The sequence below is a fragment of the Girardinichthys multiradiatus genome, chromosome 18, assembly GCF_021462225.1.
Source record: "Girardinichthys multiradiatus isolate DD_20200921_A chromosome 18, DD_fGirMul_XY1, whole genome shotgun sequence".
NCBI classification, from domain to species: domain Eukaryota; kingdom Metazoa; phylum Chordata; class Actinopteri; order Cyprinodontiformes; family Goodeidae; genus Girardinichthys; species Girardinichthys multiradiatus.
In genome coordinates, this window is record NC_061810.1 from 11,092,195 (window position 1) to 11,208,503 (window position 116,309).

The following is a 116,309-nucleotide window of genomic DNA, read 5'->3' on the forward strand; positions in this document are numbered from 1 at the left end:
ATAAAACGGTCAAACAAAATATCAGATTGAAGAGAATTAAAGTAGATCCAAATGCAAAATGTTAGTCCTGTCATTTGATGAAAGGAATGGCAAAATTACGCTAACAACAAAAAGTAAATTTATATAACTACAAAAACAATTATTGTGGTTGTAGACACAAAAATTAACTGAGGCTAAAAGTTTGCCATGCTTTAAATTATTTCCCAAACAGAGTTTTAGTTTGAGGCCCAAATTTGTCTACAAAACTAGTCTTTTCAGCAGGAAATAATTGTAATCATCCCAGTTAAATCTGAACATTTTAGACTAAATAAATGTGGATTTAAATTTAGAATCTGCAACAGCAAACATATTTTGGCCTCACTGTCAGACAATGTGATTATCCATGATTAATGCTCAGCATCTGTACAAAATGAACAAGTCAAAACTATCTGGAACCTTATGAAAACAATCCTTGGAGCACCAGGACCTGATGCAGAGCAGACAGAATGTTTATCCCTCAACAGGAATAGGGGAAGAAAAAAACATCCTGATTTTTTATGTTAGAGCTGATAGAAGAACAAGGAAGAGTTGGGCTGATGCAGATCCAAATGTGCAGCATGTCAACATCTAACCTTACAGCAACAGTCATTATCTGACAAGAAGAGGAACCGACATGGTAATAAATGGACCTATTTGACAGTAATTATTGGGAATTACTTGAAAAGATAGAGATATTATTGAACTGTCCATTCAAAAAGTTCATATTATCTGGGAATAATAAAAAGAAAGCCAGAATAGAAATGTTTGTGTTTTTTCTGTATGAGTTAAAAAAGTTGTTTTTATCTGTACCGAGCATATCAGTGAACAAGTGCACAGATTACCTTGGGAAGGTTTGACTGAGTTACTATGTGTCCTGCTCTCTATCTTTAGCCTAACGCTGCAAAAACAAAGGAGAGGACAGTTTCGTTCTTATGTTCCACATGTTGTCAGACTTTGCTGTATCCTTGTCCAACCACATTCAGAATCAATCTGCATGACTCACAGGACAGATTATAAAAAAACATGTACAATGTCTTTGTAGAGAATGAGCTGAATACAGTGCTCTGTAAAGGTATTCACATCCCATGAACCTTTCTACATTTTGTCACCTTAATGTATTTTACTGAGGTTTTATGGGATAGAACAACACTGAATAGTGCATAATTCTGAAGATTTAAAGATATTTGCAATTTACTCCTCCATGGCCTTGTTCTCCTTGGGGGATAGGGAAAACGGATGACCACAGGGCTCCAGACAGGAGCTAGTTGGCCATGTCACAAGGGCAAAGGTAGAATGGAGGCTCGTCTCTTATTAAAGACTTCAGAAAGATCTGGGTAGACAGAAGGGATCTTTTCAAGGTCAATGGGCTTTGAGAGCAGAGGTTTTGTAGGACATAGGAATGAGACAATGATGCAGGCAGCTGGGACCCCAGTCAAGGATTTGACAAGAGGACCAGGAAAAACTGGGGTCATGCTGTTAAAACTAGGGATAGCCTGGGATGGGGGAGAGGATACGGCAAAAAAATTGGATTTCCTGTTGGTCCCCTTGTGGACATATATATATATATGGGCTGGTGGAGTCTGGTGCAGGATGGGGTGAGTTTAAAGAGGATGCCCAAGAACAGAAGTGACAAGATTTAAAACATTCCACTGAGGTCAAGGGGATATCAAGTTATTTTCATGTGCCCCAGTATCTAGGACAGCCTCAACAAAAAAACAAAAAAAAAACTTTGTGTCTCAGCTGAAGCCCTACCTTAAGCTGGAAATGAGGTCAACGGGAATGAGTGAGGCCAGGTAGGACTCCCCAATGTCTACCTGGACACTGCGGGGGGCGATGCTTGGCTTCACAGTAGGCCTTCTCGCCAGTGGCATTCCCGTTCTTCTTTGGATAAGGAGGCTTAAATAAGAATGAGCTTCTCAGTTACGTATTCCAGCTTGGTTTTCTAGCAAACAACAATCCCATGAAGACACAAAACCTCGGTTTTTAATTTTCAAATTCTGCTCAGTCTATTTTGGGCTCAGACATTCTGTAAACACTTAAATACTGAAATAGATGCACCTGTGTTGGGTTCTGACTAGAGCCAAACGTCATAAAGAACTGGAGGTGGGTAGGTAGACGAACCTTTGCGTTCTGTTTGGTCAGCAGTAGTTTTGGCCTTGGAACTCTCCCATTGATGTCATTTTTACTCAGTTTGTCTCTTATTGTCAAATCATAAAATTTGACCTTAACAAGTGAGGCCTGCAAAGCTTTACATGTTGTTCTGGGTTCTTTTGTGACCACCAGGATGAGTTATTTATGTGCTCTTTGAGTAATGTTTTAGGCTTTCTGCTTCTGGTAAGGTTCAGCACTGCTTCATGTTTTTGTGGATTGGTTCATTTGTGGATAACTGTTCTTACCGTGGTTCCCTAGAGACCCAAATCCTTAGAAACGGTAGAATCTATTTAATTTATTTCTTGATTTTACAGATCTAACAGTAATCAGAACAGAGGGTTGCTCAAATACTATTCAATACAATTCAACTCAGCTTGACAAAAGACGTAGTTAATCACAGTTAAATTATGATTAAACAAGTGAACTTGTTGTATTCCCACATTGGGCCAGGCTGCTTCAAATAGCTTTTTTGTTATAATTTAAAAACAGCTTTTTGTATTTACTCAGATTGTGTTTGTCTGTTATTAAAATTTGGTTGATGGTTTAAAACATTTAAGTGTACCAACAAAAGACAGAACAAGCATCAAATACTCTTTCACTGAATGGTACCATCTGTTTTAGGTCCATGAGGTTGTGTTCATCACTACTGAGAAGCCATAGCCATATTAATGATAACATCAAACACAACCAAAGCTACTTTCACCATAGCTATGGTTGTGCTGTTCAGTGTCATTGTGCCCGACACATTTGTTGCCATCTCAGAGAGGAGAAAATTAAAATGAAAGATTTGGGGCTTCTTAAAAAACGTGGTTAGGGTTTTAAACATGTTTTTGCACAATGCTTAATTTTTTTTTTACCTTGATTAGCCACAATATACTCCCTCTCAGCCCTGTCACTTAGGAGAGAAAAAGGTAGTGATAAAAATTGAGTAATAAACTTATTGTCTAAGTTAGTGTGACTCAAAGTGTGTTTTCTGCATGACGATTTACTGGGCTGGTAGTAGTCATAGAGGGCGATCACTGATGGTTTGAGGTTCTGCACAGGGATCTGCTGTAGGAGCACCAAGCTGTGGTTGACTGGGACAGCCTTCATAAGCTGAACAGAAGACAACAGAAATCAACTTAGTGACAAACTCATCTGTCATTATGTCTTATTCTGAGCTGCTGATTGGGCCCACATTCTGTAACATGACCGTTATTGTGTTCAACACGATCCACCAGCTGAGCACATTCAAGCTGTGAGGAGTGTAAGGTTTATGATAATTGATTAGAAATATTTATCAAAAAGTATAATTAAAAATCTTAACTCAGAAGTAGTAAATTAAAAGATGCATTCTGGTGGTGTGATTATTGGGCTCACAGCACTTAATAGTTATCATTAGTCAATTATCAATAATATTTAATAATTTTTAACCAAAGCCAAGCCAAATGTCAGTGTAATCAACTGTTTCCCCAAATGGTGGAGTTCTTATCTTGACAGATAATCACTCTTACACAAAATAAACACAAATGCTGTCTCTTTATCTATGTAAAAATGTATTAAACCAATAGTCCCTCTAGTAATCAAATTATTCTGGTCCAACAATGTTCACCTAACTAAGCATGCACTATTCTACATGTTGGGGGTTATGATTATTGATTGATTAATCTTGATCAATAATTATAATTACAAATCATAATTTGACAAAATCAATTTCTTAACCAAAATCCTCATTTATGAATCGAGACCAGAGATGTTTCTGGTGTTGTAATTGCGGCTCAACGCCTTTGACAATTACAACCGTTAAATACTCAGTAATAATTAATAACTATTACCGGAGATGTCACTGTTTAATCGACCGTTTCTGCCGAAACGTGTGGAACTTTTAACTTATCTTGACTGACAAATCACTTTTTGCACACAATGAACACAAAACGCTCTCTCTTTATGTGAATATTTATTAATCTTCACCTACTCAACATGCAAAATTCTACATAACAAGGGTAACACATCTAACTAAGCAAAATAAAGAACACAGTAGTGGGTGTGTATTGAATCAACCAGCATTTATGGCAAAATTGAGAATATGGCGAAGAGGTGTGGGGTGAGTGGAGAGTGGGCGGGGGCGCAACTCCAACTGTATTCAGTGATGTCTTGATCATAAAACTTCCCCCAACTCCTGAGCAGACAAATAGTTATAAACCTTTTGGCGGCAAGCTAGCAAGCAGTGAGGTTAAAGACAAAGGAAAATGGAGAATTTTACCATGAGGTGATTTTAACAGTCCAGTCTTACCACACACCTGCATTGACTCTCATGTGGTAAAACACGCACAGAGCTAGGAACGCGGCGGCTCCAGATATCAAAATAACACATCAAAGTTTCAATAACAAGGTTACATGCACATATTGTTCAGAACACATGAGATCCTAACTAGCGATTCTGATCGCTTCTACAACCTCTGACCCTGCCCAGGCCTTCTAATAAAGAAATAAAAATAAAGGATGGGTTTTACTTGGTGAAGTTTCCTTCTGGGTCAGCGAGTGGGAGGGAAAGATGGGGGTTGAAGCGTTGTGCGCGTCCGCAGCTCAACTCCAGGAAAGTGGTCAGTCCCCGTCCTTTGGCCTTCTTGACGAAAAGGAAAAATATGATCTGACCATCAAACTCGACTTGGGATGAAAACACGGTGGCAGTTTGTTCCTCGAACTCCGTGTTTTTGGTTACGTATTAAACTCACATCTTCGATTGGCAATGTGAAATTTCTGGCCTTCCTAGTCCAGAAACCTCAGTTATGAATTGTTCGTTGGCCAACGAGAGAGAATAAATGAAGACTCCACGTGGGATCTCTTCTTCTCCAGAGGATGCTTCAGTTGCGTGGTAACCGTGTCAAGATTTCCAGCTGAAGGCGGGGTTTTCAACATGGAGGCCTCCATATATAGCGCCCTGTGACGTCATACTTGGGGCGTGTCATATCAGCCGCCATGTCCTGGATACAAAATGGCCGAAAGCACCAGGAGGCCTGGTGTCTGTGCAAGTAGTCCAATATTCAGCAACAAGTGGTCCAACATTCCCCCCTAGGTTCAAAGGGTGAGATGAATCGCAGTCTTTGAAGCTACTGGGACCATTCTGTCCTTTGCTGACCAATCAGTGATCCGTGGCGAAGCAGAACAAAACAAAACTGTCTCTGTGTTCCTCAAAACCTACGCCTGGGCAGGATAGAGGTTAGCCTGGGCAGGACTAAACTCTGACTAACTCATACCTTTCTACATTGTTCAATGCGAAAATACAGGACAATACATTCATATCATCGTTACATTCCTTGGTCATCAGCTTTGGTAACCCTGAGACAAAATGAAACAGCAATGAAAGGACCATACACATATATGTATATATAAAAACAAAAACAAAATCATGGTTCATAGCTTATTCGTCCAACTTCTATTAGGCACTGGACCCTGGCTGTGTCATTGGCAAAGGCGGTGCTATGAACCGTGGGGGAATGAATGTGAGGGAATCAATCTTGACCTGTAAACGCTTAACCTGTCTGTATGCGGTGTGTGCCATTCCTGCCGTCACGACCCACCCGATTACAAGGAGAACTACCGTAACGGTCATAGTGTGGGTTTCTGTCCATTCTGTTCGCCGGGGGAACTGAGGGAGAGGTGTGAAGCTTAATTCCGCAGGGGTGAGGCTGAACTTAATCTGTTTGGTACCTTCCACTATCAGTTGTTTTTCAATACTAGCGTCAATGCTGAAATTATATCCCTTGAAGGCAACCATAATTTCAATTTCTGTATCATATCGATCGAGATTAAGGTGATGAAGGATTATGTCCCCGAGATGTAGGAGTGCACCTTGGGGTACGGAGACGAACATCGTTTGGTTGGGTAATTTTATTCTGGTAACGGTGTCATGCTAATTGTAGGATAGCAAGGCTTCTGTTACTGGTGTGCTTACAAGCCATCGGTTACCCACACGTTCGACCTTGGTTTCTAACCCTACATCCTTCAGAGTTACTGTTAGGTATTATTTCGTCAACTCAGAGGTAAGAACGATACAGTCAGAGTTACTTGTGACAAGGGTAGCCCACTTTGCAGTGAAACTACAAAGTTTTGACACCCTATCTCTTTATTTATATACACAATTCAACAGACAGTTCAGACAGGGTGTATGTGTGTGAGACGGAAAGGAGGCTGGTTCACACAGAGATAACAATGATCTCACACACACAGGGAGGAAGGCATAGTGCAGGTGCCTTGCAACCCAAGGTTTTTACATGAGTGATAACAAGTTTTTGCACCCATCCAACAGTCCCTCCTTTTATCACAAGTAAAAACATTTAATATAAAAACGAGTAAGAAAAATACTCTGTATGAGCGAAAACCCACGGACGGTAAACAGATTATATTTTGTGGGAAATACTCATACGGCCCCGCCGCCCTCGGCGACCATTAAAAGATAAATGTTGATTAATACTTGAAATCATAAAAATAAAAGAATAATACTTGAAATCATTAAAATAAAAGAATAATACTTGAAATCATAAAAATAAAAGAATAATACTTGAAATCATAAAAATAAAAGAATAATACTTGAAATCATAAAAATAAAAGAATAATACTTGAAATCATAAAAATAAAAGAATAATACTTGAAATCATAAAAATAAAAGAATAATACTTGAAATCATAAAAATAAAAGAATAATACTTAATTAATGAAAACAGTGAAACATAATAAAGGAATTTAAAAATCTGCCCTGTTTATGTCATCATTGTACTTTTTCTCATTTCACTTAAGCAACAACTTCTTTCGATTTTCTGCTGTAAGGTCATTTTATGAAATACAATGTATGAGTACACTCAGGCTTTTGATGTGATTTATTTACAACATGTCATCATAATCGTCCCCTTCATTTTCGTGCATTTCTACCTGGTTCAGTGTTGCATATGCCACCGTGACTGACTGAGTTACTATTCTTTGTACCATGCATTTGCAACATGGGATAATACATATTGACAGGAGACACAGAAGGCCCATGCATGCTATTACTGCAACTAGGAGAACATTAAAACAGATTTATCCATCCCCCTGTGAGCATCCAATCTAACCAAGAAGAGTTAGGATCTGGGTGGTCATGTGCCATGACATTTTGCAGATTCCGTAGGTTGTTTAATGCTCCCGTTATGTTTGCAGAGTGTATATTATCTGGGATATATGTGCAACAGGTGTTATTCAATAGAACACAAACGCCCCCTGTTGATGCTGTTAGAATATCCAAAGCCATGAGGTTTTGAATTATCATGGCTCGCATAGCGCTTATTTCTGTGTTTTGACCCTCTTCTACTATTATGGAGTTATTTAGAAACAATCCAAATCGATAACTTAAAGTTTCCACGCGCAGCATTAATTTGCCCACACCTAACCAGGGTAAGAGAGATAATAATGTTTTATCATCTTTAGACCAAAGTTTAAATTCATCTGGGACATTTGTTCCCCAAATGGGGTCATGTGGTTTAACATCCATTTCCCTTTTTGACCTCCTATGTGGTATAACTATAGTCTGCTTACTAAGTATCACAGTGTGATCTGATGTGAAAACTGGGGCACATACACCATACCAACTGGGTGGAAGTACATAATAAGCATTATTACCACATAACCATGCCACCCCTTCTATCCAGTATGTGCCATTTCCGGGATTATTCCTGTAAGTGTAGAAGTAGTTACATTTCGTAGTATTCCCTACAAAATGAGTATGATTCCCTATAATATTTTGTCTTATGCAGTGTCGATGGTTTCCGGGGTCTGTTACATATGCTTTGAATGGTTCTGATTTCCCTGTAATGTTGAGAGGTTGCCATTGTTTTCTGTCGCAAGTGCAGTTTTCTGGGTCACAACTATAATTTAATCTCTGGTCACTGCGCAGTGTATAATTCACAACGATCTGATTTTTATCTGTCCACATTCCAGAAGTGTTAAATATGAAAGATTGGTTTGGCATAAGAAAGAACTGTTTATCTGTGTATCCTATCAGGCCCATTGATATGGCGCAACTTGTCTCGGTGAGGTTCATAGCTTTGACATATATAGTGGGGCCTTGGGAATGCACGGGCATTATAGAACACACATAATCAGTTTTATTTTGAGTTTTAGCTGTGTCATACACATAACGATACCAGTAATTTTGCAGAAATGGGTGTGTGTCATGTCCTTCCGTCAGTGTTCTGAGATGGGTCCCATCTGATGTCCATCTCTTCTGGTTCGGTATCACCTCCTGTGGATCCTGCTTTAGATAGAGAAAGAGTCCTGCTACCAGAATTAAGCTCAGGCTTATCAGTCCTGTCCACATGTTACAGAGAGCCATTTCATAATTGGGCGCAGATCAGCTGTTTTCTTCACCGGTTTGAGACGCTGGGCCATATGGGTCCTCCAACCCCTTTGAATCCGGACTTCCTTCTGCTTACCCCGTCGGTTGGTTTGGCTCCTGTAAGGGCAAAACTGGCTTACAGTGTCTTTTATGGATCCAGGAAGGCCTCTCTGCTATTTTCAGAGCTGTGGGCGTTGTCAGGAGCACTTGAAACGGCCCTTTCCAGCAGGGGGTGCTCCAATCCTTCCTGTGGAGTGTCTTAATCAGGACCAGGTCTCCAGGCCTCAGGTCGTTCTGTGGGATAGGAGCAGAGGTTATCGGCAGACCACTGGACATTTGTGCTTCTTTTGTCTGCAACATTTTGTTCATCCACTCAGCTAATGAAGTTTCCTGTTGTGCTTTCTCTATTTCAGTCATATCAGAAGGCAGAGGAAACGGTCTGCCATGTACTATTTCAAATGGAGTGAGCCCAGATTGATTTGGAGTTATTCTCATCCATAGTTTGACCAGAGACAGACAGTCTGGCCACGGTCTGCCTGTCTCCTCAATTGTTTTTCTCAGTCTGTTTTTTATTGTCCCATTTGTTCGTTCAACCAGCCCAGCAGATTGTGGGTGGTAAGAACAATGATTTTTTAACTGAAACCCTAATGCTTTAGAGCACAGTTCTATTACATTATTTACAAAATGAGTCCCATTATCTGATCTTATGATTTTTGGGATACCATATGTAGGGAAGAAATGTGTCACTAAACTTTTTGCCACCGTGAGCGCATCACAGTGTTTCGCAGGATACATCTCAACCCACTTTGAAAATGCATCTATAACCACTAAACAATATTTCTTTCCCCCTGACCATGATAATTCTATGAAATCCATGTGTATCGTGTGAAAGGGATGAATTGCTGCTGGGAACTGGCCTCTTTTGGGTCTCATGTTCCCCTGTGGATTATGTTTGCAGCAGATAATACATGATCTACAAAAATTCTTTGCATAGTCAGAAAACTTTAAAGCATAGAATTGATGTTTCACCAGATGTGACATATTTCTCTGTGACACGTGGCATTTACCATGAGTCACCACCGCCGCCGTTTTATATAGATTTTTTGGTAAAACGGGTTTGTTTTCTATGTGGTATATATCATCTTTTTTCTCAGCCCCTCTTTTCAGCCAGGCCTTTATTTCAGTACTGGGTGCTGTCTGTTGCGCATCTTTCAGTACTGACATGTCTATAAATAGCAGGTCAGTCATTTTTAGTGTTAGGGGTTCTGTTGCAGCTTTCTTTGCAGTTATGTCAGCAAAAGTATTCCCCTCTGTTTCTGTGCTAGAATCTGTTTGGTGAGCCTTGCATTTACAGAGTGCTATTTTACCAGGTAGCTGTATTGCTGATAATAATCTTTTCAAAAGATTAAAATGTGTTAACTCTGTTCCTGATGATGTTTTAAAACCTCTATTCTGCCAGATTTTAGCATGGTGGTGTACTGATCCAAAAACGTATTGGCTGTCTGTGTATATAGTAAGTATCTGTCCCTCACGTAGTTCACATGCTCTCACTACAGCATACAACTCTGCAGTCTGGGCTGAGCATGTTTTGGGCAAGGATTTAGCTTCTATTATGCTGTCAATGGTTGTCACTGCGTAACCAACTCTATTTTTCCCATATTCATCTTTTGATGCTGACCCATCTACAAACAGTTTGTGAGTTAGGCAGTGGCGTTTGGGAAATGTCCTGTCTGGGTTTGGTGTCCTCTTCTACTTTTGCTTTACATGAATGTGGCTGTCCGTCCTCTGCCGTAGGTATTAAGGTACTTGGGTTTAACGGGCCACATCTTTGCAAGGTAATATTTGGTTGTGAGAGTAGTAGAGAAGTTAATGCAATATGCCTTGCATGTGTCAAAAAAGGAAGTGAGGTCTGTAGTAAAACAAGTGAAACAGAATGGGGAACTTTTAACGTCAGCGGGTGGCATAGAACTATTTCAGCTGTTTGCTTCACTGCTTTAGCGGCAGCAGAGCATGCTTGCAAGCACGCAGGAAAACCCCCGGCCACCGCGTCAAGTTTCTTTGAGTAAAAGGCTAGGGGTCTATCTTTAGACCCAAAGGGTTGTGTCAGTACAGCTTTCATATAGCCCTGACATGAGTCCACGCACAGCGTGAATGGTTGGCTGTAGTCTGGTAAGGCTAATGTAACTGTGGTTTGCAGTAAGTTCTTTAAGTTAATAAATGCTTTTTCCCCCTCTTCTGTCCAAATAATTTTGTCCCTTAATGTCATGTTTGTTCCATAAATCATAGATTGTAATGGTTGCACTATGGCTGCATAGTCGGGCAGCCACTCTGCAGAAATTACAAAGTCCTAAAAAGGACATCATTTGCTGCTTTGTTATTGGTTTTGGGGCTTCCTGTATGGCTGTTTTTCTGCTATTCAGCAGGGAGCGTCCATTCTGTGACAGTGTGTGCCCTAAATAAACCACTTCATTTTTACAAAACTGCAGCTTATCTCTTGACGCCTTGTGGCCTGTTTGGTGTAGGTGCTTTAACACAGTAATTGTGGCCTCTTCACAGTGTTTTTCTGTGTCTGATGCTACTAAAATGTCATCCACATATAGCAGAACTTGACTGTGTTCTGGTATTATGCAGGTGCTCATTGAGTACCTTAATGCTTGTGTATATACATGTGGGCTTTCACTGAAACCTTGTGGAAGCCTAGTATGGGTGTATTTCTTTCCTTTAAACTGAAAACCAAACAAATGCTGTGATTCTTCATGCAGTGGTACTGTGAAGAAAGCATTACTAAGATCTATTACTGAGAAATACTTTTTATCTGGGGTCAGTGAATGCAGCAATGTGTGTGGATTTGAAACATCTGGAGCTGCATGCTGTACAATATCATTTATTTGTCGGAGATCTTGAACCATTCTCCACTTTCCTGTGCTGGCTTTCTGTACTGGAAAAATAGGTGTGTTACACGTAGCTTCAGGGGCTTCTCTTAATATTCCTGATTTTAACATGTCCTGTATTACTGGCTTAATACCTTCCTCGGCTTCTGGCTTTAAGGGGTATTGACGGACTAATGGCCTTTTTTCAGATATTAGTTTAACCTTGTATGGTGGGAACCCCTTTATTAATTCTACATCAGTTGATGATTGGGACCACAGTTCAGGTGGGACAGCTTTCAAGGCAGAGTGTTTTAGATTTTGTTTTTCTTCAGCCAGACACTGTAGCTTTCAGTCAGCTTCATCCATATGCGTTTTTGGATGTACTCTGATCACCCACCCTAGAGTGAGTTTCCAGATCCCTGTATTATGATCTATTTTCCAGTCAGAGTCTGTTGATGCCTCATATCTCCCTCTCTCAGCTCTTTGTAGAAAATGTTCTGAATTCTTCCATTGACCCCCTACAGGTTTAGTCAGTGATAGATGAGGGGTGTGGTCTTTAAACAGTTGTAGTTGTTTTTCCGACAGTAGGACTGAGGCAGAGGATTTCCCTGTTTTGGGGTCAACATACAGATGCTGTATGGTAATGGTTTGATTATTCTCTCTATGAAAAACAGTGTCATATTGATAATCTGGCCCTGCAGTGTTTTTGTATCTCATAGTCACATGGAGTTCAGTATCTGGCATGTACTGAGTTTGTTGAAAAATTTGTTTTTCTCTTGTTTTTCTTAGCAGCTCTCTAGCTGTTGGGGATGGTCCTAGATCTAGAGACCAGTAATAGTGTGGTTGTGAGGACCCGTGTACAACTAGGGCTCCCTCCTCAACAATAGCTTTCATGCCTGTTTCTGTAGACACGATGTTTATGTGTAACTTCTGCATAATGTCTCTCCCTAGCAGATTTACTGGACATTTCTGACTAATTAGAACGGGAGCCTGGCATGTGGATCCTGTTTCAGGCTCTTTTATGATCACCGGTGTGCTTAGATAATGGACCTCTGATGTACCGGCTGCAGATCTAACATGTACTGCAGTGTTAGAATATTTTACTCCAGGTGGGGGTTCAGTTAATACTGTCCTACATGCCCCCGTGTCACACAAGCAGTTGTACACTTTTTCATTTATTATTATGTTCTTGTAGGGTAGATCTTGTGATTTGCTTAACGCTATCAGTTCTAAGGCTGCTTGTATGTCAACTTCCTCCATATCAGAGTTATCTTCTTCCCCTGCAGAGGGCTGAGGCGGTAATTGTCAATTTTGGTTGGAGTTGGGGTTGTATACCGGTTTCTCCTGACAATCTCTTGCAAAATGTCCTTGCTTGTTGCAAAGCCAACAGTTCTCATCTCTTGCTCTGGAGCTTTGTAAGTTTACTTTGCATCCTCTGGCGTAATGCCCTGTTTTGCCACACCTCCGACACACAATGCTTTGTGTGTTTCTGAAATCTCCCCCTCCTCTGCTCCCCCCGCCTCTAAATCTTCCCCTCCTCCTTGACGAGTGTGCTGACACTTGTTGCAATGTTATTAAACCATCTTGCATTGTGAATGTGTCTGTTTTCCTGTGTTGTTGCGTTTTGTGTGCATGGTCTGCATATTCCAACGCCTGGGTGACAGTGCCTGTATTCTGGTGTACCCAATGTTTATCTATGTATCGTCTGAGCTCAGGTTTTAATCCTTGCAAAAACGCTCTCTTCAGCTGCTGTTGATATGCCCCGCCTTCTACCTCATTGTATGGTATAGCAGAGTTTGCTCTGAAAACACGTCTCATTCTATCCAAAAAATCTTGTGGGTCTTCCTCTTCTTTCTGTTTACATTGTGAGATTTTGCCGTAATCTGCTGTCTGTGTGTATTCTCTTCTGATTCGGTCATAAAGGATGCGTAAGGCATCTCTTAAATCCGCTGAATTGTGCGCCATTGAATTTCCCTGGGCATTATTTCCAGTGAAATCTCCGGCTACTCTACACCAGCGATGGCCAAAGAGCTGAGAAAGACACTGGTGCATTTCTCTGTCATTAAGATGGAATCTTCCTCTGAGTTCTGTGATAGCTGCTAAAAATTCCGGTACACCTTCCTGTATGTTTGGGATACCTTTTAAAGCGGCAGTTCTGTCTTCCTGCGTCCATGGCCTATATACTAGAATGGTTGGCGGCTGTGGATTATCAGCGTTACCTATGTTTGGATTGGCCACTTCTACAAGAGGAAATGTGTCTTCCTCTATTATTTTTTTATTTTTTTTCAGATGGATGAAATTTCTGTTCATGAGCCTTTAAGGCTTAATTTGGGTATAAGCCGGGGTCAGTAGTGGTTTTTTTTTTACTCCTAGTTTGTACGCCTGTGCTCCCCCAGAAATTAGGAGACCAGGAGCTCTGTTCTTCTGTTTTAAAAGGGTTGCTTGATTTATCTGGCTTTTGGTTGGGGGTTTGAGGAGGTGCTGCTGCTGCGCCTTCTTTCTCCTCCTCACGCTGTATCACTGCCTGTGTAGCAGGCGGCTGCGCTCCTGGAGGCTGCCGCCTTTGCTGTCTGAAAACAGCTGTAGTCTCCTCCTCTTGCCGCACCATAACTGCGGCTGTTAACTTTTCTTTTCGCTTCTCCCTCTTTTCCTGCCTCTGTATGTCTCTCAGCTTGCTCTGTTCCAACCATTTTTCTGACAGTTTATATTCAACCTTCCTTTGTCCTGTCTTTTGTCTCTTTTTAGTTTTCATTATTTCTAATTTTAGATCCCCTTGTAATTTTAAGACAGCCTTTGTTTCTAATTTGCCCAAAAACCCATGTTTTTTATTCCACCTATGGCAGATCATGCCTGCTCCTTCCACATAATTCTCCATTAATTTTACATCTCCCTCCAAAGTATTTTTCTGTTTACTTTGTTGTTTCCCCATTATGTTTTATGTTAGTTTAATTGTAGTATGAATGTCCCAGATAAAAGGTAACTGGCATGAGACTTTAAGGAGAGGACATTAACACGGCCTTCTACTGCGACTAATTCGCAGCGGTGTTAATTTTCTGGAATGAAATCCGACCTGAATCTCCAAAGTCACCAGTACGTAGTTTTAATCTGGGCAAAAGAAAACACAGGACTAGCAGAATCCTGCTGATTCTATTAAAATGCTTAGTCCTCCATATACACACACAACACAGTCACACAGTTAGTTTCAGGTACCTTGTAATTTTTTCTAAGTTAACTTGGTGTTATTTTATGAGCTTAATTTACTCCGTTCTTTTTACTTTTATAGCGCTTATTCTATTCCCACGCAGGGGAATAACCCTTAGTCGTTTTATTTGGCCCCCTTCTTGGCGGGGCCCTACCTTAATTTGTCACTATTCCTTTCACGGTGGAATAAAACCATCCCAATGCAGCGTCCTTACCGGCGACGCACTACCAATGACTTTTAAGTACTTTTCTTCTTTTATTTATATAGCGCTTACTCTATTCCCTCTCAGGAGAATAATCCTCAGTCGTTTTCTTTAATCCCCTTCACGGCGGGATTGTACCAAATTTGTCACTATCCCTTTCACGGTGGAATAAAACCATTCGAATGCAGCGTCCTTACCGGCGACGCACTACCAACGACTGTTAAGTACTTTTCCTATGAACTGTATTTTAAAACTGTCTCACCTCGGAGTTGACTTCTTGGTGACTCTCTGGACCCTGTGAGAGTCACCCCGCGCCGAGGAAGGCGATAACCCACTGGCCAGGTGTGAATTCACACACACCGGGACTTTCAGCCACTCCGGCTAGTGGAGGCTGTGCAGCGGTGCTTCGCTCGACGTCAGGCTTCCCCCACGGATCCCAGAGTCACTGTTAAAGCAAAGAGAAATAAGGTTATTGAATTAATCCGGCTTCGAAGGACCAATAAATGTTTGGTATTATTTAGTCAACTCAGAGGTAAGAACGATACAGTCAGAGTTACTTGTGACAAGGGTAGCCCACTTTGCAGTGAAACTACAAAAGAGAATTTAAGTGCACCCTTCCATCAAACATTTTGACAGGTGGGCGGGACTTCCGGTGAGGGCGGGACTTCCGGTGGGGGGCATATGGGCGCCATGTGGTTGCCATGTGGGCAGGGGGGGTGTGTCCAAGGGGCGTAACAGTGGATGTTGATTGGTTGTCGTCATTAGGGGCGATACCTTAAATGAGTCAATTAAAACACAGGGGTGTGTTTAAGGGTGTTACGGGGAAGGCCTTAAATGAGCCAATTAAAACACACAGGGGTGTGTTTAAGGGTGTTATTAATAATCTGTATGTTTTTTTCAGGCGTTAATACATCTAAAAAACAAAACAACAAAAAAAAGACATGCATCCTTTTATATTTTTAAAGGTATAATCAACTTAATGTTGACCTATCACATGAAATCCTAATAAAGGAACTGTGTAACCTGACAGAATTGTAAGTTAATTTTTGCTTTACAGCAGGACCTATTTGTTGAATATATGAGCCAGTCTAAATCCGTTCAAAATAGAAAAGACCTAAAAAAGTAAATAAAAAAAAATTGTGCTTCACTACATCGATGGAACGAGAAAAACCTTCAGCTTCTGCGTCAACATACTGGAAAAGCAGCTGAAAATAGGTAAGACGAATATCAGATTAACAGAAAAAAAACAGAACTTCAGTATACTGTTTCCAAGTTACAAATTGACTAGCAATGATGTGTTTGTTTTTGAATCATGAGAGACTCCATTTTAGGAAAAAGGAATGATAATTTAAGTTACCTGTAGCTTTTCTAAAAAACATTTTTACTTTTTCATCTTAGAGTTACAGGGGGTTACAACTGTTAGGGGCAATGTCAGGAAAGGGGCAGTTACGTCTGTTTCTTAGATAACATATCACCTTTGAACTCAAGAAGGGTTTTGGTCTTAAAAACATAGGCAGCTGAAATAGGTAAGACGAATATCAAATTAACAGAAAAAAAAAGAACATCAGTATACTGTTTCCAAGTTACAAATTGACTAGCAATGATGTGTTTGTTTTTTGAATCATGAGAGACTCCATTTTAGGAAAAAGGAATGATAATTTAAGTTACCTGTAGCTTTTCTAAAAACATTTTACTTTTTCATCTTAGAGTTACAGGGTTACAGTTATTCTATATCCCAACTGTTAGGGGCGATGTCAGGAAGGGGCAGTTACGTCTGTTTCTTAGATAACATATCACCTTTGAACTCAAGAAGGGTTTTGGTCTTAAAAACATAGTCTTTGCAGTTGAGATAACACTGTCATGTTCTGGTATAAATACTGTGTGTAAATGTTGGGGGCTCTGTTTCACTGGTTAACCTCAGTGTCAGGGTCTTCAAATGCTGAATGTCATTGAACCATAACACTTGTTACATTGAAAAATACCAGTACTGACAAGAAAAAATGTCGGTAAATATTTCAGGAAACCCGGAAATTGTGGCTTCTTCTTCTGATAATTCACAAAAGCACAATGACATCTTAAAACGTAAGTAAGTAAGTAAGTATCATTAAATGCATGTGAATGTTCTCAATTTTTGTTTATATATATTGTTTATATATATATATATATATATATATATTTTTGTTTCTTTGTCATAGAACCCACCGCTGATGACCTTGATGATTTCATCTTGACACAATCAGATTATGGTAAGTAAATGTTAAATGCAATAATATATATATATATATATATATATATATATATTATAGTTAACCCTTGACAATGTTTCAATTTATAGATTTGATGAGAGAGGTAAACCCGAATGATCAAGGTTCAGCAGCTGGAATCGACACTCTAAATTGAGAAGGCGAATTATCTCCAAACAAGAAAAACTCGCAACAACTGAACTTTCTTCTAACACAGAAATTACGACAGATTCTTTGAATACTCCTCCGCCAATTATCATCATTTCCCCTGAAGACACACCGGATAAGTTACCGGCACCTCCAGAAAGTAAGTCCTAAGAACTAACTGTTTTTCTTTGAGAGTGAATGTATTTTATTTATGTGTTATTAGAGACTTTTGTTTTAAACCTCAGATAAAACTGTTTACAGATTCGACTGAGAGCTCTGTGGAAGACATAGTTGTCGAGCAGGAGCAAGGTAAGGAAATAAAAATAAAATAAAAACAATATATATATATATATGTATTTTAAGCATAGTTCAATAAAAATGTCATATAAACCTGTTTACAGATACATCCAAAGATGCCACATTAAATCCGCCCACCAGAAGGTCGCTTTTCAAAGATCAAGACAGCTTTCAGCAGAACGGCACAGTTTCAGTCCAACAAGAAGTGAAATCTGGAGGTTTTACCGCAAAGAATCGAAGTAAGATTAAAAAAAAAACTTGTGTATTTTAAAAACTATTTTTGTTTTATTTATGAACGCTGTGCTGCGCAGCGTAAGATAACTTTTTATTGTCTTCTGTTTTTACAGAATATTTAACCCCGGCCAAAAGACAGCGACTCTTTGCGCTACAATCCCGAGCAACGCTAGTGAGTGGTTTAATGAACGGTACGTTTTAATTCATACATACATACTGAATTAATTTTAATTCCCCTTTTTTTTTTTTTTTTTTTTTTCAGCTTTAATGTGATTATTTCAATATATATATATATATATATTTATTATCTTTTTATTTATTTTTTTTTCTTTATCTTTCCAGAGGCGACGTTGATGGTGGAGCAGATTTCATCGAGACCTGGACAGCGCAGGAAGACAGTCTCTACAGCCTCACGGGATCTTCGTAATAAGGCCTCATCGTTAACGCTTCTGGCTGCATGTCAGATTCTGTTAAAGAAGCATTTTGGTGACATCAAGGTGATTTTAAACTGAACTGATCACTGTGTTTTTTTTTTTTTTTTTTTTTTTTTTTTTTCTGTAGGTTAGTTTTTTTTTTATTTTCGTTTCTTATGTTCATAGAAAATGGATAACCGAATCAGACTTGCCCTGGATGAAATAAGAAATTTAGTTAATGAACTTAACGAAATTCCCGTTAATGCAGAAGAAAATAGCACACCGTCTCCACACAGCATTGAGCAAAATGATCCACCTGACACTCATCATAACCCCTCTACGACACACTCCGCAGATCATCACGGGGGTCATTTCAATACGGGAGTAGCGGTTAGTTCTGATCAAGTAATCAGACTTGCCCTGGATGAAATAAGAAATTTAGTTAATGAACTTAACGAAATCCCCGTTAATGCATCTCCTGCTAACAGTGAAAATTTAATAAATGAACATCAGCACGGTGACGTTTTAAACGTAATCAATTAGGCTCTTTCCGATTTGAACAGCGAACCGTCTCCACACAGCAGCATTGAGGAAAATGATTCACCTGCACACGCCGCAGATCGGCACTGTGACGTTTTAAACGTAATCAATCAGGCTCTTTCCGATTTGAACAGCGAACCGTCTCCACACAGCAGCAGCATTGAGGAAAATGATCCACCTGACACTCATCATAACCCCTCTACGTCACACTCCGCAGATCATCACGGGGGTAATTTTAATACGGGAGTAGCGGTTAGTTCTAATCAAATAGAGCGAGATCCTCCAGCTGTGGTTGAACGTGAACATTTTAATAACCATGAAATAAGGAGACCTTTTACCATACCGCCGCCCTGTCCAAGTGACGTTCCAGATTTAGCAGCATTCTATACAGACATCATGCGTATTATAATTGAATTAGCCGACGCTGCGAGATCGTTAACCAGACGTAACGACGTTGTGCAGCTGGAATTAGTGGGTGAAAATCTCAATCGTCACATCACATTTACTGTTACAGATGATGGAAATATGATCCTGCCTGCTTTCGAAAACTTCCTCGACGATTTAGTACAATCGAATGCAAATATACCTGTAGATAATAACATGGAATTTGTTCTTCAGGTTGTTAATGACCCAGCAGGAGGTTCTAAGCGTAAAGCTGCAGGAACGTTAGACTGTGAACTGTTTAATAAGAAAATGCGTCATTTGTATATTATAAACAATACCGGTAATCAGTTATGTTTTGCAATCAGCCTCGCACACGTCTCTGATCCTGAGCTCACGGATCACCGTGCTGTAGAACTGGGGAGGAGATGGCAGCATCAGGCAGGCCTTGACGAGCAAACAGCAGTTACTTTTAGTGATATTGGTAAATTTGAAACCATTCTGAAGAGAAAAATTGTAGTGTTTCACAGAACCACGGGCTCTACTGCTCTGTGTAAATTTGAGACCAGTTTCCCCGATCGTTCAAACCCTCTGTTTTTGCTGTTATTTCAAGGTCATTACTATGGGATAAAAAATCTCAAAGGTTTTATGGGGTGCAGATATATTTGTAATTACTGTTACGCCAGCTATCAGAATGCCAATACACACCATTGTGAAGGTTATTGTCCAGTGTGTCGAACATATAAATGTATGCAAGAGATTAGCAATCCTGTAAGCTGTGCAGGCTGTCAAAGAATCTGTCGTAATTCTTCATGTTTCAGCAGACACAGGGAACCGCGCATCAGAAATAGTGCTGAAAGGCCTATCAGTGACTGTGAATTGGTAAAACTGTGTAAAGTATGCAAACGGATATACGTTATTCCAATCAGTAAACCGAATAAACCACACGTGTGTAATGTAAAATGCAGTATTTGCGGTGAAAATGTACCCCCCAGCCTAGACGTTACATGCGATGATCATAAGTGTTACATTCTGCCTTGCAGTGCAATTAATCAGCTTGATGATAAACTGATTTTTTATGATTTCGAATGCCTCGTCAATGAGAGCGGCGTGCATACCCCCTTTCTGGTCTGTGCTAAAACGTTGAAAGGTGATGAATGGTACGCTTATGGACTGAATTGCACCCAAAAATTTCTCCTGCATTTCAGGAGGCCAATGTACAAAGGTTACACCTTAATAGCGCACAATGCGCGGGGGTACGATGGTTACCTGATTCTCACAGCAATGCTGCAGTTAGGCATTAAACCACATATCGTCATGGTAGGGAGTAAAGTTCTCTGTTTAACCGACCCTGATTACAGGTTAAAATACATTGATAGCCTGTCCTTCATGTGCATGAAGCTTAGTGCCATGCCGAAAGCGTTAGGCTTTACCGATCAAAGCAAGGGTTTTTTCCCCCACCTATTTTCCTCTGAACAACATCTCCAGTATGTAGGGGCTTTTCCTCCTCCATCCTGCTACGCTGTAGAACGCATGAGTCTTCAAGAACAACAGGTGTTTAGCAGCTGGTACAGAGAAGCGAGCAAAGAGGTCTTTGACTTTAAGAAAGAAGCTATTCGTTATTGTAAAAATGACGTTGAAATTCTTTTTCAAGGATGCTTAAAATTCAGAGACGAGTTCTTTAAGGAGACAAGTGTGGATCCGTTTAAAAGTATCACAATAGCATCAGCCTGCATGAAGGTTTTTGTAACCAATTTCCTTCCTCCTCAAACCTTAGCCATTCCATCACCTCTGGACTACAGACGTAGCAGTAAAACGTTCTCCAGCGCGTCCATTCAATGGCTCGGCTGGATTGCAGACAGCAGAGCCATATTTATCGAGCATGCATTAAATAGGGGTGAAAAGAAAATCGGGCCATATTCAGTGGATGGGTATGCAGAGATTAACGGTGTCAAAGTTGCGTTTGAATTTTATGGCTGTTTTTTCCACGGCTGTAAAAAGTGTTACATGCCTCATGACAAGTGTCCGTTGAGAGGGGTCGCATTTGAACAGTTTTACGCAGCCACTGTTGAGAGAAGCAAGGTGTTACAAACTGTGTACGGCCTTCGTCTCGAAGTCATATGGGAGCATGAGTGGATTGAAATGAAAAAATCAGACCCAGGGGTGATCAGCTTTCTTGAGAAAGTTAATGCACCCGAACCGTTATCCCCCCGGGATGCGCTGTATGGTGGACGCACCTGTCCTATGAAGTTGAGGTACACAGCGGAACCGGATGAAACTGTACACTATGTGGATTACACATCTCTGTACCCTTATGTAAACGCCAACTGCGTTTTTCCCCTCGGACACCCCACCATCATTTACAAAGATTTTGATGACCCCAGCAGCTACTTCGGTATAATCAAAGCTGTGGTCTACCCACCACGTAACCTGTTGTTCCCTGTTTTACCTTACAGAACATCCCAAGGTAAACTTGTGTTCACTCTCTGCCGCTCATGCGCTGAATTAAATTACCAGTCAGGTCCCTGCATGCATAATGATCAAGAAAGAGCTCTGACGGGAGTTTGGGTGACTGTAGAACTATTTAAAGCTTTGGAGTGTGGTTATCGTCTTGCTAAAATCACAGAGGTGTGGCATTTTGAAAAGAGAAGTGATACGATCTTTAAAGGTTACATTCATTGCTTTTTAAAGGGTAAGCAGGAGGCTTCAGGCTATCCATCTGATGCAGTGGATCAGGAGAGTAAGTCAAAGTATATAAGCGACTACAAACTGCATCAGGGCATCCAATTAGACCCTGAGAAAATCGAGATGAATCCTGCCAAAAGGCAGGTTGCAAAATTGTGTTTAAACAGTTTTTGGGGGAAATTTGCGCAAAGAAGTGATCTGTCTCAGACCACAGTCATCACTAACCCTGAAGACTTTTTCAGCTTCATGTTCTCGAGTAAATACAGGGTTAACTATTTTCATTTTTTCAACCCTGAAATGTGTGTAGTGCAGTGGAATTTCAATAAACATGTCATATATCCACCAAGTAAGACAAATAATGTGTTTATAGCAGCATTCACCACCGCTTATGCACGTTTAAAACTTCTCAGCAGCATGGAGAAGTTACAGGACAGATTGATTTATATTGACACGGACAGTTTGATTTATGTGACAAAAAGTGGTGAAACTCCTCTGGAATTGGGGAATTATCTGGGTGATCTTACTGACGAGTTAGATGGTGACAGCATTTCGGAGTTTGCATCGACAGGACCCAAGAGTTATGCATACCAGACCAAAAACCGTAAAAATGTAATGATACGTGCTAAAGGCATCACTCAGACGCATGAATGCAGCGAGAGGGTCAATTTTGACAGCATCAAAGGGCTGGTCGAGGGCTACTTACAGGGGTCAAGTGAGGGTGTCATTGAAATTCCTCAACACACGATCAGGAGGGATAAAAAGAGATTCCGTTTGACAAACGCGACATTTCTTAAAAAGTTTCGACTGGTGTATGATAAGAGACGTCTTTTTTCTGACGGGACAACTCTGCCTTTCGGTTATTAGAGTTGAAGAAGAAATAAAATAAAAAGTCACATGGATTTACAGGAGATTGATTTTGATCCTAGATTTAGAGTCCCTTTCTCATGTATGATAGTTGGACCCAGCGGCTGCGGGAAAACTTTCTTTGTAAAAAGTATTTTACAAAACTGTAATCATGTCATGGATATTGTTCCAGAAAATATTGTATGGATTTACACATCTTTTCAACCCATGTATGCTGAATTGCAGAAGATGAATAAAAATATTACCTTTGTGGAAGGATTGCCTCATTCTTTTGAAGATGAAAACCTGTTTCCTCCTGATCAGAATCATTTGATCATTCTAGACGATGTTATTGCTCAAGCCTCAGATGATGAAAACGTGATGAAGGTCTTTACCCAGTTTCGTCACCATCGTAATATGAGTGTTATGATGTTGACTCAGAATGTATTTCATCAGGGAAAGTTCAGTCGCACTATTAGTTTGAACTGTAATTATATGGTGTTGTTTAAGAACCCGAGAGATAAACTCCAGCTGAATATACTGGCCCGCCAAATGTTTCCATCTCAAAAGGGTCTCTTCTTGGAGAGTTTTGAAGACGCAACGAGAGAAGCTCATGGATATTTAATCATCGATTTTACGCCTACCTGCCCAGAACATTTCAGACTGAGAACGGGGATACTTCCTCAGCAGTGGCCTGCTGTGTACGTACCCAGAACAAAGTAAGTCATCATGTCAGCGCGTATAAAAAGGAATTTACCATTATTCAGAGCTTTGTACCAGGCCTGTCCACAGAAACGTAAAGATATTCTCGCACACTGCTCTCCCGACTTTATTCAGGCTCTGTGCGAGATTGCACTGAATATCCTAAAAGGTAACATTAAACTATCACCCTCTCAGCACCGACAATTAAAGAAACAAAGACATATCATCAGATTGTTGGGTGATAAAAGAACCGGGATAAAAACTAAACAGTTGGCTCTCAAAAAGCAACGAGGTGGTTTTATTCTGCCCATCTTAACGGCTCTTGCACCCTTGATCGGTGATCTAGTGGGTGGAATCATCAGGAGATAATGTCTCTCAGAACATCGCAGAAGATGTTTCTCATTTCCCCTCATCAATTCAAGCGTCTGACCCAGTCAGACACGTCCATCAGACAGACGGCGGAGGAGAATTTGGATGCTGAAATGAGAGCGATATTAAACGAGCCGGGTTTGACTTCTTATGAAAAAATCAAGAGATACGATGCTCTTCTCCAGAGGTATCTGACTTTACTTAAGCAAGGTGTCAAAGAAGAAAAACAGCGGGTCAGTTTAACGCTGCAGCGTGACACAGAGGTTCCTGAACATGAGCGGTCCCAAGAAAAACAAGGCCCAGGGCAGGACGAGGCCCCTAAGGATCAGGTTCTTACGGAAGTACTGAAAAGCCTTCCTAAACACAATCGTAAAAATGCCGAGTACATTTTGAAGAAATTATCCGAAAGAAGTGAGAGTTGGACTTCGCGAGGTGAATTTGTATTTAAAGGGAATGTTATAAAAGGGTCCCACATGATTGATTTGTTGAAAAATCTCATGCTTCCGTTTAAAAAATCTGGAGCATCACAAACCCGAGGATGGTCTGATTTTCTACACTCCATGTCAGAAGTAAACATCCCTATATCTTCAGTCATTAACCCTTATGCTCGTGAAGAATATAGACGTTTCAAAACAGAGGGTACATCGATTGAAAATGGGGGTACACCCACCAGCGTTAAGCAGAGAAGAAAAAGGAGAAGAAGGCAGATAACTCATTCTCCCCACTGGTCGAGATCTGAGCTGGAAGATCCAAAAAATGCTGATGGGAGATCAAAAAAGTCTCTTCGTAAGACAACACTACCACCCCGATGGATTACATTTTCACCATAAACCGTTATAAGAAAATGAAACATGTAGCCTATTTCTTTTTATTCAATAAAATATTTATTGATTATATTTTTCAAGTCTAACTTCGTTCTCTACTTCACACACTAACATATGATATCATTACACAAATATTAAATCATAAGAAGAAAAAAAAACAATGAAAAAAAAATAAGACATTTTAAATTCCATAACAATCCAGAAACATCTCCAAAGAGCATGTTCCGTGAGTATAAAATGTACAACTTTGATTAATGACACATTTCTGATATTTTTTCACAAAGTTAGATACCATTAAATCATTCTTAATCACATCTCCGGTGTATTTCGACAACACTTGCTGCATTGATAATCCGCACGCTCTATGACATAGATAAAAAATGCAATGGTGACCGCACACAGTGGACAAAGTGTTTTGAAGCTGATTATTATGATACAATATTTTTGAGGATCTGTCTTCTAAAAATGTTACGATGCTTGACGGGTAGAACTCGAAATCCGGAGAGAATCCATAAGAGTCAAAAAAGCTGGATTGACCATTCTCATCCAATGTCAGAGCTAGCCAGTGTTCCCCCGGCATGTGTGAAGGATGTGTATTCACGATAAAGTAGGCCGGCCCTGGGAATTTGTCAGCTAGCAGCGGCAGCTGGTCGCACGGCCACACACCGCAAAACAAATCTCCCAGCAGATGACGCATCAGGCTCTCAATTTCATGATTATTCATGCCTGATTAGATTAATAATAATCCACCAGCACACGCCTCTTTGAATCAATCTCTAAAATAGAATCATAACAAGCGTAGATGATCAGCGTGGTGGTATGAGGCAACGGGTTTCTGAAGCGCATTTCCAATCTTAAATTCCCACTGGAAACTGGAGATAGAGCATCTGTGTCCTCACCCGGGTTAAGATTAAATGTGAATAGAGAGTATCCTTGATTAAATTCCTGACGTGATATACTCAGTGGAAGATCTTTTAGATGTCGTCCTGTAGCCGTAAACAAGTTGTAATACTCTCTCACTGAATGACCTTGGTTAAAATTTGGCTGGAAGGCTTTAGCAGGAATTTGTCTGCCATCCTTACACAAAGCTAAATATTCCATATCAAAATGATTAAAGTCAAACGGATTGAGATTGCGTGTTCCTGTAAAAGCGTCATGATCCAGTAACGCAATCACCACATACTTGGGAAAGATGCCTAAGAAAAGATTCTCTTGGTTGCATACCCTTGAATTTTCAGGGATGGAATATGTTTTTACATTCACACGTGAAAGTGGATACAGAGCATTTGCTTTCATTAAAGCTGAAGCGTGCCCCAGTCGTACAGCTGGAGAGACAGCAACTTTTTTGATAAAAAGAGATGCTCCTAATATCCTGAGTTTGTAAGTGGAGTCTCTTGCTCCCATGAGACAAAAGGCATCGTTGGCTCTTGTAAGTTTAATTTTAAGGTCAACAGAGTTTAAAAGAAGTCTCTCGCAGAAAAATATGTCGGCATGCAGGGGGCCTAGGAGATGTACCTCCCTGGAATTTGCCGTAAAGCCTGCTCTGCTGTTAAGACCTTGGTTAGGGCCGTTAGTTGTAACAATAGAGTTCAGAGCACCTGCAGTGTCTTTATAAAAAAGACCGGAGCTAAACTGGGTTTTTAAAGAATCCTCAGAAAAGTTTAACAATGTCTCAATCATGGCTCTATATGGATGTGTAGCGCTGGATTGTGAAATCATTCGATCTCCGAGAGTGACGTCACACTGACTGAAGATGGTGTTTAACGGGTAGTTGATGAGCCCTACAGGTGCATCATCTGGCAGGTTTGTTCCATTCTCGTTAGTAATTTTCACTCTGAGATGCAACAGCGTATCGTTGAGATCCAGATACTTTTCTCCATCTCCCGGAATGAAAAACTCGATCGGGCCTCCATCAGTGATTGCTGATAAAGGCTGGATCTCGGTGTAAATTTTATCTTCGATCGATAGCTGCGTCATCGGGGCAGAAAATAAGTCCAACTCTGCCAGCGTGCACTCTGATGATTTGTTATGTAAAAGAGCCATTATTTAAATATATCAAAACTTGCGGATGACTTCCTTCCTCTTCGTTTGTCAGCTGCGACTGATCTCCTTTTTCGCGTTTGTCGTTGTTTTTTAACCGTCCTTAAACGATCACCAGGGGGTCTTGTTCTGGGTCTTTTGGATAAAACCATAATTCCTGAACCTTCTTGACCGTCGATGTGTGCAGAACCACTCATTTTACTCACGGCTCTACCGATGACATCCGAAGCGATATTTGATGCAGCCGTTTTAAGATGGGGTTTTGCAATTGCAAATCCTTTTTTAACCAGAGGGGATACGAAGCGGAATAATTTTGAAAATAATGATCCAATTCCGCGTCCGTACATGACCGGGGCCCCATAAAACCCTGGCAGATTACCGCCTGATTGACTTACATAGTAATTTACAAAGCGATTTGGATCACGTCTCAGACTTAGATGTGCCATGTTCTCTCTTGCCTGCTTGATGCAGTGTTGAATGACCAGCGTAATATGAATGATAACCAATCAATCTTAGAGGTTATATACATATCTCTGGAATAGTTTATACAAATAAAATTTATCTCAGGCTACGTTGTGATATCACCGGTCTGAAGTGTAGTCTTATGACGGTCTTTCCATAGACGAAATTTACAGGAACGTTTTGGTCCGATTTAATTTCTATATTGATATTTTCAATATGTCTTCTGGAGACTGGAAGGTAGTGGGCGGGGTTAAACGTCTGAGTAATCATATCACTGAATGTGCCTTGTACTTTGACGGTCCGCAGTAAAGGTGCAAAAGTGTCGCCTACTATTTGTGGGCTGACCACGTCGCTGTAACAGTATAGGTGATAGAAACCAGCCTTTATATCCGCCGGAAAAGGAGCCAGTTTTGGTTCAGAAACATGAATCCATTCCCCTGGTTTCACGCCAATCATATAAGCTAGAGTGCTGAAGAAGCGTATTTCATACGGACTATTTGCTTGAAATGCAAATCTCTTTTGAACTTTGCTGAATTTAATGCGTAAACCCGATTTCAATTTTTTGAAAAACATTTCCATCTCTGTCTCGAGTTGAACAACGCTGTTATAGTAGCCACTTCTGATCCTTTGCGTATTGATCTCCACATCACCAACCTTCCTCCATTCAAAGTAGGCATCATAATCCGGTAAATTATGCCATGTATGAGGGTATGAAATCTCTGCTAATGCAACCATCCATTGGCCTTCTAAATCAATATGTTGAGCTAAATTTACACGGAAACTTGAACTGGTATTATTTTTAAACACTTCCATGCTAGCATTAGATGGAAGAGTAACGTAAAAGCCATCATCCTCTACCTGACGGTTCATGATGCTGTGTCAACTGTGAGGTTTAGTGCAAACCTTTTTTATACGTTTCGAAGTTCATCAAACTTGATCCAACTGTTGAATTTCTCAGGCCAGTTTTTCCAGCTTACAAAAACCTGTTTGACTCCCTTGACCGTACGTCGTTTTAATATTTTTTCCACTTGATACATCTTGTCGTTAAATATTTTTACTTTTTGAAGTTCCTCAGCGTAAAAGGAACCCTCGATAGGTTCTCCATCCAAATCTTTGAGTTTGTATACAGGAGGAGAACGGGGTATCCGGTCATAGACTGTAAACACTTCATCCGTAAAACTCTGTTCGTATTTTTTGTCAAACACTCCACGGACCTTGGATATTCTGACAAGATCCCCTTGTTTAAACGTTGTCACTGAGTCCTTGCAATATCTGTTGGACTTGACATCATACAGATTCTGAAACACTTGAAAGGCATTTTCAGGGGTCACTTCCATAGGGCTCATTTTAATGCTGGAGTGGTAGGAATGGTTGTAGCTTCTAGCTAGGTTTTGCAGTACATCGACGTACCGCCGGGTATTGTTAGCTGTAAAATATCTCCACATCCTTGTTTTTAATGTGCGGTTAAATCTCTCGACCACTGAAGCTTTTGCTTCACTCGCTGTGGCAAAATGTTCAATACCGTGTTTCTCCATTAAAACTTTAAATTTCTTGTTAAAAAATTATTTACCGGCATCAGTCTGAAGTTTTTTGGGAATCTGACTTTCTGTAAAAACTGATTCAAATGCCTTTACCACCTCAGCGGCTGTTTTCCTCTTCAAAACTCGTACATACGCCCTTTTTGAAAAGATGTCAATGACTGTTAATAAATAATTATAACCATCATTTTCCATGGCCAGAGCTTGCATGTCACAGAGATCAGCCTGGAACTGCCTCAATGGTCTGGTGACAAAAACTCTGTTTCTCGGGAACTTTATTCTTGCAGGTTTATGTAGAGTATAGGTATCTTCTCCTGATAAAAAATCTTTAACTTTTTCAACCGCAACCTTCTTTCCCGTTTCATCTTGCATAACCCTCCTCAGCCTATCTACACCCCCAAAACTTCCCGGATTTGAAGGGCTATAATATACTTTCTTCATCAGCCGTCTTCCTGCCATCTCTGCCGATTACTTGTTAAATAATGAGAAAAAACACACAGGAGGGTAGATTTATCCTTATTTTTTATTTTTTTTAATTTAATATAAACAAAAAACAACCAGAAAACAAAATCAGATAAAATGCAGATGAATTCAAACACTACTAGCTTTTTTAAACAACACTTTTTGGGAAAGGTTACTATGTTCCTACTTTAATTGTATTTAATAGTAAAAAAAAGAAAAAAGAAGAAAAATCATATAATGCAGATTAACTAAAGTACTGGAATACAAAAAAAAAAAATGATACAACAACAAGTCATCAAACATGTGAGATCAGTTTGTCAGTCCATAGCACTCTGAAACAGAGTTAAGTTGTTTGAGATGTTTCTCATCGACCATGCGATCATAAACGTGCGCTATTGCACTGTGGATGCCTTGTACTGATTTCAGTTCATATAAAACCGTCTTGGCAATCGTCTTCACTCTGAAGTCATCCGCTTGTATGCTTCGAAGTACCAGAAGATTCTGAATAGCAGGAATGAGTTTGGGGGTTACGAGTCGTCGTACGATGCGTTGAAAGTTGACTTGGTAATAATCCTCCCCCAGTACCTCCAGGCAATGGTGTTGACGCTGGCTTGGGTGGTTCGTTATACATCCATAGCAGGTTTCTCTGAGATAGTTCAAAGAGGTTATGTTGAATAAATGAAGTATCGCTGTTTTCACCGTATTGATGAGGGTGGTTGAGAACCAACCGTCAATTTCGTCCTCCTGGTTACTCTCATCCTCTGCTGAAGGCTGAGGGTCCTCCATCGGTTCCAGGGTTTGTGTAGGGGCTTCGGTAGAGGGTGAGTAGCCGGTGGCTACCTCCTCCTCCACGACCACCTTCATGTCTTCAGGCAGGACATTCGCGTCTACAGACTCAGCCATGAATAGCGGTGATGGTGAGCAGAGGTCTGGAGAAAGCGGTAGATATTTCATGTTGTATCCTGTAGGTGATGCAGGACTGTAGTGGTTTTCTGAGAATGAGGATGTTGAGGTGGATGGTGAGAAGAGGTCAGGGGAAGGCGGATGATATGGTCCAATGTTGAAGCTTTCATCGTGCTCAGGAGAGAAGTGGATCTCTGCTCGGTGGTTGTAGAGATCCCTGTATGGTGTCGGTCCACTCATTCTCATGATACGATTCTCAGTGTCTGTGAGCTTGCAGTTATCCCCCCGTATATATATCATAGGAAGGGGCGTGTCCTCAGAAGAGGGTTCGTTCTAAACGTAAAACAGGAAACGTCAGCGTTTTTTTCACTGACATGACATCGATCCAACTTCGTGACTTTTGGAAAAGGTCGGAAAGACGATGTCCAATTTCACTCATCTTCTCTGCCCAAGCTTCAAACGGCAGAGCCAGCATTGTCTTGAATACGCCGCAGTCCTGATTGAAAGCCTCCAACACAAACAGATCTGAGGGACTCGTCCGGTTGTTCCTGCGTCTGCTTGCCCGAAAAGACCAGCGGCCATTTGCTGTGGTTTTTGACCCCCACACTGCGCTAAAGAGAGGTTCTCTCTCAGCTATTTCAACATCGGATGGTATATGAAACATTCTCGCCCGTTTTACAGGTCGAGGAGACAGTTCATTTTCTTCTTCTTCTTCTTCTTCTTTCTCCCTCTCCTGCCTTGAGACTGTTTCAGGGCTATCATTAAGGTGCGGGATTGCAAGCTTTAACACAGCCCAGTCGCTGTGGGTGAGTGTACACAGAGCCAGTGATCCATTAAATACCTCGTCTTGATCCAATTGATACAGGCAAAGCTCTCCTATTTCATACATGAAAATATAACCCCAGCTGCCAACCAGGCCATATGGCTCCAAAGACCATTCTTCCTGCAGAGTCTTGAACGGGGGTCTTTGTACCCTGCAGATGTAGTATGTTGATTTCTTAGGAGCATTCAATTCACGGGATGAATACTGGTAGACGGTCACTGGGGTTTCGCACAGAACTGACATACCTCTTGGCCGAACCGAGGTCTGATTTTCAACCATGGTTGTTGAAGTTGATTTTGGATCCTCATCATCGGTAGAGTATGTCACGACGGGAATTCCGATAGGTATCTCCGTTGAGGAAGTATATGATGCAGTTGCTTGTTCATCATCATCATCTTGGCACGCGTTGCGTTTCTCCTCCGCTTGACGATAAACTCTCTTAACTCTAGCCATTGTTGAACGGGTGTCCTTTTTTTTCCAACGAATGCTGCATGTAAAGTGCAGAGTTTTATCTCTGTATTTAAAGTAAACACTAAGGCACGCCCTATTGTTTTCATTGGGTTATTCAAGGTTTAACGATGCTTACAAACACACCCCCTCTATTTTTAATTGGTGCTGATGCCAAACAGTTTCCGATAATACCATATTTGTCTTGTTCTATTTATAACAAACACACCCCTGTGTTTTAATTGACTCATTTAAGGTATTGCCCCTAATGACGACAACCAATCAGCATCCACTGTTACGCCCCCCTTGGACACACCACCTGCTTGACCACGTGACCTCCTGCCCACGTGGCAACCACATGGCGCCCATATGCCCCCCACCGGAAATCCCGCCCTCACCGGAAGTCCCACCCACCTGTCAAAAAGTTTGATGAAAGGGTGTACTTAAATTCTCTCTTACAAAGTTTTGACACCCTATCTTTTCATTTATATACACAATTCAACAGACAGTTCAGACAGGGTGTATGTGTGTGAGACGGAAAGGAGGCTGGTTCACACAGAGATAACAATGATCTCACACACACAGGGAGGAAGGCATAGTGCAGGTGCCTTGCAACCCAAGGTTTTTACATGAGTGATAACAAGTTTTTGCACCCATCCAACAGTTACCTTTGCCTGACAATTTTGTTCGGGAGCTCCCTCCCTTAAACCACACATGTAATCGGTGACATCTCTAATAAACGGGTTACTCGGGCACACCCAATGGAGGTCCTTGGTTTTGGTGCACAGGTCTAAATTGGGAATCAAATAAAGCTTTGGGTCGGCCTCGTGGTAAGCCAAGAGTGATGGGGTTTTTAGTTGTACGTGTGTGTTTTCCTTCCAAAACCCGACATTTAACACGGTTTTAAGGCTGTATACGTTTGCTCTTTCGATGATAGGAAGATTGAGCATAAATCCTATCTCTAGGTTATCCGGATTGACGAAAATTGGGATTGCACTGCCTAAGCTATAAACTAGGTGTGTTTGTGGAGGTTGCAAGGTGTCTGTTGTGGTGGACTTTAGGATTTTCTCTACCAAATCCAGCGGAACTAGGTAAGTGGGTATCCGTCCTTCGGTTAGGCTGTCTACCGATGAACCAACTTCCCTAATCGGGTCCTGCATCAAATCTCTTAAACCTGTGTGTACATCAAATCATTCCTGACCACTTCTGTGAGGGTTTGCAGTGCATGCAGGGTATTGTTAATAAGAGTGGAGTGTAAGTTTACAGTAACCACAGTGCCCTGGAGCGTCTTGGTTTGTATGTCTAATAGTCTCTGTTGGAGGAGGAGTCTTTGTTGGATTTCTGGCATTTCGTCATCCAATTCTTGCACGTGTCTCTGAATAGTTTTCAGGCTAATGGAATTTGCTGCTGAAAGGCCAATGGAAAACAGAGATCCCAGTGCCACAGCTGAGGCTATCAATCCACCTAGGAATCTCTTTGGGCGTTTACTGCCGCTGAGGTCCTCTTCGGTGACCATGAATTTCTGCAGTTGTTTGAGGATATAGATTGTAGTCTGTTTGGCATGGTCTATGGTGTCGGGGGTTTGAGTCCCCTGAGGTCTTCCTTCAGTCATCAGAGATGTGTTTACGGTACACGTCCCACGGGTCTAGGCGCACGAAGACCATCTGCGTGTGGAGTCTACAGTGCGTAATAAGGAGCCCGGGGGTGTCTTGCAGGACTGTGCCGGTTGGTGGTCCTATCTGTATTACACCGGTTGGTAGAGCAAATGTGGAGCCAATAAGAATGCCAATCATCCAGATGACCTCCATCCTGCAACAGAGAAATCCTGATTATAGAAGGGAAAAATGTATGGGTGGAGTTGTTAGTGGTTAGTGCATGTTAGTGTGGAGTTTATTTACATGCACCTATCTGGCTGACCCTATGCACTACCCTTTCCTCCCTCAGTTCCGGAAGGGAGCCCTGTTTCTGTGGAGGAGAGTGTGTGGTAGGGTTTGATCTGGTTCGCGTGAACCCATTTGTACATCGGGGCCTGTTTGGATTTTGAGATTCTTATTCTGTAGGCCACTGGTGAGAGTTTACCTACAATTTCGAAGGGGCCTGCCCATTTTGGGAGAAATTTTCTGGAGCGTCCGGTTGGTAGGGCAAATCTGAAATAGAAGACTTTTTCACCCACTTCGTATTCACGGTGGCCTGCTTTCCGGTCATAATATGCTTTTGCGCCCTCTACGCTGGCTTCCAGGTTTGTTTGCGAATGTGGATCTGAGGTGCTCCTTCAAGTCTGCGACATATTGGTGTGCTGTGTAGGCAGTTGTCACACTCACATCTTCTGGATGGTACAATAGATGGAGTGGGAGAGTCATTTGCCTTCCAGTCATCATCTCAAAGGGTGTCACTCCTGTAGAGCGTTGAGGGGTGGACCAGATGGCCATCAGGACTAAAGGGAGTTTGATGTCACAGTCCTTTCAATTGCCGCTAACATACTTCTTTAGCATGGCCACTATGGTATGGTTCATCCGCTCCACCTGACCCGACGATTGAGGGTGGTAGGGAATGTGAAATTTTACTTCCACTCCCAGAATGTCAAACAGCGCTGTCATGACGCTTGAGGTGAAATGTGTCCCTCTGTCTGAGTTAATGGACAGGGGAAGGCCCCACCGGCTGAAAACATGGTTCAACAGAAGAACATCTGTGGTTACAGCTGTGTCGTTTGGTGCAGGTAAGCATTCAACCCACTTGGTGAAACTGCACGTCACTGTTAGGAGGTATTTGTTACCTCTGGCCGATTTGGGGACTGGTCCAACCCAGTCGATTTGCAGGTGGGACCACGGGAATGTGACCCCCCTTCGCTGAAGTGGGGCCCGACCGAGTGGTTGTGACGGTTGGCACTGACAGCAAGTCAAACATCCTTGGATGTAGATTTGGGTGTCGTGAGCCATCAAAGGCCAGTATCCCACCTGTTGTAGGGTGTGGAGTGTGGCTTTAAGACCCCTGGGACCCCCTACAGGAGAGTCATGAGCGTAGGCTAACATGACCCCCCTGTGGTCAGTTGGTACCACCCATCGGGGAGTCCCGCGCTCGTTGTGGGTGTAGACTAACAAACCTTTCTCCAGCTTCAGGTGGGACAGGTTACGTCGGAGGGTGCTCAGTTCTTTGGTCTCGCCCGTCGCCAATGGCGACATTTCCGTTGACCGACCACTGGCCACTAGCTCCCTGATGGTGTGGAGGTTTGGGTCTTGGTCCTGCATGGTTGCCAAGTCTGTGTCACTGGGTTTTCGTCCAAGGTGGAGTCTCCCTGGAGCTTTGGGGGTTTTCACGCCTCTCCTTCGTCTGTCGCCGAGTAACGGCACAGATGACATGGGTATGAGAGGTAGGAAGCTGTTCTTTTTGGAAACTCCATGGGGTTCCACTTTGTGCTTCATCATTTCCGTCCTTGTCTGGGCCCAACGTCCGTGAGTGACCTTTCACCTTTTTCCAGTACACTGCCATTTCCTGCTCTGTGGTGAGATGGTCACATGCCATGTCGGTGAAATGCGACATAATGGCTGGAACTATCTGTGAGCTGGACCCTCAGAGGCTGAAGATCTCAGCCAATTCTTACTGATGATCAGTCTCAAAAACTTCCAATATTTGGTCATGCCGAGGTTAAAAACCTCCCCATTCCTCAAGCCAGCTCTTCCGATGAACCTCTAAAGGTCGCCATGGTAAACTGGGGTTGCTGAGGAGTTGCTGGTAAACCTCTGCGATAATCTTAAACCTTTTTAAACTACTTGGTCCAGATATTGGCTGGATTCATCTGTCATGAAAGGTGAAGTTTGTTCTGGACCAAAGTGGAGACAGGGACTGGAGAGCAGCATGGTCAGTAACACACTTAGTGATGAAGAAAAAAAAACAAAAAAACAAACTTACTGACAGGAATGAGATGAACAGGATATGAAGGCAGAACACTGACATGGAACAGGCATAGAATGGGTGGGCAAACAGGTGAATCCAGGAAACAGGGCAAAGGCAACCAGACAGCTTAAATACAGGGAAGAAGTGAGGAGAAAGGCATGACAAGTAGGTGAGAGTAATCAGGTGGAAATGAGGAACAGCTGAGAGCAATGAAGGGAGAGGGCTCTGAGGGAGGAGAGAAAATCAGCAAGAGCAGACAGAGAAGACACAGAGAAGAAATCGAACAGAATAATAATACATTATAGATACAAAAATGAAATACAAACCCAATAAACAATGGATAAAATAAATGGCAACACTAAGAGAATATGAAAGAAGACTAAAAACTCTGTAACACTGTAGGATCGTGACAAAGGGACTGTACAGTAAAGGCAAATTTACCACAAAAGTATAACTCAGGTTAGCAGAAATGTGCAGCTGAGTGGGATAATTAAAAATGCACAAACTATGTTTATACAATACAGACCAAAAGTTTGGACACACCTTCTCATTCAAAGAGTTGTCTTTATTTTCATGACTATGAATATTGTAGCTTCACACTGAACGCATCAAAACTATGAATTAGCTGGAATTATATGTGGAATTATATACTGAACAAAAAAGTGTGAAACAACTAAAAATATGTCTTATATTCTAGATTCTTCAAAGTACACATAAAATGAAGACTGATAAACAATATTTCTGCATGCTACAATAATCTTTGGACATTTCATATTACATATTAAGAAGAACACATTCATATTACCTTGATATTTTGCTAATTGCTGTGAGATAGGATTTCAAACTCTGCCTGAGGCAGAACATTTAATAGACTGGAACTTTAAGTGAGATTTGTCTAAAAACAAGAGGAAACCAAACCAATCACCTGGATGCAGACATTAGGTTGCAGTCATGATGCAATTTGCAGACATAAATAAAATAATAGTAAATTGTAATGCAGTGCTATATATTATCTTTACATATAAAAATACTACTATGTGTTCAGTGACAGAAGTCTGTTGCAGTCAGTTGGAGCTTCTGTTGACAAACAGTTGGGGGAGGTGGACTATTCAAAGTTATACAAATTAGCAGCTTTTGTCACCGCCCTGCTTTCAGGGTGAGAAAACAACGAATCTTTCAGGACTGATTTCTCAGAAAAGTAGTCTGGTGAGGGCAGACATTCAGATGGTCATATCTTCTTCAATTCTTATTCGATTTCCCCTCCTGTTCCACTCCTGAGGCTCCATTGTCTTTATTCTTATATTTCAAAAAAGGAAAGTGATATAAAGTTGATTTTCCTAAATCTTAGTCAAATGGTAAAATCCTAAAACACATTTATTTATTTTAAGTATGACAAGAGCTTTTGAAACATTTTATTGAAATTGTTCCTTCTTTTATGAATCTGTTCTCTTCTATTGCCATCTTTTCAGCCCTTCATTCCACTTCTGAAGAAATTTAGTCTGCCAAAAATAATAAATGAAACATTTTTCAACACAGTCTTTTGTGCAGTTTTTACTTTAAACACTTTGAGAGGAAAAGGTGCATAGAGGCTCATCCCAGGCCATATCAGTAGTAATATTACAGTTATTAATAACTGTGTACATATGGTATGTATGTCTCACCTTCAGTAAAACTGTATCATTGTTAAATTAGTTTAGTTTATATAATATTTCATGTGTAATTCAGAAAAATAAAATAGTTAACTAATCAATGGTCCATCTGTGATTAATTGCTATGATTTATTTCTTAATTATACTGCACCCAGACCTGTATGTTTAGAATCAGCACATGAGATATGAAAGAAGAGGGAGGCTTACTTTTGAACTTTCTACTACGTCTTACTGGAACCAGGAGATATTTTCCTGGTTTACTGAGCAACACTTTTTTCTGTCTACATGTAGAACTAGACTATATGACTGGCTGCAATAATGAGATCAATGTGATGATCTAAATGACCTTTTAATGTGTTCAGCTACGTTAGGATTAAATGCTTTTATTTTGACTGAAGTAAAGAACCAGATATTTTCACTTTATGATGCAGATCCGGCTAGAAGCTCACAGAGAAGGTTGTTACTGTTTTCTATCACAGCCACATTTAACTTCACCTGTAGCTCAGGTGAAAGTCCCTCATCATGACCCTGAAGATGCTCATTAGAGTGAACCTCCACCTCATGTCTTGCTGGGTGAATCAGTGATTAGCTGTAACTTACAATCAGCTCATCCTGAGTCAGATTTTCAGGTTTTAATGCTATCTTCTCCTGGGTTATACCGCTCGGCGTCCACCTGTTCCTGAACACACACCCACCAGGCTTCCACTCTTCCGCGGTTGCTCTGAAAGGATCCCTGTTCGAGGCGCTCAGTGTAACTTTTCAGGTAATGAAGGAGGCAGGTCGACCTGGAGTTAACTGCTGTTCTGGACTTCTCCAGAATGGAGTCCGTCTCTGGCTCTGCGCGTAGTTGCGCATTCGTGGTGCTGCAAGTGCACAAATAACTATTTTTTGTCTTCTCCTTTTAACTCATTGTCAGGTTAGGTGGAGCGGGACTTGATTATATGGAACACAATTGAAAAAATCTGATTGTTTTTAAATAAAAATGTGAAGTCCAATACTATTTTGTGGCTGCATCTTTTTAATACTTCTAAATTTCTTCTATCAAGAAGTTCGGGGCTTTTCAGAAAACATGCGGGACTTCCGCCCAGGTCTAACTACACGCCTGGTTGAGAGTCTCCACCGCTATGAAACTTTAGCAAATGAACGAGAGAACACGGGCATACTTCTAACTTTCTTACCTCAGAAGACAATTTTGGCAATATAGTGTATTTTTAAATTTATTTTCTTTTATTGATGAATTGTAGCTCCCTTTCTTGCAGATTTCATGACGATTGTTATCATACTTTACCATCTGTAAAGCACTTTAAAATAAACTCTGACTTTAATCTCAAGTTTGAGTATGCTGTAAATAAACATAAACCTATAACCAGCCCTACCTTCTTTATCTGTACATCACAAGGAGTTATTTTCTCCTGATTCGCTTGATTGCTCTCATAAAGAGGCTGGCACACCTTCACTGTAACGCTTCCTGGCACAGGCTGTGTATGTGTACCTGGTTAAATTAGAACAGATCGGAGAGTCATCCACAAAGTGGATCTATATCAGAGTTCTATAAAACATTAGTGAGGGAACAATGCTTACTCACTTTGCACATATTTTAGCTTCCAATCCTTCCTGCCCAACACTGACTTCTTCTGTTACATTTATTATTTCATCAAATTTGGGCAAAACTGGAGAACGGGACATGTAACCAATCAGACTTGATCCAGACTTGATACAGATTTCATCAGGACATATTTTGTTTAATTGTAAAGAAAACATACGATACTTCTCCATTTTGAAGATGTGTTGTATTTTATCTTCACCCGCTAACACAGTGATTCTGTAGGATCCTTCACGGGCTTCTGAGTTTAAGGAGTGGGACAGCTGAAGTATTTTGCTGTTGGATGTTTCATTTAGCCACTGTCCAATCCTGTTATTGTTCGGATCCTGTTGAAGAAAATACATCAAAATAAAACTGAAACATACATTTAATAAGTTTAAAATCATATAAAATTGGAACATCGTGAATATTTCCAGTAATGGAAACCAAGAGCAGGCTAACACATGTTTACTGGCATTGTACAGAAAATGAAAAGCTGCCAAATACCAACCAGTAAACATAAAAGTTAGACAATTTGCAAGGTCAAGGCAATTGAATTTTCTTACCTCAAGTTTGATGATGTTATACTGTTGGATAAAAGGGAGAAATTAATTTTAAGTAAAAATGTTTTCACAGATTTATGGGGTCATTAAAAAATAAACAATAAAACAGGTTTTCAACAGATTTTAAAATCTGAATTTCCTGGATTGATCTGAGTATTTTTGTGAGATAATAATTGGATTCACTTCAGTTATTTATATATTTATGTAGCACCAATTCATGTCAAATGTCATCTTAAAGCACTTCACAAGTCAAACAGATTCAGTTTACATGGAGACACAGTGACAGGTTAAAATTATTTAGGTGTTTCATACAAAGGTTAAAAAAATGTTTATATCATTTATATACAGCTGAAAAAAAGTTAAAAAAGATTCATATTTCATAATTATGATTTTCTTCATGATTGTTTCATTTAAAATATTGTTAATGTAGTTCAAAAAGTAGAAATACTATGTACCCTATTTACAGTTCATTAAGGGTTCAATTATTCTCAGATCGATTGCTTTTGATGAACCTGTTTTCACGCCTGTGCAAAACAAGTTTTGGTGTTCTTTTGAACAAAGTGAGATGGAGTCAAGACGTTGGCTCCATCTTTGTCCTTCATTTAGCCCAAAAGGTACCACATACCTCTCCCAAACTATCAGAACGGTAGGTGCAACAACATATAAAATTAGATTATTCCCATTGTGAATTGTCTGGTTGTTGAATGTGCTATACAAATAAACTTGCCTTGCCTGAAAACTCTATTATACACATTCCAGTTTGATCCCAGTTATAATACATTGCAATCAAACAAAGTTTCTCAGGCCTATGGGTTAATCACTCTCCATCTAAGGAAGCCCAGCCATTAGCAATGAGTCATTGACTTTGCAGAAATGTCTCCTGCTGGCCAAGCCACAATTTATTTTTCATAATACTTCAACTTTTCAAGCTTACATGATTTAAGCTATGACATCATCAGAAATGAAATGTGAAAGTTAGAATATTAACAAATTATCTTAACAGGCCCTGTTTGTATAATTAATTGGACACTTTGGTAAAAGAAAACATGCACTTTGTTTACTGATGATATTCAGCTGTCAACCTTTTTTTTAGCTCCAACATCAGCACCGTCTTAAGTTATATTTTAAAATGTAAAACCCTCAGTGAGATCAGTTTTTGAAAAAAGAGGACTCACCAGTTGGCTGGCTGGTCTAAACTTTGTATCCATTGTGACCACCCTGAAATGTACTGAGAGAGTACACAAAGTTTTCACTTCTTAGCAACTGAATTTAAGTCATAAATCACCAGATGAAATAAATTCTCCCCAGCTACCTTTCTGTCCAGGGAGGTAGATTGGTTTGTCTGTTTGGATGAAGGTCATGGGATGGTAAGCTTTCATCATAATTTTCCTGACTTCTTTTGAGTAAAATGTCTTTCCTCGTACTTCCACCTCAAATGTCTTCACTTCTTTATTATAATTTTTCACTAAAGGAACCTAAAATATATTAATAATTATGATAAAATAATTATAAAATCTATTTTAGGGCTGCATAGTGGTGCAGTTGGTAGCACTGTTGCCTTGCAGCAAGAAGGTCCTGGGTTCAATTCCTGGCCAGGGGTCTTTCTGTATTGAGTTTGCATGTTCTCCCTGTGCATGTGTGGGTTCTCACCGGGTACTCTGGCTTCCTCCCACAGTCCAAAGACATGGCTGCTAGGCATTAATTGGTCACTCTAAATTGCCCTTAGGTGTATGAATGAGTGTGTGCATGGTTGTTTGTGTGTTGCTCTGCGATGGACTGGCGATCTGTCCAGGGTGTACCCTGCCTCTCACCCATAGACTGCTGGAGAAAGGCACCAGCTCCCCCGCGACCCACTATGGAATAAGTGGTAGAAAATGACTGATATTTATATTTAAGACCATTAAACTCACTGTGTAAAAATGTTTGCAGTTTCTACAAGTTAATGAAGTCACATTTCTAATATTGCATTCGAAAAATATTTTTAAATAGATTCAAAACTATCTTCAAAGTTAACCTGAAACTGAATGCATTCAAGAAACTCCTCCTTGGAGGTCTTTTCACGAAGGGTTGTATTCTTTTCTTCTGACCTCAAAGTGACAGTCATGGTCAGAGTCTCATTAGGCTCCATGAGACTTGCACAGAATTTGGTCTCAGCTCCAGCTTCAAGAACAGCAGACAAATTCATACATACAGCTGTAATCTCACTGGTCTGATCTCACATGGGGAAAACACAGCCCCGAATTAATTTGACTTATTCAAATGAATTCAGTTTATGGAAATATTTCCAGAACGTTTGTGTATACTTACGGTTCAGCTACTGCTGCGCCAATCCTGTATGAGAAAAGACACAGTGTCCATGTCCACATCTCATTCCTAAGGCGACCCATGACTCACTGGCATGATCTTCTGAGTAAGTATGAAATAGCTGCAGATAACAAGAACTCAACCCCAACTCACAACGCACAAACCTCCCATTCATCATGTTTCTTCTTTTTACATTCCAGCAAATAAATCATTTACAAATTTTTTTTTTGTTTACAAAAATATGTTTGCCTTGATACGCAAAGTAAATTTCAGATAACAGAGTTTCAACATAGTTTTGCCCCTGCAGCACACACCCACTCATCAGGTCTCTGATTTGATGTTAATCAACCAATCTCACAGTTGAGATACGAAGATTTACACAGTTAACCTAGTAATGTCCTTTAAACTGAGCTAAATTTAAAAGCCATTTCTTAATTGAAACTGAAGAAAAAACAAAGTTCATATGACCACAAATTTTATCGCCAGTAAATTTTATTCAATTTCCTGATTTTCCTGCTGGGAGGGAACAAAGATCAAGGCTGTGTTAGCTCTCTATATATCACCCATGAGATAGAAACCAGCTATCAAATGTTCATCCAGTGTCAACTTATTTTTGAGTTGTTGCCACATGATTTTATGCCTTGGTATGTATGTCGGTGTATTGAAAAACACATTATAAAAGCAACTAAAAAACAGAAAGTGATGATGTAGAATATTTGAAGGCAACTTGTTCTAGAGTTAAAAAAAAAAACCATGACTGAAAAAAGTTAATCTCCCTGGAGATTCAGCTTTGGGAAAAACCAGAAGCAGCTAAACAAAGGATCCCTAAATCAATGTAAAGGAACTAAATTGGTAAGATGTATGTACTCTTCTTCAAGTTAAAAGAAAGGCAGCAGCATTCTGAATAAGCTGGAAACATGAAAGTGAGGCCCAGCTGAACCCTGCTTAAAATGCATTGCTACAATCGGGATGGGTTGTAATAAAGACTATAATAAGGCTGTATTATTCTCTCCAGATCTTTCTAAAACAGAAGTTAAGTTTTGGTATCTGTGTAAACTGAAAGAGGCCTTTTCTACACAACATAACTGAACATACTGAACAAGCAGGATCGTAACTGCTCAAAAGACCAACAAAAAAAACCCGACTTTGACTGATTCTGATTCAACTTCTAAATAAGGCAATTAGTAGAGCTAACATTATGTGAGCATCCCTTTTTGTGGTATGACAAAAGGCTGAAACAACTACACAGAATGAAAAACATAAAAATAAACAAATGTAGATTGGCAAGACCAACATACCAAACACTGTGCATATTCTAATTGCTGAAGGCCTGAAACCAAACAATGAGAAAATCAAAGCCACGGTAGATTTGCCCGAGCTACTATAACAAACCTGGATCAATGAGATTGTTAGGCATGGTGCAGAACCTGCTGGTTATTCCAAATCTGATGGATGAGAGCAACACTCAGGAAACGTTTAGAGGCAGATGTTTATGACACTGACAAGCACAGGAGACTAGTGAACAATGCGCCTGGGCTCCAGTTGTATGATGTAAACACCAATGTAATATTGTCTGTAAATGCTATTTGTGGATGGCTGGAGACTTTGTCCCATAGTCTCTCACAGATCTGTAAAGCCACACAAGACGAAGGTTAATCACACTGTCTCCATTGTAAATAACTAAACATGGTTTTTGTTTTCCTCTTTACTTATTCCTGATGGCTTGTAACATGGTTTGTTTAAAATGTTCTTGTTTTATTAGCCTTCCATTTTATTGTCTTCATTAATGAGCCGTTTAAAATGTCCAAAATAATATTTATGTTCATAGATATAAAAATCTAATTCTCAAACAAAATACAATGATGACAAATACCATTTGTTTAATTTATTAGTAAAAGATGTAACAATGAACAGTAACATATTAACTTTTCTGAACAAGGTTCCCCTGGTTTAGTGAGCTTCGACCACCTGGTCAGCTGACAGATGTCGAAGCGAGCTGGCTGGACATTTCCAAACATGTCGGAGCACATCTTGATAAACCAAGCATATATTTCAAGTTTACACAGCTACATTCCCGCCAAAAAACTTCGTAAAAGTTATTTGTGTTTCACAGAAAGCATCATATATCCAACTTTATTTACAGCGTTTCTCTCTCATCCCCCATCCCCCTACTTCTGTTTCAAAAATGCGCTTCGACCCAAAGGCTTGTAGGGAGCACTTATTGATTTAATTTCATAACAAGATCTGCGGACATCTGCAGATGTTAAAGATTAGATTAGCTAAAAAAGTAAAAACAATTTTAAAAGAACACATTTCTGGACTCTATGGTTCCAGATGACAAGTCATAAACTTAAATAGTAGTGCCTTTAACTACTGAAGGCTCTTTGTGTTAGAAAAATATGTTTTAATTGCATTGATAACAATACAAGTCTGATTGTCATGTATTTGTGTGTAATAACAAGATTTTCTGTTTTTTTGACACTTAAATATAATGATTGGTTTTTTAAAATAGAGACAGACAGAAGAATAACAAAATTAGGACAGTCAGAACTTTGTCTCAGTGGGGAGAACGTTTTAAAGCAAAGTGCCACGCATTAAGGAAGAAAATGGGATTAATAAACAGAGAACTAGAAAGCTCAATAGATGGGTGGGTTTGAACTTTTGTTATTACACACTGGCATTGGACAGCTTTTGTCTACCGTTACGTCACTCCAGGGAACAGAAGAACAGATGTTCTGAGTCAGTGAATAAAGGCAACGGCACATCTGGGGAGTTGAGCTGTTTGATTTTGCTGTAAAAAAAAACCTTCACAAATCACATGGTTCAACAGCTAAAAGTGTCCATCTTTTAAAAAAAAGAATATCCTCACGCAACTCATGAGGAAAGACTTGCTTCACTGAAGCTGTCGATATATGGTAAATGGACCAAACTTATATAACACTTTTCCAGTTGTCCGACTACTCAAAGCGCTTTACACCAAAGCCACATTCACCCAATCGCACTCACAGAGGCGCACGCAATCTGTATGATCGGAAGGCAACTTGAGTTTATGTGCCTTGCCCATGTGGCAGGAAGAAGCTGGAATCAAACCCACAAGGGGGCAAGCTGTATACTATGAAAGTGAGCTTGCGTATGTTGTGCATGAATGTGAACATGTATATACTTATGCAGGTGTCAATAAGTACATTGTATGGTGTGTATGGTAGTTGACGTGTAAGAATATTGTGTGTGTGTGACTTGAGTGACTCTGGTTAGAGAGTTTGCTAGCATGAGCTCATCTTGGTTTCGCAAGGCCTCGTCTGTCTGAAGAGCCATCAGCCATGGACCTATTTAAAAGGAGACATTAGAAGTCATTTAAACTATCTGCATGCGTTCCCCATGCTTACAAATAGTTCACAGCTGCAGTGAAGTAGGAATAGGATGCTTTGAGGAAGGTCTTTTGTCATCGTTCCATTTTCCTCAAGCTCCCTGAAACCGCTGTCTGCAGTCCCTATGGTACTTTAATCTCAGACTACACTGTTTGCCCAACCATAAAATATAAAATGCTAGACTCCCATTAAAAAGGTTCAAACAGATTTAATGCTTGAAGGCAGAAAAATAGTACAATACGGTTTCTGAACGTTCAATTCCTCCTCTAGCAGATGAAGAAAGCTGAAGAACCCTGAACAAAGGAAAAATCTCAGTTTTTATATATCTATGCTCCACTTGTTACAAAAAGTGTTACAACTTGTTACAACCTATCCTTTTTTTTTTTTTGTGGCACTCGAGGCCTTTATTTTTCATTTTCTTGATAGTAGGTAGACAGGAAAGAGGTCAATGAGAGGGGGAGACATTCGGCAAAGGTCGCCGAGGCCGGGACTCAGACCTGGGACAGTTGCACCAAGGACTATAGCCTGTGCACATGGTCGTGCGTTTAACCCCTACACCTCCAGCGCTGCGCCGAGCACAACCTATCTTGTTATAAGTAAGGTTTATGTGTCGCCTGAAGCAGCTTTAACTGGTTTGAGCAGTGTGGTCAGTGGGTGTGAGGAAGCCTAATCCTGTGAGTCTGCAGCAGCATGGAAAAACAAGAGACATTAAAGACGGTTACATATCTTTCTTCCTGTGTTTCTAATAAGGGGACATAAGTAACTTTAAAACAACTCTAACAACCTTCTGGAGTCCTCTAGCCAGAAGTGGAATGAAGTTGTCGTCACGTCTTGCTGTGACATTTGCCTCAAGGTTTCACTAAATTCCTATTGACTTGACACCACAGCAGTTCTGGCCTTCAAGCATTTTTATTGTGTCACCAAATATGGTTAGGTTTCCACGGGGAAAGGCCAACCACATTCAGTCAGTGGATCTTCAAACATTCTTTGCAGGACCACAGGGCAGAGAGAAAAAAAGATTTTAGTGGCGCATGCATTTTCAACACTCTTTCCAGAGCAGGGAGCATGGACAGTCAGCGGACATGGCTGTGTCCTAGGATGATATGGTACTCCTGGCCAAACAAACTCACTAAAGCTTTTTAGTCTTTCTACTCTTACAGTAAAAATAACAACATATCCAAAGATTTTTGTAGCAAGCTTCTCAACATCAATGGCAATGATAACGTGCAAATTCTTGGAGAGAATTTAGTTATAAATGCTTGATTGGATTTTTTATTACTCCAAAACAGAACATTCCCTGTGTTGGGGAGAAGACCAAGTGCTGGAGATGTGGAAGTGAAGAGGTCAATCAATGGCATGTATTCTGGGATTGTTCGGTCATAAGTCGGTAGTGGATAGAGCTTTATAAACGTATAGAAAGCCTTTTTAACAAGAAAATACCTTTTAAATTGACTAACTTTATCCTGGGTAACAGCATTTCTGCCTGACAACACAAAATACTTGTACCAGACTCTGGCTCACCCCGTACTCCCCTACTTTGGAAAAATGGACTAAACGTGTCAACGAAACTAGGTGTTTCAGTTTTATTGTCCAACCCCTGTAAATCTAATGCAACATACAGGAGTAATACACTGAATATTAATATTAGTTATTTCATTGGTAGTATCTATTAACCAGTTGTTTGTCTGCCCTCAAACCAAGGATGTATTAGCAGTGGCTCTTTGTTTTTCTTTTTTGTTTTTAGAAATTCAGCCCCTGTTCCTGTTCTGTGTTTTATGTCTGTTTTACTTTTTTTCTTTTTCTGTTTTCACAAAAAGTTTGTTTTCATGTGCTAAGAACAAAGGTGATGCCATAGTTAGGAACATTTTTGCACCACTATGTTAACACAGGGCCTTGACCAGGTTTAATATGTGTCCCTGTCTACAGATTCATCCAATCATGGACATGTGAAGCTGCTGCCAGTGATGGTCCGACATTGTCAAATATATGATGGCAGCATTTCTGCCATCATAGACAAATGTACCCGAGAAAAATAATTGTGGTATTCTCTGCCGAAAACACTAACACCAAATTTGGAGGACTGAATAGGGCGGGGAGGGTCCATGTTCACACCACATCACAAGCATTTCTTCCGTTGGTAGTAAGCAGCTCGCGCTCTGTTCTTCTTTTCTCCTAGCTTGTTGTCTTGTTTGTCTTCTTTTTAAAAGTTGGTTCTTCTACTTCTATTCTGTAACTATAGAGCAGCGCAACCAGCTACTGTAATCGCTGTTGTTGTGCAAAACATCACACTTTCCACCCAGCTACTGTAATAACAGTCTACATGCAACAATTGTTTTCTCATTCATAAAACGCTAAATCAGGGACATTTCCGTGGACAGGCTGTCCAAATGGGGACTGTCTGGCTAAAGTTTGTATTGGGTAAAGTAAATCAAGATAACACCAAGGAAGTGCATGGAATTGACTTGTGTAATGTTCATCTGCCTGTGTATTTAATTTATTAATTAGCACACTTTTTTTCAATTCTTTTATTTTTGAAACATTGAAGTCATTACAAAAGAATAATTGTCATCATCTTATGGTCACAGTTCCCGCCTGTGACCAATTTCCAATTCCTCCACTGTCAACACTTTTTGTGAAAACAGGAAAAGAAAAAAAGGAAAAAATACATAAAACATAGAACAGGAACCGGAATGCATTACTAAAAAAACAAAACAAAGAGCCATTGGTAATACATACTTGGTTTGAGGGCAGACAAACAACTTGTTAATAGATACTACTGGTGAAAATAACTAATATTAATATTACTCCTGTATGTTGCATTAGATTTACATAGGATACCCATTGGGACCATAGGGTTGTGAACTTGAAAGTAAAAAAGTTAACCTTTCCATCTAATAAATTTCGTTGACACATTTAGTCTATTTTTCCAAAGTAGGGAAGTACGGGGTGAGCCAGAGTCTGGTACAAGTATCTTGTGTTGTCAGGCAGAAATTCTGTGTTACCTAGGATAAGGTTAGTGAATTTAAAAAGTATTTTCTTGTTAAAAATGCTTTCTATACGTTTATAAAGCTCTATCCAATATCGACTAATGACCGAACAATCCCAGAATACATGCCAGTGATTGGCCTCTTCACTTCCACATCTCCAGCACTTGGTCTTCTCCCCAACACGGGGAATGTTCTGTTTTGGAGTAATAAAAAATCTAATCAAGCATTTATAACTAAATTCTCTCCAGGAATTTGCACGTTTCCACTGTGATGTACAGCAATTACTTCATTCTTCATCCATTAGTTTTGCATTACTTTCCTTTTCCCATTTTGTTTCACATATAGTGAAAAATCCCTTATATAGTTGTGGTGCAATACCGTTTTTAGATTTTGCTTGATATGCCATTAACATTTCGCTAAGCATTGGTTCTCGCTCATCTGGAGGTCTGACAGTTTCCTGAGTGAGATAATGAATATTTGGAAATTTTTTATTTCACCTTTATCCATTAATGAGAAATGTTGTTATACCTTTGGACACCCATTTATGGAATCTTGCATTTGTTTGGTTGGGCTTAAAATCAGTCATAGGCGCACCATCACATATACCTAAAGCTTTCATGTAGTTTGTGTTCTTGTTTGGCTTCTGTCCAGATTTTTAAGTGTGATTTTTATCCAGGGATTTTCAACCTTGTGCTGGATCTGTTCCAAATCTTTATTCTCAAGAACTGCTTGTAAAAGGGATCTAGTGTAAGTTAATGTCTTTCCACTGAGCATGGTAATTTGTATTACAAAGAATTATCAGGGGTTTGATTTGTGCAGAATGAAAATAGTTATTTAAGTGCAGGTCCATCATATCTAATGATTTATGACCATTGACCACACAAAAGTTCCAACTCTGTTGCAGACTACACTGGGTGTTGTAACAAGGGTCAAACAAACTTCTCTGCCTCCTATGACTGGATGCTGTCTCACTGTACACAGACCTTTGCACTCTATCCCAGAAAGTGCTTTGCATAATGTTTTCTGCAAAAAGAAATGCCTCTACATTTTCATCAATGTCCTTCACTTCTGATTCTGACCTGCAATGTTGTTGAATGTTTTAATATGTTGTTACAGTAACAGTCATGCTTTACTAAAATACACTGTATGCAAGGGCACTTTTTTTATCATGCAGGGCGTTATTACTTCACAAATGTTTTGTTGCAGGAGAGAAACATTTAATCAGTTTCTCGTAATGTGGTCAGGACTTGTTTGCGTAACAAACTCCAACATCACTGATTAAAGGGCAATATTGCAGAACTTGGCTAACTGTAAGCTCAATACTTTCACTTAAAATACAAAAAAATAGGTTATATTAATTACCAGAAAGAGTGCAGATTGGTAAAAGCAGGATCTACTAAGACAATACAAAAGGAAATTAAAAATACGTTGGAACATAAATAAAATCAGAGCAGTGTGTACCTGCTTGAAAACCTTCACTGTGATCTTGTTATATCCAAAGCTGTCCGAAATCTAAATGCTGACACATTAAGAGTTCCTTTCACTAGAATAAAGGAGCCGAGCCCAACCTCTAAAAAACAGGCCCACATTATATTCCCCCCTCCACATGGCAACAGCCAAATCTAGACTCATCCCTTGGCTTGCCAAATATAGAGAAATAACTACACAGAACAAGCCTCCAGTCCTCTATAGTCAAATGGTGCCATACTTTATACCATTGCATCTGATACTTTCTGTTAAATTTGGTAATGTAAAGCTTGGATTCAGCTAATTGGCCATCAAAACCCATTCCATGAATCTATCTATGCACTGTTCTTGAACTATTCTGAAGGCCACATGAACTTTGGAGGTCTGTAACTATTGACTCAGCAGTGTTGTGACCTCTGTAAAATATGCGCCTCAGCATCTGCTTAACCCACTCTGTGATGTCACATGGTCTACCACTTTGTGGCTCAGTTGTTGTTGTTCCCAATCACTCACACTTTGTTATAATACCAGTAACAGATGATTATGGCATATCTAATGAGGAAATTTCCTGACTGGACTTATTGCAAAGGAATCGATCATGGTTTCATAGCTGTTTGTAGAAGAAGTCTGCATGCAATGTGACAGTGACAGTTAAGCAATGTGATCTAAGTCCGCACAGAAAATTTGTGGGAAGAGCTAAGAAGGTGTGTGTGATCAAGGCAACCTACAAACCCGACTCAATTACAGTTAAACCTAAAATTACTCATACTGGCAGATATAGGTTTAAAATAATTTTTGAATTTCATGACTTTCTGTAAGTAAAACTCAAGGTTTGGAGTCCTAGCTGGGCCTAGTTGAGGCAGGACCTAATAACAGACAGGAACGCGGGAGGATCATGGTGACAAGACGATTTCTTGAAAAGAAAATGTAGACACACTGTTAAGGCACAAGGAGAACTGGACATGGAATCAGGATTACCTTAATGGACAAAGCCAGCAGAGAACAATAAAAACCAGTCAGTCAGTCAGTCAGTGATATTCTATACCGCTTCTTCTATAGTGGGTCGTGGGGAAGCTGGTGCCCATCTCCAGCAGTCTATGGGCGGAAGCCGGGTTACACCCTGGACAGATCGCCAGTCCATTGCAGGGCACAATAAAAACCAAGAAGCTTAAATACGAAGGAGGGTTGGAGAGGGACATTAAGGCCAAGTGAGTTTAATCAAAGGGATGCTGAACAGCTGGGAGAATACAGAGCAGAAAGACAAAGGGAAGGAGACTAATTAACACAGAGAGAGCTAAATACAACTAACATAAGAGTCTAAACCAAAATGTACAGGGAACCAACCACAAGAAATAAGTAAGTTATTCAACATAGATAAATGAACTGATTTGGTAAGACCTTACCCACATAGTAAAATAGATCTGGCCTAGTTCTGGCCTATACACTAGACCAACATACCCCTATAAATGTCATCCCTTTTGTGGCCCAGATCAGGGTTTCCAGTAATGGCCCACACAATGACCATTACAACGGCAGCTGAAAACATGGTGGTGGCCCTGTACTGACCCAGAACAGTTTCAGTACCTATGCCAAATGCCAGCCTAATATACAGTATCTCACAGAAGTGAATACACCCATCACATTGTTGTGAATATTTTATTATATCTTTCATGGGACAACATGGTTTTGTTTTCTTTTTGAGTTTCCTGTTTTATTTTTTGCCCTAGTTTTCTTGTCGTTTCAGCCTCTTCCACGCCCTAATCTTATCCATATGTGTTTCGTTGTCTTTCTCTCTTTGTCAATTTACACCTTAGCCTTTGCAGCTTTCCCCTTTCCAGTTCATCTTTGTCCCTTGTGACAAGCAGTCATTCAATCGTTTTCTACCGCTTCTTCCATAGTGGTCGTGGGGCAGCTGGTACCTATCTCCAGCAGTCTATGAGTGGGAGGCAGGGTACACCCTGGACAGGTCGCCAATCTATCACAGGGCAACACAGACACACACAGGACAAACAACCTTGCGCACACTCAGTGACACCTAAGAGCAACTTAGATAGACCAATTAACCTAACAGTTATGTTTTTGGACTGTGAGAGGAAGCCGGAGTACCCAGAGAGAACCCACGCATGCATGGGGAGAACATGCGAACTCCATGCAGAAAGACCCCCGACCAGGACTTGAACCCAGGACCTTCTTGCTGCAAGGCAACAATACTATAGCCATTATCCTAACTGTGTCTTTCTGGGATTTTGTCTCAGTTTGTATTTAGGACTTTAGGACACCTCTGCTTGTAATGGATTTTTGTGTACCGACCTAGGCCTGTATTAAAGGATTACTGATTTTATGCCACTGTTTTAGGTCTTGCTTTTGAGTCCTCTATTCCTGTGCCTTACAACATTCACTGTGTGACACTGGACAGACATAACCTAATTCACATTATTTTGACCTGCAAAACAACTTGCGCTACTAGAATTGTAGTGCTCAAGGGGGCAGCTTGTTGGAGTGACTAAATTTATGCAGTTGTGTTGGGTTTTGCGTTTGAATCCTCTATTCCTGTGACTTGCGACAGTACAAACTGGCCAAAAATGGACTCAGAAGGTCATTTGAGTGGAGTTCGCCCGCAACACACTACCTTGTTTATCCACTGCTCTTTCTCTGTTCCACTGTATCCACGGCTATCAGGCTGTGTTTCCAGCCCTTGAGAAGGAGATTTGTGCACCATCTGCCTTTGGCCTTATCTGTCGCTACCGCAAAACTTGGATCAAAGCACGTCACAACCTTCAAACACAGACTTTGACTTGCAAGACAGCTGCAGGTTGACATAGGGTTCCAGCACATCAAGTTGGACAGAGAGCATGGCTATGTACCCAGGATCTTCCACTGTGGACTGACTCATGTAAGTCCTCTCCAAAGTTTATTGGACCATCCCCTGTATTAAAAGTTGTTAATCCTGTGGCTCTGAATCTCCCCAGGACCAAGGGTGGAAGACTGCAGGGTCAAGGTTGACAGTTCCTTGTCAACTGGAAGGGATTTTGACCTGAGGAAAGATCATGGATGTTGAAGGACAATCAAACACAATGTGCAGTGTTTTCTTGCGGGGGTAGACACCACACCTTTCCTTCTTCGTGTTCCTTCTGATCTTGTGATACAACGTCTAAATGGCCTTCAACACCAACATTATGCATAGATTCTTTGTATCCTTTAAAGAATAACTGAAACTTCTGAAACCGTTTTAGCAGATATTGCGTCTACTGCACATGATTTCATTAGTTCCGTTTTTGCGAGTGTTGGAGAAAACCTCTCGCCTCTCGCTGACAGAGCCTTTACTCTGGAAGGAAGACAGATTGTTAGCAAAAGAATCAATGGAGAGTAAAATATATTCAACTAAACTGTATTGCATCAGAACAAAAGTGTATTAATAGATTGTAGCCATACTGTCACGGTTCTGTCACAGTTTACTTGGAAATGGACCTCAGAATGCAGACGAGCAGGCAGCGTGATGGTAAGTGAAAAAAGGTTTTAATAACAAAAACTCACACTCAGCAGGAGTCAGGAACAAAACAAACGGGCAGGCAAGACAGGCATGGCAAGATCAAAAAGACAAGACTTGGTTTGAAAACAAAAACAACCCGACCAGGGCGGGCGGTAGGGGTCTCGGTAGGAGGGCCAAAAACAAAAACAGAGTTCAGGCGGGCGACCGGGAGGTCGTCACGAGCAGGCACAGAGTTCAAGCGGGTGACCAGGAGGTCGTTCCAAGCAGGCACAGAGTTCAGGCGGGCGACCAGGAGGTCGTCCTGAGCAGGCACAGAGTTCAGGCGGGCGACCAGCCCTGCACCAAAGACGTGGAGGCCGACTGAGCAGAGTAGAGGACTTCCCAGACACTCTGTGGAACTCCAGAGGCGTGGAGCCTGGCGCACCCTCAGAGGCTGAAGCAGAGCCTGGCGAACCCTCAGAGGCTGAAGCAGAGCCTGGCAAACCCTCAGAGGCTGAAGCAGAGCCTGGCGAACCCTCAGAGGCTGAAGCAGAGCCTCGCGAACCCTCAGAGGCTGAAGCAGAGCCTGGCGGACCCTCAGCTCTGGGTTCAAAAGCCAGAACGAGGACAAAACGTTCCTTAAACTCCTGCAGACTAGGAACAGGAGCTGAGGCGTCGACGGGATCCTCCATGATGTGAGCAGGAGCTGAGGCGTCGACCGGACCCTCAGTGACGTGTGCAAGAGCTGAGGCGTCGGCCGGACCCTCAGTGACGTGAGCAGGAGCTGAGGCGTTGGCCGGACCCTTAGTGACGTGAGCAGGAGCTGAGGCGTCGGCGGGACCCTCAGTGATGTGAGCAGGAGCTGAGGCGTCGGCCGGACCCTCAGTGACGTGAGCAGGAGCTGAGGTGTCGGCCGGACCCTCAGTGATGTGAGCAGGAGCTGAGGCGTCGGCCGGACCCTCAGTGACGTGAGCAGGAGCTGAAGTGTCGGCTGGACCCTCATTGACATGAGCAGGGGCTAAGGCGTCACCGAGACCCTCAGTGGCATGAGCAGAGGCGTCGCCGGGGCCCCCGATGACTTGAGCCTGGGCGTCCCTCTTACGACGTCTTCTGCGCCGTGTGGAGGGGGTTGAGGCTGACTTAGAGTCAGGCTGTGGTGTGTCTGGACTGGAGTCAGGCTGAGGCTGTGGTGTGTCTGGCCTGGAGTCAGGCTGAGGCTGTGGTGTGTCTGGCCTGGAGTCAGGCTGAGGCTGTGGTGTGTCTGGCTGTGGACCTGACGTGAGCTGCTCTGCAGCAGCAACAGCTCCCTGGAGTCCTGACGTGGGCTGCTCTGCAGCAGCAGCAGCTCCCTGGAGTCCTGACGTGGGCTGCTCTGTAGCAGCAGCAGCTCCCTGGAGTCCTGACGTGGGCTGCTCTGCAGCAGCTTCCTGGAGAGTCGACGTGGGCTGCTCTGCAGCAGCGCCTTGGAGACTTGACGTGGGCTGCTCTGCAGCAGCGCCCTGGACACTAGACGTGGGCGATGGAGGATGGCAGTAAAACAGCCTTACTGCCGCTTCATACTCCATCTCAATCTGCCTTATCTTCTCCCTCAGCTCAGGAGAGGAATACAGGAGACCAGTCATCCTTAGGATATTTATTTGGCTTGCAGTGAACCTCAAGCGCTGCTCCAGCTCGGCAGGTGTTACCCCAGAACACCGGGCTGGAGCGAGCGCAGACGGCATGGGCGGAGGTGCAGCGAGCCTGGGAGACAGTGCTATGGCAGACGAAGATGCGGGCTTACTTGCTGCAGCCCTCAGCTGGCAGGGAAACCACCTCCTCGCCAGGCGACCGGCTGGGAATCCCTGCATGACGGTGATTCTTGCGGCAGTAGGAAGATGACAGCTATGTTGCCGGTACGGAAGCAGGTGGGGAAGTCGGAGCTGAAGCGGAGGGACAGAACAGCCCTCCCGAACTCTGTGGCGCTGGGCCGCCTCAAGCTCCATCTGTTCCAGCAGCAGAGGAGACGGTAGAACCTCCAAATCAGTTGGCAGAAGTCTCATCGCCTCCTTCATCTACTGCTTAACCCAGCGATCCCTGGCGCTCTCCTGCCTACTGTCCGCGAGGTCCTTGTTTGGCGGAAACTTACTGTCACGGTTCTGTCACGGTTTACTTGGAAATGGACCTCAGAATGCAGACGAGCAGGCAGCGTAATGGTGAGTGAAAAAAGGTTTTAATAACAAAAACTCACATTCAGCAGGAGTCAGGAACAAAACAAACGGGCAGGCAAGACAGGCATGGCAAGATCAAAAAGACAAGACTTGGTTTGAAAACAAGACATGAGCACGAGAGTGAAAGATGTTTCCGCAAAGACTAACAGAACAGGTGTGTATATATGGCGTGAAAACCAGGTGGAGTAAGGAGACAGATTAACTTGAAGCAGGTGAACTGAATAAACTTAATCAACAGAACAAAACGTGACTGGAGCAAAACAGAGACTCTTGAACACAAACTAGAAAAACATGAAGCAAAACATAATCAGATCTGAAAACCAAACTTGACAAAACATGAACAAGACGACAAAACAAAAGCATAACCAGGAAAATAAACAGAAACATGATTCGAAACTTGAACAGTGAAAAACATAAGGAAAAACCCCGAAACCAAAAACCAAACAACCCTACATCATGACAAATACAGTGACCTTTTTTACTCCACTGAACACAGTCAGCTTGTCCGAAGCCAAAGGATTAAGAGTACAGACAACACAATTCTTTTATGCAAGTATGAACTAGTGAGTGGGACAGGAACTGATAACAGGGAGGATAAAACCAAGAGCGTCTGGTACTCCCCAGAAGAGTGAAACTTCCCTAGTTCTCGCAACAAAAACAACTCCTTATATGGTAACAGCCTTACATAAAATTGGGTTGGACATCCAGTTTTGGGGCAGATGGGTCCATATGTCATCTTCTTCCAGGACATCCTCAGGGTGTGATAATTTCTGAGGTATGTATTTTACACACAGTTGAACCTCATGCGAACCCAGGAGATTTCTAGCACATACGTTACGGGAATGCATTTCGGATTTTCGTCATTCCTCTTCATACTCTGCCCAGAAACAACAGCTGTTTTGAGCAACGCAGTTTTTCAGTGCACTGTCTCTGCAAACGTTCTGTTTCTGATTTCCTCTTCTACAACGAATCATTTAAGCACTGAAAACTGTCATAAAGGAAATAAAACAAATCTAAATGAGACAAATGTAAGAATATTTCCAGCACCATCTTACAGACATAACACCCAGTGCATTTGTGGCAACTTCTAGAGGTTTTTACCTCATCTGTCTCTTTTAAAATTTTAACAGTTTGTCAAATGTTCTATCAGACATAACAAAACATTGTATTTGATTAATTCAAAAGCCAGGGATGCATACATCTCCAAAGCAAGCTCTCCTCTTGGCAAATCAGATTTTTATCTCGTTTTTCTCTGCTAGGAGTATTCACCTGTTATAAAATTAACTGTGAGAAAATGGTCACAGGAAGCTGAAAATGCTCAGCAGGGATGTTATGACAGACACTCCCAGCCACATGGAGGTGACATCATTACCATAACTGAGTGTGTGACTGCCTATGCAATCCTTTGTTTGGACAACACTCAGAAGAAAAATGAGATTCTTTCCCAGTAACAAACCCTGAATCACTAGAGACCTGAATGAATGGTTAAAGAAGAAAAAAATGAGGTTTCAGGGAGTGAAACAGCAATTTATTGAGAAACAGACAAAAGCAATTTAATGTAAAGATTAGAGAAAACAAGGAGGAATACAAAAAGAATTTGGGGAGAAATCTCTAGTGGAACAATGGTAAATGGCCTGCACTTGTATAGAGCTTTATCAAGTCAGAGGACCCTAAAGTCATCCACCCATTCACACACTGACAGTGGTACGCTACATTGAAGCCGCCCTGACAGAACTGACAGAAGGGAGACTGCCAAACAATCAGCGCCACCGAACCCTCTGACCACCATCAGCAGGCAAGGCAGGTGAAGTGTCTTGCCCAAGGACACAACAACTGAGATGGATGGAGCAGGGTTTTGAACTGGCAACCCACCTGTTACAGGATGGACCCCTGCCACCATCTCCAATGTCACCCCAAAATAAGAGGCATGTGGTCTGAGATGAAAAACACTGGTTTAATGCTGAATGAGGGTTGGATTGATGGGAGTCTGGACAGACATAATGCACTGAACACATTCTCCAATAGATTCAGCCCAGGAACAATCTTTGCATCCTCCTCTCCTGATCCCAGCCAAACAGACCTTCCAAACTCCCTTGTCTCATAGCTTCCCTATTACAGCTTGAGTGTGCATTGTCCACCCGGCCATAGCCCCTTCTGTTTTTGCTGCTCCATTTTTCTCCTCCTTTTGCCTGCCTGTATCTAGGAGTCACATAAAGAAGAGACTAAACCAGAACAAAGCTGCCAGGTCAGCCCATAAAACTCAACAAGCTGATAAAGAAGGCTGGCTCTGTTTGGGGAACTGCTCTGGAGCCTCTGGAGATGACTAACCAAGAATGATGCTTCAGAAAATGAAGACATATTGGACAACAACAGAATGTCTTTAGTCAGAAGTGTCTTCAGGTTGACTGTAACAGTTTTAAGCTTAGATAGTGTTGTGATTATTAATCTGAGAATATTATTTAATATTAATATTTTAATATTTTATCAAATAATATTATGGTCTGTTAAGGGTTGTCCTGTGAATACCGGCCCAATAAGGCGATGGTATTAGGACAAAATAGAAAGGTGTGAGACGACCTCTGACATTATTGAACAGCAAAAACTCTGCACACACATGGAATGAATTCACACAATTTCCTAAAATACAAGAATTTATTAACAAACATAAGTCAACTCAAAGTCAAACATATTTCAATTAACAAACTCTTTACTATGCTAAAACAATCCAACTAAACTACCAAGCAGAATTAAAGAATAATGACAACTAATGGACTATGTACAATATAAACAAGTTGATTAAAGATGATTGGAAATCATGACCAAAAAGAGTGATGCAACATTACCATGCAATTTTATTTATGTTTTAGAAGCAAGGATTATCTTGAAGAATCTGGAAGTGAAGTTAAGTTAGTCTTGGAACTAACTTAGGCAGTAGTCAGCAAACGTTTAGACAACCCTTCACAATGCAAGATCAGATAAAATATTATTTTAATAAAATAATGTTTTAAATAATGATTTGCTGAATGAAACCAACCTCCTGGATGACTAATTCTCAACAGTGTCTAATTAGCTGCCTTTACTTATTGAAATAATATTTGAAGAAATATTATTAAGGGAATATTTTGGAAAGAGCCAGATCTTTCGGGAGAAATTGGGCTTAATGGTGTTTACTTAGTTATCAGATTTAGTGAAATAATGTTTAGGGACTATTATTCACTAGCTTGAAACCAACAACCTTTCTGTTAAATATTCTGTAGCAGCAAGCACGTGTTCTTACCGGTTAGCGTTGAGCTAACAAAAGAAGCTGATAGCTTAGCACCAGAAACAAACACGTACCTTTAAAATACCAGGGTTAATATAAGGGTTAAAATGCATAAGCGCGGACGGCGCGTTATGAACAATCTTCTGTGTTTAACATCACCCTTGAAGTAAAGTTTGACTTAACTTTAAAAACACAAACACAGAACACAAACAGGGCACGTGTGCTGCAGATAGCCTGCTAGCACTAAGATAGCTGAGTTTCACACAAACAAAACCAAACTTCATAAATGAAAACTTTCAGATCATTTCATCCTAACTGTTATTCTGCACAAACCTAACCTCATGAACTGTGGTAAGAAATGCTGTCCAAAAGACGATGAAGTTTGAAGAAGGTAACTACAGTGAACAAATGGTTAGCTTCCTGCTAACCTCCTCAGCTTTGGGGGGGTTGAAGGTGCTCTGTGAACAAAGGGTTAGCTTCCCACTAACCTCCAGCTGTGGATGAAAAACGGCTTGTTGTGTCCGCCAACCACACTGCACGTTAACACGGTGGTGCACCGCGCATCTCTGTAGGGAACTTCTCTGGGACAGTTTGCATCTGCAGGCCTCACAGAGAAAGTAAGCAACTCTTACACCTTAATTTCCCCGTTCATGAATGAAAATACCGGATACACAGACAGTATTTCATTGGTACTTATCTTTGCATATGATCGATGATCGTTTGACATCCTTGGATCCAGTTGAAGAGTTTATGTCTGTTTGCCAGCAAAGAGACATCAGCGCGCTTGTCTCCCCTATCCGGTCCCTTTCGAAGGCCGTGTGGAAGAGGGCGGATGTAGCAACAGCTGTGCTTTTATTTGGGTAGTGGCGTCACAGGAAGTCCGCAGTTATCTGGTTTCCTGGCTGTGCCAGAAGAAGGTTAATGCACTTTATTTTGAAAAGTTCCAGAAGAGTTCGTACCGGAGTTTAATGTTGAAATCCATGGCTGTGGGTCCCAACAATAGTTTGAGTTACAACATTTAATCTGCCTTTGGGACAGATAAAGTATTTTTGAATGGAACTGACGTGAGACAGTAAGTTGGAAGAGTTTAGTAAAAGTGGATTACAAGGTACTTCAGTCAGTCAGTCATTTTCTATCGCTTATTCCATAGTGGGTCGCAGGGAAGCTGGTGCCTATCTCCAGCAGTCTACGGGCGAGAGGCGGGGTACACCCTGGACAGGTCGCCAGTCCATCGCAGGGCAGCACACAAACAACCACGCACACACTCATTCGTACACCTAAGGGCAATTTAGAGAGACCAATTAACCTAACAGGCATGTCTTTGGACTGTGGGAGGAAGCCAGAATACCTGTTGAGAACCCACACATGCATGAGGAGAACATGAAAACTCCATGCAGAAAGACGCCCGGCCGGGAATGGAACCCAGGACCTTCTTATTACAAGGCAACAGTGCTACCAACTGCACCACCATGCAGAGACACCTAAACAATCAAAATCAGTAAAAGAAAAAGAAAGGAACGTTTCATATACCTTTTTTTTAAGCAGTTGATAGCTTGTTTTCTGTCTCTTGACTGGCCCATAGACAAAGTCTGAGCCACACTGACCTCTGCAATGTCTGAGTAGGGTAAACAGAGAAGAGCAGATGATTGGCTTTCACTTCTCTCTGGATTAAACTCCCTTATTTTGTATTTGAAAGAATAGAGTTAGAGTTTTGTTGAAACTTTCATAACTGTGAATCCTTGCATTTGACTTGTGAAATTTGTACAAACAAAATGAAAGTTGCATTAAGTACTTTGCTTTGTGGGTAAAATTTTGATGAACTTTGTTATCTGTTATGTACACTGATGATCAAAGCAAACATCTGTTTGTAAGAAATGCTTACATTTCTGGTTGATATATTAACTAGATATCAGCAGGAGAAAAACATGATGTGTAGGAGGTTTGTACAGTCAGTTAAGTTGGGAGGAGTTTTTGTTATCTGCAGCTACTTAAAGTTACTGAATAAGAGGATCATTGCAGTCAGTCATGGGTCGTCCTGGAAACCAGATGTGGACATGGACGTGGTGTGTCATCTTATGTGGGGTGTGTGTTGGTCCAACGGTGGCTGAACCGTAAGTTTATATGAACTTTTTGAAAAACTATTTGTAATTAATTGAATATAATTTATGATTCTAGGGTTCAGGCTTTTTGTGATTTCTGCTATATGTATGAATTTGTCTATAGACATTACATGGTGACCATTCCTGCTGTTCTTGAAGCTGGAGCTGAGACCAAATTCTGTGCAAGTCTCATGGAACCTAATGAGACTCTGACCATGACTGTCACTTTGAGGTCAGAAGAAAAGAATACAACCCTTCATGAAAAGACGTCCAGGGAAGAGTTTCATGAATGCATTCAGTTTCAGGTCAACTTTCAAGAAAGACTTTGAGCTATTTGTCCTTTATAAAAACATATACATTTATTATCTTAAACAAAATTTGCAGCAAGAGTTTCATGCTTAATGCTATTATAACATTCTTGATTTCACAGGTCCCTTTAGTGGAAAATGAAGAGGTGACTAAATTTGAGGTGGAGGTGCAGGGAAACAAATTTTACTCGAAAGAAGTCAGGAAAGTCTTGATCAAATCCTACCCACCAATGTACTTCATCCAAACAGACAAACCGCTCTACCTCCCTGGACAGACAGGTAACTGGGACATCTGATTTACAGAAAACTGTTTCAATCAGTGTTCTCTTTCACAATCCATTAATTATGTTGGCAGTTAATACAGTATAGTGCAATTTCTTATTCAATTATGGTTTGTCTAAAACTTTCATATAATCTCTGAAAACAACTCATAGTTCATTTCAGAGTGTTCTCAATGGATACAAAGTTTAGACCAACCAACCAGCTGGTAAGTGGCAAAATGTTGTTCTTTTTACAAAATATATACATTTCATTTAGGGTCCAAATACATCAGAGTTTATTAGATTAATGTTATGGATATATTGCACTGTCTCTGTGAAGTGGGGTATATTGACCTCTAGACATGCAGGATAGGAGAATCCAGGGACACAGTTGTTTAAAGTGAAAACACTAAACGGCTAAACGTAAACTAATAATCGTCTATCTGAAAAATGCTGGTTCTGATAGGTATTATCAATTTAGCATTTCTTTGCTTGCTTACACAGGAAACAGTGCCTTGCAAAATAATTTTTAACCCTGATGCTTTTCCACATTTTCTCACATTACAATCACAAACTTTATGGTTTTTTCTTGTTGTTTTACATGATCAACCAATATAAAGTAGTGCATATTTGCGAAACAGGGAGAAAAATTATTGATAATTCTAAAAATGTTTTTGACATAAAAATATAAAAGTGTGGTTGATTTGTATTCACTTTCTCCCTGGCTTTTTCCTGGTCTTCAAGATGATGTTTGTTCACTAACAAACACCTAAGTCCTTTTCAGGACAGTTGAATTCAAATGGTCACCACACTTTTCAGTTTTTGTTTGTAAAACAAAATGAAAACAGTGTATCATTTTCATTATACTTCATAACTATGTACTACTTTGTGTTGGTGTATCACTTAAAGTCCCAGCAAGATACAATGAAGTTTGTGGTTGTAATGAACAAAAAGGTGGGGGAGTTCAGGAGGTGTAAATACTCCTATACGGCATTGTGTAAACCTCTTTAGCTCCCAGAAGTATCTTCTTGTATCTTCATGTCCTTGGATTTAAAGATAACTTGGTGGGGGTTACTTGGCTGGGTGTGCTGTTTAACTAAAGAGACACTGGGGACAATGTTCACAATCAGTCCACCGAAAGATCAATAGTTCAGTCCTGTACATGTTTGTGCCAATTTTTATCAACTTAATAAGGTTGTCACTTTAAACCATAAACTTAAATAACCATGACACTGCAAAGAGTTAATAAAATGTTTCACGTTAATCAGATTTCCTTCAGAGTCTGACCCAGAATTTTATTTTTCCTTCTTTGTCCAACAGTACAGCATCATCGAACTTGAGGTAAGAATATACCCAATCTTTTTTGTCTTTCAAGAAGAAATAAACTTCAATCTTTAGCTTTGTTTTTTCTACACCTGACAGCTCTTTATTTATGGTAAATATCCAATTGTGAGCTCTTAAGCTCTCAATAGCTAAGTATACCCATTATCCCCAGAATCCAGTTTCACTCATTTTGTAGTTTTGCTAAGCTAGAACTGAAGAGGTAAAAATAAAAAAGCAGCATGGATACATTTTTCCACAGCTTTCTAGTTTGTATCTTGTATGCCAGTAGCAAAGCATGGCCACAGCTCTCTGACCTTATGCTCTCATACAGTATGCGATTCCAAACATTCAAAAGGGAAGGAAACTTGGCCACTCCAGTATGTTCAAACCCAGAAATATCTTTGTTCAAAGAGCGACTGTGGCACAGGTGGTAGGAGTTCATTCTCTAACCGGTGGCTTGCTGATACGAACCCCCACTCTGTCCGTCTCAGTCCTGCCCTTTGGCAAGACACTTCACTTGGCTTGCCTGCTGATGGTGGTCAGAGAGCCCGGTGGCGCTGGTTGTATGGCAGCCTCGCTTCTGTCAGTGTTCCCCAGGGCAGCAGTGACTACAATGTAGCTTAGCACTGTCAGTGTGTGAATGTGTGCAGGAATGGGTGGATGATTGATTGTAGTGGAAAATGCTTTGGGGTCTCTGGTTTGTTAAAACTGCTATACAAGTGCTGGCCATTTATCATATGATCCTTGAAACAATCACACTCAGGAACCATTTAGTAAAACACATCATAAAAACCAATAAGGACAAAAAAAATAGCAACACAGAATACACACAACCTTACCAGAAGCCTAACATTTCAGAACAAAAATCAAAGGTGGTTTAAAGAACCAGCAAACAAATACAAACCACATAAAAAATCTGTCAGTACTGGTTAAAATGACACACTGTGCAGCATTTTTCCCAAAACCTGGTTAGATGACGAACCATACTGATTACTCCCATGATAAACAGTGACATAAACTCCAAGGCAGAAAAGAGAGCAGAAAAAAAGTAGCACAGCAGCCAAGTTTATTACGATTGAGGACAGTTAAAACAAATGAACACGACATGAAGCAACAATTTTTATTGTTTGATTTTATGTCCACTTAAAAACATATTATCCTGGTACCGATGGATGTCTCCATGTACCTCAGTTATTCAGCAGGCTGTTGATAGCTGTTGCATTACATGTAACATTACATGTAACATTACATGTAACATTACGTGTAACACAGGCTGTTGTCTGTTACTACCGGGCAAACAGCTGCATATAACACCTGTCCAGAACCCATCCAAACTAAAATGTATGAAAAACAGCTTATCCACTCAGCCCAATCCCATCATCCATTCATGCATCCTATAGAGCAGAGGTCCTCAACTACTGGGCCATGATTGGTATCAGACCTTTTGTCAAAAGGTACCAGGCCACGGAGCATTCAATTAATACCTTTAGAAATTTTATCTGTATTGACAATCACAGTATGTGAACGGTTTTATTTCAAAAATGCGGAAGTGCGTGTGCACTGGAGGATTGCTGTTGTGGTTGTACGGTAAAATGTACATTTTAATTCAAATATATATTTTTTATTATTACAAGTTCCAAGGCCCTCATAGAAATGCCTAAATGTCCCTGACAGTTCATCTCTGATGTTTGTCTATCATTGTGATTCACCTGACCGAACAGGATCCGAACAACAACAGAATTGGACAGTGGCTCAATGAAACATCCAACAGCAAAATACTGCAGCTTTCCTACCCCTTAATCTCTGAAACCCGTGAAGGAACCTACAAAATCATTGTGACAGTTGGTGAACATAAGACCTACCACCGCTTCAAAGTGGAGAAGTATGGTATGTTAGAAATGTTATTATTATTTTGTTTTTTAACAAACAAAATATTTTCTCTTTAAATCTACTTGGTAACATGTACTGTTTTGGTGTTCAGTTTTGCCCAAATTTGATGTGACCATGAATGTAAAAGAAGAAGTCAGTATTGGGGAGGAGAACTTTGAAACTAAAGTATGCTCAAAGTAGGTAAAGGTTATTTTCTAACAAATAAATACCAGAATTAAAAAAATCTCAAGCAGTTCCTTTCTGTGGATGACTCTGTGATCTGTTCTGATTTAACCAGGTACACATATAGACAGCCTGTTCCAGGAAGTGTCACAGTAGAGGTGTGCCGACCTCTTCAGCAGCATATTTATAATTCAGAAGTGGTGCTCATAAATCCTGAAGAACATCAGATATTACCTCCCTGTGAGATAGTCACAAAGCAGGTAGAGTTATACACATGCAGTTACACATATGCTGCACATACCGGTACCTGTACTAAAATGTACACGGGGATTATGGTGTGGGACTGTTTTCCTGGAATTAGGCTTGGTCCTTTTGTTCTAGTGAAATTAACTCTTAATGCTTTGAAATACCAAGACATTTGGGACAATTTTATGCTCCCCTCACCAGGGAGAAGGCTGGAAATAGCTGGCAGCCTTCAAGACTGGCTCAAGATGAGGAAGGATTTTTTTCCTTATCCTCTGATCCACCACACCATCAAGGCCCAGCGACAAAGGGCCCTAGATGAAATTGCCGCATCTATGAGGAGATCTCCAGCTCTTCCTCCACCCGCCTCTCCACCGAAGCTCGACATGGTTTTCCAGCTCCTGATCAGCCATCACCACTGCTCCCGACTCATAATCCTATTCCTGGTCCAGTTCCGGAAGGGTTCATGAATGAACCGCCTACACACCCCGATCCTGTTCCTGGTTCTGTTCCGGGAGGGTTCATGAATGAACCGCCTCCACACCTCGATCCTGTTCCTGGTCCCAAGCCGAGCCGCCCTCACACTCTGTTCCTGTCCATGAGGGGCTCGTGGATGGACTGCCTCCATCCCTGGTTCCCGGTACGGAGGAGTTCGTGGAGGACCTGTCTCCACTTCCTGTTCCTGTCCCTGAGGGGTGCGAGGATGCACCCTCTCCGCCTGCTGTGTCTCAGCGGCTCCGTCGCAAATCTCCACCTGGTCACGCCGCCGGCCGATCAGATCATCGGCTCCTACATCACCGGCCTGCTCAGCTCCTACGTCGCTGGCCTGCTGATCGCCTGCCTCTAAGTTGCCGGTCTGTTGATCGCCTGCCCCTACGTTGCTGGCATGCTGATCACCGGATCGGCCAGGGACGGCCCGCTGATTGCCGGATCTGTCGGGGACGGCCACCGGTCTGGCTGCCTGAACTCTAGATCTGCCGGGGACGGCTTCCGGGGCGGCCGCCTGAACTCCTGCCCTCCTTCCAAGGCCCCCTCCGCCTGCCCTTGTCGGGTTGTTTTATTTTTGGTTCTTGCCCTCCTTCTGAGGTCCCCTCCGCGCGCCCTGGTTGGATGTTTGTTTTGTTTTTGTTTTGTGAGCGTCTGGGATCCGCCCTTAAAAGGGAGGGGCTATGTCGTACCTGCTTGTGTTTTGAGCTCTTGAGTTTTTTTTTTGTGGTTATTTTACGTGGTCTAGTCTTTTGTTTTCTGTCTCCCTGCACCCCAAGCCCACACCTGTTCTGTGTTTTCCCCTGATTCTCTGGACACGTGTGTCATTGGTTCCCCCTGCTGTCCTGTTTTCTTATTTAAGGCCGTTTGTTTCCTTTGTTCCCTGCTGGTTCCTTATGTGTTGTTAGCACCCGTTAGCCATTGCACACACAATATTTGTGGATCGAGTGCAACATGCCAACTTATTGCATGTGCTTTTTTTTTTATTGCACAAGCATTTTAGCGCTCTTTATTTAGAATCTTTGAAGATCAGGCTCAAAGTGTAAAAGAGAAAATGGTTGAAATCAATTTATCATAAAGAAATATCCAGGCAGTAGTGTTGATGGAAGTGTAGTGGAAGTACACAAAAAGAACCCTGCATGTTCTTAAAAAATAACTGTATATTCATATTTTTAAGGGGATTTGGAAATGGTGAAGACCCTGCCCTTTAAATGTCTTTGACAATGTGAGCATATGGTTGAGTGGGGTCAAATTATTTTTCCTTCCTCAGCCTTGCTAATTTCTTTTGTGTTTTCAGAAATGGAATGTACATTTTATTAATCTCAAATTGCGTTTTAAGAATTGCAGTGGAGGTTTAAGCAGTTTACAAGTTCGTGTTTCCAAAACAACCACAAAGGTAGACCTTTAACACTGTGTTGGTAGCTGCAAATCAAATTCCAAATTTGCAAGCTATTTGCAGTGTAGGATAACATATAGTGCTTATAATGTAAACCATACAAGGACTCATTGCTACTTTAAGTGGACATGCATTAACCACTAGACAACAAATTTGGGATAAGACATTTTAACTTTGATTACTTGTGATGCTCCCGAGACTGTGTCACCGTGAGCAGTAAGCCATCTAATGCAAATCTGAAAACCACCATTGGTCTTTGCTGTGGAATTCTGCATTTTGATTTAGGACTAAACATTAACAGGAAAAACCTAAGAAATGTGTTAAAATATCTTTCAATATGTGGTATATATTGCACTGTTAAAGTAAGCAAACACCTTTAAATTCCAGGGTTTAATGCAGAACTTAACTGTTTTTCTCAACTTTGTGTTGTGAAAGGTATGACAGGTTCTCCTTTCTTTAGCAGGATCAAGTTTAGTTGGTCATTCAGCACCTTTGTTGGGCTTGTCACTTATGTGGGTGTAAAGCTAAGTGGTACCTTACTGAACTAAAGCTGAGCTAAGTCCAAATAAAAAAGTCATGTTAATTTGTATTGCATTACTGATATTTACTTGCCCTAATTTCTGTCATACACTTGTGTGGAGTGGAACAGGGTGTGTAAGTGTTTGTGTCAGTTTAATGTGCTCATTTTAAAATATGTAAAATATGTAAAAGTTTAATATGATTCTACATTTTATTTGTTCCATTCATCTGCATTATATTTTCTTTCCTTTGCTTTTTAGACTGACAAAACAGGCTGTGCTTTGTTTGAAATGTCAAGTTTTACCAAAATTGACACAAAGGTAGTACGTGATGAACTTTATGTAAGTGCCACTGTGGAAGAAGAGGGAACAGGTAAGTCTTGTTTACGTACTCCACATTTCTTTTCATAAGCAGACTTTATTACAATGATCCTGAAGAAATTACAGGCAGATGACTGTTTATATTCAGGTGTTTCACTCTCCCAGACGAAGAGGATAAAGATTTCATACATTATTGGAAAGCTGGCTTTTGTTGAACCTCCCAAGATTTATGAACAAGGAACAAATCTGGAGGGAAGGGTAAGAATAACACAAAGCTGTGAAAAATTATTTTTCCCCATCCAGATTTCCCCTGTTTTAGGTTTTTTTTGTCATACTATGTATATTCAACAATATAACAGAGACTGGGCAAAATAAGATCCATGGGAGAATCCCAAGGAAAAACATGTAAATGTGAAAAAAGCAGAACTAGGAGAAATTAGTAAGGGGGGACATGCTTTTTCCATTACACTCTATGTTGAATTTTTGAACGGTTGGTTTTTCAAGTCATATGGTTCATTGAACTATTTTTTTAACTCAGAACTATATTTTCTGCAGGTCAAGGCTGTTCACTACAATGACACACCCATTCCTCACATGCCGCTGTACTTGTTTGAGGGTAATATTTGGTCTGTACGCTCACTGCAGAACCTTACAACTGACAGCGATGGTTTTGCCACATTCTCTTTCAGCACAGACAAATTTACTGGAAATATTGATCTCAGAGTAAGTAAATCACAGCTCTAAAACAGCAGATTTACTGCACTAAGAAAAACTAAAATAAAAACTAAAATCTCTGTTTGCTTTTCAATTATCTCATTCAAAAGTATTTTTTTTTCTATAATCAGATAAGCGCCTCACCAACACTGGAGCCCCATGCATATAGAAAAACTCACATTCCCACAGGACGTCACATAGTTCACCAATCTCAACCTCCTGTTGACACTAAAACAGTCAGCTCCTTGAAGATAAAGTCGAGCAATACAGCACTTCCTTGTGACAAAGAAGTGGACATCGCCACTGATTACAGTTTTGTGCATGAACCACAGGGATCTGTGGACATCATGTATCTGGTGAGTAACTTCTCTGGTCACCACTATGATTGATTTTTCAATGAGTTTTGAAATTGGCTTTCCTGGACAGTTGCATGTCATAACTTAGCAGCTCCTCAGGCAGAAGAAAGTTGTTTTCATCAAAAGTACAACTTTTAGATTATATCAAGCTTAAAACAAATTTACAGTTTAACTTAGCACAGCATTGCTAACTTCTAAGTATTCGAAGAATGTATTGTATTTTCATCAATAAAAGTGTCACTGTACACTACTCGTACTCGTGACCTTCTGCTCATTCGGGTGATTTTGGCCTGGGTGATGAACAGGTCCAACTCCGAGTCCTCAGTCCCTGCTTTAACCAAGGAAGGTGTGATGGCGGGATTGAGGAGATCCTTCAAGTACTCCTCCCGCCTCCTGATAATGTCCACCGTCAAGGTCAGCAGCTCCCTACCCCCACTATAAATGGTGTTGGTGAAGCACTAACAACACCCCCCTCTCCCCCAAAGTACAAATCAGTTTGCAAGAATCACTTGGAGTCCAACAAATTGTCCTTATCATTGACCTCATTGAACTCCACCCAGGTCCCAGTTTTTGACTCTTCAACAGCCTTGGCCTCATAAGTCCTGCAAGCCACATCACTTACTGCCAGTGTCCACCATCGGGTTTGGGGATTGCTGCCGCAACAGGCACAGCAGCCTTAAGGCCACAGGTCCAGTTGGCAACAAAAGGTATCAGACTTTGTGTTCCCAGCCTTGCCCAGAATCCGAGAATAGGTCACCAAAAGTGGGAGTTGAATATGTCCCTGACCGAGGGCCCAGCCAGATGTCCCCAGCAAACCATGCGGCCTAGAAAAATAATAAAATCAGGATTTTAATAAAGAAAGGATAAAAAAGAGAAAAAGGAATCTAGACTTTAAAGACGTGTTTAAAGAAATTGCTAGCAAGAAGACTCAGTGCTGCTCTTGAGTCAGGCTAAGCATGTGCGGTGATAGCTGTCAGATGGATTTTTTAAGAGAAAGATTTGTGTTTCAAGGAGTTCTTTGTTCTTATCTTGTTCAAAAGTCTGCTGTTTTTACTATTTTGAGATCTTCGTTCTTCGTCATCTTCCGCTTATCCGGGACCGGGTCGCGGGGGCAGCAGACTCAGCAGAGACACCCAGACGTCCCTCTCCCTAGACACCTCCTCCAGCTCCTCCGAGGGGAGCCCAAGGCATGTCCTGGGCCGTCCCCTGGGCCTCCTCCCGGTGGGGCGTGCCTGGAAGACCTCCCGAGGAAGGCATCCAGGAGGCATCCGGTATACAGGTCCTTCTCAAAATATTAGCATATTGTGATAAAGTTCATTATTTTCCATAATGTCATGATGAAAATTTAACATTCATATATTTTAGATTCATTGCACACTAACTGAAATATTTCAGGTCTTTTATTGTCTTAATATGGATGATTTTGGCATACAGCTCATGAAAACCCAAAATTCCTATCTCACACAATTAGCATATTTCATCCGACCAATAAAAGAAAAGTGTTTTTAATACAAAAAACGTCAACCTTCAAATAATCATGTACAGTTATGCACTCAATACTTGGTCGGGAATCCTTTTGCAGAAATGACTGCTTCAATGCGGCGTGGCATGGAGGCAATCAGCCTGTGACACTGCTGAGGTCTTATGGAGGCCCAGGATGCTTCGATAGCGGCCTTTAGCTCATCCAGAGTGTTGGGTCTTGAGTCTCTCAACGTTCTCTTCACAATATCCCACAGATTCTCTATGGGGTTCAGGTCAGGAGAGTTGGCAGGCCAATTGAGCACAGTGATACCATGGTCAGTAAACCATTTACCAGTGGTTTTGGCACTGTGAGCAGGTGCCAGGTCGTGCTGAAAAATGAAATCTTCATCTCCATAAAACCTTTCAGCAGATGGAAGCATGAAGTGCTCCAAAATCTCCTGATAGCTAGCTGCATTGACCCTGCCCTTGATAAAACACAGTGGACCAACACCAGCAGCTGACACGGCACCCCAGACCATCACTGACTGTGGGTACTTGACACTGGACTTCTGGCATTTTGGCATTTCCTTCTCCCCAGTCCTCCTCCAGACTCTGGCACCTTGATTTCCGAATGACATGCAGAATTTGCTTTCATCCGAAAAAAGTACTTTGGACCACTGAGCAACAGTCCAGTGCTGCTTCTCTGTATCCCAGGTCAGGCGCTTCTGCCGCTGTTTCTGGTTCAAAAGTGGCTTGACCTGGGGAATGCGGCACCTGTAGCCCATTTCCTGCACACGCCTGTGCACGGTGGCTCTGGATGTTTCTACTCCAGACTCAGTCCACTGCTTCCGCAGGTCCCCCAAGGTCTGGAATCGGCCCTTCTCCACAATCTTCCTCAGGGTCCGGTCACCTCTTCTCGTTGTGCAGCGTTTTCTGCCACACTTTTTCCTTCCCACAGACTTCCCACTGAGGTGCCTTGATACAGCACTCTGGGAACAGCCTATTCGTTCACAAATTTCTTTCTGTGTCTTACCCTCTTGCTTGAGGGTGTCAATAGTGGCCTTTTGGACAGCAGTCAGGTCGGCAGACTTACCCATGATTGGGGTTTTGAGTGATGAACCAGGCTAGGAGTTTTAAAGGCCTCAGGAATCTTTTGCAGGTGTTTAGAGTTAACTCATTGATTCAGATGATTAGGTTCATAGCTCGTTTAGAGACCCTTTTAATGATATGCTAATTTTGTGAGATAGGAATTTTGGGTTTTCATGAGCTGTATGCCAAAATCATCTGTATTAAGACAATAAAAGACGTGAAATATTTCAGTTAGTGTGCAATGAATCTAAAATATATGAATGTTAAATTTTCATCATGACATTATGGAAAATAATGAACTTTATCACAATATGCTAATATTTTGAGAAGGACCTGTAGATGCCAGAGCCACCTCAACTGGCTCCTCTCGATGTGGAGGAGCAACGACTCTACTCCGAGCCCCTCCCAGATGGCCGAGCTCCTCACTATATCTCTAAGGGAGTGCCCGGCCACCCTATGGAGGAAGCTCATTTCAGCCGTAGGTTCATGGCCATAGGTGAGGGTAGAAACGTAGACCGACCGGTAAATCGAGAGCTTCGCTTTTAGTCTCAGCTCTCTCTTCGCCACAACGGACCGGCACAGTGCCCCCATTACTGCGGCGGCCGTACCGATCCATCTGTCAATCTTCCGCTCCATTCTTCCCTCACTCATGAACAAGACCCCGAGATACTTGAACTCCTCCACTTGAGGCAGGAACTCCCCTCCAACCTGAAGAGGACAAGCCACCCTTTTCCGGTCGAGTACCATGGCCTCGGACTTGGAGGAGCTGATCCTCATCCCAGCCGCTTCACACTCGGCTGCGAACTGCCCCAGTGCATGCTGTAGGTCTTGGCTAGAGGGGGCCAGCAGGACCATGTCATCCGTAAAAAGAAGAGACGAAATCCACTGGTCCCCAAACCAGACCCCCTCCGGCCCTTGGCTGCGTCTAGAAATCCTGTCCATAAAAGTTATGAACAGGACCGGTGACAAAGGGCAGCCCTGCCGGAGTCCAACATGCACTGGGAACAGGTCCGACTTAGTGCCGGCAATGCGGACCAAACTCCTGCTCCGCTCGTACAGGGACCGGATGGCCCCTAATAAAAGGCCCCCTATTCCATACTCCTGGAGCAACCCCACAGGGCATCATGAGGGACACAGTCGAATGCTTTCTCCAGGTCCACAAAACACATGTGAACCTGTTGGGCAAACTCCCATGAACCCTCGAGTACCCTGTAGAGCAGGGGTGCTCATTACGTCGATCGCGATCCACTGGTTGATCGCGGAAGCAGTACTGGTCGATCGCAGCCTGACGTTAAAAAAATATATTTGTCAGCCTATCAAACATCCCGTCACCTGATTGACATACAGGGCAACCATTCAGATGACAAGAAATGTGGAGCGGCATTTTCGGACTGTTCATGGAAAATACGACATCGACTTTCCGCTGAAAAGCTAGCTGAGAAAGAGAAAGGTGGAGGAACTAAAATCCCAGTTGTCCGGACAGCAGTCATTTTTCATTCAACAAACTTCAAAAGTGAAAGCCGCCACCGAAGCATCGTTCCGGGTGAGTCACGCCATCGTTAAAAACATTAAGTCATTCCAAGACGGAGAGATGGTAAAAGAAGCATTCGTTGAAGCAGCTGACTCAAGTAATTCAGGTAATTACAAAAAATGTAAATAATTATTTATTATGTGTGTTGGCAATATTGGCTTATTCAGTAATGCAAGGTACATCAACATACATTGTACATACAAAGAATCCTTAATAAATCTGAAAATAGTTATATGTTTTGCATTTTTGTAGTGGGTAGGTTGATCATTTTGACTTGGTTGTTTTATAAGTAGCTCGCATGCTGAAAAAGTGTGAGCACCCCTGCTGTAGAGGTTATAGAGCTGGTCCAGTGTTCAACGGCCGGGACGAAAACCACACTGCTCCTCCTGAAGCCGAGTTTCGACTATCGCCCGGACTCTTCTCTCCAATACTGGCGTAGGCCTTACCAGGGAGGCTGAGAAGTGTGATCCCCCTGTAGTTGGAACACACCCTCCGGGGGACCACCAACCCAGTCTGCTAGTCCAGAGTCACTGTCCCCAACCGCCACGCAATGTTGAAGAGGCCAACCATGACAGCCCCACAACATCCAGAGATTTGAGGTACTCAGGGCGGATCTCATCCACCCCCGAAGCCTTGCCACCATGGAGCTTTTTAACCACCTCTGTGACCTTAGCCTGGGTGATGAAAGAGTCCAACCCCGAGTCCCCAGTCTCTGTTTCCACCAGGGAATGCGTGATGGCAGGATTGAGGAGATCCTCGAAGTACTCCTTCCACTGCCCGATAATGTCCTCAGTCAAGGTCAGCAGCCTCCCAACCCCACTATAAACATTGTTGACGAAGCACTGCTTCCCCATCCCGAGGCGCCGGACAGTTTGCCAGAATCACTTCAAGGCCAACCAGTAGTCCTTCTCCATGGCCTCACCGAACTCCTCCCAGGCCCCAGTTTTTGCCTCTGCCACAGCCCGGGCCACAGCACGCAGGGCCTCACAGTACCCGTCAGCAGCCTCAGGAGTCCCACAAGCCAACCACGGCCGATAGGACTCCGTCTTCAGCTTGACAGCATCCCTTACTGCCGGTGTCCACCACCGGGTTCAGCAGCGCCAGCCCCTCTCTTCACCCGAGTGTCCAAAACATGCGGCTGAAGATCTGATGATACGACAACAAAGTCAATCATTGACCTCCTGCCCTGGTGCCAAGGGCACTGATGGACACCCTTATGTTTGAACATTTTGAGATGATGATGTTAATATATTTTTATGTATTTTGATTGAAAAGTTATACCTCCTATGTACATTATACACTCACTGGCTACTTTATTAGGTACACCTGTCCAACTGTTTGTTAACGCAAATTTCTAATCAGCCAATCACATGGCAGCAGCGCAATGCATTTAGGCATGTAGACATGGTCAAGACAATATGCTGCAGTTCAAAGCGGGCATCAGAATGGGGAAGAAAGGTGATTTAAGTGACTTTGGACGTAGCATGGTTTTTGGTGCCAGATGGGCTGGTCTGAGTATTTCAGAAACTGCTGATCTACTGGGATTTTCACACATTACCATCTCTAGGGTTTACAGAGAATGGTCAGAAAAATAGAAAATATCCAGTGAGTGGCAGTTCTGTGGGCGCAAATGCCTTGTTGATGCCTGAGGTCAGAGGAGAATGGCCAGAATGGGTCGAGCTGATAGTAAGGCAACAGTAACTCAAATAACCACTCATTACAACCAAGGCATGGAGAAGAGCATCTCTGAACACACAACACGTCAAACCTTAAGGCGAATGGGCTACAGCAGCAGAAGACCAGACCGGGTGCCACTCCTGTCAGCTGAGAACAGGAAACTGAGGCTACAATTCGCAAAGGCTCACCAAAATTGGACAATAGAAGATTGGAAAACGGTTGCCTGGTCTGATGAGTCTCGATTTCTGCTGCAACATTCGGATGGTAGGGTCAGAATTTGGTGTCAACAACATGAAAGCATAGATCCATCCTGCCTTGTATCAATGGTTCAGGCTGCTGGTGGTGGTGTAATGGTGTGGGGGATATTTTCTTGGCACACGTTGGGCCCCTTAGTACCAATTGAGCATTGTGTCAACGCCACAGCCTACCTGAGTATTGTTGCTGACCATGTCCATCCCTTTATGACCACAGTGTACCCATCTTCTGATGGTTACTTCCAGCAGGATAATGCACCATGTCATAAAGCACAAATCATCTCAGACTGGTTTCTTGAACGTGACAATGAGTTCACTGTACTCAAATGGCCTCCACAGTCACCAGATCTCAATCCAATAAAGCACCTTTGGGATGTGGTAGAACGGGAGATTCGCATCATGGATGTGCAGCTGACAAATCTGCAGCATCTGTGTGATGCTATCATGTCAATATGGACCAAACTCTCTGAGGAATGTTTCCAGTACCTTGTTGAATCTATGCCACGAAGGATTGAGGCAGTTCTGAAGGCAAAAGGGGTTCCAACCCGGTACTAGCAAGGTGTACCTAATCAAGTGACTGGTGAGTGTATGTTTTATAAACCCTATGTTTTTTAATCTTTCAAGAATGTTACGAGAATTTTTCATTTTGAATTTTCACAACACAAAATGCATAAAGACTGAAATATGGCCTTCAGCACTGTTAGGGTTTTTATGACTTTTTGTATTGTTTATCACTCATCTAATTGCTTTTCCCTCCTTACATGTTACAGGAAGGGAGATGGTCACAAGAATGAGTTATGCTTTTATTCTTTTATTATTTTACTAGCAGCATCTGGGGGCTATACACCAGGTGCCCACTTCCCACTTCCTCAAGACACATGAACCCTAACCTTTCTGACCCCACACACACACACACATATACACACACACACACCCACCCTGAATGATGTTTGAACTGTGTGTGACCAGGCATGTATAAATAAAGAGAGAGGGGGCTAATACTTCGTAGTTTGTGTTGCACAGCTACCCTTGCCGCAAGTATAACTGACTCTGTGTCGTTCCTTACCTCTGAGTTGACTAAATAATACCTATCAAGCACATTTTTTATGTCTGCTTGGAGTCTCGCATAAAACAGCAAATTGCATACTGTATGCATACTGTTGCATGTACAATTCACAACCAGTTAATATTGTAAATATTGTAAATATTGGAGGGGGGTGGGATTAGATTTTGTGTCATGGGGCCCAAAGTTCCTGGCTACGCCCTTGATGTAACCAAGGTATGCATCTAAAAACTAAGGCTACAATTAAACAATTTGGAAATTGTATAATACCTTATATCACAAAGCTTAAATCAGTTACCAGCTGTCAGTCCAATAGAGCACCAATATATTTTATCTGCAGAAACTGTTTTGCCTATCTCCAGTAGCCACTGGATGACAGATGTGGTAACACCTTGGCAGGTCACCAGTCATTCCTGTTTCTTTCTTTCTCAAATGACCATGTATTGCATTATTTCTCTAAAAATAATCAGGTCTTATCTAGAGGAGCTATTGTCAGTGGAGGACATAAACAAGTTCAAGTGGAAGATAAACCAGGTATGTAAAGACTGACATTACACATTCATAAAAATCCAAACATTTCTCCTCACATTTGAATTAATATGTTAACATCTGTGTAAGATGGTTTTCATGGTTATTTTTGGAGTGTAACACTTGGATGGATTTTTCAGTGAATGAGGGCGAGGTGTCCTTTAAGTTGAACGTATCTCCAGACATGGTACCAATGATCCAGGTTGTGGCTTATGCTGTCCTCCCCAGCATGAATGTGATTGCTCACAATGCCGAGTTCTCAACAGAAAAATGTTTCAGTAATAAGGTCAGTAGAAAAGAGAGCAGGTTGCACCTAATATAAAAAACACTAGTATCATAATCCTGACCGTCCTAATAATAAAGAACCAAGGTATTTCATGTTAAACACATGTTAAATAATTTTTTTCAGTTCATGCTTTTATTCAACATCTGCAAAGTTACTTAAAAAAACAATTAATTTGATAAAACTATTGTGTAAGTAATGTTATGTGTAAATCATGTGTGCTTGTTCAGGTATCTTTGGAGTTTTCTCCATCTTCCGCTGTCCCAGGAGAGGAGATCAAGCTACAGCTGACAGCCCAGTCTGACTCCCTATGTGGAGTCAGTGCCATCGATCAGAGTGTCCTCATCAAGGAGCCCGGAAAGACTCTGGATGAAGATAGGGTAAAAACTAACAACATTTAGCAATTTTTACACACATAACTTCTATGTTTTGTGATAGAAGGAAAGTTCTTGAATTAATTTTGTTGCTGAGACACAACCAAAGAAAAATTGCAGAACAGTTTCTAGCTCTAAACCATGTTTTTCTTTTCAGATTTTTTCCATGCTGCCTGTCAAGAAAATTTCATATATACCATACCAGGTTAGCGATCCTGATGAATGTCTGCATGTGAGGCCAAAGAGATATGTTTTACCTTATCCGTCTGAAGAAGGGGAAGCCCATAAAGTTTTCCAGGTACTAAGTGTACAGCAACCATACAATACAAAAAATATGAATTATAAACGTGGCCTTCTTTTGAAATATTTTTCTATGCACTTTTTATTGTTTTGTCTAAAACTGTGTAGAATGTAGGACTGAAAACCGCAACAAATTTGGTGATGACAGTACCATCTTGTCTTAAATTCAAAGGAAGAGAATTTTATCGAGGTATGTCATCTTGGTTACTTTTGACCTGTCTCGTGGAACAGCACAAGAATTCGTCTTAAAAAAAACCGGAAGTGTGCCACTTGTTATTCACTTTTGTTTCACTTTCGTCTGGTTCTTTACAGGAGTACACGTAGCTTATGATCGAATAAGCAGAGTGGATTTTTTGAGTTCACCAGTGGGTATGAGACCGGGTGTTGTTGGTGAAGCAGGCACTATTATGGAACAACCATTGGTAACAGTTCGCACTTTCTTCCCTGAGACGTGGATATGGGACCTCGTGGAAACTGGGTGAGAGTCTGAGTCAAAAGAGTTTATGTTCAGAAATAGTTAAAAAAATAACTATCATTATTCAACACACACACTGAATCACCCCTTTTTGTGACCCCACACAAAGAGAATAACGTCCAGCCATCAACATATTTGGAGTCAATTGGGAGTTTTGTGAAATGAACATAGGCAGTGTGCATTTCTATTGAACTATTGGAAAACACAACTTTTTAATGTCTGGACATTTTTTTCTTGGGTGCTTGAGTGCCTCATTGGTCTGTGTGAAGGACTTAACATCTGGGAAGCATTCCTGTCCTCATCCTGTGTCATTTTGACAGGTTTTCGCTTGCTTTTTTCACATGTTGGTTATTTTTGTGTCTAGAGCAGGTAAAATAAAATTTGGCGTGAGATGAGTTGAGATGTGGTGGTTGGTTTGTTCATTTGAATACTCTTTCATTTGCCAGAGTTTTTCTTAATTTATTTTGTGTGTTTACCTTTACTTGATTGTATTGTGGGTTTACATCATGGACCATTTTAAACCATCATTGTACTTTTTTACTTACCATTTTCCTGATATAGATTTTAAGCAAGTTCCAAACTACATTAAAAAGTATATTTAAGAAAAAAATATTAATGTTTATAAATTAGTCAATCTCAAAAGTTCTCAAAATTAATCTGAAGATTGAAAACTTTACTTTTTCATTATAGTGAGCCATCTCTATCACACTAAGTGAAAGCCCTGAGGGATTACTGTACATTTCTTGGGATTCAAGCCATTGACATTTCAATTAAAAATGCAAAAAATTGACCAAAGCTGATATCAATACAATCAAGAATTCAATTGATGATCAACCAAACAAGTAATGCACTACTAATTAACTAAAACAAAAGAAACAATTGAAAAGAAACACCAAGCAAACAACATTAAAACAACACCGATTTTGATGTATGCCCTACTTGGAAAAAATAAATAACCAAGAGCGTAACAATCATTAATGTTGACCCAAAAACCTAAAGGTCAACACACAGCATTGTCAGACCAAAAGATATGCCCCTATCATTTTCCCTACTGGGTTAATATATAACAAGGAGTTTATTTAATCTTGGAAATCATAAATAGGGACATCATAGTGGCCATAACTCTGTTGGAAAGAATGAGTTAGATTCCAGCGAGACAATAAACCTTAAGTTTACTTCCAAACTGCGCGTTGGTGTTTTAATGTGTGTACATACATAACTAAATTAAGTTTTCCATGTATACAAATAAATAAGGACAATTGAAAATATTCTTTTATGCAGCAGATCCTACTTTAGGGCCTGAGAATTTCTCTGCATCATACATTTATAGGGTAGGTGATAGTGGCAACTTTAAAGAATATGTCCTATACAACGTAATTTATAAAGCACTTAAAAACAAACACAGAAGTGAAAGTGTTTAAAAACAAACACAGAAGTGAAAGTGTTTAAAAAGATGTACCAATAAAATTCAAAATTATTAATATAAGAAATTACATGGACATAAAACCAAGATTACATCACATAAGACCAACACCCCATTAAGTATTAAAAGCCAGAGAGAAAATATTTGCTTTTAAAAGAGAAGTACAAAAATGGCCAGGGAGGTTGCCTGCCAATGTATAGTGGCAGATCATCCCAGAGTTTAGAACCAGCTACACAGAAGGCCCAGCCCTCTCTGATTTTACTCTTGGTTCTTGGTACTGACAAGACCAAAAGGTCAGGTGACCTAAGAGAACGAGGTGGCACATAGGGCTGTAAAAGCTCAGAGTTGAAGAGTGTAAGGATTATGATTATTGATTAATGAATATTTATCAAAAATTCTAATTAAAATTCATAATTCAGGAAAATAGTTTTCTCAAGCAAAAATCATTGCTTACGAATATAAATCAGAGATGTCCTCTGGTGTTGTGGCTATGGGCTCAAAGCACATAATAATTACAATTAGTTAATTATCATTAATAATTGGTAATTATTAACCAAAACCACACTAAATGTCACTGTTTAATCAGCTGCTTCACCAATCGGTGGGAGAACTTTGACCTTATTTTGACAAATAAATCACTCTTGCACAAAATAAAAACAAACGCTTTTCTTATACATATATATATATATATGAGAACATTTATTGAAACCATATAGCCCTGATATAATTACTATTCTGGTCCAAAAAACCTTACCTAACTAACAAGAAATATTCTACACAAAGGGGATAAGGATTACCTAACAAGAATAATAAAAGAAAAAATATATGCGCATTGAGTGTTAACTTGGAAAGAGGAGCCCTCCTGGTGTGCAGGTGTCTTGATTGCGGCGATCAACTGGTAAACGGTGGGCTGTGCCCTTAGCCACTAGCAGCTGATTGCCCCAAATCTCAAACAAAGAGTCATAAAACTCTGAGGCGGGAACTCAGTGGAAAACTCCAGTAATAAAACTGGAACAAAGGAGTGGTCAGGTGAGGCCCAGACCGCAGCTGCTTTGAATGAAGAAACCTTTAAAAGTCCAACTTCTAACTCCTGACTGATTTGCGATCAGCTGGACAAAAACATGAACAAGCACCTTGCACAGCATAAAACACTTCAATCAGTATTGCATGCAACAAGTTGATACCTTGGATTAACTACTGGTGATGCTAAATCACCTTAAACTCTGCCTTACCCAGCCCAGACCTCTAAATACACCTATTCAATTTGATATAAAAAGAAAGAAATTACTTTGATGTTGATTTCTTCTGTCCACCGGTTTGATGATGATGGGTCAGAGGTCTGATAAGAAAAACGGGGGGTGACACGCGTCTGTGATCAACTCAAATGGTAAACTTCTCATCCATCCAAAACGTCTGTGTGGAGGAAAAGTTTGCCTGCGAGCTTTTGACTCTCCAGATATGCGCCTCCATTGCATCCTCCTGTGAGACACGCTGGAAATGGCAACGAAAATTTATTTTCCACGGGTTTTATAATCCCGGTTGACATCAGAGCTGCGACATCTGTTGAGCTTTTGTCTGTTAGTTAAAAGACGCACAGCAGCATTTGGTGTGCAGGTGTGTGATTAAAGACCTGCTGACAAAATAATGGGCATTACAGTAATCCAACTGTTTGGTTACAAACCATTGATTACTGTCTCCAAGTGCTCTTTCTGTGAGCATGGGCCAGTCTTGGCCAGTTGCTGAAGCCGGAAGTGTCATAATCTGCCTGTGTTTGGCGTTTTGAGTATGAGTTCTGTTCACTTTTCTCTGCACTGCCATGTTCTTCATTTACTTTATTTCAGTTCATTCATGTTTGATTCATTCTTGTGCGTTTCTCACTGTTTACATTCTTTTGGCGGTCACATTGTTTACTTATTTCAGTTCATTCATGTTTGATTCATTCTGGTGCTTAGGTGTTCTTCCCTGAATTCCTATGTCAGATTTCTTAGTTTCTAGTTCTAGTTTCTCACTGTTTACGTTCTTTTGGCTGTCACATTGTTTATTTATTTCGGTTCACTTAGATGTTTTCTGTGACCTCCCTGCACTCCCTGCTCATCAGTGTTAATTATTCACTATCCCTCAGTTGCCTTCAGTCTCTTTCCCACACCAGCTGTTTCTTATTGTCTTCTTGATTAGCTCCCTGAGTTTGTGGTCCATTCTCCATCTTCCCTCAGCATTTATACTCTCTGGTTTTCTGTTCTCACTATTTATTTCTCCTGCTTGCTACCCGTTGCCATATTTGATTGTTCCTTGCCTGTTTACTATCCTGAGTTATTCCAGCCTCATTATCCGCCTTTGATCCAAGACTTGGAAATACTGTAAGCTCCTGTTTTAATTTTTTTATAAATGAACTCACCATGCTCCTTCCTTGCTCAGCTCTGCTCTTTGGTGCTACACATCTCCAACAAACTCTGACAGAAAGAAGCTGGACTTGATGGCAGCCTTGATCTGGCTGTCAAATATAAGCAGATTGTCCATTTTAAAACCACGGTTTGTGGCTGTTGGGTTGAAAGACAGACCAAGACATCCAAAAGTCCAAACACAGGTCTTCTGATGTGCCACAAAATAACAATACCTCAAGGTTATTTTTGTTAAAATTAAAAAAAATAATTAAACCCATCCATCCCTTCAAATCATTAAAACAATCTCGAAGGGATCCAACAGAATTTGTGCCACCTTTATGTGGTGGTGAAAAGAGACACTGTGTTTTCAAAGAATAGATCTGTGGATTGTATGTGGATTGTGTATTAGCCTTCCTTCTAATAAAATGTGATCCACAATTTAACACAATGCATTTGTGTATCTGTTGATCCAGATCTTCTGGAACCAAGGATGTGTCCTTCACTGTCCCAGACACCATCACCACCTGGGAGACAGAGACATTCTGTTTGTCCTCTGAGGGTTTTGGTTTGGCTCCTCGTCAGAAGCTCACCGTCTTCCAGCCCTTCTTCCTGGAGCTCACCATGCCCTACTCTATCATCCGGGGGGAGAACTTTGAGCTGAAGGCAACCGTCTTCAACTACCTGAACAAATGCATTATGGTAACTGTTGATTTTACACGAAATCTACCAAGCATCTGAAATCTTTTAGTAATCCTGCGAACACCATAAAGTTTAGCTGTATTTTACGTTTTCAATAGTAATTCATTTAGAAAATACATTGTCTTGTCTTTAGTCTGACTTTGCTACCACTGTATCAGAAAATGTTAACATTTTCCCTTTTCCCCAAACAAATGTTAGCCTAACAGTGATGTCAGTTGGCAAAAATATATATAAGAGAGCATTATTCACTGCGAGAATCTAGTATATGAGATGAGGTACACTATATTGCCAAAAGTATTGGGTCTCTGAAAAGAGTCCTAAACTGTGTGGAAGATGTTTACAGAATAGTTAAAGTTGCTATTGCTGGCAACAGTGGGTCCTTCAACAAATTGGACCTTACAGATTAAGAAGAGGATGTCATCAAAGTTCTTGTACATGTAAAAGTAGACAGACAGGCAACACAGTGTATGTTAGACAATTCTACAATCTTATAGTATTGTTCAGCATGTCCAAATTATGCATAACAACCTACTGTTTCTGGAGATCCCACTAGATATCCTGGTATCAGATATATCAAGATGTGATGCAGTAAATTATCTTACTACAGCATAAATTAATTCACCTTAAAAACACAGGGCTGATATACAATAGAGTTACAGGGGGTGTATTAGTAAGAAGTCTTAACTATAAATGAAATATTCAGACATGTTTTTAGTATGTATAAGATGCAATGAAAGAACCATGTTTCCTGTGTGCTGATGCTTGAGAGAAGTTGGAAAAACAATTCTTACCAATTCAAATCTGGAACTAGAAGCTTTTTAATTATTTCATTTACTTCGGATTTTGAAATGACAAAAAGCTTTTTTACTTGCATAGAATGAGTAACATTTATGAGTATAAGCAAGACAAAAAGCCACCCGACAAGTTCATTATCATATCTACATCAAGCTACATATAACTCTCAGGGAGACATGGCACATGCACAAAGTGACAGATTAATCCACAGAGTAATAGCTCTGTTGGAAAGAATGAGTCAAATTTATTTTCTTGGACAGGTTAAAGTGACTGCAGCCCCCTCCTCAGATTACACCCTAACCCCTCTATCTGGGGACCAGTACACATCCTGTCTGTGTGGCAGTGAGCGGAAGACCCTCAGCTGGACCATGAATCCCACAGCCTTGGGTGAGGATGAGAATTTTATTCTTAGAACTTGAAATATCCGTTATTAAATCAGGTGTATAGACTGCGGTAACCAATCTGAGTTCACCCTCAGAACCATTTCATAATCTCTAGAAACCAAGTTTGATCCACCTCAGTCTCAAAAGGATTTGAATTTTGCAGAAGAGCACAGAATTTGAGCAACTGATCTTTGTTCCTGTTTTTTAGGGGTTGTGAATGTGACCGTGACTGCTGAGGCCGTTTCATCTGACGCTTCTTGTGATAACGAGGTGGTGAGTGTTCCAGACAGAGGCCGCGTTGATGTTGTAACCCGTCCTCTTATTGTAAAGGTTAGTCCGAACAAACAGTCTAAAAAAATATTGAAGAAAACACCTAAGTCAACAATATTTGATTGTCAAATTTAACTCGTATATCTCTCTAAGGCTGAAGGACTTGAAGTTGCAAAGACACACAACTGGCTGCTCTGCCCCAAAGGTCAGTATGGTGTACACGAAACACAGACTGCTACAAATTGTTCATAAAAAGACAAAAGTAAACTATTTGTATTCACATCACATTATTGTATATGTAGTATTTATTTCAATGGTGCAAGAAGGCTTGCTGCCTTAGGTTAACCTAATTATACCTCTCCAACATCACCTCTCTATGCATGCGATGCTGTTGCATGCGTAATCTGAGCACCAGATAAGACAGGCTGCCACAGATTGTTTTGGACTTGTTGAAAAATTCTGTGGCATAAACACCACAGCTCTCATTCGCCAATCATACCACACATGTACACCACTGCAACAACATTTACACAAACGGCTCTTAAATATTGCAGCAATGATCCATTAATAGGATTGCTTAATCTAATGCTGCACTATGAAGAAACTACATTTGGACTGATGAAGCTTCGCTCTACTGGGCATGCCGGATGCTTGAAACTAAAAGTTAAACTGACGGCATGACCTAGTTTCTGATTTGCTCAGCCAATAACTATCTGACCACTCAGAGCACTGATCAACAGTCTGTTGATCTATAAATATGAAAACAAAAATAAAAAGAGACAGTTACGTTACATGAAAAAATAATTTTCTCCATCCTGACACAGCAGAACACTGAATTCAACACCCTTGATCTAGATAGACATGTGCCATTCAGAAGCACATCAAAAGTTAACCACTTCAAAGACAGGACTTGATGTATCACAAAATCCCTTTTAATTCTTCACCTTTACATCTGCCTTACATACATCTTTCAATACTCCAGTATTAGTCGTATGTCTACGAAAAGACAGGAAACAAAGCAGCTTTATAAATGTTATGTAATGTAATGTTTCATTAAAACATTCATGACATTCAAGGTCCATGATCTGTTTGTTTTAAAACTGTCCTGTTTAGGTCATCACTCATAACTGATGACTGTTTTTGTGTAAACTCAGGAGAAGCTTTGACTGAGGAAACAAACCTACAGCTGCCTCAAAATGTGATTGATGGATCAGGCCGTGCTGTAGTATCTGTCCTAGGTAAACCGCTTAAGTCAACTGTACACAGTTGCTCCAACTGTCTGCTAATCCTCCAGTCTTACTGCAGTATTGTAACAAGAATCTTTACAGGTTTTTAAACCTGCTGAATCTTTTAAACACTATCAAATACAGAAGTAATAGTCAAGTGTGATGAGCTTTGTTTCTATGTTTTGCATAGGTGACATTCTCGGCCGTGCCCTGCAGAACCTAGATGGTCTGCTGCAGATGCCATATGGATGTGGTGAGCAGAACATGGCACTACTGGCTCCCAACATCTACATCCTTGAATATCTACAAAGTTCACAACAGCTGACCCCAGCCATTAAGAAAAAGGCGTCCAATTTCTTAAACAGTGGTAAGTCTCATTCAGTTTTCCAGCGCAGCTGAAAAAATAATTCAGTGCAAACAAAATATGTTTCATCTAAAAGCTCTGCGAGTCAAAATCTTGTATTTGGGTGCTGCAGGTAAGATGTGGAGGATGTTTATTTTTCCTTAAAAAAACTTTTAAAATGATGCACATTTGTCAGTATTTACTGTACCCTTCAAATACTGTACCAGTATTTGACGGGTTTCCATTAGCTGTAAGCTATAGCTCAATAGGTGTGAGCTATAATTTTCAGAATAGAACAAATCCTTGAAATATACATCTTTGAGTAAAAACTTGAGTAATAACTTCTATGAGTTATGAGTTTTGCTTTTTTAACTTGAATATTTGAAATAATAAAACTTGTGATGATATTCTGATTTTAGATGCATCTGAAATCCCAAATGGGCAGGGTTAAACCAATGAGGACTATGTATAATTTTGCATTTTTGACATTGTAATGCACAGGGTGACATTTAGTAGCCTTGTAATGGCAGAAGGCAATCCCAACATTACTTGTGTTTCTGTGGTTGGGTGGTCTCACTCAGCAATGGAAACTTGCGCAACAAACTGCCAGGGCAAAGAACGTTTCAGGAAAATAAGTCCCCATGACAAATGGCTGATGGCTGTATAATCGGAAAAATACAAATAAAGAAGATACATAAACTTCATTTTTAAATAGTGTTATACTGTGTTATACTATCCTTTGCAGAATAGGGATTTAATCGGCTGCTGCTGTTTTTAACATTCAAAGAAATATGCAGTCTTTATCTTATTATTATTATGTAGTTTTTTATACTCTGACATAATAAAAAGAGGCAGAATGTCAAAAAGAAAAAAATAATATAACCAGTGAACTGTTCATACAAATAAACAAGGTTTTGTCACGTACCAATGCGTTTTTGGCTAATTTTATGAAATCCCATTTATAGCATTAGAGTATAAGTTGTATATTAATAACGCTGATATGTTTGCATATTATTTGATGGCTTTCTATTTCCAGAGAAATATCACACCTACCGTCTTTTTCTTTGGAAGAGAAGCCTTTATGTGACCAATAATTCACTTCATTTTTCAGCTCAGCCTCCACCACTATGTCTTGATACACCTCATTTGTCTGGATTTTAGTGTGCTCAGTCCAACAGTAAATAATTGCAGTAATCTGACATTAAAAATGAACAACGGGCCCACATTCTGTCCAGCACAGCCAACAGTAGGCGTATGCTCAACCAAACAGACCGCCTGCTCCCCCTATGTGTGCTTTTTTGGCAGTGGCCAAACACCATCTGAAATCTCATGATCAAAAGTTTAAGTAATACACAAAATGCTAACCCAGGGATGGCCAACTTAAATCATGGAAGGGCACACAATTTTTATCTGGGTTCGATTCCTGGCTGGGGGTCTTTCTGCATGGAGTTTGCATGTTCTCCCCGTGCATGCGTGGGTTCTCACCGGGTACTCCGGTTTCCTCCAGAGACGTGCCTGTTAGGTTAATTGGTCTCTCTAAATTGCCCTTAGGTGTATGCATGGTAGTTTGTGTGTTGCCCTGCGATGGACTGGTGACCTGTCCAGGGTGTACCTTGCCTCTCGCCCATAAACTGCTGGAGATAAGCACCAGCTTCCCCGCAATCCACTATGGAATAAGTGGTAGAAAATGACTGACTGACTATATATATACGTTTATTAAACCAATATACAATGGAGTGAATTAAGAGTTCATGCTAACAAGCATATAGAACACTACCGTCCTCTTGAATAAATAAGAACATGATTTAAGTTTTTTTTCAGTGCAAAGGGCTTTCAGAATCATGGCAATAAAACATACAAATCACCATCCACCTCAGGGATAACAGAAAGTTACGGAACAGCAGACAAACATTAATTTAATTACAAGAACCAATTTAGTTTTTACAGTGAACTTTAAACATTTTATCATGTTTGCTGTATACCCAGTCTACCTCACCTGGTTCTGTTTTAATGAGACATTTGTAGGTTTGCCTGCTGGTTTACTATTGCCTGGATGAGAATGGCTATTTTTGTGCATCAAATCTGCACCAGATGAATAGGTGTAATCTGTCAGCCTGTTTATCTCTTTAGGCTTGATGTGTTTGTCTTATTGTTGAAAAACCCCTCAGGAACAGGGTTCGGTGGTGCTTCCTCCTCAAACTCCTCGTCGCAGGATTCAGAAGCCAGAACGAGGACCAGTTCCTCACTGAACCCCTGCAGACTAGGAACAGGAGCTGAGGCGTCGGCGGGACCCTCAGTGATGTGAACAGGAGCTGAGGCGTCGCCGGGACCCTCAGTGGCGTGAGCAGGGGCTGAGGCGTCGCCGGGACCCTCAGTGGCGTGAGCAGGGGCTGAGGCATCGCTGGGACCCTCAGTGGCGTGAGCAGGGGCGTTGCCCGGGCCCCCGATGACTTGAGCCGGGGTGTCCCTCTTACGACATCCTCTGCGCCGTGTGGAGGGGGTTGAGGTTGACTTAGGGTCAGGCGTCATCCCAGGCTGTGGTGTGTCTGGCCTGGAGTCAGGCTGTGGTGTGTCTGGCCTGGAGTCAGGCTGTGGTGTGTCAGGGTGTGGACCTGACGTGGGCTGCTCTGCAGCAGCGCTCTGTGGACCCGACGTGGGCTGCTCTGCAGCAGCGCTCTGTGGACCTGACGTGGGCTGCTCTGCAGCAGCGCTCTGTGGACCTGACGTGGGCTGCTCTGCAGCAGCGCTCTGTGGACCTGACGTGGGCTGCTCTGCAGCAGTGCTTTGTGGACCTGACGTTGGCTGCTCTGCAGCAGCTCCCTGGAGTCCTGGCGTGGGCTGCTCTGCAGCAGCAGCAGCTCCCTGGAGTCCTGGCGTGGGCTGCTCTGCAGCAGCAGCAGATCCCTGGAGTCCTGGTGTGGGCTGCTCTGCAGCAGCAGCAGCAACTCCCTGGAGTCCTGGTGTGGAAGGAGGTGGACGGCAGTAAAACTGCGTTACTGCAGTCTCATAGTCCCTCTCCATCTGCCTGATCCTCTCCATCAGCTCCGGAGAGGAATACATGAGGCTAGTCCTCCTAAAGCTCTTTATTTGGCGTGCATAGAACCTTAGCCGCTCCTCCAGTTCATCAGGCGAAGACTCAGTGCTATGGGCTGGAGCGAGCGAAGACGGCATGGGCGGATCTGCAGCGAGCCTGGCAGACCGTGCTGTGGCAGACGAAGATGCGGGCTTACTTGCCGCAGCCCTCACGTCCGCTGACAGGGAAACCACCTCCTCGGCAGCCTAACCACAGGAAGGCGCTCTGCGCCGATGTTTCTTGCGGCGGGAGGAGGGCGAGGGCTTCACTGCTGTATGAAGGGGAGGAGAAGAACGGCAATGAAGGGGACCTGTCCCCGGACATGGAATCGCCAACCTGGATCCATAAAAAGCCGACTGCGGCACAGACAGCCCTGCAGACCGGCGCAACGACTTCTCCACCTCCCGAGACAGGAAAATAAAGATGTCCATGGGGTTAGTCTGATGGTCATCCGGGAGGTCCATTGTTGGCGGAAACATTCTGTTATGGTTTGTGAGATATAGGATCCCAGAATGCAGACGAGCAGGCAGCCTGATGGTAAGTGCAAAAGGTTTAATAACAAAAACTCACTCACAGCAGGAGGCAGGAACAAAACAACAAAAGGGCAGGCGAGACAGGCATGGCATAATCAAAAAACAACATGACTTGGTTTGAGAAATGTTTCCGCCATGACTAACTGAACAGGTGTGTATATATGGAGTGAAAACCAGGTGGAGCAAGGAGACAGATTAACTTTGAGCATGTGAACCGAATAAACTTAATTGACACACAGAACAAAAAGTGGCTGTGGCAAAAACAGAGACTCTAATATACAAACAAAACCAACTTGACAAAACATGAACAAGACTAAAACATGACCAGAAAAATAATAAACAGAAGCATGATTCAAAACCTTAACTGTGAAAAACATAAGAAAAAAAACCCGAAACCAAAAACCAAACAACCCCAAATCATAATACTCCGAGCTCCTCCCGGATTATCGAGCTCCTCACCCCATCTCTAAGGGAGTGCCCCGCCACACTAAGGAGGAAGCTCATTTCAGCCACTCTTATCTGGGATCTCGTTCTTTCGATCATGACCCAAAGTTCATGCCCAGAGGTGAGGGTAGGAACGTAAACCGACCGCCAAATGGAGAGCTTCGGTTTTTGGCTCAGCTCTATCTTCACCACAACGGAATGGCACAGCGTCCTAATTACTGCGGCAGCCGCACCAATCCGTCTGTCGATCTCCCGCTCCATTCTCCCCTCACTTGTGAACAAGACCCCAAGATACTTGAACTCCACCACTTGAGGCAGGAACTCCCCTCCAACCACTAGAGGGAAAGCAACCCTTTTCTGGTCGAGAACCATGGCCTCGGACTTCATCCCAGCCGCTACACACTCTGCTGCGAACAGCCCCAGTGCATGCTGTAAGTCTTGGCTCGAGGGAGCCAGCAGGACCACGTCATCTGCAAAAAGAAGAGACGAAATCCACTGGTCCCCAAACTAGACCCCCTCCAGGCCATGGCTACGCCTAGAAATCATGTTTATAAAACTTATGAACAGGACTGTTGACAAAGGGCAGCCTGCCGGAGTCCAACATGAACCGGGAACAGGTGCCGGCAATGCGGACCAAACTCCTGCTCCGCTTGTACAGAGACCAGATGCCCCCTAATAAAGGGGCCCCCTCCTTGAACTGCCACCTTAACGTGGTGGAGGGATTTGAGTGGTCAAATGATCCTAGAGGTTATGTTGTCTGGGGCTTAAATGCCCCTGGTAGGGTCTCCCATGACAAACAAGCTCTGGGTGATGGGTCAGACAAAGAGCGGTACAAGACGCCTTCATGAAGACCACAAAATTGAGGCACGTGACATCGCCCAGTACGGTGGAGCCGGGGTCCCACCATGGAGCCAGCCTACGCTAATCCAAGAGTTTCTTCCTTAAGTTCATTATCTGGAAGTTGAACTGAGCACAATAAATAAAACAAAAATAAAATTAGTTGTAAAAGCTACGTGGAAAATATTAGTATGCAAAAACTATCAACAGCATCTTCGTTTTCTCCACAAATATACAAGCACATGAAACATTTCTTAGTAAACTCACGATATTCTGATCTTAATTTTACGTCATGTGTAAACATGTTTCTGTTATTCTACAGGCTACCAGAGACAGCTTAACTACAAAGACAGTGAAGGTGCATACAGCACATTTGGATTAGGACCAGGAAACACATGGTGAGAACATCACTGACTAGTCTGAACGCACGTTACATTGATCAAATCACTCAATTTACACAGAATAAGTCACTATACTGACAACTAAGGACCTGTACAGTGGTTAACATGAGGAATTTCCCTTTGTGTATTTCACCAACATAAACATGCTCGATAAACAATGAATTCAGCGTTTTTATTTTTCTAATATCTGTTTGCCAACTCTTGTATTTATTAATAATGGAAAAAAAACCTAACATTCTTTGATTTTTAGCTATTTTTCTCATCATAGCATCAGTTTTACTCTGTTAATGCTACATTTTCTTGTTTTTCCTCAGGCTGACAGCTTTTGTTCTGAGATCTTTGTCCAAAGCTCAGTCTTTTGTCTACATCGACCCAAAAAAACTTGAAGAATCAAAGACTTGGCTGATCCAAAAGCAAAATGACACCGGCTGCTTTGTGATGTCTGGAAAGCTCTTTCACAACAGAATGAAGGTATGATAATTTCTGGTTCCAAGAACCTCCCTCCGACAAAGCTCCAGTGGAAGGCAGAAAGAGCTCAGATGGTTTTTAGGATTTTAAAAATGGCATGGGGTTCTAACACTAAACCAAATGACAACAGATGACAGGAAACAAAATTTCAACCAGTTCGCCCTTCTTAGAAACAGTAATGTAGCTCCTTATGGACAGTAGGAGGAATAACATTTTAAGTTAAGTGTGTTGTAATTATTATTAAGCTTATGTTAGTTAATATTTTATTAAATCACCAGTCTGGTTTGGTCTGTTAAGTGTTGTCCTGTGAATACCAGCCCAAGTAGGAAACTAGGAAAATACCCAAAGTATAAATCAAGCACTGGCATTACTGAACAGCAAAACTCTGCACACATATGGAATAAATTGACACAATTTCTTGAAATATAACAATTTATTAACAAAAATAATTCAACTCAGAGTTAAACATATTTCAATTAACAAATTCTTTACTATAAGAGAACAGTTCAACTAAAACTACCAAGCAAAATGAGGGAATAAAGAAATTAATCAACTATATACAAATGAAAGAACAAAGGAATCAATACAAATGGTTAAAAAACATGACCATTACATAATAAATAATAATAATAATAAAGATTAAAATGCATATGAATTGATCTTTGTTTAAACACACCCTTTAAAAAATGTCTTAACTTTAAAACAACACAGAACAAATAACTAGCCACCAGGCTGAAATGTCAGTTCACATTAGCTGGACAGACAGCATGCTAGCTGAGTTTCTCAAAGAAAGGATGTCCTAGGGCGACTAGTTGAGGAGGGAAGTTGTCCTGTCCGGTCCAGCCACATGGCGGCAGAACAAAGGCACTTCGCTGCTGCCTTAGTGGCAGGGTCCGGCTGCATGCGTGTGCAGAACTGCAGTTCCGAAACCTTTTTTTCCAGGTCGTTTGGAAGACTGCTTCACTCAACGTTGTTTGCTGGGAATTCTCTGGAACACAGGTTGCTTCTCTGTAGGCCTCAAAAAGAAAAGTTCTAGCCACCCTTATCTTAATTACCTTTTTTGTATGAATTCCGGATTATCTGAGCAGCAGATCATACTTAACTTTGTTGCACTCGATCGACGGATATTTGACCATGAGATCCTAGTCACTCTGGATCCATGTTTGAAGAGTTATGCCTCCTTGACTGCAAGGAGACATTCACATGCGGTGCCTCTCCTGTCCGACCTCGGTTGAGAGTCGCATGGAAAGAGGCAGCCATGTTGGAACAACGTGTTATTGTTTTAGACTGAATGATGTCACGAGAAGTCCAGCTCTGACTCGTTGTCTTCCTGGGCTGGGTTCGACGTTGGTTGGTGTGATTTAAAGGTGCAGTGAGGTTCATATCCGGGTTTGATTGTGTACAATTCAATACATGTTCCATCCATGTTTTTATCCATGGCTGGGGCCCAACAAGGGAATTATGTAAGAAAATTTAACAATTATTATTACATTATTAATGTGAAAAACTACTTGTGATTTCAATACTTTCTGTTTTTTGTGTTGAAAATAGGGCTGCACAATATATCACGAATATATCTTCATTGCAAAATTGGTTTGTGCAATATCAATATCGCAAAGCACTCTTTGGAATCGAATAGCTGTTGGCTAATATGTTCCAAGCGTTATGAACCTGCAGGTTTTAGGAAAGGATAACACTGAACCAGTTGGACAGAGTCTGGCTGCAGCAGATGCTCAAACTGGACTCAAATGACACATCAAACTGCTAAAGCTTATAGAGTGCAGGAAGTACAAATAAGAGAAGAGGAAGACAAAAATAGGCGTATATATCACTACTGATATGGTCATCTCAGTATTTACTAATATTATCACCATCTCAAGATATCCTAATAGCATGCAGACATAGTAGTAAACAACCTAGAAATATATGGTTTTAGGCTTAAAGACTCTGCTGTTTTGCTTAGTCTAACCATGGATGACGTATACTGGTCTAAATCAGAGATACATATAAACCCGACATTGACTCATGTCTGAACGAAGTTTGTTTTTTGTTGTTCTTTCATAATATTTAAATTTTGTGAAAAAGTAATTTTTTGCTGTAAACAATAATCAGTATAGACAAATGTTGGAATGTACCTCTCTGTGTAATAAATCTCAATGAGTTTTGCTTTTTGAACTTTGAATAATTGAAATAATTAAACTTTTTGACAATATTTAATTTAATTTAGATGCACTTAAACGTTAATGTAACAAAGGTACACTGGAGATGATTTATTTGATTTACAGCTGTCAGAGTTAGACACACTAATAAATTCAGACAGGTATGAAATGAAGACACAGGTAATTAATTTTGGCTGGCCAGGGAGAGACAGTCCGCTGCTAAACAGTGACTTCCTTCTCTCAAAGGGCTGCTCTCTGTACACAGCCTTTTATTGAAAAAAAACACTCATGTTACAAAATCGTGGGTGTGACCACAAACAGTTTCACAAATACAAGTTCTACTGATTAAAACTGGTTCTATCCAGATACTGATACAGCCCATAAGTCCACATTTGGCAGTGGCTGATCACACAAGGACACAAAGATAGGCTGGGGTGCAAGCAGTCCTCTCAGTAATTTTCCACTGAACTATTTCCCTGCATTGCAACTACCTAAATGCAACTCTAAGACAAGATGACAATGCGGTTAATAGTTCATAAAACACTCAAAATAAATGTGAAAAGTATTCAAACCACTTCTATCAAAGGATTAAGATATTTCTTAAACTAAGCAATGATAATTTATGTACAAATCTTCCAACAACAGCAGAGAGGTTTCTGCCTCCAACCACTACTCCGCTTTACAGTGTCTGAGGCATGATGTGTTAATAAAGTCTGAAAAATGCACAATTTTCTTTGGGTTATTGTGGCCTCCTGCTGAGATGATTAGAACTGCCTTTACTGAAACCAAGATGTATTTTTTTAAGCACACACAAGTGCTGTAAAACCACCATATGACTTGGCTTAGCTTTGAATGGTGAACATCCCACTGATAACATGACCTCTGTGTTGCTTCGTCTCCACAGGGTGGTGTATCAGATGAAGTGACACTTAGTGCTTACATAACTGCTGCCTTTTTGGAGATGAAAATGTCCTCAGATGTAAGTAGATTTGGAAAATTCTCCACTTGTTTTATTTACATTGTGTCCATGTGTATCTTATAATTACGATTTATCTGTCTGATTATAGGGACAGTATCTCATCATTTCAAAAAGTATTCTGATGATGCAGTCAATTAGGGTTGCAACTAATGATCATTTTGTTAATCAATTAATCTGTTGACTATTTTTTTGATTCATTGATTAATAACAAAAGGTGCTTGATAGGAGATTTTTTACAGAATCTGAACCAGGTGAAGTTACAGCTATGCCACTATAGAGCATATCTACAGACAAAGAAGGTTTTTTATCTTAAATGCAAAATGTAAATATTTTTGGCACAATTTTGGACTAATTACAGCTCTAAGTGGGTTGTTCTTTCAGCAAATGGCATGTTTATTTGACTACTTAATTAGTTGACAATTATTTCAATAATCGGATTAATTGTGATTAATCCTTTTATTGAAATAATCGTCAACTAATTAATTATTTCTGCCCTATAATTCTTTCAGCCCTATCATCAATTGATGTTTGGATCAAAGTGACCAAAACATCAGCCAGAAAGCATAGGTACTGAGAAGTGGTCTGTGGTCCCCACCTGCAGAACCACTCCTTTATTGAGTGTTTCTTGCTAATCACCAAAGATTTCCCCCTGTTGTCTATTCCATTTGCACAACAGCAGTGATTTTGTCAGTTTCCATCAGAAACAAACTTTTTGTTTTAAAAGACATTTCAATCTAAATCTGCTAGGGACGTTATAATTTTCAGCTTGTACACATAAACTCCCATCTAATATTTAGTCCATTTGGCCACAATCATCTGCTCTGAAACTGGTTCAATATCTGGCCATTACTCTTAGTAGAACTGGTAGATTTTATGGATCTGGTTGAGGAAGATTTTCTGTAGCAATCATACTGAAGACACTGTTAATAAATTAGTCTTGTGAAGAGGATGATCAGAGGATGTTCTTCATTTAATGACTCATCCTTGTTTGCACAATAATCTTCAGAGGTTCCAGAACAGTCCCCAAATCCGAGCCTTCTTTATCAACTTGTTTTGCTTTTTTAAGTCACTAGCTCCGATACTGCTACTCCAACAGAAGATGGCTGACTTATAATTCAATTCAATTCAGTTTTATTTATATAGCATCAATTCACAACACGTCGTCTCAAGGCACTTTACAAAGTCAATTCCATTGAATCATACAGATTTCTAGTCAGGTTCATACATTCTAATTAATTCTAGTAATCAAACAGTGCAGTCAGATTCTGTTTATTATTTAAATCGGTAAAACGTTTTTCTATCGAAGGAAACCCAGCAGATTGCATTGAGTCAGTGAATTGTAGTAGTCACTCCTCCTGGATCAGCATGTAGCGACAGCTTGCATTGACTTGCAGCAATCCCGCATACTGAGCATGGATGTAGTGACAGTGGAAAGGAAAACTGCATAGATGTGAATAAATTTCAGTTGTGTTTTGTTTTGTCAAAGGATCGTGTGATGAAACAGAGCCTGTCATGCCTCAAAGAGTTCATCAATGATTTCAGCAACACCTACACTACAGCTCTGCTGGCATACGTCTTCTCGCTGGCTGGAGACATGGAGACCAGAGATCACCTATTGCAGCACCTCGACTCAGTTGCCATCAAAGATGGTTAGTCATGTTTTCTGCTGAAAATGACTGATCAATTCATTACAGTGAATCAGTCTGTAGTCACATTGTTTATGGATGGCTATTATTAGGGAGCTTCATCCACTGGTCTCAGACAGCAACAGAAACATCAGCCTCTCTGTCTGTGGAGATCAGCTCCTATGTGCTGCTGGCAAAGCTCTCTGCCTCCAACACTAATGAAGACCGGGGTTACGCCTCAGGGATCGTTCGATGGCTGACGACCCAGCAGAACCATTATGGAGGATTCTCCTCTACTCAGGTACTGGTCTTAAATTCACACTATATGTGAACACAGTTTTCTACAGTTTTTCTAGAGATAATGGGATTCTTTATCTGTCTGTGGAAAGAAACGAGAATCTTATTTGTTTTTTACATTCTCCAAGTTACCCAGTGCTTCCAGCAGTCCAGAACATGTATTTTAATTTTAGAGTACCCATGCAGTATCCCAAAAATTAAAGAAAATGGAAATAGTCAGTTGTTCTCGAATATGAAGTTAATTATGTTAATTATTATCACAGACTCTTTGAGACTCTCCCCTCTGGCAGGAGGCTGCGGTCCATCCGGACCAAAACCTCACGCCACAAGAACAGTTTTTTCCCATCTGCCACCAGCCTGGTTAACAAAGCCCGGAAACCACCCTGACACTCTCCCTTTCCCCCACACCCCCCTTTTTTGCTGACAGGACACCTGTAACCTGTAACTCTATGCGTTACATTAACGCTCAGCTTGGACTCCTGCTTTACTTGCACTGCCATACTTGCACAATGATCACCTGCACTGTTGTATTACTCTTGCATCTTATACTGCTCTATATTTACTCTCACTCACTTAAAACTGTGCACATATATTTATATTATATTGTAGATATGTTTATACTGTTTAATTTGTACTGTATTGCACCGACTACGCCAAAACAAATTCCTTGTATGTCCAAAAACGTACTTGGCAATAAAACTTTTCTGATTCTGATTCTGATTCTGATATGAAGTTAATTATGACTGTCAGAAACCTCATACAATTAGACAATAATGAGTTTGTCCCCTTGGTGTAATGGTAAACTGCTGATTATAGCTTTTACCAAAGCACACATCTGAAATCTCATTAACAAGCTCACACACAGAAATGCTTGTTTAAATTGGCTAACTAGTTTACTGTTCAAAAGAGTCCTACAGTTTACAGTTTTACTGACTGAATCAAAAGCTGATGCTGCATCATTGCCTGGTTTTCAAAGCATCCAAATCATATACTGTAGGTTGTAGAAAACAAACAAAATCTAAAAACATCCTCCAGCTGAAACTTCGGCTCTCTGATTAATTATAAGAAAACATTTACAGTTGCCTAAACCTACCTCAGTCTGAATATAATACAGTATTACTGTCAGGCTAACAGGTTATTGGAAAATGTATGTGATAAGAGAAAAGCATTGAAAAAATGTGTCACTCTTAAATAGCCTAATACTGTATATGCTGTAATTACACCCTGATACTCCTGTTAGATTAAACATGAAGACTAGTAATGTTTTTTAGCTGCTTTCATCCACTAATCTTCAGTTAGCTCATTAACATTCATTTTACAGTGATATGACCCAATGTGCAAGTTCCGCCTCTCGAAGTAACAGACCATTTTTTATTTTACTTTTTAGTTATTTTTTTTTATAAGAATGTGAAGAGACAAAATACAGGTTAAAAAAAAAAAAGGGGGGGGGGGGGGGGGTGTCCTCTATTATAAGGCCTAAGAGGTAAAGTTTAAATTATCCCATGTAGCATCTTTCAGTGACTAGTGAATAGCATCTTCAAGGGAACGGAATAAGGAGAGGCACTTTTCCATCTTTTGTAGAAGAGTAATCCACTTAATTTCAAGCTTATCTTTTCCATTGCACAGATTTCATAATCTTTACTTAACTACCATTGGTACCAGTTCTTCCTTATGCGCAGGTACCAATGTCTTTTATGAATAACATCATGCTTAAAAATGCAAACAAATAGTACCATAACATAATTATGAATCTGAAATCCCAGTATCTTACTCACTGATATGCATTTCTGATTCCAAAAGGCGATTAGTTTGTTCACAATCTTTAGTTTGATAAATAACTGAACCATATTTTTCCAACCAAATAGCTTCCAATTCTTTGAACTTGTAGATGAATGTCGTGCATAGCACACTGGACTGACTAGAAATAGTTGGGCTCGCCTCCACCCATAGTGTGGGCTTTGGAAGTCGGACGCTTGAGAGGTTGGACTCTCTACAACTCTGAAGTGGCCGTGGGAAGAGACAGCAGGCTGGGGTGGGTATGTGTGTCGCCCCCCAGCCTGGCCATCTCATGTTGGGGTTTACCCTGGTGGATTAGAGGGTTGCAGCCCAGCACCTTCGAGTCAGGTTGAGGACTCTGACTGTGTTTCCGCCTATGGGCCGAGCAACAGTGCAGAGTACATGGCCTTACTGGACAGTCCCCCTCTCAGGGTCATTCTGCTGGGCGACTTCAACACCCTGATTTGAGTCCGAGTGGTGTCTCGTTATTTGACTTCTGTGCCAGTCACAGAACAACATGTTCAAGCATAAGAGTTTTCAACAGTGCACTTGGCACCAAGAAACCCTAGACAGGAGGTTGATGATCGACTTTCTAGTCATTTCTTCTGACCTTTGGCCGCATCCACTGGAAGAGAAGGAAGCCAGACAGACTTAGCAGGTCTGAGTGTATAGTGAGGGTCTGCTGGAAACATCTAGCAGAACCCTCGGCCATGGATGTACTCAACTCCCACTTCCAGGAGAGCTTTGACCAGATTCTAGGGGAGGTTGGAGACTTAGAGCCTGGACTGTGTTCTCCACATCTATTGTCAATGTTGGTGCCCATAGCTGTGGCTGTAAGCTCTGTGGTGCCTGTCACGGCAGCAATCCCCGAACCCTGTTGTGGACACTGGCAGTAAGGGATGCCGTCAAGCTGAAAAAGAAGTCCTATCAGTTCTGGTTGGCTTGTTGGACTCCTAATCCAGCTGACGGGTACCGTAAAGCCAAGCGTGCCGCAGCCCGGATGGTAGCAGAGTCAAAAGCTCGGGCCTCAGAGGAGTTTGGTGAAGCAATGGAGAAGGACTACTGGTCGGCCTTGAAGCGATTCTTGCAATCCGTCAGGCGCCTCAGGAGAGGGAAGCAGTGCATTACCAACACTGGAAGTGGAAGGAGTACTTGGAGGATCTCCTCAATCCTGCCATCACACCTTCCTTGCGGGAAGCAGAGATTGGGGACTCGGACTTGTTAATAACCCAGGCTGAGGTCACAGAGGTGGTCAAAAAGCTCAGCAGTGGCAAGGCTTCAGGGGTGGATGAGACCCACCCTGAGTATCTCAAGTCTCTGGATGTTGTTGGGCTATAATGGGTGAAACAGCTCTTGAACATTGCATAGCGGTCGGGGTCAGAACCTCTGGACTGGCAGACTGAGGTAGTGGTCCCCCTTGTGAAGGGGGACAGGAGGGGATGTTCCAACTACAGGGGGATCACACTACTCAGACCTATGCCAGGGAGTCGGAGAGGAGAGTCCGGCAAATAGTTTAACCTCTGCTTCAGGAATAGTGTGTTTCTTTGTCCTGGCCGCGAACCACTGGACCAATTCTACACCCTCTACAAGCTACTTGAGGATTCATGGGAGTTTGCCCAATCAGGTCCAGATGTGTTTTGTGGACCTAGAGAAGGCATTTGACCATGTCCCTTTTGGTGCCCGGTGGGGGATGCTCCAGGAGTGTGGAGTCAGTGGCCCTTTATTAGTGGCCATCTGGTCTCTGTACAAGTGGAGCAGAACTTTGGTTCACATTGCCGGCTCTAAGTCGGACCTGTTCCTGGTTTAAATCCTGTAGGGCTACCGTTTGAAGGGGAGCTCCTTCCTCATGTGTAGGAGTTCAATGATCCTGGGGTCTTGTTCACAAGGAGGGAAGAATGGAACGGGAGATCCACAGACAGATCGGTGCAGTCATTGCAGTAATGAGGATGCTGTGCCAGTCCATTGCGGGGAAGAGAGAGCTAAGCCGGAAGGCAAACTTTGGGTCATAAGCAAGATCCCGGGTACAAGCAATACCAGAAATGAGCTATGTCCGGACAGTGGCCGGCATTCCTTTAGAGATAGGACGAGGTGCTCAGCTTTCCAGAAGGAGCTCAGATTAGAGCCACTGCTCCTCCACATTGAGAAGAGTCAGTTGAGGTGGTTCTGGCATCTGTTTTGGATGCCTTCATCTGAAAGAGTTTGTTTATAACTTATTCTTGATCCTTTCTTTAGAGAGTTTGAGAGTTTAGAGAGTAATCGCCTTGGCATTCCATATGACATTATGGTATTTCATAATTTCTTGTTTTAGGGAGTAATTAAATGACATAATCTATGCTTTTGCTATGTTTTATCTGTATTCTGAATATTTACAAAGTCCTCCAGCTGTGACATCAACTCAGGAAAAGCCTTTTCTTGAAGGGTCATTATTACATCATCAACCCCATGAGATGGTTCTTTTTTCTTATGTGGTCTCCCTTTAAAATATTATTTTGTCTAGTCATTTGTGCCAACGGCTCAGTAAAAATGGAAAACAAGATAGGGCTCAAGCGGCAACTTTGGCAAGTTCCGTGATGTAAGTTGAATTTGTTAAAGTGACCATTAATTTTTATCCTTGCTGTAGGATCTTGATAGAGGCCATGGATACTTTGTGTTGACTGTTTTTGAAATCCTATCCTCTTCAAAACCTGATAAAGAAAACTCCATTTCACGCATTCTCTGTGTCTAGGCTTACTGTTACTTAACCCAGGCCCCTGTTTCTAGATCTAATCTATTATTAGCCGAGAACCCCTAATATTATCCTGAGTTTGCCTCCCAGTTATAAAGCCCAAGTGCTCAATCTAATTCCTCCCTGGAGATCATGGATGTTATTCATCTGTTATGCACTCTATAGACAGGAGGTCCAGCAATTTGAATTGTTCCTTCATTTCATGATCTTCCTTTAGCTGTAGGCTGTGAATATGGTTTTCATAATAATCTTAGTTATTATATAAGATACCTTTTGGGCCTTAAGTCATTGTGCTAAATGCTTTAGGGCCTGATCCTTGGAAAGTTTATTTAACAAACATTTGCATTTTCTCAACCTTCTGTTTTAAAATATCATATAATTTGATCTCACACTCAATATATTCTGTAAAATTGATCTCTCATTATGAATTTTATGTCAGTGTTCCAGACTTTTCATTTGTACCGTCAACATTTTATACTCATCTTCTCTGGTCTTTGTCAGGTGGGATGCCCCTGCTTTTAGCCCCCCTCTCATTACAGCCTTTTCCATGCTCCATGCAATCTACTGGAGTATCCTTATTTTCCTTTATGCTGCAAAAAATGTAAACAAAAATAGATTAAAGTACAAAATAGCCCATAGCCCAAGTGCCAACTCCAGCATGACAAACAAAGAGTGGGGCCTTTACTGTTTGTTTATTTAAAACTAAAATGAACTGGAAAAGAACAAATACAAGCTCAGGTCACATCTATCTCAAATAAACAATATAAAAATTCTGATGAAATGCAGTAAAAGAAAGTGTACAATTTTAATGTAAAATAAGCGGCAGCAAAATAATTATTAATAGATGGTTGGCTGCAAGCTAGTTACTGAGTTACACAAATGTGGGCCCAGATTCTTGTCCAAATGTTTCAACAATTATGTGTTGAGTGAAAAATGTAGCAAACAGGCAACCAGACTTCATTTAAGATTCCTAAAAACCTAAAAAACCCTCAGGGTGACTTCTGCCCTCAGTTATGTGTCCCTACATAACCTAGACAGAGAGCCAATCAAAATAGTCCAGGAGTCTGAAGAACTTTCAAACGGTTTACTTGAACCGTAATTCTTCCCCTTTCTTTTCTTTTCTTTTTCTGAAACTGAATATATACAGGTCCTTCTCAAAATATTAGCATATTGTGATAAAGTTCATTATTTTCCATAATGTAATGATGAAAATTTAACATTCATATATTTAACATTCATTGCACACTAACTGAAATATTTCAGGTCTTTTATTGTCTTAATACGGATGATTTTGGCATACAGCTCATGAAAACCCAAAATTCCTAACTCACAAAATTAGCATATTTCATCCGACCAATAAAAGAAAAGTGTTTTTAATACAAAAAACGTCGACCTTCAAATAATCATGTACAGTTATGCACTCAATACTTGGTTAGGAATCCTTTTGCAGAAATGACTGCTTCAATGCGGCGTGGCATGGAGGCAATCAGCCTGTGGCACTGCTGAGGTCTTATGGAGGCCCAGGATGCTTCGATAGCGGCCTTTAGCTCATCCAGAGTGTTGGGTCTTGAGTCTCTCAACGTTCTCTTCAAAATATCCCACAGATTCTCTATGGGGTTCAGGTCAGGAGAGTTGGCAGGCCAATTGAGCACAGTGATACCATGGTCAGTAAACCATTTACCAGTGGTTTTGGCACTGTGAGCAGGTGCCAGGTCGTGCTGAAAAATGAAATCTTCATCTCCATAAAGCTTTTCAGCAGATGGAAGCATGAAGTGCTCCAAAATCTCCTGATAGCTAGCTGCATTGACCCTGCCCTTGATAAAACACAGTGGACCAACACCAGCAGCTGACACGGCACCCCAGACCATCACTGACTGTGGGTACTTGACACTGGACTTCTGGCATTTTGGCATTTCCTTCTCCCCAGTCTTCCTCCAGACTCTGGCACCTTGATTTCCGAATGACATGCAGAATTTGCTTTCATCCGAAAAAAGTACTTTGGACCACTGAGCAACAGTCCAGTGCTGCTTCTCTGTAGCCCAGGTCAGGCGCTTCTGCCGCTGTTTCTGGTTCAAAAGTGGCTTGACCTGGGGAATGCGGCAGCTGTAGCCCATTTCTTGCACACGCCTGTGCACGGTGGCTCTGGATGTTTCTACTCCAGACTCAGTCCACTGCTTCCGCAGGTCCCCCAAGGTCTGGAATCGGTCCTTCTCCACAATCTTCCTCAGGGTCTGGTCACCTCTTCTCGTTGTGCAGCGTTTTCTGCCACACCTTTTCCTTCCTACAGACTTCCCACTGAGGTGCCTTGATACAGCACTCTGGGAACAGCCTATTCGTTCAGAAATTTCTTTCTGTGTCTTACCCTCTTGCTTGAGGGTGTCAATAGTGGCCTTCTGGACAGCAGTCAGGTCGGCAGTCTTACCCATGATTGGCGTTTTGAGTGATGAACCAGGCTGGGAGTTTTAAAGGCCTTAGGAATCTTTTGCAGGTGTTTAGAGTTAACTCGTTGATTCAGATGATTAGGTTCATAGCTCGTTTAGAGACCCTTTTAATGATATGCTAATTTTGTGAGATAGGAATTTTGGGTTTTCATGAGCTGTATGCCAAAATCATCCGTATTAAGACAATAAAAGACCTGAAATATTTCAGTTAGTGTGCAATGAATGTAAAATATATGAATGTTAAATTTTCATCATTACATTATGGAAAATAATTAACTTTATCACAATATGCTAATATTTTGAGAAGGACCTGTACAAACACAAAAACATATTCTTAATCCATTGCATTCCAAATAATGCAAACTTACACTCACATGGCTCATTCAAAATTAACAGATAAACTCATTACCTTCACATCTTTCCCCATTATGCAACAAACAAATATTATAGTTATATGTAAGCCAGTGTTCAGTTAATTCTTAAGAATTTATTTTATCTTAGGCCTACAAACACTGCATGATAATGTCAGTACTGATATGGTTCTGGGCAAAACACCTGAATGTACAGTCATACATGTTGTACTTTGTGTTGTAGGACGCGGTGGTGGCTCTTCAGATCCTGTTCCTCTACTCTAGTCTGATGTTCAGCCCTGAAGGTTCCAGCACAGTGACAGTTCAGTCTCCCAGCGGGCAGCTAACATTTGATGTAAACCCAGAAAACAAACTGCTTTATCAGGAGAAGATGCTGCAGGATGTGACGGGAAAGTACAGCTTGGAGGTGAAGGGGACTGCATGTACCTCAGTGCAGGTCAGTGACAGCATCCCCATTCTGAAGAAATGTGACTTTTGTTTATTTAAACATTCAGAAAAGGCAAATAGTTTTTATTTTTTAAATCTAGTGGTAGTCTTTTAAATGTGTTGAATTCAGAAGGCAATGAAGCCAAACAATCATAGATCAAATTTCTGCCTGTGCAAGGTTAGGGAAACTGAAATGTGCACTATTTTGGATTTTATTCATTTTTTAATTTTCCTTTGTTACGGTTCTCAGATTTCTCAGCACTACAACATCCCACCTCCTCCTGATGCCACCACTATGAGTGTGGAGGTTCTACCAGAGTATGACTCCTCTCACAAAACACCCAAAGTCACCCTGAGTCTCATTTTGCAGTAAGTCCTAAAAAACCAGCCGAAAGTTAGAAACAGAGAATGTAGCATCATTCAGACCTGATGGCTGGATAGTACAAGGTTCTGTGCTTACGAAGACACATTTTCTCATTTTTATGGTACAGTTTAAATTCATTTATGTTTTTTTTTACATTTAAACGAGCAAAGTTAATATTCATTACCCCAGTAACACATGACGGTATTTGGTGTAGAAACCTGAAGCAGAGAGGTAGGATGTTACTTCTTGTTATTGCCCAGTAGGGTTGGGTGAGTATGGTTATAACCTTGTGTAAAGACACCAAAGATTGACTTTATCAAGGTATTTACACTGAAATTATTAAATATACAATCTAATCACTTTAAAGAAGAAAACTGACAATCATTGCAACTGCTGCTGAAATTAAAGAATATATTGATTTTATGATAAAAACCTTTTTATTATAACATCATTATATCAACATTCTGATTTTTGTACAAGCAGAAGACACACATGAAAAGTAAGAGAGCACAGCCAACTGTGTTGATTGTTACTCTTGTAAATCAGTCATTCTGCTCTTTATAGAGAAACAGTGGGATTTTAACAAGGTAATATTAGATGTTTAACATGTGTTGTGGAATTTTCTTATCAAAGTGGGTAGAAGTTGACTCATAACAAGAGAAAATCCGGACTTTGTCTTTATAAGTTTTATTCAAAGGCATTCAGCATTTGAAGACCCTGTCACTGAGGTTAGTCAGTGAAACAGAGCCCCGATCAACATTTACACACAGTATTTATACCAGAACATGACAGTGTTATCTCAACTTCAAAGAGTCTGTGTTTTACGACCCTAGACCCTTCTCGAGTTCAGAGATGAGAAGGTTACCTAGGAACAACCATCTACTCTCCCCGAGGCATCACCGTAACAAATGTCCTTAACCATTAAACTTCTGATAATGGCTTTTACAGCTTCCTCCTCTAACACAGATGTTCACTGGAGTGAGGTAAACCAAAGGTCATACACTATGGAATGCCTACTGCAAGAATTTCCATCACACATGCATGCTACTCGTTTTACTAGTTTTAAGTTACCTCAGTGAGACTGATTGAACTAGATTTTATGGCACATGGCTCTGCTTAGTTACCTCTGGATGTGGTGAAATTCTAATGTAGCAAAACAGCCCCACATCATAATGTTCTCACCATCATGTCTGACTGTGGGGATGGCAGTCTTGCTCTTTGTTCGTCCCTTGGAGTTGTGGGTAGATCCCTAACCTTACTCATGATCATGCTCAACACATAGGTCAGCTCTGGCATCGTGCTCCCGATCCAGGCTGATTGGTAGTCATTTTATATTTCTTCCATTTGAACATTATTTCACCTGCAGATGTCACCTTCTCACCAAGCCTCCTTCTGACTGATTTGTAGCCCATTCTACAAATAAAAATAGGTTTTCTTTATAAACCTAATTTCTTTTTTTGCAGTTCATGCTAATCTTTGCAAAACAGAATTCTGGCGGGGTTCAAATACGTATTTCACCAAATAAGATGCAAATTGATTTTAACCTTTAATGTTTTGTTTTTTATATACAGTACAGACCAAAAGTTTGGACACACCTTCTCATTCAAAGAGTTTTCTTTATTTTCATGACTATGAATATTGTAGCTTCACAGCTGAAGGCATCAAAACTATGAATAAACACATCTGGAATTATATACTGAACAAAAAAGTGTGAAACAACTGAAAATATGTCTTATATTCTAGGTTCTTCAAAGTAGCCACCTTTTGATTTGATTACTGCTCCGCACACTCTTGGCATTCTGATGATGAGCTTCAAGAGGTAGTCACCTGAAATGGTTTTCCAACAGTCTTGAAGGAGTTCCCAGAGATGCTTAGCACTTGTTGGCCCTTTTGCCTTCATTCTGCGGTCCAGTTCACCCAAACCATCTCGATTGGGTTCAGATCCGGTGACTGTGGAGGCCAGGTCATCTGGCGCAGCACCCCATCACTCTCCTTCTTGGTCAAATAGCCCTTACACAGCCTGGAGGTGTGTTTGGGGTCATTGTCCTGTTGAAAAATAAATCATGGTCCAACTAAACGCAAACCGGATGGAATAGCATGCCGCTGCAAGATGCTGTGGTAGCCATGCTGGTTCAGTATGCCTTCAATTTTGAATAAATCCCCAACAGTGTCACCAGCAAAGCACCCCCACACCATCACACCTCCTCCTCCATGCTTCACAGTGGGAACCAGACATGTCGAGTCCATCCGTTCACCTCTTCTGCGCCGCACAAAGACACGGTGGTTGGAACCAAAGATCTCAAACCTGGACTCATCAGACCAAAGCACAGATTTCCACTGGTCTAATGTCCATTCCTTGTGTTCTTTAGCCCAAACAAGTCTCTTCTGCTTGTTGCCTGTCCTTCACACCTGTAAAGTGAAAACCATTTCAGGTGACTACCTCTTAAAGCTCATCAACAGAATGCCAAGAGTGTGCAGAGCTGTAATCAAAGCAAAAGGTGGCTACTTTGAAGAACCTAGAATATAAGACATATTTTCAGTTGTTTCACACTTTTTTGTTCAGTATATAATTCCACATGTATTAATTCATAGTTTTGATGCCTTCAGCTGTGAAGCTACAATATTCATAGTCATGAAAATAAATAAAACTCTTTGAATGAGAAGGTGTGTCCAAAGTTTTGGTCTGTACTGTATGTATTACAGGAACAATGCATTTTAATATTTCCTATAAAATTTCCAGAGTTAGCCAGAAAGCTATTTTTCACCTGCAGTCCCTAGACAGATGGTAAAAGAATAAGAGTAAATCTACATACTTTCATTAACAATATAACAATTACAATGCATGTAGTCAAAGTACAATGTAATAATTGTGTTTTTTCTGGACATTTTCATGGACATTTAGTCTCCCAACATAAAACAAAATTAGTATAAAAGAAATTAGAGACTGTATTTGTCCCCTGAAACTACTACACAACAGCATATTTATTGTTTTGTTCCAGGTACAATGGAAAAGAGGCCAGCACTAACATGGTGATTCTGGATATTGCCTTGCTCTCAGGATTTATCCCCGATCCACAGTCTATGAAAAATGTGAGTGGAAGCAGTGACTTTAACCTGAACACAGATGTTGACAGAATACTGGACCTGCTTCTGAGCTCACTGTGGCTGTGATAATAAGGCTGCTGAATATGTTCTCCTCACAGCTTGAAGGTGCTCAGCTGGTGGATCGTGTTGAACACAAGAACGGCCATGTTGTGGTGTACTTAAAGGAGGTGGGACCAATTAGCAGCTCAGAATAAGACATAATGACGGATGGGTTTGTCACTAAGGTTGAATACTGCTATCTTCTGCTCAGCTTATGAAGGCCGTACCAGTCAACCTCAGCTTGGTGCTCCAACAGCAGATCCCTGTGCAGAACCTCAAACCAGCAGTGATCGCCCTCTATGACTACTACCAGCCCAGTAAATCTTCATGCAGAAAACACATTTGAGTCACACTAATTTGACAAATGAAAAGTCATTTCTGATTTCCTATCAATACTTTTCTTTCTTCTCTAGCTGACCGGGCTGAGAGGGAATACACTGTGGCTAATCAAGGTAAAAGATACAGTTTATCAGAAAAACACATGATGCAGTCTCCAAGATCATTTAACACTCTGGTGTTTTTATGGAAAAGAACTATATTTCATGCGAATTATTGTCTTTTCCTTCTGCAGCTTGAGGACTGTCCCTTACCCTCCGGTTCTCAGTGATTCCAGCCTCATGTTGACTGTATATGTCATGTAAAATGCATGTACTTGTTCTTATCAAATAAATAAATATAAAATTAATACAAATGCTTTTCTGTTATAGTCTACATTACAGTCTAATTGTACATTTTATGTTCATATGCAACTAAAGCCTAATGAGTAATACATTAAAACAAATTGACCCTTAAAATTGTTTGTCGGTGCTGTGACTGTGCTCTTCCATCGTATGAGACAATGTTGTGAGTCTACTTTAGACTTATTTTAGTAAAGCTTTAAATGTTAGCAACTTTACATTTAGTTTTTGGCATTCACTAAAAAATACAATCTTTTTTATCCAAACATTTTAGATTATTGTTAGTTTTTGAAGCACGTAGGATGTGTATTTTGACCTGCAACCATTTTAAAACTTCTCAGTTATATAACTGATTAAAAGTTCTTAACAAATTCCTTTCAAAACATTATCACGTGGGCTCAGGAACACTTCAGAAAACCCTTGTCAGTTAACACAATTCATCTCTACATCTATAAATGCAAGTAAAAACTCTACCTAAGCCATATATTGACAACACCTTGAAACACAGCTGACTTCTCTGGGTCCAAGCTCATCTGAAAAGCACTGACGCAAAGTGGAAAAGTGTGCTGTGGCCTGACGAGTCCACATTTTTTATTTGTTTTTGGAAATCATGGACATTATTTCCTCTGAGTCAAAGAGGAAAAGGGCTGGCTATCTATATTGTTATCAGTGCAGCGTTTAAAGTTAGCATCTGTGATGGTGTGGGGGTGTGTTAGTGCCCATGGCATGGTTAACGTACACATCTGTGAAGTCACAATTAATGCTGTATGATGCATGAAGGTTTTGGAGCAACATCTGCTGCCATCCAAGCAACGTCGTTTTCAGGGACGTCCCTGCTTATTTCAGCAAGACAATGCTAAGCTACATTCTGTACGTTACAACAGCGTGGCTTCATAGTAAAGGAGTGCTGGTACTAGACTGGCCTGTCTCCAATCCATTTACATTTTAAACAACATTACAACTTCTTTAGAATTGGGTTTGTACAGTGGCTTGTAAAAATATTCCTACCCCTTGAACTTTTCCACATAGTCACATTACAACCACAAATATAAATATATTTTATTGGAGTTTTATGTGAAAGACCAACACAAAGTGGTATACAATTGTGAAGTGGAAAGAAAATTGTGCATGACTTAAAAGTTTTTTACAAGTGCGGTATGCAAAAGTATTCGGCCCCCCTTTACCCTAAGCAAGAAACGAGAAGCCAGGTGCACGCTGTTTTTCATCAGTCTGAAGTTTGAAAAACAGGCAAACGTCATGGCACCAGGACGGGAGCGGGAGTCGTGAAGGTCGAAAAACAGGCAAAAGTCATAACACAGGGAGCCAGCTGCGGGATTTTTATAACTCTGTCTACAGAAGCTGGGAGACAGCACCGAAAAGTCACGGCGACAGCATAACTCAATGAAAGCTTGCCCAGCAACAGGGGATGAGCATTGAGGCTATCTGCACTATAAAAACTGTGCCACAGAAAGAAACGGGGTTATTTCCTCGCAGAAGACTTTCCTTGTAGGAGCTATATAAATTTTGTCTTTTGTGGCGAGAAGTCATATTTTGATGCGTGGCCACACCCACACGCTTTCATGTATCAAAAAGCTTTTGATAACTTTTGATCCCCAGTGCCTTAAGAGTATACTGAGTGATTTTCAAGTCTCTAAGTCAAAAGCTGTAGGAGGAGTTTGCTCAGATATGCGGGCTAGAAAGGGCAAATTTGGGGTCAAAATGTCAACTTCAATCCAAAATGGCCGACTTCCTGTTGGGTTTGAACCAATGCTCCAAGATACTTTTTTGTAGGTCTTGACAAGTTACATATGTGTTCCAAATTTCATAATCCTCGGTCAAAGCATGGCTTGGGGCTGATTTTTTTTTTATTTTCTAGGGGGCACTGTGGACGAATTAGGCCACGCCCACCCAATATGTCATCAGATCTCTGTTGAGGACTGGACTAGGATCAATCACATTGAATATGGTGCAGTTGAGATATTGTATGTGGAAATTAGAGCCAAACGTATGGCCATGGCGTGACGTCCAATTTCACCACGCCACCACGGCCACGCCCTTTTATGAAATTTCACCGTGCTTCAAATGAAGTTAGACCCACTAGTTATCTGTCTTCTGACAGTTTCAAGTTGATTGGATCAAGAGGGTCAGAGAGGCACCTTTCTAAGTGAAAAAAGTGATTTTCTGTTCTCAGGGGGCGTGGCTTTAATGATGTCATCATTTGACCAGATAGGATTGTTGGTGACCTGAGAGGGATCAATAATACCAGGTTTGGTGTATTGCAGGCAATTTATGTGAAAGTTATTGCTGTTCGAAATTTGCCGTGAGAAGGCTAACTTTGAGGCCTGGTCCCGCCCCTTCAACATGCTCAATAACTCACAATTTTGATAACTTTTAATCCCCAATGTCTTATCTACATACTGACCAAATATGAAGGCGGTAGCTCAAAATCCCTAGGAGGAGTTTGTTAAAGTTCGACATGTATGAAAGTGAAAAACGTCCAAAAATGACCCTTTGACCCAAAATGGCCGACTTCCTGTTGGTTTTAGGGCATACCCCCAGAGACTTTTTTCATGATTTGGGGAGATCTAGCTATGTACCATATTTCAACTCTCTACGACTTACCAGTTGGCCGATCTCCCTTCAGGGGGCGGTGTAGAGCCGTTTGGCCATGCCCATTTTCAAATCCATTAGAATACGAAAGTTTCCATTTGGGGACAACTTTCTGTGAAGTTTGGTGAGTTTTTGAATATGTTAAGGCCTCCAAAAAGGCCATTTATTTCCCGGATGAATAATAATAAACATTCGAGTTACAATAGGCCCTTGCAGGCTTCCTGCTTGGGCTTAAAAAATCTGTACCTTGGACGAATGAGACAGCATGGAATTTAAGAGAGTTAAGAGATGGTGCATTGAAAAAATCTTAACTTATCTTATGACTGATCCACTTATATATGAAAATCTTAGAAACAAAGTTACAATGTTTATTTCTACCTAATTAGGCAAGTACAGGGTGATACTGCTGGGAATTGGGAATGTCATTCTGTGCTTGTCCACCAGAGGTACTCCTGGAGCCACTGCTGACTCTACTACAGGTGTCCTGATCTTTGGCTGATTGTGTGTACCTGGGAGGAGTATTTAGGAGCCTGCCACCAGTTCTTCATTGCCTGAGTGTTTTTTCCCATGTGGTAATCACCAAGCCAGTGTAACTTTGGCAGTTTGATCTGATCCTGAGCTAACCTTATTTATTTCTGTCTGCTTCCTGCTAGTACCTGTGAGGTGTGGACGGTTTCCTCTTCACCTGGACCTGGACTTCCAGTATCTCTCTCTACAGTTTGTGAACTTTGGATCATCACCACTAGACTGTGGTTTGGATCCTAAATTGCCCAAGCTTCGACCTCTGTCTGGACACTGATCTGTGGTGGACCTCTCTTATTGGACTTGCCTTCTGGATAACCTGACTTCCAAGCCCAATGGTAAAGAACCCCCGGAGTTTGCTACCTGTGACCCAAGTAAGCAAAAGTCTTTTGGACTTTGTGGATTTATTCCTCTGTGGCCAGAACTAACCAGAGCTTCTCTCTTTAGAGAACCAGAAAAGTCAGAAGTACCTGCCTGAGTATTTCCTAATGGGTTTCCAGTGTGACTTGAAACATTGACGGTATATAAACCTTTGAACCTTTACTGGTCTCCTGAGTGAGTTTGCACGTGGGTCAAACAAATCCCTAAAGAGATGACAGATACTAAGCTTTGGCAAACCATTGATACAGTGATTGGCCGAGAACATCATAAATGTCAGAAAATCAAACTTAATATAAACTTGAATATTGAAAATGGCTCTAGAATTGTGCCAAATTATTTTAAGAATTACTTTATAGAATCAGCCAAAGAATTATACAGAAGTCCAAATGATTTGATTCTGATTTAACTGATCTAAATTGATAAAATGTTCTGTAGTTCAAAACAATCAATAAATATAAAATAAAAGATTTACTGTCACTTACCAGTTCTAAAAGTAATGATAATTGGGGACTTGATGATGCACACTCAAACAACATACCAACATTCTTGTCACTTCTATTGTCTGCATTACAAAGCAATTCAAAAAAGCTTATTTCCAAATTGTCTTAAAACTGCAATCATTACTCCACTATTTAAAACAGGAGATAAACATGATGTATGCATTTATAGACCTATTAACATCGTTCTTGTAGTCTCAAAGTTATTGAGAGTCACTGTTGAACAGTTATCAGACCATCTAAATAGAAACAACTTATTACATCCCATGCAGTTCAGATACAGAACAAACCATTCCACAGAAACTGCATGTTGTTATTTTTTAGAGCAAGTAAAGGCCAAATTGGACAAAGGGCAGAGTAGTGGGTGACGTGTTTTTGGATCTTCACAAGGCATTGGAAACAGTTAACCATACTGTACTACTATCTAAGATCAGGGAGTATAATTTATCGCACAGTGCACTGGAGTGGATAAAATCGGGTTAGGGTTAGGATTAGGGGGTTAGGGGTTAGGATTAGGGTTAGGGTAGTTTATTATTGATTTTAATGCACTGGCATTAAAATCAATAACAAACTCTCAACACCAAAAGCTTGTGATATGCGTGTCCCACATTGCTCTGTCTTTGGGCCTTTTATTGTTTACACTCTACATTAATGATATCTCTTCAGTATGTGTGGTGAGGTAGACAAATGTATGCTGATGACACTGTCATCTACATCTAAGGAAAGGATGCCTTAATGTAGCCAACAAACTAGTAACAGACAATGTCACTGACTGACTTACTTCGTCCTGTCTCACACTGAATGTTAAACAAATCTGTTGCAATATATTTACCAAGTTTAGGAAACAAAAATTTGTCTCTCATATTTGTGTTAAAGGTAAAAATATTGAAATTGTGAATGAATTGAAATATCTCATGGTTGTTTTAGATCCAACATTTTGATTTAAATAACATGTTAAGAAAATTCAAACTCAAAATTCAAAAATACTTTATTATACTTTACTTAAATGTGTAATACTGTGAAATACAATCTGTCGGTTTTTAGGCACATCAAAATTATGCTCACTGACACTGCACAGATTTATTTGAATTCAAAAATCGTTTCTTGTATTAATTATTTTTATCTCTTCTTGGTCCTTAAAATCACTCTATAGTCAGGCTTTAAAGTTACTAGATAAAGAGCCTTTAATGCATCATCATTGCTAGATCCTTAGTAAATATAGTATACTAAGTTTGATGGTTTAATCATATACTCAGATGTGCAACCAATTTTGAAGATTTTAAACAAGGCCCCACCATCACTAAAATGATTTGTACTGCTTTGCACTGAGCAGACAACTAGAACATCTATGTTCTAGGTTCACAGCCAATAATGATTGTAAACTACGTCAACGAAGCTCAACCTGTGATTAGACCACCTTTTCATATATAGCCATCAAAGAATGAAACAAAATCCCAGATAGTCTGAAATTATGCTCTGACCTACAGGTCCTTCTCAAAATATTAGCATATTGTGATAAAGTTCATTATTTTCTATAATGTCATGATGAAAATTTAACATTCATATATTTCAGATTCATTTCACACTAACTGAAATATTTCAGGTCTTTTATTGTCTTAATACGGATGATTTTGGCATACAGCTCATGAAAACCCAAAATTCCTATCTCACAAAATTAGCATATTTCATCCGACCAATAAAAGAAAAGTGTTTTTAATACAAAAAACGTCAACCTTCAAATAATCATGTACAGTTATGCACTCAATACTTGGTCGGGAATCCTTTTGCAGAAATGACTGCTTCAATGCGGCGTGGCATGGAGGCAATCAGCCTGTGGCACTGCTGAGGTCTTATGGAGGCCCAGGATGCTTCGATAGCGGCCTTTAGCTCATCCAGAGTGTTGGGTCTTGAGTCTCTCAACGTTCTCTTCACAATATCCCACAGATTCTCTATGGGGTTCAGGTCAGGAGAGTTGGCAGGCCAATTGAGCACAGTGATACCATGGTCAGTAAACCATTTACCAGTGGTTTTGGCACTGTGAGCAGGTGCCAGGTCGTGCTGAAAAATTAAATCTTCATCTCCATAAAGCTTTTCAGCAGATGGAAGCATGAAGTGCTCCAAAATCTCCTGATAGCTAGCTGCATTGACCCTGTCCTTGATAAAACACAGTGGACCAACATCAGCAGCTGACACGGCACCCCAGACCATCACTGACTGTGGGTACTTGACACTGGACTTCTGGCATTTTGGCATTTCCTTCTCCCCAGTCTTCCTCCAGACTCTGGCACCTTGATTTCCGAATGACATGCAGAATTTGCTTTCATCTGAAAAAAGTACTTTGGACCACTGAGCAACAGTCCAGTGCTGCTTCTCTGTAGCCCAGGTCAGGCGCTTCTGCCGCTGTTTCTGGTTCAAAAGTGGCTTGACCTGGGGAATGCGGCACCTGTAGCCCATTTCCTGCACACGCCTGTGCACGGTGGCTCTGGATGTTTCTACTCCAGACTCAGTCCACTGCTTCCGCAGGTCCCCCAAGGTCTGGAATCGGCCCTTCTCCACAATCTTCCTCAGGGTCCGGTCACCTCTTCTCGTTGTGCAGCGTTTTCTGCCACACTTTTTCCTTCCCACAGACTTCCCACTGAGGTGCCTTGATACAGCACTCTGGGAACAGCCTATTCGTTCAGAAATTTCTTTCTGTGTCTTACCCTCTTGCTTGAGGGTGTCAATAGTGGCCTTCTGGACAGCAGTCAGGTCGGCAGTCTTACCCATGATTGGGGTTTTGAGTGATGAACCAGGCTGGGAGTTTTAAAGACCTCAGGAATCTTTTGCAGGTGTTTAGAGTTAACTCGTTGATTCAGATTATTAGGTTCATAGCTCGTTTAGAGACCCTTTTAATGATATGCTAATTTTGTGAGATAGGAATTTTGGGTTTTCATGAGCTGTATGCCAAAATCATCCGTATTAAGACAATAAAAGACCTGAAATATTTCAGTTAGTGTGCAATGAATCTAAAATATATGAATGTTAAATTTTCATCATTACATTATGGAAAATAATGAACTTTATCACAATATGCTAATATTTTGAGAAGGACCTGTACATGATTTCCCACGAAATGTTAGAGAAGAACTACTGGGAAACCAGCATTGTCAACATTAACTATAATCATGTTTAATGTAAATTTACAATGGGGAGAACAAGATACACTGCTGATTTTGCAGGTTTCCCACTAGAAAAACATGTAGAAATCTTTGAATTTTATCATACACACGTGGACAAAATTGTTGGTACCCCTCGGTTAATGAAAGAAAAACCCACAATGGTCACAGAAATAACTTTAATCTGACAAAAGTAATAATGAATAAAAATTATATGAAAATGATCAAATGAAAGTTAGACATTGCTTTTCAAATATGCTTCAACAGAATTATTTTAAAAAATAAACTCATGAAACAGGCCTGGATGAAAATGATGGTACCCTTAAAAATAATGTGACCAAAGGGACATGTTATATCAAGGTGTGTCCATTAATTAGCATCACAGGTGTCTACATTCTTGTAATCAGTCAGTGGGCCTATATATAGGGCTACAGGCAGTCGCTGTGCTGTTTGGTGACATGTTGTGTACCACACTCAACTTGGACCAGAGGAAGCGAAGGAAAGAGAAAAGAAAATTATAGACAAGCATGTTAAAGGTTATAAGACCATCTCCAAGCAGCTTCATGTTCCTGTGACTACAGTTGCACATATTAAGAAATTTAAGATCCATGGGACTGTAGCCAACCTCCCTGGACAAAAATGTGATATTAATATTAATGTGTTTACACATTGTCCCTGTGAAATAAATAAACAAACAAGCACTACCTTCTTCACAAAATGTATGTTGTAAGGGTCACCAATTTCTGGAATATATATATATATATATATATATATATATATATATATATATATATAGTGCTGTGCTAAAGTTTTAGGCAGGTGTGAAAAGTGCTGTAAACAAAGAATACTTTCAAAAATGGAAGTGTTAATCATTTTTTTTCAACAATCAACAAAATGCAGTGAATGAACAAAAAAAAATCTAAATCAAATCAGTATTTTAGGTGACCACCCTTTGCTTTCAAAACAGCATCAATTCTTCCAGGTACATTTGCACACAGTTTTTGAAGGAACTCGGCTGGCTGGTTGTTCCAAACATCTTGGAGAACTAACCACAGATCTTCTGTTAATGTAGGCTTTCTAACATCCTTCTGTCTCTTCACGTAATCCCAGACACACTCCATGATGTTGAGATCAGGGCTCTTTGGGGGTCATACTATCACTTCTATGATGTTTAATAGAGCTGTGGATCTTTTGTTTTTATTAATTTTTACGTTGAGAGCAACTGATAAGAGAGTGGACAAATAAACCTTACACCACAAGGCAGAGAGAAAGAAAAAACAATGACAAATTTGTTTTTGATAAAAAATGCATTAAACTGTTGTAAAGGTTAAATAATTATTTTATCTCTCTAAATAATAAATATTTGGAGAAAAAGAATAAACCAGACGGTCAACCTGTCAAAAGTTTCACGAAAGGTATCTATGTACTGTATATCTCTGACAAGAATATCTTTTTAAATGTACATATATACACAATTGACTTTATATAGAATACAATATGAGATCAGTCCAAGTATGCATGGTGTTGTTCTGGAACTCTGACTGTCAAGTGTTCATCAGAGAAACCGCCTGTGGCGGCGGGTTTTAGCAGACAGTGCTCTGCAGTGCCAACCTGAAGGTAGGCTACTGTAAAAACCATGTTTGTTTGCAGGGTGTGTTTCTAAAGTGTTTATGCCATAACTTCCATGCACTTTGTGATCATTTCCCAGTCAGTGAAAAGCTTTTTATTTTTTTCTAAAATCCACTGTACTCTCAGTGAACATTCGTATGATCGCTGTTGTTCTGTAAGAGTAGCTCGCTCATACTGTCCTGTCAGGTCATTTATTCTCCTTGCCCTACTGTCAGACGCAGGCTGATAGCTTTGTTTGAAGTTTTTATGTTTGG

At 41.0% G+C, this 116,309-nt stretch overlaps 2 protein-coding genes and 1 long non-coding RNA gene across 5 annotated transcripts; 2 read left to right on the top strand and 1 right to left on the bottom strand.

The window, feature by feature from the left end:
• Nucleotides 1–35,665: 35,665 nt before the first annotated feature.
• On the bottom strand, nt 35,666–41,267 carry LOC124883461 (ovostatin-like). 3 transcript variants are annotated; one of them, XR_007042210.1, is made up of 7 exons: nt 41,134–41,267; nt 40,002–40,054; nt 38,830–38,850; nt 38,445–38,610; nt 38,267–38,351; nt 38,058–38,173; nt 35,666–36,328 (listed from the first exon to the last, which is right to left on the bottom strand). XR_007042210.1 is itself a non-coding variant. In XM_047390559.1 (6 exons), exons 2-6 carry the CDS (start codon nt 40,032–40,034, stop codon nt 38,113–38,115), a joined length of 366 nt encoding a protein of 121 aa, XP_047246515.1. In that variant the 5' UTR covers nt 40,035–40,054; nt 41,134–41,267; the 3' UTR covers nt 37,615–38,112. The 3 variants fall into 3 exon arrangements, 1 of the variants encoding a protein (XP_047246515.1); XR_007042211.1 differs by lacking the exon at nt 40,002–40,054; XM_047390559.1 differs by lacking the exon at nt 35,666–36,328 and having other exon boundaries at nt 37,615–38,173.
• Nucleotides 41,268–59,859: 18,592 nt separating this feature from the next.
• LOC124884095 (alpha-2-macroglobulin-like protein 1) lies at nt 59,860–107,269 on the top strand. Its single transcript, XM_047391730.1, has 36 exons — nt 59,860–60,001; nt 60,114–60,294; nt 60,420–60,576; nt 60,732–60,784; nt 61,878–61,898; nt 63,602–63,767; nt 63,862–63,946; nt 64,048–64,192; nt 66,837–66,948; nt 67,045–67,154; nt 67,452–67,619; nt 67,742–67,966; nt 75,512–75,575; nt 75,710–75,855; nt 76,083–76,232; nt 76,384–76,524; nt 76,635–76,716; nt 76,839–77,004; nt 81,279–81,504; nt 82,560–82,686; nt 82,891–83,012; nt 83,106–83,157; nt 84,107–84,190; nt 84,369–84,545; nt 89,731–89,806; nt 90,124–90,280; nt 93,341–93,415; nt 94,902–95,064; nt 95,154–95,341; nt 102,874–103,086; nt 103,327–103,445; nt 106,440–106,530; nt 106,644–106,712; nt 106,796–106,901; nt 106,998–107,036; nt 107,156–107,269. Exons 1-36 carry the CDS (start codon nt 59,916–59,918, stop codon nt 107,158–107,160), a joined length of 4,347 nt encoding a protein of 1,448 aa, XP_047247686.1. The 5' UTR covers nt 59,860–59,915; the 3' UTR covers nt 107,161–107,269.
• A 3,117-nt stretch (nt 107,270–110,386) lies between these two features.
• LOC124883639 lies at nt 110,387–111,255 on the top strand. The gene is made up of 3 exons (XR_007042260.1): nt 110,387–110,443; nt 110,525–110,767; nt 110,841–111,255. It is a non-coding gene; the product is annotated as an uncharacterized LOC124883639 (long non-coding RNA).
• Nucleotides 111,256–116,309: the final 5,054 nt, after the last annotated feature.

Excerpts from the sequence above, each read along its gene's own strand:
- LOC124883461 (XM_047390559.1), bottom strand. The coding sequence starts at position 40,034 with ATGGATACAAAGTTTAGACCAGCCAGCCAACTG. Across the intron at positions 38,851-40,001 it reads TTAGACCAGCCAGCCAACTG|TATAACATCATCAAACTTGA; the intron begins GTGAGTCCTCTT and ends TTTATCCAACAG. Across the intron at positions 38,352-38,444 it reads CTTCAAAATGGAGAAGTATC|TTTTGCCCAAATTTGATGAA; the intron begins GTATGTTTTCTT and ends CCCGTTCTCCAG.
- LOC124884095 (XM_047391730.1), top strand. The coding sequence starts at position 59,916 with ATGGGTCGTCCTGGAAACCAGATGTGGACATGGACGTGGTGTGTCATC. Across the intron at positions 76,233-76,383 it reads AGACTCTGGATGAAGATAGG|ATTTTTTCCATGCTGCCTGT; the intron begins GTAAAAACTAAC and ends TTTTCTTTTCAG. Across the intron at positions 93,416-94,901 it reads AGATGAAAATGTCCTCAGAT|GATCGTGTGATGAAACAGAG; the intron begins GTAAGTAGATTT and ends GTTTTGTCAAAG.